The sequence below is a fragment of the Salvelinus namaycush genome, chromosome 24 (assembly GCF_016432855.1).
Source record: "Salvelinus namaycush isolate Seneca chromosome 24, SaNama_1.0, whole genome shotgun sequence".
NCBI lineage: Eukaryota > Metazoa > Chordata > Actinopteri > Salmoniformes > Salmonidae > Salvelinus > Salvelinus namaycush.
Window position 1 is genome coordinate 11,365,472 of NC_052330.1, and position 144,179 is coordinate 11,509,650.

Here is a 144,179-nt window from a genome sequence, read left to right on the forward strand (position 1 = left end):
CTCCCACAACAGCTCAATAGTGTTGAGATCTAGTGACTGTGCTGGCCACTCCATTATAGACAGAATACCAGCTGACTGCTTCTTCCCTAAATAGTTCTTGCACAGTTTGGAGCTGTGCTTTGAGTCATTGTCCTGTTGCAGGAGGAAATTGGCTCCAATTAAGCTCCATCCACAGGGTATGGCATGGTGTTGCAAAATGGAGTGACAGCCTTCCTTCTTCAAGATCCCTTTTACCCTGTACAAATCTCCCACTTTACCACCACCAAAGCACCCCCAGACCATCACATTGCCTCCACCATGCTTGACAGATGGCGTCAAGCACTCCTCCAGCATCTTTTCATTTTTTCTGCGTCTCACGAATGTTCTTCTTTGTGATTCGAACACCTCAAACTTAGATTTGTCTGTCCATAACACTTTTTTCCAATCTTCCTCTGTCCAGTGTCTGTGTTATTTTGCCCATCTTAATCTTTTCTTTATATTGGCCAGTCTGAGATATGGCTTTTTATTGCAACTCTGCCTAGAAGGCCAGCATCCCGGAGTCGCCTCTTCATTGTTGGCGTTGAGACTGGTGTTTTGCGGGTACTATTTAATGAAGCTGCCAGTTGAGGACTTGTGAGGCGTCTGTTTCTCAAACTAGACACTCTAATGTACTTGTCATCTTGCTCAGTTGTGCAACTCCTCTTTCTATTCTGGTTGGAGACAGTTTGCGCTGTTCTGTGAAGGGAGTAGTACACAGCGTTGTACGAGATCTTCAGTTTCTTGGCAATTTCTCGCATGGAATAGCCTTCATTTCTTATAGCAAGAATAGACTGATGAGTTTCAGAAGAAAGGTATTTGTTTCTGGCCATTTTGAGCCTGTAATCGAACCCACAAATGCTGATGGTCCAGATACTCAGCTAGTCTAAAGAAAGCCAGTTGTATTGCTTTTAATCGGAACAACAGTTTTCAGCTGTGCTAACATAATTGCAAAAGGGTTTTCTAATGATCAATTAGCCTTTTAAAATGATAAACTTAGACTAGCTAACACAACGTGACATTGGAACACAGGAGTGATGGTTGCTGATAATGGGCCTCTGTATGCCTATGTAGATATTCCATAAAAAAATCAAAAGTCATTTACAACATTAACAATGTCTACACCGTATTTCTGATCAAGTTGATGTTATTTTAATGGACAGAAACAAGGACATTTCTAAGTGACCCCAAACTTTTGAACGGTAGTGTATATTTAACACTTCTTTGGTTACTACATGATGCCATATGTGTTATTTCATATCTGTTGTTCCATGTAGTGAATATGTTATTCAATGCGATTGTATGGGCTAATAGCAGTAAGGTCAAAAATAATTTTTCATCAAATAACTTTTTGGGTTATTTATTTTTTCAAGGGGTCTTAAAATTCTTAATCAAATAGCTAAATGATCCTTGGTGACTTTCTTAAAACAATTGCTTAGTAGAAACCCCTTCCTCTGGCTCAGACAGGGCTTAGACTCCTATTGGTTAAACTTGAAACTTGAAACTGATGACATCAGGCAGATGTCAAAAAGGCAGATGACATCCAAACATCATCTGAGGCCAGCAGCGCGGAACATGAACAGATGGACATTGGCGTACATGGGCCATTTTGCAGGGCTCCAAAGCTCTTTTATCACAAGATCATTTCAATTGATTTATTAGCTTATTTAGCTTATGTTTGGACATATTAGTTAATAGACACATGTCATTGCTTTGATCTCTTGGTGGCTGTGATGTCACAGCTTAGCCTCCTGATGTCCTTTTGTTGGATATCTAGAAGTTTCCTGATGCTACATAGCAGATTTTCCCAAGCAACTAAAGCTCGAGACTAGAGCTGAGGTTCAAGGGGAGTCCATCTAACCAGGCATCGATTGCTGATGGGACATTCTCTTGCATTGCAAAGAGCCATTTATGGCAATAGAAGCCTATAAAGCCAAGCTGTCACACTCATAAGTGAACACTGATGAACACATACTGTCAAAATCCCAGAATGAGGAGCTTACAAACTGCATTGTTCCACAAGGAGTCAACGGTATACACTGATGACATGTTATTTGTCTACCAAAACATGCTGATTAGCCGATTGCAACAGTGACTATCATTTGATCTTGGCAGAGCCCCACCTGTTTTGAGCCCCCCAAAAAACAAGATTGACATGCTAAAAACGCCACTGATAGCCTATAATATGTCAATCTTATTTGATTTTTCAATCTGGGCTTCTTCCACTACTGTCGATGTTGAACATTACGGCATGCGGCTCTCAAGTCTCCCCGTTCTTTTTTTAGAAGCTGATGAGCCCATCTTTTCCTGGCTTGACGAGCTCTCTAAATTCTGCTCTGCTCCTGTCAGGAGTCATTGATAAAGGATGAGTGAACTCATCCTGCGGTGAAAATGAAAAAATAAAACGTACATATAGCAGAGCCCTTTTTAAAAAGGAAACGTAGCCTGAAGTGAAGATGCTACTTTGTTATATCTCTTTACCGGAATCAGACCTCTTCGTGTGCACTAGTTTAAAAGCAGATTACAGTAAGCAGCAGCATTATCCTCGGGGAAGGCTTTTGATTGAGAGCCACGTTAAGTAAATTTAAAATGACAAAACCATTGCACATTCTCTGCTTTCTTTGAAGAGATACACCTTGGAATTAACACATTTAGCCATGGTAATAGAGAGGAGAAAGGAGAGACAGAAGAGAGACGCAGTCACAAACGATAGGTCACGTCAATATCAGGAGACACTTTATCAGCATTAGCCAGATACGGCCTGCTTTACTTAGCAGTGCGAGTGAGGGATGAAGCGCCACTCATTGGCTAGTCCAATCCTGTTGCAGACCAGACGAGCACAGTTCTGCTGCAGGAGAAACAACAACACAACTCCAGAGAGAATTGAAATCTGAGGCAAGCAGACTAACAATTCGTATTCCTCTGCCAGTCGGTCCCAGGTATGTCTGCTGCTGTTTCCTGAGCCAGCCGAGAGTCTCCTGGATGGGGCTGTGGGATAGGAGCCAGTGGAGCTGAACATCCAGATGGGAGATTCACAGTCAGACAGCCAGATGGAGGGAGTACTTTGTTTGGACTTGATACATGTGTGTAATGCACTATTGATCACAGCATTGAATAATCCCTGACCTCTCATGAGGAAAGGTTATCTTCTTCTGAATCACACTAAATGTGTTAACGGAGCAAATCTGTGAATATTATACAAACCTCTTGCCCTCGATAAAAGTCCAAACTTGACTGTAAAATCCATGTATTATCGACAAGCTTGGAGAACCATGTTGAGCGGTTTACTGCTTTCAACTCATCCATCCTTTGGGTGGGCTTAATAAAACATGCAATCGATGGCATACAGTACATCAGAGCTCAATGAGGTATTCATAGAATGGCATTAGGATCCGGTCAGTGTTCTTCTGCTGGCCTTTTCACCACTTCAGTAGAAAAGGACGGACACTTTGTTAAACCCCTTCAAAGCTCAGTGGGTATTTTATCGATCTGTAATGACATTACTGCCTATGGATGAATCAAACCTTCATAGCTTCCATCCAAACAATACAGAAACACTGAGATGGCTGAGAATACTGACCAATACAAAAAACGTGTCTTCTTTTTTTTTCTCAGTGGATTGTAAGAAGCATTTGTCTAGGAAAAGGTTTTTCTCCCTGCAGTACTACCTACACATAATGTGTACAGTAGCTACAGTGTGTAGAAGAGCACCAAGTTCAATCCCAGCAACAACAAAAAAATCGAATAAACCTTGTGGTCAAAATAGTCCATCAAATTATCCAGCACTTTCATTCTCAAGCATAAAGCCATCAAACCTATTTATACTACATCACTTCACAAAAGTACTTTCCTAATCCCAATCCTCAGACAGAACAGCATATAATGTCGGGCCTCAAAGCACAAAACAGCCTTGTCTCCTGCTACTGAAACAAGTCTATTAGCCATATGCAGAAAAAAAACACATTTGTGAAATTCATCTTTCTACGTATTAGAAAGAAATGTCAGTGCAGTATGAATACTTTATAGAGTGCTAATAAACAGAGCTCTGAAGATAGCTCCAAGCATGAACCTCTCGCAGTTCCAATTATTTCACTAACAATGTCCTACTATCATTATTAAAAGTAATGAGAATTTGGCCACATTAAATCTTGTTGGACAAGAGCTTTTGAAAAATGTGTTGCCCTCATATATAATTAAAACTGATGGATTGAGCCTGGCTAAATGGGTATAAGCTGTCACCTTTTAAGATGTGAATTAGCACCATTGCACCATGTTACATAATTATGGAGAAACAGGCCAAATCGACAGAGGGACTGACTACAGCCCTACATCTGCAGAATTAGGTTAAAGGCTCAGTGCAGTCAAAAACGTGATTTCCCTGTGTTTTATATATATTTGCACACTATGCGGTTTGAATAATACTGTGAAATTGTGAAAATGATCACGTCATTTTAGTGTAAGAGCTGTTTGAAAAGAATGCCTGAAATCACAGCCTGTTTTGGTGGAATTGAGTTTTGGCCTGACTGGTGACATCACCAGGTGGTAAATTAGTTAATAGACCAATCAGAAAGACAGTTCCAAACCTCTCTGCCAATAACAGCTAGTTTTCCATTTTCCCCTCCACACTCCCAGACAGAAATTGCTATTTGCTAAGAAGCTATTTTTTTAAATCTTTTTGACCATTTTAATTGAACTCAATCACACTAAGTTACTTAATTGTTACCCAGATATGATTTGATATTGAGATATATAAAAAAAAACAGCTGCATTGGACCTTTAATGTAAACAGGTTGAAAAATAGATTCATCCCCCATTCTGTCTAAAACCCACAGAAACAATGTACACATCATCACCCACACTGAGGGAGAATGGCAGAAGTGTTTTTCTCTCATCTAGCAGCACAACCCATCTGGAGAGTACATAGCATGGCGGATGGACAGGTTGCCACGGAAACTCAGTGTGGGGTGGGATGGGGAGGACTGATCTGTTGTGATTGGCTGCTGAACACAAGTTATTTCTCTAGACTGATAGGGACAAAAGGCATTGGTAAGACAGAGAGAGAGGGAGCAAAAGGAAACAACAGAGGCTCTAAGATAACAAAGTATAGCTTGGGGAAACCAAGGCCAGCATGATGTGTTCTACTCATTCCAAGCATTTGTTTTTCTTGGAATTGATTTGCCAAGAATATCTGCGCTCTGAACAAGTATTAATTTCTTTCGCCTCTTTTGCCAATACACAATGAAATCTCTACTGGAGTTTGTGCTCTCTGTATTAGCCATTCCAACAACAATAGATGTGACAGTCAGTTCGGGAATAAGGAACTCAATTACCACACAGTTGAAATATCCTTATGGACTATCTTCAGATTTTCTTTGAATTTTCATTTCTCTGTTCAGCTTCAGAATCTTCCAAAGTCTCTGTAAAGAAACTGCCAGCAGAGTGCTTTTTATTGTTGCCCGTGGTAGTGTTAAACGGTTTTCATTGTTGTCAGTAGTGTTGAAATTCTTCATGGTATTCTGAACACATCACCCATGTGCAATAACAAATGTACTGGTAGGAAATGATAAACAACCTGAACCAAGATCCTGAAGATCACACATGTACGCACACACGCACGCACGCAAATACACACACATAGCAACACACACACACACTGGTGGGCAGCGAACAGTGAGCTGCACCTGGTACAAGTACCAATGATATGTAAGATGGATAGATCATCAGCTACTACAGGTCCTTCACAACATAATATGAAAAAACAACATCTTGACATGTCTTGGTATTTTCAAAAATCAATAACCATACAGGCAACGAGTGTTAACCTCAGCTGAGGATGAAACCCTAATGTTGAAAGTGCTTCTGCCCTTAATGACAGGCATAGTGACACATGAGGTGTGCTGGCACACATATGAGACCCTTAAAGTCATTACAAAACCCACCAGGGGGCCGCAACACCCAGAGATAGTCGCAGTGCTCAGTGTCAAGTGGGCTCACAGATAGGATGTCACCACTATTGATTACAATAAGAGAAGCGTTTCTCTCTGGCGTTAGCATTATGAGGAGAGGGGTCACATATTGTGTCTGAGGTGGAAAATCCATAGTGGTATACCATACCATGTAATAATATCCTATATACCTTATGAAGTATCCACTATTGTAGAGCTGATGAACATATATGAATTAATGTATATAAAGTATAAACTCGATTGAATGGAAACAGATTCAGTTGGGGCTTTTCAGTCTCCGACTCGGACAGGGAGGAAAATGTGGCTGATTCCATTAGTTATACAATGTTTCTGTGTGTTTTCTTTTGTTTTCCATTCAAGTGTGTTCCCGCATGATTTGGTAGCGGGCACATTGGGAGACTGAGATACTAATAGCAGTGATCAATTATTCACAGTCTATTCTGTGTCTGGAGAAGCAATGGAATGTGCAACGGCCTCGTCATGGTCCTCCATTGATATTCAGTCAACAAACCTCTCTGATGGTAACTGCCTATGCTCTACATGGTACATTATACACAGCTACACGGCTAGCCTATCTAAACTTTTCATACACTGGAATTTGAATAATGGGTTACAAGAGGAATTGGCTGACATTCACAAGGACGTTCAGAAAAATGTCTGTATGCATTTTGTTGTTAGGCTATAGGCTTAGGCTCCACATCATATTTATATTTTAGTTGGCCAGCTACCAAAGGATGCACTTGGTCAGAGATCTTGTATTTTTCTCTTCCATTAGAAAGGATTGAACAGGGTCAAAGGAATGCTGTTCAAACTTAAGTCTCTATCATAGGCCTACACTGCCAGCAATCAAAATATGAATATCTTTATATATTTCTTATGCAAGTCTTAAATTGTAATGTCGTTTCTGAGAGTACAGAAGAGTGATTATTGAGTGAAAGTGCTTTTACATTTGAACAGTTTGTCACATAACCAAGAGAAGGATAAGATAGTTGATCAGAAACAGTTTCTCATGAAGATTCCGAGACGTGTCCACCTTCTCCAGTAGGTATGCAGGACCATGTGTGGTAAGCGGGTTGAAACAGAGCCTGTCTCTAATGTTCAACGCATATAAACTAGCAACAGTAGTGCTATACTTCCGTCAGAACAACGGAGATCTGCACTTCAAAAATGCAGCACCTGACAAGTGTCTGGTGTATTCAAAATCCCAAGAGGACAAGATCCCTGTGGCAGGCTTGACTACGGTGATTAAATGTAGCAAACCCATGTAAATTAGGAGTGATCTGGGTAATCTCAGTAAATGGAGACAAGTGTCAAAAGTAGCTAAGAACTTCATCTGAGTGATGTGGAGCCCAGCAAAGAGAAGGGTTAGAAAAATGTTGAGACTGTTACCTGTAGACCTTCTATGGCCAGTCTCAGCATACTCGGTGTTAGTTTGGAGGCTTGCTTGAATGTGAAGTTGCTCCAGTCGATGATCAGGACAAATCCATTCACCTGTAACTCTGGATCTTCGATCATGGACTCCAGCGACAACAGAATAGCTCGCAGTATGTCCACAAATGTATACCTATAGACGTGAGAAAAAGTATTAAGGGACTTTTCTAAGTAGCCTAGATTACAAACATAAGACAAAGTAGTCATTAAGTGACTATTGTGAAATTATTACGTAATAACAAATGTACCAAATAATCTTAGTATTGTAATTCCAGTTAAAATGAAATGTAACCAGCATACCCTTGTTTGGCATTATATACAGAAAGTGACTCTTTACCATTTTCATTCAGGACAGTAATACAGAGAATCAGATTGGAGAGACAATTTGACTTGTGTGAGTGCTGTTATGGATTAAGTTAATGGCCATTCCTGATGGCATTTTGCTTGTTCGTCACATCCTGCTATTGCATGAGGTCTGAAAAGGCTGTTTTAAATGACTCATGTAATTGTCATTGTGACTATGGAGATCACAAAAAGTCAAATCTTTGCAATAAAGTAATTTGACTGTATCTGATTTAGTCCTTAAATTCAACATTCACTAGTGGGGTGATGATATAATTTCTACTGGCCTGTGCAGCCTAAACTTTTCTCATTTCCTGGCCTACATCCATGATACTGACAGGGATTGCCTTTGGGTTCATAGTTCAGTTTGTGGGGATTATGTTTCGGTTATGTTCATAAGACTAGGCTCTAACAAATCCAATAACACAGATTTGTGAAAAATAAATAGTCGACAGCAAGCAAACTGTCAAGTGGTGTTAGAGTAGTTCTGAAAAGAGAGCTCCCTAATATCAGACGGACATTACCTGCTCTGGTCCCAGTTAGCAGCGAAGAGAATCAGTATTTTCCTGCCATATCTGTCCAAGTTGGTCAACACCCCCGGAAATCCGTCTTTGAGAGCTTGCTTGATGCCCGGATCGGTTGCTTTGAGGTTTTTGAACATATCCAGATTTTGCTGACGATACTCAAAATACTGGGCCAAGAGGCGGAACGCCTCGAAATGGTTAAATTTCCGAGCTCTGAGAAAGCGTAGGATGAAAGCATCGTCGGTCCTAAGAAAGCCAATGTCTGGGCGCGTGATAATCATGTCCCTCACCTCCTGAATGTCCTGATGTGCAGTGTCAGGGTTCTCCTTTAACTCCACCTTGGCTTTCTCCAGTGTTTCTGGGGACAAGCCGGATTGTAAGTGAGTCATCGTTCTTGCTTCAACGTCCACCGCCAATATTGAATGGTAGGTAAAATGTTACCGTAGATAGAGCCAGAAGTCGTCAACAATGAATGCGTCACGTACAGGCCTATTGAACCTTCTCAATCAGGACCCTAAAATCAAAGTCTGACTTCAGATATCGTCCTGCTTCCCTGAGTATGATAGAAGGTGCTAGCAACATAGGCTGTATTCACTTTTTGGACAGCTCCATTTGGTTTCCACCTGTACCGTACATTTGACTTCTGTTTCCAAGTTTCTTTTCATACGTCGATATTTATAGCTCTCAATTCAGTCACAATACTGGCTGTGGATGACTTCCCAAATGGGTCTAAATATGTTGCTGGCTATGTTGAAAGCCTAACCACACAATTGTAAGACAGCCACTATCGTCCATCCCCACCCAAAATACCAATATTACAATTACCATAAAAGCATGACACTATTAAAGCGAGCAGGCAATGCGGCACCCTGCACTCTTGTCATAACTCTCCTTACCGAAAGCAGTTCAATTCAAAATCAGAGAGATGCTGTCACCGACTGCTAGAAATTACAGTCGAAGAATCAAGGCGACATATTCCGTCGACATCCTCACTCAATCCAGCCTGCAGTCTATTTCCATTCTGTGTGTTTGGTACCAAAATTGTTTGGATGTGGGACCAACTTCATGTCCCGTTGTTCTGAGCGCCGTGCTGCTCCGGTTCTGTGGTGGCGGCTTTACGTCAAGTGTTACTGTTGCCGTTTTGTTGCTGTTGAAAGTGACTAAAACCATCGCTCCGGTGATACAGTCAGTCTGACCGTCATCACATGGTGGAGGGGGGAGAATCCCCCACTCTCCTCTCTCTATTCATCGCACCCAAACACCTGCTCACTGGCTGCTACCAGACAGACCGCATATGGGCTCCTCACTCTGATTTTACATCCGAATTGATGCTGATTTCTACTCTATCCTCGTCTCAATCTGTCTCTCATCATTTTGTGTGGCGTGCATTATTCATTTTATTTTAGGCTGTAATGGTGCTATCGCTTATGAAATACATTTTTGAAACGACCGCCAACCTATGCAGTCCCATCATGTTGATGTCATTTAGCATTTGCATTGGGGGACCAATTCTGCATTAGGCTATACATTTTCATATGGCTATGGCCTACAATTAGAACGAAAAAATAAGTGTCCTTGTGACTTATTGGTTAATTGTCTTTCTCTTTACATGTTCCCTCAACTAACGCGAATTCAACGTGAAATCAACGAAAAGTTGATTACTTTTCCCCACGTTGTTTCATTATTGTTACACTTCGCATCAAAATGCATACAATGTTGCTACAAATAGACGACACAAGTGGTTTGATAGATCTATTTAACTGATTGCAGCAACATCCCGACATGGCCTTTGTTTCAATAAGGCAAATTCCTTGTCTTGTGGTGCCCGCTGAACTGAATATACCAACCTGTCCGGTCCAGCATTTGTTGCGTTTGTTGCTCTCTCCCCCTGGACACATTTTTTTTATCACAAGATGTGCTACACGGTTGTCCACATTCTGCCAAGCTCTGAGAGCGAAAATCAACGGTGAACCCTGATGAGGAAGACTTGGCATGCGCACAGGTGCACACACACACACACACACACACACACACACACACAGGGACCCCGTGGCTTAGTTGACAGATGTCCAGTCGATGTGATTTTCTTAGCTAACATCCGCATCATGGCTGCTGATTTGAGCCCTTACAATGATGCGTAAACCTCCCACTGGGCACAGACGTCAACTCAACGTCTATTCCACGTTCAACGAGATTTCCAGTGAGTTCCGTGTGTAGGCCTGTAGGCTATTCTATTTGCCAGCCTGGAGAATAATCATAGGTCCTGCATGTTGTTTGAACAAATGTTCTCCTATTCACTCAAAGTGGAACCAATTGTGCATTGTACCTTGTGTATTTTCTTCGGATTCAGTCACACATTCTGCAAAGCTTGTGTGAGGTTTATTAATTGGTTATTTCGTTTAGTGAATCACAGTGTTAGTTAGCAATCAGGTATGCGGGACCGTCACTCAGTTGCTCCCAAGCTCGAGCCGCCACTGGTGACTAAGTGGCGGGAGATAAGGCGCAGCGCGTGGATCATAATGTCATGTAGCGTGAGCGGCCAGAGAGAGCAGGGGACTGACTGACAGCTGAGCATCGTGAAAGGGAGGAAAAACTAACTCCCGCGGGAGGTGGAAATGCGCAGCCGATAATTACATTCTGTTCTGACGGGTGTGTGGAGGAAATCAAATGAATGGACGGACCTGCATAGGAAATTACCTTTGTGTCGAAGGTGCAGCTGTCATTTTGAGGAGCTCGCTCACGCTCTGTGAAAATGTCGTCATTTGATCTTTCGATGGTTGATTCCTTGATTCGAATATGGGTAGCCTAAGATGACTTTAAACTCATTTGGCAGTATTTGTATTGGTGCATGGCATTCAGAATGACATTAGGCTATGCTTGAAGAAAATTACCCCCCCCCCCCCCCCCACAAAAATAGATTTGTCTTGAGCAGTTCTCAGTTAAAACAAGTTAGATATATACAACATTCTTAATAGGGAAGAACACACATATTACAGAGCGTGATCGCAAAGGTGTCATTAAATTAGTCACCACAGCGACCGAACTCCTGTGCTGCCCGTGGCGGTTTCAGCACCATGTGAGTGGACAGCGCCTTCTTGACTCAGCACTAGCGCTGCCGGGACCTTGGAAACTACTGTTTTCACTGGTATAAATGAGGGCGATGTTAGATAACTCATGCATTATTTTAGATGTTTACATTGGGGTGTAGATGTAAAGATCAAAACATCCCAAATATATAGTAGTGAGTCGAAACAGGTTACTTACTAAACAGCACAGCACCATTAGGCCTGAACACAGTCAGATTTGGACAATGGACGCTCTTTGGCATGCTGTGAACTCTCCATACCTAAATGTAAGTGTGAGTGAAGCAAACCACCCCTGCATGGCAAGATGCCATGAGTTGCAAACTAGCCTATTTTGTGAACTACACGATTTAAACAAATAAATAGTGTAAGGCTATTCACCTCGAATATCAAGTGGTGGCGTGATTCAATTGCATATCTGAATGCAAAGACAGTGCTCTCAGTTTGAGTTGTGATTTTTCTACAGTCAAGCTAATGAATTACATAAATTCATCATAGGCCCGGGGCTTCAGCCTCTGACCTTGGCTGGTCCACAAGCGTGTTTGTGTGAAAACCACTGGTCTGGTTCTGCTTCAATATTACACCGGGTGAGCGCCCATCAAGGCAATGCCCAGGAGCTTATCTCAATAGCCAGATGTTGGGAGGGGAAACGATCTCTGGACAAGTTATGGGAGCACGTAGCCTGTTGAGCCTTCAACTGAAAATGGAGCAAATTACCAGAAATACCGTTAAAAGAATCTCGATAATTGTCATTAATTATTTTCATTAAAACATTATTTTTTTCTTAGCATTTCAGTTCCCTGTTCCAGCAAGATCAGAGAAATGGGTGAGTGGGTTCAACATGGCTGGCTCCCAGTGCTGAGTAGCGTCAGTGCTGCCAGGCCGGATGTGTTCGCTCGTCCAGACAGACAGTGATTCAGATGGCACTTAATGGACTCGTGTTGTTGGTTTATCGGAGGCTTGCCCAGGGGCGTCGCTAATATGGTCGTTGCGTGTGCACTAATGTTCAGATGGAGCAATATGCTTGAACTGCTGTATAAGTCATGATAAACTACACGCCATATGGCGAGCCGGCCCGTGGTTTAGGACTGACCCAATCTCACTATTTTACATCTGGTCAAACGCAGCCTTCATGGTTTTATCAGTGGCGACAGGTTCAATTAATAATCTGGGAATTGAGGGATTTTGTCATAACTGGGCTCAGGTCCAGGAGACCAATAATGTTATGTTCACTGATTATGTTACAACATATAGGCCTAAAAATCTGTTTGTACACCATGGTTATCTCTGTTGAACATTATGATTTTATTTGTTTAGGTTATATGTCAATATATCTACATTTATCTCAGAATCACGTATACTATTGTTAGGAAGGTGCTCTTTCAATGAAGCACACACACACACACACACACACACACACACACACACACACACACACACACACACACACACACACACACACACACACACACACACACACACACACACACACACACACACACACACACACACACACTAGGTTGGAGAGGCTGGAGCAGAGGGCTGCCGCAGTGCAGAGCCCAATGAGCAGATTAGAGGGGTTAAATTCCTTGCTGGAGGGAACATCGCCATTAGGTATGATATGAGGAATGACATTCAATTCCATCAAGCTATACACATACCATCCTGACATGTTTATTGTTATTCTTATAATTTATTTAAAATGTCAGTCTGGTCACATCACACGTTTCCAACGGAAAATTGTGCAATTAAGTAAAAAGCACACCACCACCATATAAACAGATTACCCATGCACTCCACAATCAGTGCAACGTTTTGGCAGGATTTTCTTCAGAAGGATGCAATGCACATATAATGCCAGAGGATGGCACTGTTGTAGCAGTTAATCTTACAGTCTACCACACTTTGCCATAAGTGCATAGCCTATTGCATTTTGGGTCAGAAGCTATGGATAGTTTGCATTGTTTGAATGATAATATGATAACACCGAAGATGATCATAATGAAGGTTTTAATAGCCAGTTTAAAACTAAACCTAGCCTGTGGGTTGATTGTAGCAAACTACATGAATCTTAGTTTTGTTGGCCTGTATCGGTAATATGTGCAGTCAATACAGTGGTCAAATGACTGTAAGGTCATAGTCACATCATATTGATTGTCTGTGTCAAAACTGAGGTGGCAGCAGACATCCATTTTCCACATGAGCAGAATGCATGGGCCAGGTCTGATTGTGTTAAAGTATGCCCTGGTAACCTTCACACATCACTTCCTCTCCAATAAACAGCACAATCCCATATTCAAGATTTAGCTCATCACACCATAGCAATGAAGATGGCAATATACTGTGTCATGCATCCAACAGTGTAAAGTAAGTGTGGGGTAAAAAAGTATCTCGGGAATTGAAAGTCACCCTGATAATATTGAGGTTATCAGAATAGTATTTCTACCAGTGGAGGCTCCCCAGATGAGGAAGTGGACCATCCTCCTCAGTGAATTTCCTAAAAATTAAACATGTTAAAACATTTTAAAAAGTATAATTTTTAGATAAAATTATATTAAATATAATCACGTCACCAAATAATTGATTAAAACACACTATTTTGCAAAGAAGGTCTACAGTAGCCTTAACAGCACTCTGTAGGGTAGCACCATGATGTAGCCGGAGGAAAACTCCTTTCATCCTCCTCTAGATACACTGACTTCAATACAAAACCTAGGAGGCTCATGGTTCTCACGTCCTTCCATGGACTAACACAGTAATTATGACAATTTCCGGAGGACGTTCTCCAACCTATTAGAGCTCTTGCAGCATGAACTGACATGTTGTCCACCCAATCAAATGATCAGAGAATTAATCTAGTACTGAAAGCATAAGCTACAGCTAGCTAGCACTGCAGTGCATAAAATGTGGTGAGTAGTTGACTAAAAGAGAGAGAAAGAAAATAAATGAACAGTTTTGAACAAATTAATGTCTTCCTAAATGAAGGAGAAGCAAGACAGAAATAGAGAGAGAGATAAATTTCATCATATCTTTTCACTTTGTGTCACTTACTTAGCTAGCAAATGCAGCTAGCAAGTTTATCCTACTGAAACACCCTGCTCAAACAGAGGGATGCTATGTTAGCTAGCTGTCGATGACTATCCAATACAACACTGTAACTCTTCCAAGTCAAGGTAAGCTTTTGGTTCGACTAATTTAATGCCACTGGGGCCCGCCGGTGTAACTGCTTACTGACTGTACACCGTAACGTTACTACATCACCATAACATTACTGCATAACGCGTTAGTTCTATTAGCTATGCTGACTATGACGTTACTTTACTAGCTAATATGGTGACAACGATGTAGGCTGTGTGTAGCGGTTTGGCTTGGAAAGGTGTTTTCGCCTAGTCACATACAGCTGAAGTCCACAAGCGAAGGGAAGAGGTGGAAGGAGGAGAGTGCATAACGTACTGTAGATGCGAGAAGGAATACAACGTGGCTGATATGAAACTGTGAACTGTGTTTACGCGTGATCAGGGGTGTATTCATTCCGCCGAATCTGTTGAAAAGTGTTTCTTAAACAGAAGCAAATGGAACAAAATGGGGATAAACATACCATAATTTGTCCAATAGAAACTCTCGTTTGAACTGTTGGACTAATGATTACACCCAATATCAGCTAGATGCAGGCAAGAGTGTGCAAGGCGGTATTGAATGTCCCGGTCTGTCCATGTGTCATTGTCTGTCACATCAAATTTGTCTCTCAACCTGTGTGCACCTACGTTGTAAACTTTCATTCATAATCTAGGTTACAGCAACCTCATGATGGGTATAGGGAAAATTTGAGTATCATATAGTAGCCTAAACCTATCGCTGTTACATTTATCTGGGTGAATGGAATATGAATGACATTCATCCAATATGCTGTAATAGAAATAAGGCCAAGCTCATGAAAAAAAAAATCATCCTCCCTCATCTAAAACGGAACTGACCGCCACTGATTTCTACTGTGAATTATTTCAAGTACTATTTGTACAATGTTTCTCAGAGCAATGGTTCATATCCATATCGAACTAGCCTGGTTAATGCATGTAACAAAGGTGAACATCAAGAATTCAAAAGGCAGTTAGCAGGGCCTAAATGAGCAAAACTGCCTTTAGAAATTAACCAGCGCTGTGCCCGACAGTGCACTAAGCTGCAGGAAGGGTCATCTGTTGGCCTGTGTGTGTTTCCAAATGGCACCCTATTCCCTACATAGTGCACTACTGTGTGCCCTGGTTAAAAGTAGTGCACATATTAGGAAATAGGGTACCATTTGGGATGCATTCATAGTATCATGGGTCAGTACTGTTGTCATCATGTGGAATAAAAGGGGTCATGACCCCCAGGCTCCACTCTGATCAAAGACCTTGGCCAACCTGTTCCATCCTGGGCAAACCCATTGACCCTGAACTAGTCTGCCTACTAAGGCCCAGCACAAACCAAGAATAAACCCCAAGGGAGAAAACGTGCAGCAAAGACACAATTGGCTTCGGGCTGTCTTTAGAAAATCATTATTGACTGTCCTTCAATCAATCAAAAATGTCCTTCTGTTCACATATTTAGATGAAGCCACAGGGCGGGGGTAGATGGAACATGATCCTAAGATTTTAGTCTGTTATTTATGAAAGGAAACATAGGATGCCAGACGGATGCAAATCACAAGAAGACAGTCTACATTCATCAAGGATTTGGTCATTTCTACTATGGTTTGTAGGTCATTATTAATTATTATCAATCATCTTGTTCACAGATGATGTTAGGCTGAAAACTATGCAGCTACTGTCCATAGTCTCACAAAATGTTTGGGGAAAATTCTAAGTGTCATGATCACATCGTGTCAGTTCTTCACTTTTGTCTAAATCCATTGAAGCAATAACAATGCACAAATTGGTTCAATAACTATTCACACTCTCTGTCAAGCAAAAATACTGTCAGTTGTATTCTTTCCAAATGACAACTTAATTCACATTATTTTCGTTTTGTATATTTCTGCTGACCACTGTCTCTTGCACGCATACAGTACACTCCCACTTCCACAGTCAGAGCTCTGTGTCTGCAGACAATATGTTAACCCTAGTGTAACATGAGAATCTCCAGCCCCAGCACAGTGGGGTACATTTTAATTGGCAGTAGTCACCATAATGGTGATTTTCCCTGTATGTTTGACCCACTTCTAAACATTCCCTCATTCACTACTACAAGCCAATTTGTAAAATATGTCCCTGCAGAAATGGGTCTTTTGTTCTCTCTACACTTTGTTGTGTATTCCTAGAGAGAAGTTCTCATGGAAGGCCCGATGGAGTTCCATTCTTTTCCCAGAGTGCCTTTCTTCCTCTCAAATGGAAAAAGAGGGAGTTTTTAGTGTGCTTGCCATAGACATCATCTGACTGTGAGGTAATACCCTAGCTGCATACCCATTGGCTGATGGGGATCAGGCTATGCTCGGCCCACAAAGGACAGGGTACAATCAGATCTGAACCCCGACTTCATAAAAGGTGGCCATTCATGCTGGCTGACAAATTGCCACTGAAGCATGAGACGAAAGGACCACCCCCCCTCCTTTCCCCCTTCAAGACACCCTCTCTTACCACCATATTGGGGAAACAGGCTGAATTGCACAATCACCCAGCCTCCCTCAATGGCTGTCTGTGCCAAGTTTGGCTTTGAAAATCTGTGCCACTCACTCTCTTCATATTCTGTATGAGAAGGAGTAGGGTGTGAGAGCTAGCACCACATGAGGTTCGCTCTATGAGTAGAACATTGTGTTTGTCTACAAGGGAATCTGGCCATGCCAAGAGTGATATTAAACTTTATACAGGGTTTTTGAATTACTAAGTGCTTGATGAAGTAGCAATGGCTATCTTTAATTTCACCAAATATAAACAATGTAAAACACTTGCCGTTCCTGTGAATTTGCAACGCTGAACATTTTAATTTAAATGTCTAATCTCCTGTAATGTTAAAAAGGACTATATGCCCATGTGTCTCTTCGTTTCACCTCTCTGTGAGTTAAGTTACAAAGGGATTAATCAAAGTCCCTACTTGATGAAGGACAAACAGTGTTGTAAGCCAACAATATTAGTCTCAATTACATTCTGGGGGGAAAAAACACAAAGCTGGGAGTGAGACAGAGTGAACTGGCCAGTCAGCAGAAGTTACAGTAAGCAATATTTACAGACCAAGGGCATTTCCCCCAGGAGGATTACAGGGCTAGGTTATGGAGATAGGTTACTAGAAGTAACAGACCAGACGACTCCTCTCCTTGTTGACGCAGATTCAGCACCAAGGCCTTGCATTGAGGAAGGAGAACCTAAAGATGACCCACAATTGAGAGGTGTGACTGAAAAGTATCTCTCCGGATCATCTACTCTTAATATAATACAATACTTCTCATGACTCATAGGGTTGAAGGGTTCGTATAGGTCTTGCCCAGCCCTGCAGCTATACTAGCTATAATAGGATCCTATAGGCCAACTGCACAGTTAAATGGAAGTAGCTGTATTTTAGCTGAGTCTGCAATGTACACTGACATTATCCAACAATGTTACATCATTCATTGTCTACAAGCACAAATTAATTGTTGCAGGAATAGACCCACTGGTATTTAGGCTATTCTGTGCTGTAAATGGCATCCTTTTAGGTTTTAGTTGCTGCATCAAAAGTCCTTTTAAAAATAGGTAAGGCCCGATGTCAGATATTCTGACATTGAAATCAAGTGACAGAGAGGAGGGTGTGAGGACAGGTATCACTGGTACGCACTACTCTTCACCAAAATGGCTGATGACTTGTCTCTTCATTAGACTGAAGGTGTGAAATATTGACCTGGGGTATGAGACTCGTTCACACAACACCTCCACATAATTATCATGCACACTACAACCATGCACCACAACTGTTACTAGACAGTTTTATATAAATAAATACAGTACCAGTCAAAAGATAACACACCTACTCATTCAAGGGTTTTTCTTTATTTTTACTATTTTCTACATTGTAGAATAATAGTGAAGACATCAAAACTATGAAACAACACATATGGAATCATGTAGTAACCAAAAAAGTGTTAAACAAATTCAAATATATTTTATATTTGAGATTCTTCAAAGTAGCCACCCTTTGCCTTGACAGCTTTGCACACTCTTGGCATTCTCTCAACCAGCTTCATAAGGTAGTCACCTGGAATGCATTTAAATGAACATGTGCCTTTTAAAAGTGAATTTGGGGAATTACTTTCCTTCTTAATGCGTTTGAGCCAATCAGTTGTGTTGGTAAACAGAAGATCTATTTGGTGAAAGACCAAGTCCATATTAGTGCAAGAACAGCTCAAATAAGGAAAGAGAAATGACAGTCCATCATTATCCTTAAGACATGAAGATCAGTCAATGCGGAAAATTTCATGAACTTTCAAAGTTTCTTCAAGTGCAGTCGCAAAAACCATCAAGCGCTATGATGAAACTGGCTCTCATGAGGATCGCCACAGGAATGTAAGACCCAGAGTTACCTCTGCTGCAGAGGATAAGTTCATGAGAGTTACAAGCCTCGGAAATTGTCAAGTAACTGCACCACAGACTGCAGCTCAAATAAATGCTTCACATAGTTCAAGTAACAGACACATCTCAACATCAACTGTTCAGAGGAGACGGTGAGAGTCACGCCTTCATGGTCGAATTGCTCCAAAGAAACCACTACTAAAAGACACCAATAAGAAGAAGAGACTTGCTTGGGCCAAGAAACACGAGAAATGGACATTAGAGCGGTGGACATCTGTCCTTTGGTCTGATGAGTCCAAATCTGAGATTTTTGGTTCCAACCGCCGTGTCTTTGTGAGACGCAGAGTAGGTGAACGGGTGATCTGCCGGTGACACTGGTGATTTATTTAGAATTCAAGGCACACTTAACGAGCATGGCTACCACAGCATTCTGCATCGATATGCCATCCCATCTGTTTTGCGCTTAGTGGGACTATCATTTGTTTTTCAACAAGACAATGACCCAAAACACACCTCCAGGCTGTGTAAGGCCCATTTGACAAAGAGAGTGATGGAGTGCTGCATCAGATGACCTGGCCTCCACAATCACCCGACCTCAACCCAATTGAGAATGTTTGGGATGAGTTGGACCGCAGAGTGAAGGAAAAGCAGCCAACAAGTGCTCAGCATATAAGACTGTTGGAAAAGCATTCCTCATGAAGCTGGTTGAGAGAATGCCAAGATTGTGCAAAGCTGTCATCAAGGCAAAGGGTGGCTACTTTGAGGAATCTCAAATATAAAATATATTTATTTCAACTTTTTGGGTTACTACAGTACATGTAGAAAATAGTAAAAATATAGAAAAACCCTTGAATGAGTAGGTGTGTCAAAACTTTTGACTGGTAATGTATGTATATATATATATATATACACACACACATGTATATATAATTAATATGCCATTTAGCAGATGCTTTTATCTAAAGTGACTTACAGTCATGCTTGCATACATTTTACGTAGGGGTGGTCCTGGGAGTCAAACCCACTACTCTAGTGTTACAAGTGTCATGCTCTACCATCTGAGCTAAAGGACCCTTTTTAATGTCTGAACAAGTTCATTACTGGCTACTACCCCTCTTTTCCTCCACAACGCAACCCTGTAGTGTCTTAGAGACACAGCCAAGATAAACGGGACAACAAAACAATGCACAGCTGCCTCTAACACATAACACCATGGCCATAGACGGAAAGACTGTGTGGGCACGGTGAAGTAATTTAAGACACATAAAAGAGGATGTTTGACTGTTAAAAACGTTTTAAACAAAGCCTTGGATAAGACTTGGATAATCCAAGTAACTGAACAGATGCTCTAAGCCTAGGGATAGTAAGACTAGGTATCACTCCCTTATTAACTAACATCGTGTCCTTGCTCTCCATGTTGAATGAAAGCCTCCCTGATCAAAGTAAGACATTGTAATCTGTACTTTTGCTGTGCCGTGTGTGTTCTCTACTCTGCCACCATCCCTTGAATTTAACAGTCATTGTCCACAGATTCCAGTTCCCCAGGGGCCTGCCCAGTTACAAAATCTTGACAGTAATCCACAGATTAAATGTTTTGCGGCATCAACCCAGCCAGCAGGAACAAAAGCGCTGTGAGGAGCGGCGACTGATCACAGTCTGCTTGACCATAATGAGGGCTGGTGTTTAGCGTAGACTTGACCTACTGGGGTCCCTCACATTGACCTCATAACTACAGCTCTTAAGGTTTTCAGGAAGCATAGAGGGCCTAAGCATTCGTGACAGCATTAACCGTGCCTTATTACCCACTTCATTGGCTACAGTTCAGTGCAGATAAAAGGAAATCAACAAAATCCTATTCAGACAGAGAAACATGGACATGTCGAGCTTGTGTTCTGAGTTTTTACATCTTAAAACATAGATTGTTTACGTTACATCACTGATATCACAAAGATATATAGCAATACTCTCCATTACATAAGCAAGGCAGGCTGTTGAGTTCCTAGTATCGCCCTAGTTCACTCTGTAAGGCGATACAAAGGGCAGAGGGGGTATATAATGGTATTAAGTCCACTAAGGCTTAAGAGCTTGGCCTTCTGTCATTATTGTCTGTGTGGATTATTGGTTTGAAATGTAGAGCCTTGGTGGCTTTCTGAGAAAATGTGCCTCGCTTCTCATAAGATGCCTGGAATACTGCTGATATTTAGGAAAGTGTCTAATGGGCCTCGCTCACCTCAGTTCCACCCTACCCAAAACATTTTCCAGGGGGTCTACAGTGCCTTCAGAAATAATTCACACCCCTTGACTTTTTCCACGTATTGTTTGGTTACAGCCTGAATTGAAAAATAGCTACATTGAGATTTTTTGGGGGTCACTGGCCTACACACAATACCCCATAATGTCAAAGTGGAATTGTGTTTATTTTTCAACCGCTTTATTATGGCAATCCTAAATAAGTTCAGGAGTAAAAATTGACTTAACAAGTCACATAATAATGTATATAGACTCACTCTGTGTACAATAACAGTGTTTAACATGATTTTTGAATGACTACCTAATCTCTGTACGTACCCCACACATACAATTATCTGTAAGGTCCCTCAGTCAAGCATTGAATTTCAAACACAGATTCAACCACAAAGACCAGGGAGGTTTTCCAATGCCTCGCAAAGAAGAGAACCAATAGGTAGATGGGTAAAAAATAAAAAGCAGTCATTGAATATCATGGAGAATGGTGAAGTTATTAGTTACACTTTGGATGGTGTATCAATACACCCAGTCACTATAAAGATACAGGCGTCCTTCCTAACTCAGTTACCGGAGAGGAAGGAAACTGCTCATTGATTTCACCATGAGAACAATGGTGACTTTAAAACAGTTACAGAGTTGAAAGGCTGTGATAGGAGAAAACTGAGGATGGATCAACAGCATTGTAGTTACTCCACAATACTAACCTAATTGATAGAGTGGGTATGCTTGTCATCAGCAAGGACTAGGGAGTTTGTTAGGGGAAAAAACGTATGGAATAGAGCTAAGCACAGGCAAAATCCTAGAGGAAAACCTGGTTCTGTCTGCTTTCCAACAGACACTGGAAGACAAATTCACCTTTCAGCAGGACAACAACCTAAAACACAAGGCCAAACATACACTGGAGTTGATTACCAAGTCGACATGAAATCTTCCTGAGTGGCCTAGTTACAGTTTTGACTTAAATCGGCTTGAAAAACTTTTGTCAAGACTTGAAAATGGCTGTTTAGCAATTATCAACAACCAACTTGACAGAGCTTGAAAATGTTTTAAAAGAATAATGGGCAAATGTTGCACAATCCAGGTGTGGAACGCTTTTAAGAGACTTACCCCAAAAGACTCACAGCTGTAATCGCTGCCAAACATGTTGCTGACATGTATTGACATAGGGGTTTGAATACCTATGTAATCAAGATAGGTTGTTTTTTTGGTTCTTTAAAAACATTTTTATTTCTTTTACAAATGTTAGAATTTTTCTTCCACTTTGACATTGGAGTATTTTTTGTAGTTCAATGACACATTTTTTTTTAAATTAAATCCATTTTAATCCCACATTGTAACAACAAAATGTTGAAAAGGTCAGGTTGGGTGAATACTTTCTGAAGGCCATGTATAAGAAGTGGTGTGGAGGAGGCCAATCCAGGCATTCACTTCTACTGCCCACTGCAGGAGGATCACAGTCTCCTGCTAGATTTATACTGTTGTTTAAAGCTTGGCCTGAACCCAGGACAACTCAGGGAGGCTTGCGGGTAGTGAAGACTGAAGAGCAAGAGACCCATTCTAGTCTCAAACAGTCACATCGACAGGGCAAATATTGACCCATCTCTCTCTCGCTTGCTCCATCAGTGGCTGGTCCTTTGAGGGGAACCAGCCCGTCTGATTGGCAGTCCAGTGATTCACGCTTATTAGTACATCAGAGTCATTAGTGAGGCCTGCCAGAGTTCTGCTGCAGTTACTCCGGAGTCGTCTTTATCACCATGTCAACCACTAACCTCATTTCCACAGTCCCTTCCACCAGGCATTGTGACTCTCCCAGACTCTCTCAGTCCCTGAATGCTAATGTTAAACCCAGTTGAGGGCATATGAGTGAAAAGATTTCGTCCCCAAATCCAAAAGGCAAGGGCAGATAGTCCTTCTGGACTGTGGGGAGAGGGGGAGAGAAGTGGGGAACAAGGGGAGAGGAGGAGAGGGTCGAATAGGGTTGGGGCTGTCTGATCCCCCCTCCCCCGCAGAGTGGTTTGGTCTAGAGTGGCATTTGCTAGCTTTTCATTTTCTCCAGCGAGGTCATGAGTTAACCTCTCTCACAGTACAGCTATAGAGGGGACTGGGGAACAGGTGAAGAGGAGAACTGTAGCATGACAGCTGGAAAAACAATCTCCAAACTAGGGCCACTTTGATCCAGAGAGTTTGATCTCTGCACATGAGAAACTGATGGTGTCTCAGAGAAAAAAATATCACAACTTACAAATGCAGAGAAAATTGTTGTGCCATCTTTTATTTTTGGGAAATAAACATGTGCATTTAAAAATTAAAATATATTTTTTCTCATGAATGCCCTCCCCTTTTGTGCAACAGTACCACTTAAGAGGCAATTTGCTTTATACTGCAAGCAAAGCAATTCACAGTTTACAGTTTATTCAATAACTGACAGACATTTTAAAAGCAATAACCATACAGTGTACTTAGCAGTTAGTGATCTATTTCTCCTTCATTTCAACATGTCACAGAGAAATCAATAAGAGGTCAAAAAAAGTTGGACACAATATTTGGCCTTTTGCTATTATATAATCATCAACATTATCATCTGGTATCGTGTCCGTATTTCAACCTCAGAGATGCTTAAATTGTCATCATTAAATTGAAAGTATTACATTATACATTTATATTTCATGGTCATGTGAAAACATATGAAATATCTCTACAACATTAATAAAATCCCTGAATTTTTCCATTACAGTAGTTCACAATAAAAATATCCCTGTTTTAGTGTCCCTTTTCAATATGTTTGAAATAGGAGGTATAGTCCAAGGACTGCACCGCAAAGACCTGAGTCAGCTTGCAGGCCCCGTCACACACAATGTTATCATCATAGCTCACCATAAAATGGCAAAAATACTTCTGAAACGCTTCACTTTGCCCCATCTCAAAACTCAGGGCAAGTTGAAACCAGCTGTGTGGTTGAATATCCTTTCATCCAAATGGTTCAGTGATTACTTATTCAAGTTTCCAGTCAGATCTTTTTTCTTGGTTGGCTTCGATGAGATTCAAGTAGTACTGCCAAATATCCTTCAGAGAGAGAAAAATACTATTTCAAAACCATGAAAAGCCATGTAAAAAACCTTGCTCTGAGAGAGTACCTTGATTAGAATTAGATTTGTTATGAATGACAGCACCATTAATCATGAAGGAACAACATTGCTGTGGGTCTAGGGCGGGGATCATCAACTAGATTCAGCTGCGGGCCGATTTTTTCTTGAGCGGATGGTCGGGGGGCCGGAACATATTTACAAATCATTTGTAGACTGCAAATTGACAGCAAGAAGCACAAACCAATATAATATTTGACTAAAACATAATGATTTTCAGCCTTGCTCGCATTTGTATACGATCACGTGTGTCTCTCTCTATTATGTGTGGAAATACTAGGGAATAGACTTCCAAAATGTATAATCATTTGGAGCTGATTTCCAAGGCTTTTTACAGTCTTTTATGTCCAACAATGAAAATCCCCCCACTCCCTCCCCCCAAAATGACTGCCAGTTGGGGAACCCTGGTCTAGGGATTTGTTAAGCTGTTGAGACTGAATGCTCCCCATTTGAAAAAGTGTTGTCAAGATGTTTCTGATTCGTTCTTATTTTCCACATTGCTTTTCTTAACAGATTACCCCAGGAAGTAGAGCTACAAAGAGACTAACAGTGATTTTCAAAGCCTGGGCACTCCCCACTGTTGACTGTGGCGGTTACATGTTTGAGCTCCCGTCTTTGGGGCATACTGAAATCACATGTAAGCTACTCTGAGCTCTATGCTGTATGAGCGAGAATCACATTGGGATTGCTCTGTTGAAACTGTACTTGAATAAACCAAGCCAAGGACAGATCAATGCTGACCTTATGAAAATAATAGGAGGGAAAGTGAAAAAGCAAAACTGAAACCAGCCTCTGCATGGTAATCATGAAATAAGTTCAGCTTAACTACATCACCTTGAGAGGGTTAATGTTAGACATGAGGATGATAATACATAATGAATGCATATTTCCAAATGAAAGTAGATTGTCCCAAACCCCTGGATAATGGTGGTTCACAAGTTAACTAAGTTCCCTACTTACCAGCAGCCCGTAGTCCTATGGGTCATAGTACTACATGTGGAAGGCGCTGTTGTTGGAGTACGGCTCTTCTGCACTTTTGATTGGAGTAACAGCCGGTGTGACAAACGGGGAATTAACCGGCTCCCCTTCAAAGCAAACAAATGATCATTTGGGTAAATAAATACATGGCTAAAGGCATTAATTCCTTAGTTCATCCTCCATTGCATTAAGCTAGCTAATTATACAAACAAGCATTTTTGTGGCTGTGGGGATTCTAGCCAACACTGACAGTCAGGATAACACTGAACCCACAGGAGGTGAATGGGTCACATTGGTGGATGTCGATTGTCTGAGTAATTTGAGGTGGAGTTGAACACGATCTAAACACGTCATTATAGTTGGAAAGGTACAAAAGGTCACTTAGCGTATGATGCCTCGTTCACACAATGATACTGTATGTAGGAAGTAGAGTTCAGAATTTGATGACAGATACAAATAATGTCCAAACCTCATCCTGACCCAGGCACTTACCAGACAAAAATGTACTTTTGCAAAAGAGGCTATGATTAAGTTAACAGCATATGATCTATTGAATACTATCGAATGCTATCAATACTATAAGTTAATCAATACTAGTTACTCCTTGATGACAGTCACTTATCCAACGCAGAGCCTTGACGCTATCCAGTGACTCACCTTGCTGATCCTGCAAGAACATTATGCTGTCTCTGTGAGTGTGGCCATAGAAATGCCCTGAGATGATCTCCCTGTAGTTGCGAATTATCTTCACAAGTCTCTCACTGCAGAGTTCTCTGACGGCCGTGGTGTTCCTGGCATAAGTCAAGTAACCCACTGGAACATGAGCAATGTTCAGGAGAAACAGCATGCTTAGGCATGATAGGACTGGTTTGGAGTCAAACCTTGCTTTAAAAAAGACATGTCAGTCTTCCATGTTATATCCTGTACACGCAGTCTTCTGGTGCTTAGAATCCATGCAAGACTATTCAAAAGCCCTCCGCACCTGGCTAGATATATTTCTTCTACTAAGTAATGTAGCTACAGTGCCTTCAGAAAGTATTCACAACCCTTGAGATTTTTCCAAATTTTGTTGTGTTACAGCCCGAATTTAAAAATTATTAGATAGAGATTTTTTTGTCACTGGCCTACACACAATACCCCTTAATGTCAAAGTGTAATTATGTTTTTCATTTATTTTTATTATAATAAAATGAAAAGCTGAAAATGTCTTGAGTCAATAAGTATTCAACCCCTTTGTTATGGCAAGCCTAAATAAGTTCATGAGTAAAAATGTGCTTAACAAGTCACGTAATAAGTTGCATGGACTCACTCTGTGTGCAATAATAGTGTTTAATATGATCTTTGATTGACTACCTCATCTCTGTACCCCACACATACAATTATCTGCAAGGTCCCTCAGTCGAGCAGTGAATTTCAAACACAGATTCAACCACAAAGACCAGGGAGGTTTTCCAATGCCTCGCAAAGAAGGGTACCTATTCGTAGATGGGTAAAAATTTAAAAAGCAGACATTTGAATATCCCTTTGAGCATGGAGAAGTTATTAATTACACTTTGAATGGTGTATCAATACACCCAGTCACTACAAAGATACAGGCATCCTTCCTAACTTAGTTGCTGGAGAGGAAGGAAACCGCTCAGGGATTTCACCATGAGGCCAATGGTTACTTTTAAACAGTTTGAGTTTAAAAGCTTTGATAGGAGAAAACTGCGGATGGATCAACAACATTGTAGTAAGTCCACAATACTCACCGAATTGACAGATTGAGAAGAAGGAAGCCTGTACAGAATACATGTTTTCCTGTCTGCAACAAGGCAATAAAGAAATACTGCAAAACATATGGCAAAGCAATTAACTTCTTGTCCTGAATACAAAGTGTTATGTTTGGGGAAAATCCAACACAACACATCCCTGAGTACCACTCTCCATATTTTCAAGCATAGTGGTGGCTGCATCATGTTATGGGTATGCTTGTAATCGTTAAGGACTGTAGAGTTTTTCATGATAAAAAATAAATGGAATGGAGCTAAGCACAGGCAATATCCTAGAGGAAATCCTGGTTCAGTCTGCTTTCCACCAGATACTGGGAGATGAATTCACCTTTCAGCAGGACAAAACCTAAAACACAAGGCCAAATCTACACTGGAGTTTTTTACCAAGAAGACAGTGAATGTTTCTTAATGGCCGAGTCACAGTTTTGACTGAAATCTGCTTGAAAATATATGGCAAGACCTTAAAAAGGTTTTCTAGTAATGACCAACAACCAACATGACAGAGCTTGAAGAATTTCAAACAGAATAATGGTAAAATGTTGCACAATCCAGGTGTGGAAAGCTCTTAGAGACTTACCCAGAAAGACTCACAGTTGTAATCGCTGCCAAAGGTGATTCTAACATGTATTGACACAAGCAACTTACCTTCTCTCAGAGTCACAAGGGCTTCTGGCTTCAAGCAAGGCTCTCACAGTTTGGCTGCAGCCTGGTAAATATCATTGGTGAAGGTCAGAAGTTGATCCTGAAAATAATGTTTAACACTATCTTGAAAATACAGTACATATACAAAACATGAAACAGAAACATTCTTATAGAGGTAAAATAGGCAAGCAACTGCTGCCCACACTAAAAATGCATGAAGGAAACTATCTTTCAGACATGCCGATACAATCTCTGGTTTGACCCAGGGTGTCTACCACTGTCAGCATTTAACCAGATGTCTATCCATCACAGGTCATCTCCACGTGTGAAATAGATAGAATAACTGGGGCCAGTAGTCATGGTTCCCGAGGGCGGGGTACACCGGCATGTCTAGGAGGAACTTCCTGATGGTTTGAGTCATGTTGCTGATGACTTGGATCACCACGTCCGTGGACAGATCCCCTGATGGGACATGTGGAGGGCTGTCTCTGGAGAGAGGAATAAGCTCATTCAAATAACTTATTAGAGAGAGCCCAGGGCAGAATTAATGAAATAAAACAAAGATCTGCTAATGTGTTACCCATAAATCCCTGTAATCCAGGAGTTGTCTTTTTTCACATTTGAATCAAGGTGCAGTGGCAGGGCCTTTCACCAAAGCATTTTAATTATGCTTAACAAGCATTATACATGCCAATAAAATGTCAGGCTTAACCGATTAACTGAAGATTTGTGAAATGAACTAGCTTAGCACCATACACATGCAGTACAAGTCCTTTCGTGTTATGTGTGATTAAAATGTTCAGGCCTTAGCATAGCATTTAGTCAATTTTTAGTAGCCTTTGCTATACATTGCTTTTTATTCATATGCACACCTATCTGATGCGGAGTTGTCCCCACTGGTTGAATGTTGGCATAATGACTTTATAGCACTTGGTTTTAATATCAGCAGAAGTTATTGTATGGATGATTTATGGCCTATTTGGCTGCTGTGCAAATTACCTTTTGCATTTCGGGTCGAGACAAAGCCTAGAGCCGTTTCAAGACGATACACTATACAGACATTGTTCATGCTTCAGTGAGCAAATCACTGATTGGTTGCTTATTTTACAACAATTCCATCAGTGACAATATCATTGTTAGTTATCCAATGACAGGAAGGAGGAAGCAATATGTTTTTGTTAGTTGTTTAACCTCTCAAAAGGTGCACAGGGTACTTCTCCATTAGCGTTGTATATGAAACAGGAACACGAAACCCACATTAACACCACATGTTGTTTTCCATACCATATAAAGCTACAAACCTTGTCCAGATCATAAACTCTGGCTGTGGAGCAACGTGTTTCATGTGCTGGAAAGCTGACAGGATGAGCTGGTAGAGTCACACATGAAGTTTCCAAAAAGACCAGGGTTTGAGGCTGGGACACCCTTAGAGGAGAAATACACTTTGGTGTATTCATCAGTCACATGGTAGATGGGGTCAAAATGCAGGTCAGAGATGTGCCAGAATTTCCCTGAAATTGAAATATTATTTGGCATGTTATATCAATCTATTTGATTACATGTAGGGGATTATGTAATTCATGCTAGTCAGGATTTATTAACTATAGGTAACACAACTCAGTGGCCAGTTTATTAGGTAAACCCATCAAGTACCGGGTTGGACCCCCCTTTGACTCCAGAACATCCTGAATTATTTGGGGCATGGATCCTACAAGACGTGGAGTTCAAACATTGCTTAATTGGTATCAAGGGACCTAACTTGTGGCAGAAACATTCCCCACACCATTACACCACCGCCACCAGCTTGTACCGTTGACACCAGGCAGGATGGGGACATGCGACTCCTGCTGCTTAAGCCAAATACACAAAATTCTAAATCACACTATCAGTGTCATACCATGTACAATACATGGATAGATCTAGGCAATGGGGACAGTCTAATTTTGTTATGATGTTTTACAATATTGCGGACAGGCAGAGATGTAGAGAATGAAGTTGGGTTAGTCCTAAGTCATTATCTTCAACATTCCATTACAGAACTTTGCTTGTGTGTGGATTGAGGCCTATACATTCAAATCACTGGTTTCTCCATTGTGTTGACATTTCCTTATTTATATTGTGGATGGTGTTTCTGTGGACCAATGGAAAGTCTACAAAACTATAAGCAAACCAGCCTTTGTATTGAATACATGAAATTGTGATGACACTGATTAATGAATTCGATTAGATTTTTTTAAATCCCCTTATTTTACCAGCTAAATTGACTGAGAACACATTCTCGTCGACAGCAACAACCTGGGGAATAGTTACAGGGGATGAATGAGCCAATTGTAAGCTGGGGATGATTAGGTGACCGTGATGGTATGAGGGCCAGATTGGGAATTTAGCCAGTACACCTGGGTTAACAACCCTACTCTTACAATAAGTGCCATGGGATCATTAGTGACCACAGAGAATCAGGACACCCGTTTAAGTCCCATCTGAAAGACAGCACCCTACACAGGGCAATGTCCCCAATCACTGCACTGGGGCATTGGGAAATTATTATTTTTAGACCAGAGGAAAGGGTGCTTCCTACTGGCCCTCCAAAACCCCTTCCAACAGCATCTGGTCTCCCACCCAGGGACTGACCAGGACAAAACCTACTTAGCTTCAGAAGCAAGCCCACAGTGGGATGCAGGGTGGTATGCTGCTGGAATATAAATTCAATTGTTTGGTAAAATATGCTTAACATTTTTGTAATTACCCATAATTCTACACATTTCAATACTTGTACTTCCAATTTTGATCATCATGATTTAGAGACTGTAAATAAAATGTGTTGATCTACTGGGATTTTTTTTTTAAACGTTCTGTTCTGTTTGCTTGGACTCATGAGATTAGTAGCCTATGGTTGCCTTAATCTTTTGCAGGCAGTTATGTTCTTTTGTTAATGTACTTGCAATTTTGATGGTATAATATAGTTTTGATAAATATAAACTCAGGAAAAAAAGAAAAGTCCTCACTGTCAACAGCGTTTATTAAAGGCAAACTTAACATGTGTAAATATTTGTACACTTTAAAAAATGACCCACGGGCTTAGTAAATACTGCAAAAGAAAATCAATGATTTTTACTTAAAATAATAGGTTTCTGGTTTTACGTACATTTTTGAAAATAGTACTTAATTTATATGTGTTGTAAAAGACTGCCATTTGCAAATAAAAATCCAAGGTAATATGCTGCTAAATTTGAACGAATATTTCTAAGTAACAACCATCAACTTAAAAATATGATATTCAAAATATCATTATTATGTTGGACTGACATGCTAGATCAAGTTCTGAACTTATATTGTGCTTGGAACAGCTCAATGAACCTCGTCTTGATCTTTCTCCTCTGGAAAGGCCATGCAGCAGGTAAGGACCAAATTATAACTTGGAATGTAGTTTGGATCTCTCTACACATATTTTCGACGAAATGTAGAAAATATTTGTGGAAAACTTTAACCTCTCTGGGATACGTGGGACGTTAGCGTCCCAACTGGCCAACATCCAGTGAAAATGCAGAGCGCCAAATTCAAATAAATTACTATAAAAATGTAACTTTCATGAAATCACACATGCAATAGCCCAAATTAAAGCTACACTTGTTGTGAATCCAGCCAACGTGTCAGATTTCAAAAAGGCTTTACGGCGAAAGCAAACGATGCTATTATCTGAGGACAGCACCTCAGCAAACAAACACAGACCATCATATTTCAACCCTCCAGGCGCGACACAAAACGCAGAAATAAAGATATAATTCATGCCTTACCTTTGACGAGCTTCATCTGTTGGCACTCCAATATGTCCCATAAACATCACAAATTATCCTTTTGTTCGATTAATTCCGTCGATATATATCCAAAATTTCCATTTATTTGGCGCGTTTGATCCAGAAAAACACCGGTTCCAACTCGCGCAACATGACTACAAAAGTTACCTGTAAGCTTTGTCCAAACATTTCAAACTACTTCCTAATATAACTTTAGGTATTTTTTTACGAAAATAATTGATAAAATTTAATACGGGATATACTGTGTTCAATACCGGAGGAAAACAATGTGTAACGCGCCTCTAACAAAGATTACACTTCCTTCTAGCCTCGTTCTGAACAGTGCTACTTCTTCATTTCTCAAAGGAAAAACCTCAACCAATTTCTAAAGACTGTTGACATCCAGTGGAAGCGATAGGAACTGCAAGAAAGTCGATTAGAAATCTGGATTCCCAATGAAAACCCATTGAAAAGAGAGTGACCTCAAAAATAAAATTCTTAATGGCTTGTCCTCGGGGTTTCGCCTGCCAAATAAGTTCTGTTATACTCACAGACATGATTCAAACAGTTTTAGAAACTTCAGAGTGTTTTCTATCCAAATCTACTAATAATATGCATATCGTAGCTTCTGGGCCTGAGTAGCAGGCAGTTTATTTTGGGCACGCTTTTCATCCAAAATTCCGAATGCTGCCCCCTATCCTAGAGAAGTTTTAACAAATATTCTTCAAGTACGAAAAGCTTTTAGCTGGCTATATTGCCAGAGTACGTTATATATTTGCAAGTTGATAAGCTAGCTAGTTAACGGCCGTGATGTCTGTATAGTTAGCTAGTGGTGGGCATGCTACTAGCTAGTAAGTTAGCAGTGCATTTACTCGCCTCGGCGCTGTTTCTAACCTTTGTCATTTTTGTGTACGTTTTATATTGACCGAAATCGCTATGTAACATATTAGCTACCTAGCTTACCAAAAAGTGCATCGTCAGCAAACATTACAGTAGAACTGAACACATGGTTCCCCTGCAATGTAATATTTGCCTGCCAGGCAAGCTAGCCAGGCAGAGACAGGAACGAACAATACGTAGCTAGCTAACTACATCTGGCTATCTAGCTACACCTGTCCTTGCGGAAACCTTGTTGTTCATATATTCACAACATGTTCAAGGCAGCACTGCAAACGTTGACCTTGTGCAGTAGTTATCTAGCTAAATGAAATAACTGGGCTGGCTAGTAAGATAGATAACAAGCAGCTCTTCCAAGTCAGCTAGGATTGCGATGTTTCTGCTAGCTATCTAAAGCTGAAGTCATTCAAGTTTTATTTTTCTGACATTGTCATAGATTTTAATACAACTCCTCTTCTTTAGGTATAGGTATTCAGACGTTCCTGGATACTGGATGTAATATTCATATGTGTAAACATACTGAATTATAATTGGATGCATTTTACCGCCATATCATACTGTGCTATGATTGGTTAAACCACCCAAATGGTTAGGTCATGGTCAGTTTGATCCTGGTTGGCGATACGTGAACATGCCAGTTATAGCTAGCTAATAAAGAGCTACGTTAAGAAATATCCTGTAGTACTGCATTTTATTATTTTGTACAAAGTGTGCAAAACAAGACACTGGACAGACCATATTTTCCAGAATGCATTGACATGGTATGTAAATATATTCAAATGTCTTTGTGTTGTCATTGTAGCTCACATCAGGGCTTGTAAGGCCCTATGATTTCCGCAATGCCGAAATGTAAACAGAATACACGGTACCCCTCGGACAGGATACACAGGATATTTTTATTACAGTAACCCAACATTAGTGTGAATAATAGGTATTAGATATATACTGTATTTTTGAAATCACCCAAATGGATTGAACACATTAGGCAACAAAATGTTAACACGGAATCCCGGAAAATAAAACGGCATTTGGGGGGGAAAAAGGACAAAGATTTCATATGGCCCTATTAGTGTTTTACACAATGCGTTGTCACCCAGGCAGGTATTGACAATGTGTGTCTTCCTTATTTTAGAATGAGATAGCATATGGGATTTGTAAGTAATAATGTTTTAAGCTTTTGTAGTGCTTATGTATACACAAAAAAATTATTGATTTTATCTTAATTCCATAGGGACCAGGCGGTACATGCAATGTAAGATCTGCAGTTTTGCTGCATTCAAGTACAAATACGTGACAACCACAACATTGTGAGTGCTAAAATGGCAAAGACCTTCTCATATCGAAGACAAGATGTCATTCAGGCCCTTCCTGTGAAGGACTTCAATGAAAGATGGCCAACCCTGTTTGAACCCACTCAGGTACAAAATACAGCCGAATGAAAATAGTCAATGTAGGTAAAGAAATGGATTTAAATATTTTGTTGTCTTGACCTAATATTATCATCTACAATTCAATATGCATTAAAAGATTAGTCTGAACATTCTCACTCTGCACAAGCTTTGGGAGGGGTTTCCCAATAGCATTCTGGCTCTCGGATCATATTTTGTACTTATCTGTTCAGAAGATGTTTTCTCTCTCTCATATTAAGGAAGGGTTCAGAAGAATTACAAATGTTGCTCTTGAGTCCACCTTTATCCAGAAGCTGGACGAATATACACCAAAACTATTGGACTTGTTTAAGTCAAAAGGAGGTGCTATAAAGGCGGACATGCAGAAAATCCTTGAAGTTCTGTACAGGGTATGCACAGTAACACCTTCACAATAGTATATAGGTTGTACTGTATGTATTTAGTTTCCGGTATTAAATGCATATAACATCATATTACAGTGCGACACCATCCAGGAAAGGAGAGACAGTGTGATCCATGGCCTGATCATATACTTCGGTGATATTTTTGTATCCTTATTTATCTCTAAATTAGGTATCTTCCCTTCTTTCCCTCTCTCCTCTCAAGTTGCACAGTTAATCTAGTAGCCTAGTCTGTTATTTCTTATTTTTTTCACTCAGGATGCCGACAACACCATGATCCAAGAGAACATCGTTCAGCAGGTGATGAAGGTGTTCACTGTGAAGGATCTGCACCAGAATATAGAGCATGGGATCTGCATCGAAGGAGCAGAGGTCCTGGCTGGTATTCCCAGTGTTACATGGTCATGTACGTTGCTTATGGGCCTCATCTATGGCTTAAATCTGAGGTACCCAAAGAACTGAAATATACATTTGAGGTGTTCCAAAAAGTATTCTTGGAACTTGATGATCTCAGGGTCTCCCCACGGGTCCAAGCTCTAAAGATGAAGTTACTTGTTTTCAGAGATATCTAAAGATATCTATGAGACCTCTCAAAGGGCCACTCACAAACTGTGGTCTAAACCCTACTCAGTTAGCTGAAAAGTTAGTTGCTAGATAGTATAGGAGCTACAGTTTATATGATGCTCTTTGTCAGGTGAAGTCATAAGAGACATTGTCCATTCCTGTTTAAAAAACAGCTTTGTTTTAAAACTTACTCCATGTGCACTAGTGGATATCTGAGATTATTTGTCAGGTGCAAGCTATCTGAATGTAACTTTACCTAAGGAGGCAAGATGGAGTTATACCCAGAATGCTTGTACCTGTCAAAACAATATGTGCATATGGAGTCAGGTTAAAGGGAGAATTTGGCATATATTTTGTAACAAATGTGCAATGTATGTTTTGAATACCCATGTTTTGATTAATCTAAAACAGATTGAATGAGGTTGTATTTGAGCTAAGGTTCATATTGTGCTTTGTGTAAAGTCTGTGAAGACAAATTGTTAATTTACGTTTCTGTTAAAATATTGCTTTGTTGTTAAGGGGCACACAGACCACCAGAAAATCTTTGCCAAACTGTACACGATGTGCGGTCAAAATGCTAATCCCAAACTATCACCTAAACTTTATGCAGTTGTGAAGATCTATAATTATTTGTAGTCAGGTGCAAGCTATCTGGATGTAACTTTACCTAAGGAGCCAAGGTGTAGTTATACCAAGAATGCTTACAGATGACAAAATATGAATGCCTAAGGAGTAAGGTTTAAAGGGCAATTTGAGATTGAAGTTTGAAGAAATTATAAAATGATAACATTTATTTTATTAAAAATAAAGGTGTGGAAGCTTGAAATTGAACACTGTTGTTTCTTTTTGCATATTCCCTTGTATAGAAATAATACTTTTTAGTAAATTATCCCAAGTATATTGAGGTAACTATTTGCATCAGATTTTTAAGTATAGTTGTGAATACATTTGAAGTCAAAGTTTACATACACCTTAGCCAAATACATTTAAACTCAGTTTTTCACAATTCCTGACATTTAATCCTAGTACAAATCCCCTGTCTTATGCCAGTTAGGATCACCACTTTATTTTAAGAATGTGAAATGTCAGAATAATAGTAGAGAATGATTTATTTCAGCTTTTATTTCTTTCATCACATTCCCAGTGGGTCAGAAGTTTACATGCACTCAATTAGTATTTGGTAGCATTGCCTGTAAATTGTTTAACTTGTGTCAAACATTTTGGGAAGCCTTCCACAAGCTTCCCACAATAAGTTGTGTGACTTTTGGCTCATTCCTCCTGACAGAGCTGGTGTAACTGAGTCAGGTTTGTAGGCCTCCTTGCTCGCACACGCTTTTTCAGTTCTGCCCACAAATTTTCTATAGGATTGAGGTCAGGGCTTTGTGATGGCCATTGTTGTCCTTAATCCATTTTGCCACAACTTTGGACGTATGCTTGGGGTCATTGTCCATTTGGAATACCCATTTGCGACCAAGCTTTAACTTCCTGACGTCTTGAGATATCGCTTCAATATATCCACAATTTTTCTTCATGAAGCCATCTGTTTTGTGAAGTGCACCAGTCCTTCCTACAGCAAAGCACCCCCAAAACGTGATGCTGCCACCCCCGTGCTTCACGTTTGGGATGGTGCTCTTCGGCTTGCAAGCCTCCCCCTTTTTCCTCCAAACATAACAATGGTCATTATGGCCAAACAGTTATATTTTTGTTTCATCAGACCAGAGGACATTTCTCCAAAAAGTACTATATTTTCCCCCATGTGCAGTTGCAAACCATAGTCTGGCTTTTTAACGGCGGTTTTGGAGCAGTGGCTTCTTCCTTGCTGAGCGGCCTTTCAGGTTGTGTCAATATAGGACTCGTTTTACTGTGGATATTGATACTTTTGTACCCGTTTCCTCCAGCATCTTCACAAGGTCCTTTGCTGTTGTTCTGGGATTGATTTGCACTTTTAGCATCAAAGTACGTTCATCTCTAGGAGACAGAACGCATCTCCTTCCTGAGCGGAATGACGGCTGCGTGGTCCCATGGTGTTTATACTTGCGTACTATTGTTTGTACAGATGAACGTGATAGCTTCAGGCATTTGGAAATTGCTCCCAAGGATGAACCAGACTTGTGGAGGTCTACAATTTCTTTCCTGAGGTCTTGGCTGATTTCTTTTGATTTTCCCATGATGTCAAGCAACTAGGCACTGAGTTTGAAGGTAGGCCTTGAAATACATACAAAAATACAGGTACACCTCCAATTGACTCAAATGATGTCAATTAGCCTATCAGAAGCTTCTAAAGCCATGACAATTTTCTGGAAATTTTCCAAGCTGTTTAAAGGCACAGTCAACTTAGTGTATGTAAACTTCTGACCCACTGGAATTGTGATACAGTGAATTATAAGTGAAATAATCTGTCTAAACAATTGTTGGACAAATTACTTGTGTCATGCACAAAGTAGATGTCCTAACCGACTTGCCAAAACTACAGTTTTCACGAGACATTTGTGGAGTGGTTGAAAAACAAGTTTTAATGACTCCAACCTTAGTGTATGTAAACTTCCGACTTCAACTGTATATATTTGTCACGGTTTTCTAAAGAAGAACCCAGAAGCAGACCAGGACAAGGAGAGTAGGACGAAGGTGAGTATTTATTTACAAGTTTAACCGTAGAGGTAGAAAGATCCAGGTGGCTGAGCGGGCAGCGGAGGTGAGTTGATGGGAGTGAATAGGCAGATCCAAGGGAGTAAAGGAAGCCACCGACGACCAGGCAGGGATGGGGTGAGTGCTCCGGGTGAATGACTGTAGACAGAACAAACGGAGGTAAGTTCAAGGCAAGCAAGACGTACAAAACAACAAAACAAACTCTATCAAACGGGAGGCTGATACGCTGGCACAACATACTGTTCATGGCTAACGATCCGGCAGGGAATGGATGTCAGGTCAGAGCTTATGAAGTGGAGGGATGATGATCAGGACCAGGTGTGCAGATAGCTGATGGGATACAGGTGCGGGTAATCAGAGATCTCCCCACTAGCTACGTCGTCCGGCAACCAGACAGGGTGCGTTCCAGGACACCGGAAAAACACTCCAGGACAGAACACAGGCAAAAACAGACTCAGGAAGCAGGATTCGTGACAATATTTGAGTAGTAGGAACCCAATTAAAATACATTTTACTAACCTGAGTACCATAAGTAACTCAGCAAAAAACATTTGTAGATAAAACAGAATATAAATTACTATACTGAGTAAATTCAGCAAAATAAACGTACAATATTAGCTCTGTAACGGATTGCATTAAGTATATCAAACTTATAACATTAGTTCTGGGACTTGAAGGATTTAAGCAGGTCAAACAAAAAAAAACTGTTCTGAACCTGATAAAATTAAGTTGAATGGAAGTAATGTTTGAGATCCAGTTAGTTGTTTGCACTTCACATATTTGAGTTTGTAATACACTAAAAGCGAAGTATATTATACTTAAAACATCCTCCATGTTGGATTTACTTAAAAAGCTGATGCAAATAGTTACCTACATTTTTTTAAGTAAAAGGGGCACAATATGTTTTACAGTGTATGAACATAAGATTCAACAACTGAGACATAAACTGAACAAGTTCCACAGACATGTGACTAACAGAAATGGAATAATGTGTCCCTGAACAAAGGGGGGTTCAAAATTAACAGTCACTATGTGGTATGACCACCAGCTGCATTAAGTACTGCAGGGCATCTTCTCCTCATGGACTGCACCAGATTTGCCAGTTCTTGCTGTGAGATGTTACCCCACTCTTCCACCGAGGCACCTGCAAGTTCCCGGACATTTCTGGGGGGGAATGGCCCTAGCCCTCCCCCTCCGATCCAACAGGTCCCAGACGTGCTCAATGGGATTGAGATCCAGGCTCTTCGCTGGCCATGGCAGAACACTGACATTCCTGTCTTGCAGGAAATCCCGCAGAGAACAAGCAGTATGGCTGGTGGCATTGTCATGCTGGAGGGTCATGTCAGGATGAGCCTGCAGGAAGGGTACCACATGAGGGAGGAGGATGTCTTCCCTGTAACGCACAGCGTTAAGATTGCCTGCAATGACAACAAGCTCAGTCTGATGAAGTTGTGACACACCGCCCCAGACCATGACGGACCCTCCACCTCCAAATCGATCCCGCTCCAGAGTACAGGCCTCGGTGTAATGCTCATTCCTTCGACGATAAACATGAATCCGACCATCACCCCTGGTGAGACAAAACCGCGATTCGTCAGTGAAGAGCACTTTTTGCCAGTCCTGTCTGGTGCAGCGACGGTGGGTTTGTGCCCATAGTCTACGTTGTTGCCGGTGATGTCTGGTGAGCATCTGCCTTACAACAGGCCTACAAGCCCTCAGTCCAGCTTCTCTCAGCCTATTGTGGAGAGTCTGAGCACTGATGGAGGGATTGTGCATTCCTGGTGCCTTCCTGGTGTAATTCTGGCAGTTGTTGTTGCCATCCTGTACCTGTCCCACAGCTGTGATGTTCAGATGTACCGATCCTGTGCAGGTGTTGTTACACGTGGTCTGCCACTGCGAGGACAATCAGCTGTCCGTCCTGTCTCCCTGTAGTGCCGTCTTAGGCGTCTCACAGTATGGACATTGCAATTTATTGCCCTGGCCACATCTGCAGTCCTCATGCTTTCTTGCAGAATGCCTCCTCTGCACATTCACGCAGATGAGCAGGGACCCTGGGCATCTTTCTTTTGGTGTTTTTCAGAGTCAGTAAAAAGGCCTCTTTAGTGTCCTAAGTTTTCATAACTGTGACCTTAATTGTATACCATCTGTAAGCTGTTAGTGTCTTAAAGACCATTCTACAGGTGCATGTTCATTAATTGTTTATGGTTCATTGAACAAGCATGGGAAACCGTGTTCAATCCTTTACAATGAAGACCTGTGAAGTTATTTGGATTTTTAAGAATTATCTTTGAAAGACAGGGTCCTGAAAAAGAGACGTTTCTTTTTTTTAGTTTATTTATGTTTTGAGAAGGCAACCACATTTTGAAAACGCATTTACTGTTTTTCAAAAGGTCATAGAGTTGTGAGCATCGAGAATATTGTAATAAAAAAAGGCTGTACATGATTGAGAAAAACTGTACAAACATAGAATAGAATATAAAGGCAAATATCAGCATGATATTTCATTTTACATGCAAAAATGGTTGACAGCTCAACAATCAGCCTGACAAAATAATTAATTGGTGCAATCAACGCATATAAACAATCTACCTATGCTTGGCAGGTAAATGCTATTTTCAGGTGCAAGAGGCGCCGCGTAAATCAGCAGCCCGTTGAACAGCAGCCCAAACAGAAGGAAGGCGACGCCCATACTCTCACATTAAGCGAAAATACGTCGTAGAAGTTTTCTCAGCAGATACAAACAGGAAGTATGGCGGTCATGTGACTGCTTTATCCGCTCCCTGGTTGTGAAAACAGTGCGGTCACGGGAGCACTTTAGATAGTTTACATTTCAGAGAGAGTCGAGGTCGCTCGGCGCAGATCTACTAAAATTATATTTGACTTTGGCGCAGGCATACACACGCCAAAGCCCTTTTTGCAACATTGTTTCAACATGGACTTCCAAGGGATGTGAGCTTGATTTCTGCTGATACATTGTATCGAATAGTCGTAAAATGAATACATTGTGGCAGACACTTACGACATAGGATCTTACCTACGAGAACAACATCCTGCAATGCAGGACGTTTAAAACTTGTAGTGTATTTGAGGTTTCCACTTTGAAATGTCAGACTTAATTTTTTCTTACAACAATTTGATCAACCGCTATAAAAGATGTCTATGAATTATAATCCAAATATTAATTCACATTTCCTGTTGCTGCAGAACTATTTTATCGCTGTAGCAAACCGGCTACAAATAAGATCCTACATATTAATGCTACGCACTGTAAATAATATAGTAAAAAATATATACTTTTTGAGTTAATTTTTTTATTTCAGCATGTTTCACACATGTTTACAAAGGATGATCTATCATGAAAGAAATGTATATCAAAATGTCTTTAAAAAAAAGATTTCCAGCCCATGTCATAAAACATTTGGAAGGATGAAGTGCAACGGTCAGCATACAGTAAAAAAAAAATGATGATAACATTGGCTGTCTTCCAGTAAAATGGACTCAAATGATTTAAATAGTGATGTCTCTCAGCTCATGCCTTCTCATAGGTACGCACTGCCACAATGTCTTCAAATGTGAGAGTCTGTGGATCAGATGAAATAACAAATAAATCACTGTGAAATGAGCAAATCAAACATGAAATAGAGTGTAAATAAACATCATTATTAAAAGTAAGATATTGCTTGTTTTATGGTGATAAAAATAAGACTCCATTTTCTATTAGCTAAATACATCCCACCAGGTCACACCAGAAATGATCATTTAATATGATCATTGTATAATATGATAAATGCATAACATGGACAACTAGAGGTAAGCCTGAAACTTGCATTAAAAATAGATATATAACTGCAGTCATCATGCTGAACTGATGAGGACAATGAACATTTTCTTTACAAATTTTCACGTCTCCACATTGACAACTAGACTACTATACTTCAGAATAAAGGCTTTCAGCATAGAAATACCCTCTCCACCAGTACTAATGGGCTTGCTTCCTCGCCGCCTTGTTTCATCATCCATATTATCCAGGAATTCACATTTCATAATTAACTCAGTAAGGCTCTTACCATGACCAATTTTCCATCCTTGATATCTCTCACAAACTTGGTCTCCTTGCCGTCCCACTTCTGAACGTGCGCAAGCTTATCGCCATCCAAGCTCACAGTGGACTACAAACAGACGGGCAAAATAGGTCAGAATATTGCTCTCACCAACTAGTTACATATAATTACAATGTTATTGTAACTTCTATCAAGCAAGAGATACAATCATACAACATCCAAAACATAATCCAGACCATATTACTGTTACAAATTTGGACTGGGCTCTGTAACAGGCTTCTCAAACCCAGTGAAAAATATGAGCTGTTCCAACTGCCAAAGCCTATAGCTAAGTAGTGTCCAGTGCTTATATCCCCAATTTGGACCATAAATCCCACATTGTAGCACTTACTTTACAGTTTCTGTCATCGGCAGTGGCTTCGTCAAACTCCTCCCCCAGGTTGAAGGATATTTCAGTGTTCTTGAAAGTACTCTGGGTTTTTACGACCACTTTGTCCCCCTCTTTTGAGATGATAACCGTTGGTTTGGTCACATTTCCGACCTGCCTTGTTGCAAAACCAACACCTGCGAAATTAAGGAAAAAATGAAATAAGAGGTGTGATCATGCGAACTACCATACATCATGTAATTTATAAAATATAAGTCATAAATAAACTGTATTATTATTAGGTTATACTTTTAAAGTTATAAAAACTCACCAAGTGCTTTCATGTACTCATCGAAGTTTTCACTGTCGACCAGTTTCCAGGTGGCACAGAAGGCATCAACCATGATTAAGAGTTAGAGGACCGTGCAATAAGAGAACTGAGGTAAAGTTAATACTGATGGTGCCGTGAGTCTGTGAGCGTTTTCCCGTACTCCTACGTTATTTGTTTGGGGCTTATTAATATGCATCCTATAAGGGGCGGATAATTACTTCCCATTGGCTCAGGAGATACACTCTACCTTCTGATTGGCGTTGAGCGCTTCTAAAGCTATATTTCGATTTTTACTTTACATAGATTTGACCCAGCGTACCCATTGTAAATTACAAATACTATTTATCAACTGCTCGTGCATCGATTGCAGTTGCAGATCCGTCTTGTGACTTACTAGAGGAAAGTTCTGCACAACACTAACTGCTCTCCTTGCTCTGCAAGACAGACTGTAAAAGGAATATGTCATATCTAGGTGTGTGAAAATACTCAGCCGGAATCAGAGCTTGTTTGATAATTCTTTGTCATTAAGTGGATTAATCCACTCAAACAGTCGCATGGGCATTCTGCATGGAGGACAGCCATTATGCACTCTGTGAGCATTCGACTAGGCTATATGTTTCAGGCAAAGAAAGCTATTCATTTTCAGTATCATAAATCTGAAGGAAAGTAAAAATGGAACATTCATGTATTGCATTATTGAGTAGGCTATTAAATATGTGATGAATATGTATGCATGTGCATGTATGAATACTATTAGAAGACAATCATCTTTTTTACTTGGCCCTCTAAAGATGTTCAGTGCTTTGTTTCCAAGCGCTTTGACATTTGATACAGAGTAAGTTAACATGGGTAGCCTAATTCATAGCATGGAAATTTCTTACTACAGTAACATGCATAATCCATATTTGAACAAATATTTATCCTTTATTTATTGTTTCAATATCTATATTCAGTTAACAATTTGCTATATATTTAATGTCAATAAAAAAGCCTGTTATAAAGAGAATGTACTGTATATTTGCCAGTGGATTCTGAAAGATCCATTAATGTCGGCGTGAAAGATATGTTTGGTGCCCTCCTCTGGCCAAATCAGTCACCAGACACTGTTTCAATACAGTATAAGACATAAATAAGACTAAAATAAATATTTTTTCATTGGTGACAAACACAACAATATTCTGGTTTCATGGCTAAGAAAAGCTCTACTGACATACTTTATTATTGCAGCTGACTAAGGAAAAGTAGGACAGACAATGTAATCACCATTTTACTGCCAATGATTGCACAAAGTTGGTATCAATTTCACTGTGTAATGAGATGCCTCCCCTGTACAAAGACAACAAACAAACATATATTCTTAATTATAGCATCTGAAAAATATTCACAACAATGCCGTACGTAGAGGATCATGTTTATTAGCTGCAGTGGACATTGAAATGCATCTTTACAGGGAGGCAAATATAATGTAAAACTATATTTACAGACCGAAAATACATATATTTTTTACTTCTATTCACTCAGTTGTTAATAATGTTGATTTTAACAGTAAAAAACACACAGTAGAGGTTTGCACTGTAGCACACTAATAAATCCCAATTATAAGATAAAAATTGTACTTACATCACCAAATGGAATGTTTATACTTTTGTTGTGCAAAGAGACATTCCTGCAACTACATGTTGACATTCTGAGAAAATGCTTTCATTGGAACACCTCCGTATGCAACGTATGTACAAGTCACTCTCGCTCAAATATGAAATGACATTTTTCAGAGTCATGCCCAACTGTCAGCCACTTCACCAGTTCACTGCATATGCTAAGATGAACAAGACATAAATGCAGGCTCATTCCCCGTACATGTAATGAATTATGGGTAATCTTGAATGAATACCCCCTTAAAGCTACAAAGAAACAACCACTTCATTCCTAGCGACAGAGCTCTCCCTTCCCTTCATCATCCAACAGCTCTATAAGTTTTCATCATAGGTGTCCTGATGTTGCATAGCACGGTGCATGGCAATTACAGTTGTCTGGTCAATGGGGTTTGTTTGAGGAGAAGTGGTCCATGTTAGAGACAGTCTCTCTCTTGTTCTCCATCTTCTCTCGTAGTCAGTTAGCCAGAGACCAAGGCCCAATTACGTCCCCTCTGCCTTCTCCTCACCCTCTGTAGGACTCTTCGGTGGGCTTCCAGAGGACGAGCCCTCTCCTCCTTCTCCTCCATCATCTGAGAAACACACAGAACAGCATTCATTATTTTAGTCAGAAACATATAATTGAAAATGCCTCAAGGCCCATGTAATGGAAAATGTCTGCATTCCAATTATAATCCAAGCTGTGTACTCTCCCCTCTTTTGTGTTGCTTTGTAAGATATGGATGATATGTTGCATTCACAAGATAAAAGGAATATGAGATTACCAACCTCAGCACATAACACATAGCTGGCTGACACCTTGAATATCAACAGAGACTAATCATAGCATAGACCCTCAACTCAACCGCTTTGTTCATATCCAGCATTTTAATACTGTTTTGAACACTGACAAAGTGCAATACGCCACATAGAGACGAGAATCTTCTGAGGAAATGGGCCAATACCGACTGCTACTTGCCAGACACTTACAGTATTTTATTCTACCGATCAAACACTACTCTGCTTTGATCCTCATAGGGCAATGCCTAGGGGATTTATACTGCAAATTGCAGGCAACTATGTTATATCTGGTTCATGCCCTCTATAACTTGAGGACCTATGGACCCCGACATTGCACTGCAGCCACTAAGTGAAAAGAAGCAGAGCTGAGTAATACAGTTATACATCTACAGAGGCCTCCAACTAACAATTACTTCCCCACCCCTATGAACCAATGCATTGATTGGCTTCCCCTCACTGATAGATAGCCCTTTCCAAATGACCCTCACAGCCATTGAGCTATTACTAAAAAGAGAGAGATGGCTGTTCCCTTCTTTAGTTTCCATTTAAACAGTTAAAGCTGTGGTACATTTTCCATACTGTTAACTTCCAGATGCCCTTTCCACTAAACCCTGCTTGATTAATGGAAAGCTGGCTGTCCAGACAGACACTTGCTAATGGTGATGGGTACTGGGCTGGCAGGGCCTAACAAAAGCACTCAACCATCTATTTATGACAGAGTGCTTTGTTCTTTGTTAAGTGATGTTCTGCCATGCTTTTCCCTTATATTTAGGTTTGGATTGTATAATTTATGGAAAAGTGCAATACTACATCTAAAGTAAACAGGTAGAACTGTTAATCTAAATGTTGAGATGAAAATACCTTCAATTGTGCAATTCATCCTAATCATTAACAGAGTGAAAGCATGCAGGCCTATGTAAATTATTGTAAATATTGCTGAAAGTATGCAGTCAAGTACTGTATGTAATTAAAAATACATTTCACTACCCACCTACAACAGAAAGCTCTGCTAGTTTGTCTGACAGGTCAGCAGGCCCCGCCTCAACGATATCAGGTACAGCGTTCCTCCGGCCAGTCCTCCCCGTGGCTGCAAAGTCGGTGACAACAGGCTCCACATCAGTCATCGCTGGGCCCTGTCCTCATAGCATAGTCTGGAGGGAAAGGAACACAACACCATAGTGTATTTTATGTCTAAACATATTGTAACTGGTTGATAACACTGCGTTATAAATCATTACACAAGCTCTCAGTCACACATCCCAGTACAACAGAATATCTGCAGTGCATATTACAGAGGTAATCACTCACAGGAAGTTGGTGGCACCTTAATTGGGGAGGACAGACTCGTGGTTACGGCTGGAGCGGAATAGTTGGAATGGTATCAAATACATCAAACGGATGGTTTCCATGTGTTTGATGCCATTCCATTGACTCTGTTCCAGCCATTATTATGAGCAGTCTTCCCCTCAGCAGCCTGCACTGTAATCAATGTATTGGGCACGCTGCACTTGTAATAATAAGCAGTAACAGGCCTAATATTTTTTGAACAAAAATTATGTTCAGAATGAATCAGTCTATATTTCTTCGTCTGGTAAAGTGTCATGCTTTTAACTCCAACTATCTGGGAATGTATTGTACAGTATCAAATCAAATCAAATTTTATTTGTCACATACACATGGTTAGCAGATGTTAATGCGAGTGTAGCGAAATGCTTGTGCTTCTAGTTCCGACAATGCAGTAATAACCCAACGAGTAATCTAACCTAACAATTTCGCAACAACTACCTTATACACACAAGTGTAAAGGGATGAAGAATATGTACATAAAAATGTATGAATGAGTGATGGTACAGAACGGCATAGGCAAGATGCAGTAGATGGTATAGAGTACAGTATATACATATGAGATGAGTAATGTAGGGTATGTAAACATATAAAATTGGCATTGTTTAAAGTGGCTAGTGATACATGTATTACATAAAGATGGCAAGATGCAGTAGATGGTATAGAGTACAGTATATACATATGAGATTAGTAATTTAGGGTATGTAAACATTATATTAAGTGGCATTGTTTAAAGTGGCTAGTGATACATTTTTAGGGGGGTGCTCCTTCTGCTGTTTCCTGAAGTACACGGTCATCTCCTTTGTTTTGTTGACGTTGAGTGTGAGGTTATTTTCCTGACACCACACTCCGAGGGCCCTCACCTCCTCCCTGTAGGCCGTCTCGTCGTTGTTGGTAATCAAGCCTACCACAGTATAGTAAAGCTCTACAGACAGAACCCTGATATGAGCAATATTACAGATCATAGTGCTTTCACTAAGAGCACTGCTTCAATACCCTGCTCTAATGCCATTTGGTCCTTTAGCTCTAGTCTAAATATCTAGGACCTTTGTTAACTTGGCCTAAAGGCAATTGATTGGTATTACTACAGGGACATATACATCTGATCAATATTGTGATCAATACTCAACTATGTGTTACGCAACCTTTCGTGCAGCTCCATTTCCCCTTTGAATAAACAACCCTGCGTTTTACATTATGAGACCAAATGTAGGAAGACTAAATACCATGCAATGCAGTGTACAACTTGACCAGCAGAGGGCGCATTTCACATCAATACAGTATTGTAGGTCTAATAATAATCTACTGGTCATGTTAAACAGGGAGTAACTCATTCCCTCTTGTTTTGTTTTGTTAACGCTAAGTAAAGATACTCAGAGATTGGATTACAGTCTCTCCTGGACTATTCACTATCTTATATTTTTAACACCCACCAGCGATAACATTTAGACAGCCTATACATTTCCAAAGGCAATATGTCCTACCTCCAAGAACACAGCACACACACAGATAGTGCCTAAAAAACCCATCTAGCCATCCTTCAACAGATGGTGCATCGCCTCCAGTGGGTGTAGATCAAGGCCGTAGGTGATAAGCACCCACTGGATGTCACAAGATTTAGAATTTAATCAAACCCCCTAAATCAACACAGGCTATTCTTGGATTAGCTTTGTCGCTATTTTACCAGCTTAACACCTGGGGCACCGGTGAGGCAGGTCAGACGGACACAGGGAGATGTTAGTCAGAGTCAGGGCCACGCAGGGAGACGTTAGTCAGAGTCAGGGCCAAGCAGGGAGATGTTAGTCAGAATCAGGGCCACGCAGGGAGATGTTAGTCAGAGTCAGGGCCACGCAGGGAGACGTTAGTCAGAATCAGGGCCACGCAGGGAGACGTTAGTCAGAGTCAGGGCCACGCAGGGAGACGTTAGTCAGAATCAGGGCCACGCAGGGAGACGTTAGTCAGAATCAGGGCCAAGCAGGGAGACTTTAGTCAGAGTCAGGGCCAAGCAGGGAGACGTTAGTCAGAATCAGGGCCACGCAGGGAGACGTTAGTCAGAGTCAGGGCCAAGCAGGGAGACGTTAGTCAGAATCAGGGCCACGCAGGGAGACGTTAGTCAGAATCAGGGCCAAGCAGGGAGACTTTAGTCAGAGTCAGGGCCAAGCAGGGAGACGTTAGTCAGAATCAGGGCCAATCAGGGAGACGTTAGTCAGAATCAGGGCCAATCAGGGAGACGTTAGTCAGAATCAGGGCCAATCAGGGAGACGTTAGTCAGAATCAGGGCCAATCAGGGAGACGTTAGTCAGAATCAGGGCCAAGCAGGGAGACGTTAGTCAGAATCAGGGCCAAGCAGGGAGATGTTAGTCAGAATCAGGGCCAAGCAGGGAGACGTTAGTCAGAATCAGGGCCAAGCAGGGAGACGTTAGTCAGAATCAGGGCCAAGCAGGGAGACGTTAGTCAGAATCAGGGCCAATCAGGGAGACGTTAGTCAGAATCAGGGCCAATCAGGGAGACGTTAGTCAGAGTCAGGGCCAAGCAGGGAGACGTTAGTCAGAATCAGGGCCACGCAGGGAGACGTTAGTCAGAATCAGGGCCAATCAGGGAGACGTTAGTCAGAATCAGGGCCAATCAGGGAGACGTTAGTCAGAATCGGGGCCAATCAGGGAGACGTTAGTCAGAATCGGGGCCAATCAGGGAGACGTTAGTCAGAATCAGGGCCAAGCAGGGAGACGTTAGTCAGAATCAGGGCCAAGCAGGGAGACGTTAGTCAGAATCAGGGCCAAGCAGGGAGACGTTAGTCAGAATCAGGGCCAAGCAGGGAGATGTTAGTCAGAATCAGGGCCAAGCAGGGAGACGTTAGTCAGAGTCAGGGCCACGCAGGGAGACGTTAGTCAGAATCAGGGCCAAGCAGGGAGACGTTAGTCAGAATCAGGGCCAAGCAGGGAGACGTTAGTCAGAATCAGGGCCAAGCAGGGAGACGTTAGTCAGAGTCAGGGCCAAGCAGGGAGACGTTAGTCAGAATCAGGGCCAAGCAGGGAGACGTTAGTCAGAGTCAGGGCCAAGCAGGGAGACGTTAGTCAGAGTCAGGGCCAAGCAGGGAGACGTTAGTCAGAATCAGGGCCAAGCAGGGAGACGTTAGTCAGAATCAGGGCCAAGCAGGGAGATGTTAGTCAGAGTCAGGGCCAAGCAGGGAGACTTTAGTCAGAGTCAGGGCCAAGCAGGGAGACGTTAGTCAGAATCAGGGCCACGCAGGGAGACGTTAGTCAGAATCAGGGCCAAGCAGGGAGACGTTAGTCAGAATCAGGGCCAATCAGGGAGACGTTAGTCAGAATCAGGGCCAAGCAGGGAGATGTTAGTCAGAGTCAGGGCCAAGCAGGGAGACTTTAGTCAGAGTCAGGGCCAAGCAGGGAGACGTTAGTCAGAATCAGGGCCACGCAGGGAGACGTTAGTCAGAATCAGGGCCAAGCAGGGAGACGTTAGTCAGAATCAGGGCCAAGCAGGGAGACGTTAGTCAGAATCAGGGCCAATCAGGGAGACGTTAGTCAGAATCAGGGCCAAGCAGGGAGACGTTAGTCAGAATCAGGGCCAAGCAGGGAGACGTTAGTCAGAATCAGGGCCAATCAGGGAGACGTTAGTCAGAATCAGGGCCACGCAGGGAGACGTTAGTCAGAATCAGGGCCAAGCAGGGAGACGTTAGTCAGAATCAGGGCCACGCAGGGAGACGTTAGTCAGAATCAGGGCCAAGCAGGGAGACGTTAGTCAGAATCAGGGCCAAGCAGGGAGACGTTAGTCAGAATCAGGGCCAATCAGGGAGATGTTAGTCAGAATCAGGGCCAAGCAGGGAGACGTTAGTCAGAATCAGGGCCAATCAGGGAGATGTTAGTCAGAATCAGGGCCAAGCAGGGAGACGTTAGTCAGAATCAGGGCCAAGCAGGGAGACGTTAGTCAGAGTCAGGGCCAAGCAGGGAGACGTTAGTCAGAATCAGGGCCAATCAGGGAGACGTTAGTCAGAGTCAGGGCCAAGCAGGGAGACGTTAGTCAGAATCAGGGCCAAGCAGGGAGACGTTAGTCAGAATCAGGGCCAAGCAGGGAGACGTTAGTCAGAATCAGGGCCAAGCAGGGAGACGTTAGTCAGAATCAGGGCCAAGCAGGGAGACGTTAGTCAGAATCAGGGCCAAGCAGGGAGACGTTAGTCAGAATCAGGGCCAAGCAGGGAGATGTTAGTCAGAATCAGGGCCAAGCAGGGAGACGTTAGTCAGAATCAGGGCCAAGCAGGGAGACGTTAGTCAGAATCAGGGCCACGCAGGGAGACGTTAGTCAGAATCAGGGCCAAGCAGGGAGACGTTAGTCAGAATCAGGGCCAAGCAGGAAGACGTTAGTCAGAGTCAGGGCCAAGCAGGAAGACGTTAGTCAGAGTCAGGGCCAAGCAGGGAGACGTTAGTCAGAGTCAGGGCCAAGCAGGGAGACGTTAGTCAGAATCAGGGCCAAGCAGGGAGACGTTAGTCAGAATCAGGGCCAGGCAGGGAGACGTTAGTCAGAGTCAGGGCCAAGCAGGGAGACGTTAGTCAGAGTCAGGGCCAAGCAGGGAGACGTTAGTCAGAATCAGGGCCAAGCAGGGAGACGTTAGTCAGAGTCAGGGCCAAGCAGGGAGACGTTAGTCAGAATCAGGGCCAAGCAGGGAGACGTTAGTCAGAGTCAGGGCCAAGCAGGGAGACGTTAGTCAGAATCAGGGCCAAGCAGGGAGACGTTAGTCAGAATCAGGGCCAAGCAGGAAGACGTTAGTCAGAGTCAGGGCCAAGCAGGGAGACGTTAGTCAGAATCAGGGCCAAGCAGAGAGACGTTAGTCAGAGTCAGGGCCAAGCAGGGAGACGTTAGTCAGAATCAGGGCCAAGCAGGGAGACGTTAGTCAGAATCAGGGCCAAGCAGGGAGACGTTAGTCAGAATCAGGGCCAAGCAGGGCCATTTGGACTATAAATGTAATTGTTTTGACTTAGGGCGGTGAGTGACTAACGGTGTTATGCAGTGGTGTAAAGTACTCAAGTACAATCACTTTAACATACTACTTAAGTAATTTTTGGGGGTACTGTACTTTACTATTTATATTTTTGACAACTTTTACTTCACTACATTCCTAAAGAAAATATTTGTACATTTTGGATGCTTAGCAGGACAGGAAAATTATCCAATTCACACACTTATCAAGAGAACATCCCTGGTCATCCCTAATGCCTTTGATCTGGCAGACTCGCTAAACATAAATGCTTTGTTTATAAATTATGTCTGAATGTTAGGATGTGACCCTGGCTATTCGTAAATAAATAGAAAAACAAGAAAATTGTGCCCTCTGATTTGCTTAATATATATAAGGATTTTGAAATGATTTATACTTTTACTTTTGATACTAAAGTCTATTTAAAACCAAATACTTTTACTCAAGTAGTATTTTGCTGGGTGACTTTTCTATTAAGGTGTTTTTACTTTTACTTAACAATTGGGTACTTTTTTCACCACCGGTGTTATGTATGGCCAGCTTCATCTGTTTACCAGCTTTAGAAGACAGAATGCTGGTTAAGCAGCATGGCCCATATAAAGGCCCTGTGTGCGCTGAGAGTGAGACCCTCGGAGGAGTGATCCTGCATGTTTAAAGGCCCACTGCTAAACACATGCATCCATAACTGTCTGAGACTACAGAGAGACTGCTGTATTTGGACTTGGGTCCCATCCAATAGAGGGCTCTGAGTAGCAGTGGAACCAACAGTGCCCTCACAGAGTGGGAGCAGCAGGAACTGGTGTTGGCATTCTCCTCAGTGCAGCCATTCAATCATCTACGTCCACTGGAATAAAAGGAGCTGGCTGCGTTGCCAGCAGGCCCCTGTGCCAAGCAGCCAACGAGAGCCCAGTGCCAGAAGACAGGAGGGAGGCAGCAGCTTGTGTGTGTTTGACTGAGAACATCACTGCCCACTGCTGTTAGAAACACAAGCTTGTCTCCGTATGGTTGAGCTCACTCACACACTGCAGCAAGGAGGGCGTCGTAAAGCATCCTATGCATATGTGGGTTGAAAGGTGTAGGTGTGTAAAGGCCTATTGTTGTCAGAATCAGAAAGGATAGAATCTGTTTACAGGTTAGACCACTAAAGACTGACTATAAGAGCCTTGCCAATCAGCAAACATGTTTCCCTTAAAAGGTCTCCTGAGTGGCGCAGTTGTCTAAGGCACTACATCGCAGTGCTAGCTGTACCACTAGAGATTCTGGGTTTGAGTCCAGGCTCTGTCGCAGCCGGCCGTGACCGGGAGACCCATGGGGCGGCACACAATTGGCCCAGCGTCGTCCGGGTTAGGGGAGGGTTTGGCTGGCAGGGATGTCCTTGTCCCATCACGCGCTAGCGACTCCTGTGGCGGTCCGGGCGCCGTGCACGCTGACACGGTTGCCAGGTGCACAGTGTTTCTGCCGACACATTGGTGTGGCTGGCTTCCGGGTTAAGTGGGCATTGTGTCAAGAAGCTGTGCGGCTTGGTTGGGTTGTGTTTCGGAGGATGCACGGCTCTCGACCTTCGAGTCTGTACGGGAGTTGCAGTGATGAGACAAGACTGTAACTACCAATTGGATACCATGAAATTGGGGAGAAAATGGGGTAAAAAAATAAATAAAAAATGTTTCCCTTGAAAGTATGCAAGGAAGTCAAATATCTTGAAGTCAGCACTTGAGCAACACTAGCCTGGTGGAACCAGCCTGATTGCTGCATTCACCATTCTGATTCACAAGTAAAATAGAATGATGAACACAGTGATCAGACTGGTTCTACTTCAACACATGCATTATCTAATAACAAACCCCTCTAAAACAAAGACTGTTAATCCAGTCTTGATCAGTCTTAATCCTTAACAGTGTTGGAGTAGCACAACATCTTATCTCCTTCTAATTCTTTACAACTTTCCAGCTACAGTACAGTATGACAACAAGAAGTTGTTAATGGAGAGAAATCTCCTCATTCCTGAATGGGTTTCCTTTCATGTCTATTTACGGTAATGACTACCCAGCAAGGACATTTGGTTCCTTGGAAATTGTGGGAATGTACGTTTTGGTTTCCCATTGGTTCTGGGAACGAAGCCATACGTTTCCCGACTGGAATGTTTTTTAAGCGTTCTGAAAACGGAAGTGAACATTTCGTCTGTTCTGGGAATGTTCATTTTTAGGTTGCAGGGAGGTTCTGAGAATGTTTTACTATGGTTCCCTGAACGTTCCTGGGAGGTTTTATTAATGTTCTGAGAACGGAAATTATAGGTTATCTGTTCTGCAATTAAGTTGGGGATGGGATTGAAGGGACAAATATAGGAAAAATATACTAACTGAGCACAGCACAGATGACTGACATCTCTCCATCAGATAAAGATTGACAATCTTGACAAAAACATGAAACCCAGTTAACAGTTCCAAAATGCAAACATAAATGTGGAATATCTCCAAAACATTTGCAATTATTATAGTCAACAACAGAGGATGTAGAGCGTCTTGCATGTCAGGCACGTCAAAGCTAAATATACAAGGTAACACTACTTGTGAAGTACACAAATAAGCCCATAAATATGCAAAAATAGGTCTAAATGGCTGACCTAGGAATGGACCCTGGGAGATGAGTGATTCATGCTAAAAACTCAGATTATGTTCCAATTTATCAAAAGATTAAATCAGTTGTAATGGACTTAATATACTTCACACTAATTTGAAAAACAAGCCTTAAAATACTCAGCCCATCTTATTGACTTAATGAGCCATCCCTTTAAAACATAGGATTGGTTATAGGGACAACAGGATTATACAGATACTTATATATGCAGCAAGTACTCATGCATACGATGAAAAATGTACGATGTGTGACCACTCCACGTTACATTTTATGAAGCATGAAAAGAAACACACCGTGTAAAAAACTGTGGGAATATAACGATCAGGTCAAAAACTTACTGGACATATAACCCTCAGGTCGTTTGGGTTCTATTTACGTTCCAACAAACAAGATAAACATGTTTGAGTTCAGTGAATATTCGCTGCTCTACGGAGTGGGGATAAGATGTGCACAGCCACTGTGCCGCAATGCCATTCCATTCACATGGCATTTCCCAGGAGACACTGTACATTCTAAAACTAACTCTGCACAAAGTCGTAAACACACTTAACTAGGCTCTGCTGCTCTACTACTGAGAATGTCTCACTGCAGAACTCTTTGTGGAAAACACCTGGATGAGCCTACTACTTGTCTTTCTGAAATTTGAATGGAAATCTGTCCTTAGTTGTAAATGGAAGCGTCTTATGTCATGTGGTCTGTCCTCACAACCTGTCAAAGCTTTGTTATTTTAGTGGCTTGAATTGTCTCACTTACTAATGGCTGAACTGTAAACTGTCTCCCTCTGTCCACCAGTGCTGGTTGGACCAATGTGGAGTGATGACCTAGAGCAGCTTGGCTGAGTGTGATAAGGGTAACGGCCATTGGAAGTTCCTACTCCTGTGTCAGAACAGCAAACAACACGTGGAGCCCCAGCTAATTTACTTAGTGACAATGGCTTGAAAGAGAACCATTACTCTGGGCTAGGCTGACCTTCAAGCTCAGACGGCCACCACCACTCATCACTAGCGTTGCACACCCTGCCAGCCACAAGGTTTCTTGATCCTCCTCATATTAAATGGAGAATATAGCACACTTTCAATAACCCCACTGCCTCTTAATCTACATGGAAATAAGCTTTCAATTGAGGTAAGAGGATTCATAGGTGAGGGAAAGTGGCGCAGTTACAACAGCTCAGGTGTGACACAGGGTGCAGAGTCAACATGCCAATTAGCTCATAAGGGAACGAAAATAACTTCAGTGCACTTTTCTATTTCAACCAACTGTTTCTAGAGCCTTCTATACTATTTCATCTCTAGGTGATGAATACAATTTGTAAGCAAATCATGCACCAATAACTACATTCAACCAGCTGTCATAAAGGCCATTGTTGTGAGAAGGTTATCCGACAGTACCCGTATGTCCGATTGCCAGGAGGCTTACATGGACAGATATAAGTGATCCTCTGTAGCTCAGTTGGTAGAGCAAGGTGTAGTAGTAGGATATTGAGTTCAATTCCCAGGACCACCCATACTTAAAATGTATGCACACGACTGACAAAGCTGCTTTGGATAAAAGCATCTGCTAAATGGCATATATATAATAGGTGGATGAACTGCATGCAGAGAGAAAAACACCTGAGGCTCAACCAGGACCCTGTCCCTGGGTTCCCCCTCTTCTTTCCACTCCACTGAGAGAAGAGAGAGCTCCCGACGTCTGATAATGAGCCGTGTTCAGTGGGAAACTTAAGGGAATTAAGTCACATGGCAGCTTTGTGAATAAACAGTTGGCTGTTCATTATTCAGGTGGGTCAGGGACTCTCATTACTGTAGCCCATAAACAAACAAAAGAGTCCTGCTCACAGAGCATAGTGAACAGCCTGCCTCGCCACTCCCACTGTTTACTCATATAGCAGCGCAAAGCATAACATGACATCATTGATCTGGCACCATTGTCTAATTGTCCACTGAGGTATTATTGAAAACAATGATTTTCCACAGATGGAAGATACTCTACAAGGAAGAGAAATGTGACAGTGTCCTATTTATATCTGAGAGATGTCCATCCAAGAATGTTGTATCCTGCCCCTATGGGCTCTTTACCCAACCCAGTGGTAGCTGTGTTGATCCCGCTGTGAGTGACAGTGTGGAAGGCCGGCCCGTCCTCGGTCTGTCCCTCTCAGCAGGCTCACAGGCTTTTCCCAGCAACCCTCTGTCCAAAAGGGCAGCATGTGACCGAGCGAGCGGTCAGATAACACGGCCAACACAGAGAGACCCCAGCAAGGCAACGGGGATGACTGCCAAACATAACTTAGAAATACTGTGACAACATTTGATTAAGGCACAGCAGGTCCAGAAATAAAAAAACAAACGCGCACGTAACAGCCATTAGGCGAAGGAAGAAAATGAGTCATCTCTTTGAATGTTGTAGGAGCCAAATGCTTGTTGATGTAACTGATAAGAAACCACATTACATTGCGAAAACATGCAATTAAATGAATCACAGGCATCACGGCTACAGTACATTGTGTCTCTGCACAATGTTATTTCAGCGTTATTATAAAGCCTTGACAGCAGATGCCCATTTGATCATGTTACACTGCTCATTGGACCTCTTCTACCCAGAAATATATCCTAGTTGGGGAGCTCACAATATTTCCTCTCAACTACTAATATTTGTCATTTTGCTATGGAAAGATGTAATTCGAAACAAAGCCTACAAAAGTTGCCTCCATGTTTTGCAGCATAGAGAGGGTAATTAAGTAAATGTCTCCCATAGCAGCCGGGAAGAGAAGAGGGCCCTCCACCTCCATATAGGGCTATATTTGGACAGGCGATCTCCTGATGACTGGGATTTAGAGGACACAGCTCCCAGGGCTGCACATTCTCTGTCACTCATATGTAAGAGCACCAAACTGACAAGTGACTTTAGTGCACTGAAAAGCTTATCTTTTTCAAATCACTGAGTAGGGCTCCTCCAGGGTATTTCCAATCGAGAGATTCATAAGCCTGATTGAGCATCTCTTCAGTTCATACCATCTGCAAATTCTTGTTGCCATTTCTCATAAATATCCTACATTATTGTAGCTAGTGTCACATCTGGTCAGACAGAGTCATTCTTAAAGCCACTGATGAGCTCATAAAACGTCTTTATAAACACCCCCAGTGCTCAAAGAATACATATAACAAGCAATGGAGAGAGAAAAAAACATAAACATACTTAGCAGGCGAGTTGAAGATGCTGTGCAGGTAAGCCGGATGAGAGGTTTTAATCTTTCCCTATTTATAGCCAAGTGAGTTGGCCTGAGCAGCAGCAGCGAGGAGAGATGGAGATGAGGCAGAGCAGAGAGGCAATGTGATTCATCATCTACTGACCACTGTAGAGGCGGGACTATGGTCGTTCTCCCATTCCAGACGGAGGGAGAGAGGCCGTCCCTGGAGGATGCCTGTCCTGCTGGCCACCTGCCTCCTCAAACAAACATGAAACATTCTCCCGATAGGCAGTTTCCAAAATGGCACACTATCCACTGTATAGTGCAATATGTTTGACCAGGGCGCATAGGTCAGCGTAAAAGGTTTTGGGTTGGCATTTGGGACACAAATATGATCAAATCCCTCCAAGATTTACTAAAATCCTTTGAACTGGATAGTCAATTGGATATCTACATGCTTTGAAGTGAAGAAAGCCAGTATCTGATCTTGAAATAAGCCACACCAGAGCTTTGGAAAACAGCTGCCCGTGGCTGAGTTGACAATTTACAGAACACAACACATTGAGGTCTTATTGAAGTTGAGCATTTGAGGAACAAAATGCATTTTTCACTTAATATTTCTGTAAAAGTCCTAGCTAAGTCATAATATCTAAGAAAATCACCCAGATGCCTAAAATAGTCCCACAAAAAATATAATACCGAAACAAACATTTCTATCACACCAGTGTGTTAAACTGATCAAGGCTATATTGAAGCAATAAGGCCAGAGGGGGTGTGGTATATTGCTAAAATACTGTGTCACGGCATGACGCAACACCGTGGGATAGGTACGATGCAACGCCGTGGTATATTGGCCATATACCACAAACCCCCGGGGTGCCTTATTGCTATTATAAACTGGTTACCAGCGTAATTAGAACAGTGAACAATACATTTTGTGTCATATCTGTGGTATACCACGGCTTTCAGCCAATCAGCATTCAGAGATCAAACGACCCCGTTTATAATCACAATTAATGCAAATCTTAGATGCTGGTTTCAAAGCTTGATGCTGTGACCCGTCGTGTTGCCAAGGGCATCTTTGAGACTCACTGTCAATTCATGGCCCTCTCCCCCAGGAAGCAGCCTGTGACTTTGAAAAGGCTTCCTCCCTTTGCACTTTGTTGAAAAATCACCTTGAGAAGATTCATGAGGAGTTTAATGTCGGGGAGAGCAAGAGTCAGGGAGCGGAAATTCTGAAAGCCGATTCATTACACACGCCTGCCAGAAGAGGCATGCACTCCAACACTGTAACTCCTCTCTCTGGTAGGTCTGATGGCCTCACCATTATGTGCCCGAGTGACAGTGACCCCATCAAATAAAAACAGCTCTCTCTGCTCACCCAAGATTGACTACAATTGCATAATTAATGATATAAGCGGATTTGAATAAAATATTCATATTTTGTACTGTGTATATGCACACACATGCACTGGCATTCTCTATAAATAGATATTTATGGTGACTCATCTATTTGGCTACATGTGAAATAACACATTTTCAATAGGCCCAAAGACCCTCCTTTATAATCAGTCAATCGATGCATTCAGAAAGTATTTACACCCCTTTACTTTTTCCCCACATTTGTTGTGTTAAACCCTGAACGTAAAATGTATTAAATTGCAATTAATTTGTCACTGGTCTACACACAATACCCCATAATATCAAAGTGGAATAATGTTTTTAGACATTTTTACAAATGTATTAAAAATGAAAAGCTGAAATGTCTTGAGTCAATAAGTATTCAACCCCTTTATTATGGCAAGCCTACCCTGTGTGCAATAATAGTGTTTAACATGATTTTTTAATGACTGTTTCATCTCTGTACCCCACACATACAATTATCAGCAAGGTCCCTCAGTCAAGCAGTGAATTTCAGATACAGATTCAACCACAAAGACCAGGGAGGTTTTCCAATGCCTCGCAAAGAAGAGAACCAATTGGTAGATGGGTAAAAATTAAATAAAAAGCAAACATTGAATATCCCTTTGAGCATCGTGAAGTTATTAATTACACTTTGGATGGTGTATCAATACACCCAGTCACTACAAAGATACAGGCGTCCTTCCTAACTCAGTTGCCGGAGAGGAAGGAGACCGCTCAGGGAATTCACCATGAGGCCAATGATGACTTTAAAACAGTTACAGAGTTTAAAAGCTGTGATAGGAGAAAACTGAGGACGGATCAACAACATTGTATCTACTCCACAACACTCACCTAATTGACCTAAGCAAAAAGAAGGAACCCTAACAGAATAAAAAATATTCCAAAACATGCATCCTGTTTGTAACAAAGCACTAAAGTAATACTGAAATACATTTGGCAAAGGAATTAACTTATTGTCCTGAATACAAAGTGTTATGTTTGGGGCAAATCTAATGCAACACATTACTGAGTACCACTCTTCATATTTTCAAGCATAGTGGTGGCTGCATCATGTTATGGGTATGCTTGTAATCATTAAGGACTGGAGAGTTTTTCAGGATTAAAAATAAAACGTAATGGAGTTAAGCACAGGCAAAATCCTAGAGGAAAACCTTGTTCAATCTGCATTCCACCAGACACTAGGAGATGAATTCACCTTTCAGCAGGACAATAACCTAAAACACAAGGCCAAATCTATACTGGTGTTGCTTAGAAAGACAGTGAATGTTCCTTAATGGCCGAGTTACAGTTTTGACTTAAGTCTGCTTGAAATCCTATGGCAAGACCTGAAAATGGTTGCCTAGCAATGACTAACAACCAATTTGACAGAGCTTGAAGAATTTTGAAAAGAAAACTGGGAAAATGTTGCACAATCCAGGTGTGGAAAACTCTTAGAGACTTACCCAGAAAGACTCACAACAGTAATCGCTGCCAAAGGTGATTCTAACATGTATTGATTCAGGGGGTTGAATACAGATATTAGTGTTTTATTTTTCATCCATTTTTCATCTACTTTGACATTTTAGTATTTTGTGTAGATTGTTGACAAAAAATTACAATGAAATCAATTTTAATACCACTTTGTAACAGCAAAATGTGGAAAAAGTCAAGGGGTGTGAATACTTTCTGAAGGCGGTGTATCTGTACAATTTCCACAGCAATTTTGCTTAAAACAATCCAGATTAACAAGGTTTATTACACATGAAAGGAAAAACAATCATCCAAGACTCTTGGATAACATGGTGCCTCTTGGGCAATTCAAAATACTGATTGAGGACATTTTACCTGAATAATGTGTTTTTCTATGATTGTGTTTTGCTTTTCTAGTATTGATATGAATATTGATATGTACTGCTGTATATACAGGGCTAATCAGTAAAATAAACCTTGGTCTCAGCATAACTCCCTGTCAAATTGTTGCGGATAGTTCACCCAAATTACACATTGGTTTCCTTACCCTGTAAGCAGTCTATGGACAAGGTATGAAAGGAATCCATTCTTTGGTTTAGATTCCCTGGCACGGTTTCCACATGCTAACGTTTTAGCATTTTTGGCACAAATCCCATTCAAGTCATGGGACTGATATTAGCATTTTTCGCACATCATGTCCAAATAATTTGAAAGTATCTCAAATGGATTGTGAAGCTCAACAAAGTCACATAGCTGCATTGAACATGATGCGCGAAAAATGCTAATATCAGTCCCATGACTTGAATGGGATTTGTGCTACAAATGCTAAAATGTTAGCATGTGGGAAAAGTTCCAGGGAAACTAAACCAAAGCATGGATTGCTGTCATAACTTGTCCATAGACTGCTTACAGGTTAAGGAAACTAATACGTAATTTTGTCATTTATTTACAAACTATTGCTTGTAAATAAAATAAATAAAAACTTAAATTATCAATGGCTTTAATAAATAATTAATTTCCTCACATTCGAGAGAATTCCTGCCAGAGGTTAATAACAAACTTTGTGAATGAAACCCTTGTCTTTATATCGGCCCATATATCATGTGTCACAGACTTCATGAGCAGATAGGTGGTTTGTCTAGCAGTAAATGAGAGTACCATTTCATCAAATCACATAGGGCAGTCTACAATAAACAACCGGCTTGTTGAAGACTTTACCAGGCAGTTGTGCGGTCTGCTGGGGCCAAACAATCATAGCTAGGTGGTCTATTTCATATTTGTTATTCCTCGTACAGTGTCTCGTTCAACCGCAGCTTCATCAACAGAGTGCAACGCAGGATATAAAGCAGGGCGACGAGTACAGCCTAGATTGCTTGTGGTTTATCTTTAGCCTCTGTGATGACTCAGCTCAAATCCAGTGATTTAAGATTACACAATCCTGGTTGTTTTATTGCCCCAAGTCTCTAGACTTTACACAAGGCTGGATAAAACAAGGATTAGGCCTTCATCTACTGACTGTGGGGCTCTTCATCTACTGTGTGCACTCTGTGAATTATAACGTGTATGGTTATAATTTATACAGATGTACACTACCTGTCAAAAGTTTTAGAACACTTATTCATTCAAGGGTTTTTCTTTATTTTTTACTATTTTCTACATTGTAGAATAATAGTGAATACATCAAAACTATGAAATAACACATATGGAATCATTTAGTAACCAAAACAGTGTTAAAAAAATCGAAATATATTTTCTATTTGAGATTCTTCAAATGCCCACAATTTTCCTTGATGACAGCTTTGCACACTCTTGGCATTCTCTCAACCAGCATTATGAGGTAATCACCTGAAATGTGTGCCTTCTTAAAAGTTAATTTGTGGAATTTATTTCCTTCTAAATGTGTTTGAGCCAATCAGTTGTGTTGTGACAAGGTAGATAGCCCTATTTGGTAAAATAACTTCACAGAGTTCAAGTAACAGACACATCTCAACATCAACTCTTCAGAGGAGACTGTGTGAATCAGGCCTTCATGGTAGAAGTGCTGCAAAGAAACCACTACTAAAGGACACCAATAGTAACAAGATACTTGCTTGGGCCTAGAAACACGATCAATGGACATTAGACCGGTGGAAATATGTTCTTGGTCTGATGAGTCCAATTTTGAGATTATTGGTGAACGGATGATCTCCGCATGTGTGGTTCTCACCGTAAAGCATGGAGGAGGAGGTGTTATTGTGTGGGGGTGCTTTGCTTGTGAACCAGTTCATGATTTATTTAGAATTCAAGACACACTTAACACTCTACTACAGTACACAACATAAGAATAATGTGGGATTGCATTGCTGTTCTGCCACTAAACCAATGGCTCCTTTCATTACCAAAATGCCAGAGGTTTAATGGGCTAAAAAGGACCAAATGTGACCCAGCAGTATGGATAAAGCATTAGCAATACATCCCAAAATAGTTTCCTCGTATTCAATATTTCACAGAAAGGACATGTGTGTGTGCAGCAGCCTCTGGAAGCTGTTCTGACTCTGGCAGTGCAGTCCAGAATGACAATGTTAGACTCCCACAATGGGCCAGATTTGTGATCATTTTATTGACTCAATAGTGAGAGGAGCGAGAGCATGCTTGACTAAGTGCTAAAACTGATGCGGTTTCACAAGAGCCAATAGAGAGAAATATTAATGGCGTCTTTTTGTAGGCACTAACTCTGCCATGGTTCGTTGGACAAAGCCTATGGGAAAGTTAATTTAGTTTTTGTAGGGTTTTTTGATAAACACAGAAAATAGCGTATGTGGTAAACACAGGTTTAGGAGATTTTATACGTTTTGTTCTATGCGATAATCTTCAGCAGCTAAAGTCACTTTCTGTGCATTTTGAAGCATTTATGTAATAAAAAAACACATAAAGGCTTTATAATTCATAAAGGTCATGTTAACTGACTGATATTACAATCATAGAACAAAATGTATAAAATCTCCTAAACCTGTGTTTACCTTATTTTCTACCTTTATCCCACAACCATATTCTTTTCTCATTCATTTTCTCCATAGGAATGGCTGAACGAACCAGAGTTAACTCAGTTCTGTTTTTTAGGGCTACAAGCTGTTGAGCTCTATTAATTACCGTAAGGCAGACTAAGCTGAGAGGGAGCCAGGCAGAAGAGAGGAATGATGGGAAAGAGGAGCCCTCCTGGGGCATTGCTAGTGAAATACCAGCACAGAAACTGTCAAAGGCATTCACAGATGCATTGATGACACTCACTGAAGAAAAAAACACTTCAAACAGCGTGAGCCACAACAAAACCGCTTTCCTGTAGCAGGCAGACTGTAGTTAAAGATGGCCAAATTGAAATGCCACCTATTGTCAGCGTTTACCTGACTAAGCCCTAATCCTTTCAGACGCCATCTTTAAAAGACAGTTGGTCTCTGGGGATTTAAAGTAGAGGTGTCTTCGATCAAACTCCTGATGAGTCTCTAATCAGGTTACAGCTTACCCTCTTTGTTTGATACAATAAAAAGCACAGTTTCTCTCTGCATTTGTTTTATCAGACATTCCTGAGAAAAACTTTTAATGTGTAGGTACGACACAATGTGATAACAGGGAAATAAGGGGTACCAAACTGCCCTTTTCATTCCCATCATGTGTGCAATTACACACACTAGTAGGCAGACAACATTACTAATTCTCTGTCATCAACTCAGCCAATTAACAGGATTATACAAATGGGAGGCACCTAAGCTCATTACCTGAATACATGTTTTTAAAGTACAGTCACGACTGACCAATTTGGAATGATCTACTGTGATATAAGATCCTTAGTGACAGGCAGATGATGGTCACTGGTCCACATGAATGATGAATAGTTATATTTGCATATCTAACACCGGACAACCTCCAGATAGCAGGAATATAAGCCTATAGGCAGCTACCAGCTCGGGACATACAAACCCCACCTCTAAGGTGAAAAGGGTAACAGCGTTCTTCACATTTCTCTTGACCTTTCCAGAGAGTAATAATAATGGTATAGCGTTGCGAGGTGAAGGAGCGCTGAGTCTATTTGACAAAGTGCTGACCAGAGGAAGCAGAGGGGGGTGTAATGCTATGTCCCCATGCAACTTCAGCTGTCGCTCTGGATATACGTTAACAACATCTCACTTCTACTTTTAGTATCCTCTTTAGAAAATACAGCAGTCCGTTGACAACAACAGCCTGGTCCAAGCTGAGTGGCACTGTTTGGATGGTAAACTGACACCTACACTACAGTAATTCTAAACTTACACAATGATTATGGTGGAGAAGGTCAGACAGATTGTGCGACGGGGTCTGGAAATTACATGTTACACAGGATTCTAAAGACTAGAGCAGGCAGTCAACATATTTAAGATTAGAATGTGTCTGCAATCTCTCCCCTCTCCATGTCATAATCAACACATTTCCCCAGGCTGGCTCATTATTCTGCCAGTCATGTAGTCTCTCAGGGCAGGTGTTGACTGGTGGATGTGTTGATGGTGGGAGTGAAAGGAATAGCATGGTGCTTACCCTCTACTCAGCAGGAGCTAGGGAGTCAGACACTGGAATGGAATGCATGCTGTAATCAGGAATAAACCCAGTGCTTGGAGATCACCATAAATACAACATCCTACTGCATGATGCACGTAGAGCAGACACGGTTTCAAACCATAGGTTTGAGTTGTCATCGGAAAGGTTTAAGCTGAGTGTCACCTTCCTCAAACAGCTTATTCAAAAGATGAGAGCCACATAAATGTGACCATGCTTTATTTCATCAGTGGGAATAATATAAGATATAATATAAAATAAATGAGGAAACACTGATTGATAGAATCAGTATTGTTCCTCGTGATTGCACTGCAGTCAGGTAAGCTAATTGAAACATTTATGGCATTAAATCAAATCAACTAGGTATTCAGACAGAGCGACAAACAATTGAATTAGAGATAGGTGAGCTTTGTTTCAAGTATTGAATAGCCTTCAAAGGCTAATGTCATTTGGAATGAGAGGAGGATTTGTCCTTAAAATACAACGACCTTATGAACAATTATTAATAACCCTGATTATCAATCAATCCAAGTAGCATGATATTCGTTGATATTCTTCTGCATGACAAACAACATGATTGTTCAATAACAATGGAATGCATGTAGCCTACAACGGATAGATCGATTGACAAAAAGGTTGCTCAAACATCTGCACATTGTAGCCTATAGTGTGTATGACATTGCATATACGGCATTGTCATGTGTGGAATTTACATGACTGAAATTCTCTGGCTGCAGATTTCTACCGCAAGTAATGACAACAATAACCAGCTGAATTAAGAACCGTATAACTTGCGCATAAATTAGGCTTCAGCAGCCTGTAGGTTACTTGTCGGCATTGGGCAACAACCTGACGACGAGTAACCTTCCAAAACACGAAATATGGTGACACTTACTTACCCAATGTGTAGAGCAAATGGTTGTTACAATAATGTGCTTAAAATGCGCTCCCCCGAAATATATATTTCACCATCGACAACCCATGGATAGGACGCGTTGCGCACAGTCCATCCTCATCGTGATTTCCTCTACTCTCTTTATTCTAGTGAGAGGAACAATATCCCCGCCACGGTGACATCACACAGACATACTTCGCACGGGAACGCGCAGAGGCCAGTGCGGGTTTAACTTGAGCACGTTTGTTTCGTCCTCTATCACAGTGTCTTTGAAGTATAATGATTAATAATGTAATTACGACCCTATATCACCAGTTTGATGGACATTCAGATTGACATATGTTCTGATAAGGAACTGATAATGTAGTATTGACATTTGCATTGCATCAGTTTGAATTTAACTGTCATGTAATGAGAAACAAAGACTTTGGACTACTATGTCATTAAAGCAATTCCAGTCATTACATATTTCTGATGGATAAAGATAGCTTACCAAATGAATGCTTGAATTTCTTACTTGTCTAGTGGTTAATTTATTTGTATAATAAATATGCATCACTGAACACTATGATGAACACATGTATGCCTCCACATTATTGCTCTGTATCCAGAAATAAAATGAGCAATGAGGTTTCCTGTAAATTGTGAAATGTAATGTTAAATTCCAGAGCAGACAGGCAGCCACAGAGAAAATTAGTTTTCCAAGATATAATTGTGCGTATATGCATGGGAGGACAGGGAAAAACACTTTTTCAGCTGGAGAAAACACAGACTAACTGAACGGGGACAATGCCAAACGCAGCACAGTTGTGTGTAATGAACTATATGTATCAGATGCAATTCCATTTCACGAGTTTCAAATTGTTGGGGTCTCTTGTGATGTTGAGATTTGTTATACTTCTTTATGAATTGCATTAATTTCCCCCAGACCTTCCTGTTCAATTACACCATCAGGGATAGGCTATAGTAAGTAGCTTGGAGAGGTAAACCAAACTAACACTTATATAAGTATGCATACTGCATATCTGCAAATGTGATTTCACTTATCACTGCATTCAAACATCAGTATCATATACTGAGAATGTATGAAGACCCTTTGGAGAATTAGGCTGCTTCCAATCAATGCAATTTGTTTTGTGTACTGTCTGAACAAGCAGTAGCTGTTGTAAAAGAATAGCTACTGCTTTGACTTAAATTAAATGTGATTTCAAACCATCTGTCACTCTTCTTACTGTAAAGAGTAGGCCTATGTCAGGCTTTCATCCAAACTAAACAGGTGAAGAATATAATTAGATAAGGGAGGAAATGTATCTTCTAAATCTAACTAAAGCAATTAAAATAGCAACAAGATCAGACTGTGCTCCCCTTCCACAGCCAAAATCAGGGTAGCCTAATATTCAGTAAGGAAAGGCTCAATTATCACCTGAGCAAGGTACCTGGCTGATTAACTGATGCCCATGTGAAACCCACAAGCCAAGGCTCGTGCAAGACTACTTACATACTTACTAATTTACATGTGAAAGCCAAGGTACTCATGAATGACTTCCTAATACTCCATAGCCAGAATATGTGATTATCCAAATTAGCCTAATCTGATATGTTGAAGGTAACAAAGCTACCACATATCTGACTGTGAATTTTAACAGTAGCCCTTTGTACTGTTGCTCACTGCAAAAAGCCACGAATGACTCATTTACATACTTATTTTCCACACATTATCTTTTTTCCCTATCTTAATGTCTCCCACTGCTGAGGCCATTAGTGAATGATTCAGAGCAGCATTTTGTGCTCAGGGGGAATGCAATTGGGATACATTTTTCTTCTCAAATTAAAGTGATGGTGATGGAATCCATGAGAGAGATTTAAACGAGTCCATTTGACCCCCTTGATTGATAAATATATTTCTTCCCATTAACATGATTCCAGAATTATCCCTGCTTGTCCCTTTGAAAACAGCCCAGGGTCTATTAATAGAGGTTTCCTAGAGATGACCTTGTTGTGACAAGGAGGTGTCTGAGCTCACTCCTCGCCAGAGCTGTCTGCTGTCTCCAACAGCTGGCCATTTTGGGTAGAGAAAAGCTCTAATGTCTGTCTTGTAGAATGTGTCATGCTTTATAACCCCTTCTAATCTGTTGGGTTCATGCTAAATCATTGCTACTATGGGTTTTTATTGGTTGGATGGGTTGTAGTAGCTATAAGTATAAGGTGAGACACATGGTTGAGCAGGAAATTTGGCATCCACTATTCAAGAAGTGAATGACTTCACTTGAATAGGAAATATACTGAAAAAAAATGTTACAGTTCATATAAGGAAATCAGTCAATTGAAATAAATTCATTAGGCCCTAATTTATGGAGTTCACATGACTGGGCAGGGGCACAGTCATGGGTGAGCCTGGGAGGGCATAGGCCCACCCACTGGGGAGCCAGGCCGAGCCAATCAGAATAAGTTTCTCCCCACTAAAGGGCTTTATTACAGACATAAATACTCCTGTTTCATCAGCTGTCTGGGTGGCTGGTCTCAGATGATCCTGCAGGTGATGAAGCCAGTTGTGGAGGTCCTGGGCTGGCATGGTTACACGTGGTCTGTAGTTGCCAAATTCTCTAAAGCAACGTTGGAGATGGCTTATGGTAGAGAAATCAACAATCAATTCTCTGGCAGCAGCTCTGATTCCTGCAGCCATCTGTGGCGTTGTGTTGTGTTATAAAACATTTTAGAGTGGCCTTCTATTTTCCCAGCACAAGGTGCACCTGTGTAATGATAATTCTGTTTAATCACCTTCTTGATATGTAACACCTGTGAGGTGGATAGATTATCTTGGTAAAGGAGAAATGCTCACTAACAGGGTTGTAAACAAATTTGTGACATTTTAGAGAAATAAGCTTTTTTATGGGTATGGAACATTGCTGGGATCTTTTATTTCAGCTCATGAAACATGGGACCAGCACTTTACATGTTACATTCATATTTTTGTTCAGTATAGAACTATCAACTGACACGGAACAGGTTGAGCCATCCAGCAAAGAGGGAGCTGAATTATAGATACTTCCTTTGTCTGGAGTGAAATTGAATGGAATGTGTGCCAATGACTTTGAATATTTCCACACCTGGATACTGTTTCCTTCCTTCATTGTGTTACAATGTTCATTCAACAACAATGAGGTCATTGTTTTTAGAACAAACAAACAGAATCAAAGCAACAAATGTGCCAATTTTCTGAGTATGCTGCATTTATTCACACTTGTGCATGATCACATCTCTGATCACACACACCGGAAATGAGTCATAGATGGGGGTGTTTCCCATGTAAAAGAAACGGGAAAGTCAGTGAGATCGTAAACAGATGATGAGCGGGTAAGAAATGGTGTCCCTTGAGAGGGCAAACACAAGATGTACAGTATGTCAGGAGAAGTGCAATATTCTACTAAGGAGATGTACACCTGGAATGCGGAGGGGGAATGGAGGGAAAAAGAGAGACAGAGGAGGTCAAAGAGAGAGAGGGAGGAAGAGGATGAGCTTGAATTGGTTAAAAATGGTGGGGAAAAAGGGAAATGGTTTGTTAAAGAAGAATGGTTGAAAGTGTAAGCAGAGTGAGCTGTACACTGGATCGAAGACAGGAGGAGAAATGGATTGAGTGAGGGCAAAGTATCAGAGGGGGTAGGTGTGGTGAAGTTCTCAGAGCCAGAGGCTTGCACCAAGGGTCAGGATAAAGATGAGACGTGAAGCTAGGAGTGACATTTTTGGAAAAAGTGTACCCTTGCCTTTTGGCTGATCCATTTGTGGTTTCAGGGTGGGTGAAAAAGGAGCTGGGTGCTGTGGAATCGGTGAAGGTTGTTGATAATTGTTTGTGCTTCTGCTGGTCAGAGGAAGCAGGCCATCCGCATTTAAAGGAATGGGGACAAGAGACGTGAATTTTTATTTTATTTTTTGCTCTCAAGATAAGGGTGCCATTGAAAGGAGTGATTAATGGGGTAGCGGTAAACGTGAAGTTGACCAACTGAAGGAGAAGATTCCAGGTGCTTGTGATGCTTGTCATTTGGTGCGATGCAGACAGGGTGGCGTGAGTGGTGAAACAGAAGAGTCGTTGTCTGTTCTTTTGAGTTTTGATGTTGAGTCTTGGCCTGACAAATTGATGGTAGAATATATAAGTTATCCCGTGTGTCAAACACATTACGTTGTTACAGGTGTCAAGCTTATGGGCATGTGGCAGCAGTGTGTAGGAGGGAGGTTCCTAGGTGTGAGACGTAAAGAAGGGCATGAGACAAAGGAATGTGTAGCATTGGGGAAAGTAGTGGTATGTGTTAGTTGTAGGGATGCCCATGGTCCTGGGGATCAGAAATGTATGGAGGAGAGAGGCAGGTTGAGGTTTCCAGGGTTAGAGTAGTGCAGAAGTTGTCATATGCTGAGGCAGTAAAGATAGAAGAGAAATGGGTCAAGGGGGAGGGATCCTGAGAGGAGTGGTGTGAGTAGTAGATCTGTACCAGTACAGAGGGATACGCCAACAAGTGATATATGCTTCAGTAAGATTGGATTTTTAGCGTTTACAACAATGGCTATCAATTGTACTGCAGGGATGGTACATAAGTTGCAGAAAAATTAGGTTATGGTAGCAGCTGCAGAGAGGTATTTGGATGTAAGAGACCTGACGTCAGAAGAGTTACAAGGTGTGTTGAGTGGTGGTGTCCCGTCCTTTCTGGCTGTTGGCCTGAGGTAGGACTAGATAGATGTAAATAGTGGAGTAGGGTGGTATGTTTTTAGTGAGCGTAGGATTAGATGGTAGGGTATTTGTTGATTTTTTATTTATATAGAGCACCAGTCAAACGTTTGGACACACCTACTCATTCTAGGGTTTTTCTTTATTTGTATTATTTTCTACATTGTATAATAATAGTGAAGAAATAAAAACTATGAAATAACACATATGGAATTATGTAGTAAGCAAAAAAGTGTTAAACAAATCAAAATATATTTTATATTTGTTACGCCCTGACCGTAGAGAGCTTTTTATGTCTCTATTTTGGTTTGGTCAGGGTGTGATTTGGGTGGACATTCTATGTTCATTTTCTATGTTTTGTATTTCTTTGTGTTTGGCCGGGTGTGGTTCTCAATCAGAGGCAGCTGTCTATCGTTGTCTCTGATTGAGAATCATACTTAGGTAGCTTTTCATCGGTGGGTAGTTATTTTCTGTTTTGTGTTTCTGCACCTGACAGGACTGTTTCGGTTTTCGTTCATTCTCTTTGTTATTAGTGTTCAGTTGTAATAAAAAGCATGAACACTTACCAGCTGCGCTTTGGTCCGATCCTTCTTCAACAGACGACCGTTACAATATTTGAGATTCTTCAAAGTAGCCATCCTTAGCCTTGATGACAGCTTTGCACACTCTTGGCATTCTCTCAACCAGCTTCATGAGGTAGTCACCTGGAAGGCATTTCAATTAACAGGTGTTCCAAGTTAAAATAGAAGGTAGTGTAACGGTTGTCGTCGGAAGGATGAGACCAAGGTGCAGCGTTCTTTGTGTTCCACATCATTTATTAACCAAGTGAAACTTTAGAAAAGACAAAACAATAAAGAATACAACGGCCGAACAGCTTCGTTGTGCAAACTACCTGCACACAAACAAAGAATAAGATCCCACACAGAAGGAGGGAACAGGGCTGCCTAAGTATGATCCCCAATCAGAGACAACAATAGACAGCTGCCTCTGATTGGGAACCACACTCGGCCAGAAACAAAGAAATAAAGAACATAGAATGCCCACCCAAATCCCACCCTGACCAAACCAAAATAGAGACATAAAAAGGCTCTCTAAGGTCAGGGCGTGACAGGTAGGGCTGTTTGGTAAAAGACCAAGTCCATATTATGGCAAGAACAGCTGAAATAAGCAAAGAGAAATGACAGTCTATCATTACTTTAAGACATGCAGGTCAGTCAATACGGAAAATGTCAAGAACTTTCAAAGTTTCTTCAAGTGCAGTCGCAAAAACCATCAAGGACTGTGATGAAACTGGCTCTCATGAGGACCACCACAGGAGAGGAAGACCCAGAGAAACTTCTCCTAGAGAGGATAAGTTCATTAGAGTTACCCACCTCAAAAGTTGCAGCCCAAATAAATGCTTCACAGAGTTCAAGTAACAGACACATCTCAACATCACCTGTTCAGAGGCGACTGCGTGAATCAGGCCATCATGGTCAAATTGCTGCAAAGAAACTACTACTAAAAGACACCAATAAGAAGAGACTTGCTTGGGACCAGAAACACGAGCAATGGATATTAGACCAGTAGAAATCTGCCCTTTGGTCTGATGAGTCCAAATTTGAGATTTTTGGTTCCAACCTCCATGTCTTTGTAAGACGCAGAGTAGGTGAACGGATGGCCTCCGCATGTTTGGTTCCCACCATGAAGCATGGAGGAGGAGGTGTGATGGTGTGGGGGTGCTTTGCTGGTGACACTGTCTGTGATTTATTTAGAATTCAAGGCACACTTAACCAGCATGGCTACCACAGCATTCTGCAGCTGTACGCCATCCCATCTAGTTTGCGCTTAGTGGGACTATCATATGCTTTTTAACAAGACAATGACCCAACACACCTCCAGGCTGTGTAAGGGCTATTTGACCAAGAAGGAGAGTGATGGAGTGCTGCATCAGATGACCTGGCCTCCACAATCACCCGACCTCAACCCAGTTGAGATGGTTTGGGATGAGTTGGACCACAGAGTAAAGGAAAAGAAGCCAACAAGTGCTCAGCATATGTGGGAACTCCTTCAAGAATGTTGGAAAATGATTCCAGGTGAAGCTGGTTGAGAGAATGCCAAGTGTGAGCTGTCATCAAGGCAAAGGGTGGCTACTTTGAATCATCTAAAATTAAATGTATTTGTATTTGTTTAACACTTTTTTGTTTACTACATGATACCATGGGTTTACTACATGATACCATGGGGCGGCAGGTAGCTTAGTGGTTAGAGCGTTGGACTAGTAACCGAAAGGTTGCAAGATTGAATCCCTGAGCTGACAAGGAAAAATCTGTCGTTCTGCCCCTGAACAAGGCAGTTAACCCACTGTTCCTAGGCTGTCATTGAAAATAAGAATTTGTTCTTAACTGACTTGCCTAGTTAAATAAAGGTAAAATAAAAATACCATATGTGTAAATTCATCGTTTTCATGTCTTCACTATTATTTTACAATGCAGAAAATAGTCAAATAAGAAAAACCCTTGAATGTGTGTCCAAATTTTTGACCGGTACTGTATATTTATTTGTTTTTAAGCAAAGTGTAAGGAAGTTATACTCCAGTCTAGTAGGTGGCGGTAATGCATCATTTATTGGATGCCAACCGCGGTTAAACCTCATTGAAGAAGAAGAGATCGTAAACAGACGAGAAGCATCCATTATTGTCACGGAGAAGTCGTATTTCAGCAAAACACCATGGGGGCCGTTCTTGGACTGTGCTCCATGGCGAGTTGGGTAAGTATTTTCTTAATTAAAATAAAAGTGGACATCATATCCAGTTATAAAAAACAAAAGGGCCGAATCAACAATTTCTTCCGAGATAGCTTCGCTAGCTCAGTTGCTAACCTACTGTAGCAAATGCGCAACAACAAAGGCAAGCCAGGGTGGTTCCTCCCTGTTCAGCTGTCGGGATTGGCGCATTGCCTTTTTAATGAAATCAATTGGCCTGTGATAATATTTCCAAAACATGAACGCAAATTATTGAAAAAGTATTATTTTATTTGGCAAACAACCGTCATAACTATTTGGGGTTTGACAGTTCGACCCCGACCATGTTTTATTCAAATTAACGATTGCGCTCTCTCTACCGTCTACGTTTGACATTTTCGATACTACACAGCAATGTAGCCTTATGTGAAAGCTAACTAGATAGTTAGCCACTTTGTCATTGATAGCTAAGCTAACGTTAACTACCGGTACTTGGAAATATTGCAACACCGTCGCAGTCAAAGCAGAGTCAGATAACAGCTACAGCTATGACGTCTCCACTTAACGTTAGCCTAGTAGTGAATTGCGAAATGTGCGTCCTGAAAATAGACTAAGTTCATGTAGAGACAATAACAGGCATAGGTCTGTTTTTTTCTATTTGGTTATACTAATACTACTCCTGAAACCGTTTAAGCTGAAAGTGTAACGTTAGCTGTTTGGTCTTTCTCCTCCACATTGGTATCCACTTGATTAGGTTCGACACCAGCCATGGCCAGATCTCTATTGTTGGCAGGGATTTGGTTTCCATAATAGTTAGCAACTTGTCAAAAACAACAGTGTTGGTGTTATGTTAACCCTAGGTGGATTGATTAACTTTAATCAATGAATGATTAACCTGTTGACTTGGTTACATTATTCTATTTGTTCAACCATTCAGTGGTAGCTAGGCAGATGCATAATTCTGTCACCATCAGTTCAATGCTTGTATTATTAGCTAATTGATTAATAATGTTGTCTTCCCTGTAGATCCCCTGCCTGTGTGGCACTGCCCCCTGCCTGCTGTGCAGATGCTGCCCCAGTGGGAATAACTCCACTGTCACCCGACTTATCTATGCCTTCTTCCTCCTTCTGGGTGTGGGCATCGCATGCATCATGCTAATGCCAGGGATGGAAGAGCAACTCAAGAAGGTACCAAACTATGCTATATGTTTGATGTACAACATGTACACTTGAACCGATGCTCCTGGCACCTACTACCATACCCTGTTCAAAGGCACGTAAATCTTGTCTCGAGGCTTAAAAATCCTTCTTTAATCTGTCTCCTCCCCTTCATGTACACTGATTTGAAGGGGATTTAACAAGTGACCTCAATAAGGGATCATAGCTTTAACCTCGATTCACCTGGTCAGTGTGTCATGGAAAGAGCACATGTTCATAATGTTTTGTGCTCTGTGACCTCTAATTCTATCCTTTTTTTCTATTCACCTGACTAATTACCTGTGCATCTTGGCTCTTGCAGATTCCAGGATTCTGTGATGGGGGGATGGGTACATCAATCCCAGGCGTGGAGGGTCATGTCAACTGTGATGTCTTGGTTGGCTACAAGGCTGTGTACCGTGTCTGCTTCGGCATGGCCATGTTCTTCCTGCTCTTCTCCCTCCTTATGGTCAAGGTCAAGAGTAGCCAGGATCCTAGAGCTGCAGTACACAACGGGTAAAAATGGCACAGCAAGTCTTATTTATTATTATTATTATTTATAATCATAATAGGTAATGATGATATCAGTAAGCTTATATACTGCAAGGCAGGAAGATAATTAATAAATAAGGGTATCTGTTTATAAGGAAGTTAAAACAAAAGGTCAGACAGTTAAAATACTTATGCTTTCTTTTAGGTTTTGGTTCTTCAAGTTTGCTGCTGCGACTGCCATTACCACCGGTGCATTTTTCATTCCAGAGGGTGCCTTCACAACTGGTAACGCCCCTTTTCATTCGAATATATTTTTCTGTCTCATGGAAATATTAGCAGATCCTGCAGCTCTTTGAAAGTAGTTCACACATTGCCCTTCTCTCCCATAGTTTGGTTCTACATAGGAATGGCTGGAGCTTTTTGCTTCATCCTGATCCAGCTGGTCCTGCTGATTGACTTTGCCCACTCCTGGAATGAGTCCTGGGTGGAGAAAATGGAGGAGGGCAACTCTCGCTGCTGGTATGCAGGTATGGGACTCGATGTGAGCTTCTCTTTGAGAATACTTTGTGGAAATGGTGACGGGTTGAGTTAAAGCAGTCTTCAGCGTCTACTCTCCTCTAACCTCTGTCCCCATTGTCCAGAAATAACCATCAAGTGTCATTCCTCCCTTGCAGCTCTGCTGTCTGCTACAACCATCAACTACATCCTGTCCCTTGTGTCTCTGGTCATGTTCTACGTCTACTACACCCACACTGACGGCTGCACTGAGAACAAGGCCTTCATCACTGTCAACATGCTGCTGTGTGTGGGAGCCTCAGTCATGTCCATCCTGCCACAGATTCAGGTAAGGAAGTGCATTGGACCAGCATGTCACCTACACTCCATGTTGTATCCCTAAAACCTTCATGATGTTATATAATAAACATGTCATTATAATATGTTCTAAGACATTTACATGTCTGTGTTATCTCACCCCTTTTCTCAACAGGAGTCCCAGCCAAGGTCCGGGTTGCTGCAGTCTTCCATTGTGACTCTGTACACCATGTATCTCACCTGGTCTGCCATGACCAATGAGCCAGGTGAGGATTTTAATGAGCCAGTGTCTCCCTTTTCAATTCACCAATCAGTGGCTAGCTCTTCATCAAGACAACTTGAGTGAATCTATTGGTTTTTGCCATCCACAGACAGGAAATGCAACCCAAGCTTGCTGGGTATCATTGGCCTCAACAACACCACCCCAGCTGGCAAGGACCATCCTGTTGTTCAGTGGTGGGATGCCCAGGGCATTGTGGGGCTGGTCCTGTTCCTGATGTGTGTTCTATACTCAAGGTAGAAAACAGGTTAAACTCCAACTGTCTGCAGTTTCCTATAAGAAGGAACTGCTAATGTTATTTTATCATCAGATAGCCTAGTGGTTAGAGCGTTGGACTAGTAACCGAAAGGTTGCAAGATCGAATCCCCTAGCTGACAAGGTAAAAATATGTTGTTCTGCCACTGAACAAGGCAGTTAACCCACTGTTCCTAGGCCGTCATTGAAAATAAGAATTTGTTCTTAACTGACTTGCCTAGTTAAATAAAGGTAAAATATATATATATTTTTTTACCAGCTTCGTGTAGTTGCCATTGACCGTAACACTATCCATTCATTCCTCTAGCGTCCGCAATTCCTCCAACACCCAAGTGAACAAACTGACTCTGACCAGTGACGAGTCTGCACTGATCGAGGATGGCCCCCACCCTGAGAACTTTGACGTGGAAGATGGCGAAAACCGGGCCGTGGACAACGAGAAGGACGGAGTCACCTACAGCTACTCCTTCTTCCACTTCATGCTCTTCCTGGCCTCCCTCTACATCATGATGACCCTCACCAACTGGTACAGGTGTGTATCTCTCACTCTCCCTGGTTGATCTGGTCTTCTACATGAGAATTAGGCAATAATGAGTCTGCTGTATTGAATATTGTGAACATATACACAGGTCACTCATTTTAAAAGGTCTGTTTTTGATTTCCCCAGCCCCGACTCCAGCTATGAGACAATGACCAGCAAGTGGCCCTCTGTGTGGGTGAAGATCTCCTCCAGCTGGATCTGCATTGCCCTGTATGTGTGGACCCTGGCTGCCCCACTGGTCCTGGTCAATCGAGACTTTGACTGATGAGCTAAAGAATTAGAGGGGGGCGCAATCATTTGCTCATGATCGTGACTATTCAAAATTGTATAAGGTGAACAAGCTGTGTGTATTCCCCGTGGATAACCCACCCACCCTTTTTGTTTTTAACAAACGGCATGCATGCAAGTATTGAGTACATGTGTTATCCACTGTTTTTATCCTATTGTACAATTTAAAGAATGAAGATTACTTTTGCAGAGTTGGGGTTGTAAAGGTTGCTGGGGCTTGGGGAGATGGTCAGTGGTCAGTTAAAGAAGGGAGGACTGTTCCTCAACTGTAATCAGTTCTGGATAGGACATTCAGAAAGAACTTAATTTGTTGCAAAATGGGTAAGACTGCTTTGTTTATGCTACACTTTCCTTCACTTTAAGTTATGCATATGTAGAGGAAGTGCAGGGTTCCAGATATTAGCTAACAATGTTATCCTAGGTTCATTTCCATCAGTGAGCATGATATTATAGGCTAATCTACCATCATGTAAATCTTAATGTTGCTGTGGTTTCCTTTTCAGAATATCCGCCCCGATTGCTAACCTGCAGCTTTACCTTTTGAGCAACTTGCAATAGGTCAAATAAGACCTTCAGTTTTATGTACCTTGTGTTAACTAGTGCAAATCAAGTATCTTCTAAAGATAAAATACTGATGTTTAAACAGTGGACAAGTTATTTTGTAGATGCGTTAGCATAATTTAAGGTGTATTAAGTGTTTCTAGCAGACAAGATACATGTCAGAAAATGTCAACTCCCATTTCGCCAGAATAGTTTTTGCCCTTCGATATGTATTAAAGTGCATTGTAACCCAAGGCAAACCATGCTTTTTCTTGAATTTTGCCACTTCATTATACTGCATTCAGAATGAAAATACACTTTATTTGAATGTCATTGTGAAGCTTAACAGTGAATCTCACAGGATAGGCAAAATCAGACACCTTATGATACACACCAGACTGCAGTATTTGAAATGCTGAGCACTGTAGTTCTAGGACAAGGAAATATGCAGGCACTTGTTTTTTTCATTTAAAGATTGATGTGATCATTAACCTATCAATAATACAGTGAAACAAAATTGCAGCCTTTTTTTAAATCAGGGTTTACCTTCAACTGCTAGTGGAAATAGTGGAGAAACCATATCAACAGCTACATTATGGAATGTCTTACTTTTGACCTAAATGTACCAAAAGATACAAGGAAATAAATACAGTAAATCATTGCGTTTTTTCTGTTCCTTGGTTAAATCTCCAGCTGTGTCGAGTCAGTGGCGCTCCCTTCTGGGTTGAGTTCACACAGGTAGAAAAGCGTGGCCTCTGCTTCAGTCAGGGGCTCTAGGCGGATCAGGGAGCTCCGTGGAGGCTCCTCATCTGGCTCCAGGAGGTCTGTGGGTACCTCAGTGCTGGGCTGCAGCAGGCTGTCTCCCAGTTCTGTGGCTATGCTGCTGTCTGGCTCTGGGGCCAAAGGGGTGCAGCCATCCAGGAAGGCCAGCAGAGGGCAAGACGTGTACTGGACCAGCTGCTTGTCTGCAGAGACACCAGACTTGCCTCCTTTGGATAGCAGCCCTGCATTTCCTTTGGAACCACCACTCTCCTAAAGATTACATAATTGAGTGAAATTAATTCAGTAACAAAATAATTCAGACAGGAAGGCTTGACGTTGAGTAAAGAGAGGGGAAGCAGGTAAACAGAGCCTCACTATCGACTTGTGTATTGCCTGTTTGACAGGACTCACTTAAGCTGTGCAGATGCTGAAATCTTGCAAGTTCACAGGGCAATTTGAACTGAAAAACTGAAGAGGAATCATAGAACTGAGTAAAAGTAACATTTTGTATGAAATGTCATTAACATAAACATCTGTGGCCTATCAACTTCCCGGTTACATTTAAAAATGAAAAGCATACCTCTAAAATATCTGGATCAATGCTGAACTGCTTCCCGTACAACATAGCCTGAAAGTCTTCCAAACTGCAGTCAATGCTGTCCAAGTAGTCCATTAGCTCAACCCTGTTAAAACATGGATGCTTCTTATTAACTGTAAGCTGAAACAAATTCCATAGGCCTATATATCTTTAGTAATGCAAAAATGCTACCCAGTAATATGGGACATATTGTGAGAGCCTTTTCAAGTTCTTCAGGAACTACGGACCACGAAGGTAAAGGAAGTCAAGTCCACTTACTTTCCGAGGAGGTTGATATTCTGAGAAATAGCTCCACTCTCATTGAGGATTGAGTCCATCATCTTCATGGGATCCTCCAGGCTCAAGCCTGATGGTTTGTTGAGTTGCAAGACGCTGCTGGTTGGAAGGCTATCATATGTGCTTATGGTGGTCTCTTCTGGTTCGAATACCAAAGAGTTGGTCTGGCCTGGATTGTCAGCGCCATCTGTCTGTGACACAGTATTGCTGTCGAAGACCTCAACAATTTCTACATCCCCCCTAAGAATGAAGGAGAGGTGAACAGGCATGAGGATAGATGGCACAGACAGAAATATACATGAAATAAAAATGTAGATGTTGACTTACGATTGATCCATTATTGAGGGGCCCTCTGTGATCTCTGTATCGTCGTCAGTTACGTCACAGATGACAACATCATCAGTAAGATCAGCGTTCTTCAAACCACTGACAGAGGGCTGGGAGAGGGCTCAGAATATACATTTTTAGAATGCTTTTCATTGAAATAACATAAACTCATATTGGAAAATTCCCCCCTGACAATGTCAAGTTTCATTGACTCACAATTTAAGCAATTTTCCTGGGCAATGATCCTGCCTTTATCTTGTCAAGAAAAAAAGATATAGCTAGTGTATTTGCTAGTATCATTAGTGTGATGTCTGAATGGATGGACATCCCCATGTATACCTTACATAAGGAGGTAAATCCCTTCAGACCTCTACACATACTTTGTTGTGCTCCAGAGGAGGTTCATCGTAGATTTCATGGATGTATTTAGGCTTCTTTCCATTGTTGTTCAGTAGAATAGGTCTGAAAAATGGTGATCGAGAAGTAAAATGTATTAATGTTTCGTAATCGATGATGTCATTCGGTGGAAGAATTGTTATACTATGAAGGCTTACCGTTTGCGTTTTAAACCCATAATCCGGTTCTTCTGTACGAATGTGACAATGAATTGTATCAACTGCAATGAACAAAGACCACAACAAGCAAAGTTAGATTCAACTTTTATAGCCTTAAGGCCAATTATGCATTCAATGGTTAAGCTGTTTTATTGTGAGAAAATTGTTTCCAATTCAATTTCCACTGAATATGTGAAGTAATTTGGGGTGAAGAACGTTTTACTGCACCTTCTTAATGATTTGCTGCTGTTGGGAGTGCTTCTGTCTCAGGTCTGATATTTCCCTCCATAGACCTTCATTATCTCTGTAAACAGAAATTCAAGCATCAGCATAGTATCATCTCCAAACCAACATATCACTACTAATTTTATACCCCCATTTAATTGCCAGGGCATGGTAGTTTGCATACCTTTTCAATGTGTTGAGTCGGGAATCAATGCTTTCTTGTTTTCCATGAACATTCTGAACACTGGCCAAAATATTGGACAGGTCTTCCTGTTTGATCTTAGTATCCTCTGGTCTTGCATTAGAAACCTGAAGAAAAAAAATATGCCCATCACACAATGTCTACCTTATTCAGTTTGACCACTTACTGATATAGGTAATTTATGTGTTTACCATTATATGTTTGTTTCCCTATGATGGTCTCACCTTTCTTTTGATGTTTTCCAGCAAGTCATCCTGCCCATGTTTAAAGTAAGGATGCTGGAATTCAACTGGTCCATCACGCTCTTGCTTCACTATGCCTGTGTCAATGTGCATCACTTTGCGAAATCCATCTGCAGAGAGACCACCCATTAGACAGCTGCACAGGGGGCATTCCACTAGAACAGCTGAGCAGCTATGTTTACAGAATAGCTGACTTACACATATTTAGCTGTCTGACAAAGCTGGCCATGTTGTTGTGTTTGAAGAACTTGGGAAGGATCTCCTTGGCAAATCGCTGTTCGTTCATGACGAGGAAACTGTTACCCTCCTAGAAAACAAAACATTATTATAGTTATGAGACTGCAATGTCAACAACTACTTCCACTAAAGGGAATGTATTTGTGCTACATTTCAGGAACTAAACAGTGCATGGACTTTCTTGCCTGACGGAATGCTTATTGATGTGCTCTTATAAGGACACTAGCCAACATTCAAACAGATATTTCAAATAACACTAGCTAGCTATAACGTTAGCTTCTGGGGGGAGGGTTGTAGCGGAGGCTACTATGCAAGCTTTAGCAAACACGGACAACAATAGCACATTCTTTGACATCAGTAGCAAAACAAAATGATGCTTCTTGAAGCCTACCAGTGACACCTGCATTTAAGACTAGGAAGAAATACTATAACTCGGTCTATGAGGCAACAGATGATAAATCGCAAACGTTAGCTGGCTAACTCGTTCGTTTCACACCCTGCAGTGCTAGCGCTTACTCGCTAGCTAGCTCTGGTACGCTCAGCGGGGCAATTTAATTTACCTGACTCCAACAAATAAATTCATTCGTATCAGAATCCTCCACAAGAGTCCAAAGCTTGGTGAGGAAAGCTGGAACATTTGAGTTTTGTTTCATTTTGCAAACTGAAGGTGGAAAGATGCCTTTTTGGGATGAAAAAAGCAAGTCGCTGAGAAGAAAATAACGTCGTAAACATGCACACAACTTCCTGTTTGAAGAGCAGAAGCTGATTGGTTGAATGTTGATTTACGTAACTTGTATCACGTGTAACGTAGAAGCATGGCTCAATTAGCAATCTGCAAATTATTGCTGAAATATGTTACCAAATTTTTTTCTGTGAAATGCTTTCAGGTAACTGGAAATGTTTTCACATATATATTGATAGCTCTCGAGTCAGCTGGCATGAGAGGATGCTCATAACTAGGTATCCGTACGTACCTAGGTTTGTTTACGTTCGATTGATGAGTCATTATATCTATTGCCACTAGGTGTCAGCCTTAGATTATGTAAATTCCAGCCTAATGTGAATAATGGCACCGTAGTCCTTAGGATAACCTTGTCACCCCTCAAATTTAGTCACTACAGGTAGCATGTAATATTTTTAGGATAGTTTTCTACTTCAGATATTTCTCAAATTTCTGCTCCTATGTGTTAGTTTTCATCTTACAGTTTGCTTTCATTCACCTATTTACTGCATAAGGGTCTAACACAAATACAAGTATAACAATTATCAAAGTACTGAAGTGAAATGAAGGTTACATTTTCAATTGATCTGAATCATTCATTACATTTCTGTAATATCTGTAATATTTGCAATGTTCAGGACAAATGTCCTGAAAAGAATGGAAAGAAAAAAACGATTTGCTTTCATAGCCATCTCGGTGGAAAAAGCCACAAAAGATAGTTTAGGGGTTAAGTAAAACCGTTTCCCCCCACAGGTTGAGAGGACTACTGTTGACTACCTACCTGCTAGAGTGCAGCTAGAGAACAGCAGAAACAATGTGTGGGGGTTGATTGGCCGTAACTCCCTGCTTTGTGAAACAGATAAGTAAGGATGTAATTTATTCCCAATAGAGGGCATTTCTCATTTGACATTAAAAGTACACTATTGTGATCTAGGTAACTTTTCATTCGATTGGTATATTTTGCATTCTTCAGAGGGATTCATGCAAATGTTTAAAAATCACCAAACACTGCACAAGAAGAACATTTAATGATATACTGTATTTATCAAACACACATACATACACTTAATTTCTGTGGCTTAACAACATACACTAAGTAGGCTAACATACTACACAGAGTGGGGCACGTTTTGCAGAAAGATCTATGTTGCCAACAGTGCATGCCTCTTCTACTCAGACATCATAACAAAATGAGGTTGACAAGTGCACAGCTAATTGGGACAGACAGTAATATTACATCAAAAGACGTCATGAAGTCCTTTTAAATGGCACTAATTAGGACATTCTTTGATTCTGAGACAGCGAGATTATAGGAAAGGCAAAAATCACAGCACATTAAAGTAAGACAGGTGACATTCTGCCTTTCATTGTATAGTACAGGGAAGTAAGCTCAGTGCCATATTTACAATTGTTCTGGATAGAAGTAAAATACTGCTTGAGCCTTGAACATTAATATATTTAAACAGTATGGTGCTGCTGTAATGTAAGTTGCTTCTTATTATATTTGACAATAGCCATGCCACAGTTGAAAAACATCCAAATGCTGGAGAGTAGGTGTAGCAACAGCAAATACAGTATGTATTGCTAAATCTGAAGGGGACTTACAGTATGTCTCACTTGGTGGCAGCATTGTTAAAGGGCTAATTCAGAAGATTAATTTGGTTTGACTTTGGGTTTGGTGAATGTCATGAGTCTTTGACATACTGGCCAATCAGAAGTGACACCCTTCTTATCTGACCCTTCCTATCTGACTTGTAAGGAGTTAATGCCATAGGAAAATATAGAATTTGCTGTGAACTGATCCATGTAGGGCTGCTTACAGTGTTCCAAAAAGAGATGGCTACTGTATATGACTTGGCCTACATTAATATGTTTTACAGCGACTTTAATTCAGGCCTGTGTTAATATGAAGAGTTTCATACCAAAATGCTATATATCAATTTTCAGAAATGTTGGTAAATGAGCTTTTATTGTTTAAAGACATTTTGAAAGAGATTGGTGAGTTTTTTTTCTCCAAGATCTAATCATGGCATGGGGTTGTTCAATGACAGAAATATATTTGTTTAAAATATATATGATATATATATATATATATATATATATATATATATATATATATATATATATATATATATATATGAAATGATGGTTTCATTTCAGAAAGACAAATAATCATGTTTTTTTGCAAAATTCTATATATCCACCTCATTCTCAGAGAAAGAAGTAGTACTGCTAGGTTTTACACAGTCAAATGTAACAAATAACTACATCTTTAATAAAGACATTTACAAATTCTACATTTGTGACATCGACATTTATTTAATAAAAAATAAAAATCAATAAATTAATTTGAAATTTACATTTGACATTTTAGTCATTCATCAAATCCTCTTATCGGGAGCGATTTACAGTAAGTGCATTCAACTTAAGAAGATGGCTAGGTGAGACAACCACATATCACAGTCAAATATACAGCAATACGAACATTCCATTCCAACTAAACAATGGATATATAGCATTTTGTAAAAAAAAAAAAAAAAACATTTTCATAAACATCTAAAATCTATGAATAAAAAGTCTGAGAACAGTAAACACGTGAACAATTTGTGGAAGTAGCGTTTTGGAAATGAAATCTTCATCTGTAACCTTGTGGAGGACAAAAGCACTGTTAAGGTTAAAGTTTTACCAAAGCATCCCTTAATCATGCCCATTCTTTGGATCAGATCCAGGGTGTTCAGGTAGTGGTTGTGAAGCTGCATACTCACTCTCCCTTTTTGCAGCAGCAGCAGAGTTGGAACAAAAACTTTGGAATGAATTTACATTTTCCATTGGATGTAGAACTTGGGCCCGCGTTTTATAGTTGTTGTTCTCATTATTCGATGAATCTTGAAGTCTTAACAGAAAAGAACCAAAGTAAAATATATTAGTGCTGATCTCAGCAGATTTAGTTTTTACTTAATGAATAAATAAGTTCTGAGTTTGCCATGCAGGTATTAGACTTCCTTCAGACTGCCAAACGAGTGGTTTACATCTTTGATTCAGTGTTACCGAGCGGGAATGCCTCTGTATATTAATTAATGCTGCATTTCCAAATTACACCACACAAATTGAATGATCTCACCAAATAAATTGTTATTTTTAAGACCTATGTATTAAAGAGCAAAAATAAAACACACCTTCTCAGTTGGATGTTAGAGACAAACATTAAAATGTTTTTCTTTACTTTGAGGAAGTTCTTTGTAAAAAGAGTATTATATCCATTTATTTACTTTTAGCTGAGTGAGACTTGGAAATGATATGGCTACTTACAAGCCAGAACCCATAAAAGACATGTATGCACATTTCACATTAGTGTTAAGTCCTGGGTCAAGAATAAATGGGTTACAGCATGGAGGGGGCATTTAGGTCAATAGGGGCTGGGATGTGGAACATCCTAGGCACTTCATTTAGTGAATTTGTTTTAATTAACTTTGTCCTCAGATTGATGACATACCGTATAGGCCTAGTAAAATTGTTGACAGAATTCAGAAACCTGGCCATTACTTACCCATCAGCCATCATTTTCTTTAGGGAACAATGATGTCTTTATACTTTATACTTTACCTTTATTTAACTAGGCAAGTCAGTTAAGAACAAACTCTTATTTACAACGACGGCCTAGGAACAGTGGGTTAACTGCCTTGTTCAGGGGCAGAATGACAAGTTTTTACCTTATCAGCTCGGGGATTCAAACTAGCAACCTTTCAGTTACTGGCCCAACGCTCTAACCACTAGGCTACCTGCCGAAATCTAAAATCTTTTGCTTTGTCCAAATGGTCTTATTTCGTATTTTTCCTCCATCCTCCACCAGCTGATGCCAATGATATACACTAGATCACTAGACACTTAAAAAAAAGTTGAAATAGCGACATTTGATTGGTTGATTTCGAAAACCTCAACAATCATGGGACTATTTTGAAGGGGAAGAAAACTTCACTTTTAAATTTCGGAAAAGGCTGTTTGAAACATATACCTCAGTGATATGAAACCAATATTTAATTTCAAAATGCGTTAAAATTAGCTTAAGTTTAGCTTTAAGGTAAGGGTCAGTTTTAGATTTTGATGTCCTTATAGACTTTTGTTGTCTGTTTACTTGACTGGTAGCACTTTAATTGACCACAGACGTCGTAACACATTATTACTGTACATGGTCATAACCATGTCATAAAATGCCACAACAGCTGACATAACTTGTCATAACTTGTCATAATATGGCCATAACACTGCCATGACTCATATATTTACACCTGTTGTGACATATATTGCATTATTTTATGGCTGGTTATGACACCTACATAAGAGTGTCAAAACCCACATTTATTCAAATGTGTTTTTTCCCTGCCAAGAAGTTTCCTTTCATTTGAAAGTTTGTTTCTTAAGTCCTTTGTTGTTGTTGTAGTAATTCATTCTGTTTACATATTTTAAATAACTTGAAGAAAATACACTTTATGACACTGTCATGAAGCATTATGACCATCCTATGTCACTTTACTTGGACTAAGAAAATGCACCTTATGATACTGTCAAGAAGCATTATGACCATCATAATCATTTTAGCCAGATAGGCCTATCACGTACATGCCCTTATGTCATTCATCAATCAAAAAGTGAGTGTCTTGTCCTGCTCCTGAAATCTGCTCCTACATTGATCCCTGTCATCATCAACAGAGCGTTGGGGTAGGGGCATGTCTGACATCAATTTATGCGCAATTACAATGATCATTTAATACGGTAAATTTTAGAAAATGTTATATAACATAAACATAATGTTGACATGTAGACTATGGTGTAATGGAATGTTTTGCCTTGTGTGGTAGGTTTTGACACTCTTATGTAGGTGTCATAACCAGCCATGAGATAATACAATATATGTCATGACAGTGTTATGACCATATTATGACATGTTATAACACATAATGTCAGCTGTTATGACATATTATGACATGGTTATGACCATGTCATAAAGTGTTATGACCCTGGGTGTCAAGTAAAGTGTTACCAGACAGGTATTCACCAGTGAATTTGATAGCTAGTACTGACATTAATTACAGTAAAGTAAAACTAGTGCCGGCCAGCTATTAAGATGAACAGTTAAACTTTCAGCAGCCTTCACTTGTCCCATTTGCTCATTTGACGTACGTTTTGTTTCATCATACAAACAATTCTAGGTTGTGCTTGTCTTTTACTTGTGGATGGAAGAACAAACTGCCTGTTGTGGCCTCCCAACCGGTTCGTAACCAACCTGGGTTAAAGTGATGCTCAGGAACTTTTGTATAATTTCATCCAGTAGTTTTGAAAGTGGTGCTCACATGCCAAAACGTGCCCCCCCGCTTTTTGTGTACTATGTCATCCATTTGTGTACTACGTTATCCATTTCGTATGATATGTTACGTCCGACAATTTTTTTATATACAGTACCAGTCAAAGGTTTGGACACACCTACTTATTCCAAGGTTTTTCTTTATTTTTACTATTTTCTACATTGTAGGATAATAGTGAAGACATCAAAACTATGAAAGAACACAAATTGAATCATGTAGTAACCAAAAAAGTGTTAAACAAATCAAAATATATAGATTTTAGATTCCTCAAAGTAGCCACCCTTTGCCTTGATGATATCTTTGCACATCTCAACCAGCTTCAACTGGAATACTTTTCCAACAGTCTTGAAGGAGTTCCCACATATGCTGAGCACTTGTTGGATGCTTTTCCTTCACTCTGCGGTCCAACTCATCCCAAACCATCTCAATTGGGTTGAGGTCGGGTGATTGTGGAGGCCAGGTCATCTGATGCAGCACTCCTGTCGATGACAATAGGGGCGTGATCCCCCCCCTGTTTCCTGTATTCAACGATTAGCTTCTTGATTTTGATGACGTTGAGGGAGATGCCGTTTTTTGTTTACCCCTGCACAACGTCTGTTTGAGCCTTTAACGGATGGAAACTACAAGTGTAACGTCCTGACCAGAGTTCTTATGTGTTTTGCTTGTTTAGTGTTGGTCAGGACGTGAGCTGGGTGGGAATTCTATGTTGTGTGTCTAGTTCGTCTGTTTCTATGTTCAGCCTGATATGGTTCTCAATCAGAGACAGCTGTCAATCGTTGTCCCTGATTGAGAATCATATATAGGTGGCTTGTTTTGTGTTGGGGATTGTGGGTGGTTATTTCCTGTCTCTGTGTTTGTGTTCTGCACCAGCTAGGACTGTGACGGTATGTTCTTTTGTTATTTTGTATAGTGTATTGTTTTGTGTTAATTAAATTCATTATGGAAAATTACCACGCTGCGTATTGGTCCTCTGATCCTTCTCGCCTCTCCTCGTCTGAGGAGGAGGACGAAGTAGACTGCCGTTACAACAAGTGTAATGGCTGCGCTCAATGCAATGGCACTTATAAATGTAGATTTTTCAAACACCCCCAAACAGGGAAACAGATCACAATCAAAGGTGTTATCACATGCTGGAAGCGAACCACTCGATTTCGTCCCTACGTTATATCGGCATCAAACACGTCACCTTCCCTAGGAGAGGCGGTGACCTTGACAATGTATTGTTAAAACAAGAGGCTACCTGTATCTTTAATTTAAAGACCCTTGCTCCCTTTGGTCTCAACGTAGGCTTTGATCTGAAGCCATTCTTATGATTATTGTGATTTTGCTATTCATTGTAAATGTTTGTAGGGCTATGTAGCCAAATTGTATCTATGATTGTATACTATCCATTTATGTTTTTAAATGTTCTATTTATATCTGTAAATTAACCAATGATATCAAGCCACACCTGGCCATGATTACAGACTACAGATTACAGTGTGTATCCTTTGACACTATATAAACTAGTGACCCACAGTGTTGGTCATTATACCCTGATGAAAACAGCTTGTCTGGCCAAACGTTGGTTATTAGGTTATTAAATGATTGCATCGGAGTGTGCGGCTCTCCTTTTCTTTTTCAAGAGGCTGTTTTCCTAGCACCACTCTGCCAGGGCTCTAACCTCCTCCCTGAAGGCTGTCTCATCGCTGTCGGTGATCAGGCCCACCCCCTTTGTGTCATCTGAAAACTTTATGATGGTGTTGGAGTTGTGAGTGGCCACACAGTCATGGGTGTACAGGGAGTACAGGAGGGGGCTGAGCATGCACTCCTGGGGGGCTCCCGTGTTGAAGGTCAGTGTGGCGGAGGTGTTGTTGCCTACTCTCACCACCTGGGGTCTGCCTATCAGGAAGTAGACAAATGTATGCTCTCACTGCTAAGTCACTCTGAATAAGAGCTTCTGCTAAATGACTAAAATGTCAAATATAAATGTAAGTCCAGGATCCAGTTGCAGAGGGAGGCGTTCACACCCAGGTTCTTGAGCTTAATGTCGAACTTAGAGGGGATCATGGTGTTGAACCCTGAGCTGTAGTCAATGAACAGCATTCTCACATAGGTGTTCCTTCTGTCTAGGTGGGATAGGGCAGTGTGTAGAGCAATGGCGATTGCGTCATTCATGGATCTGTTGGGACGGTATGCAAATTGGAGTGGGTCCAGGGTGTCAGGTAAGCTGATGTGGTCCTTGACCAGCCTCTCGAAGCACTTTATGACGACAGAAGTGAGTGCTACGGGGGGATAGTAATTTAGGCAAGTTACATTAGTTTGCTTGTGTACATGGACAATGGTGGACATCTTGAAGCATGTGGGGATCATAGACTGGGACAAGGAGAGGTTGAATATGTCCGTGAACATACAAGTAGCTAGTAGGCCTATGACTGTCAAATGTGATTGTGTATGTAGTAGTATTTATGTATTTGACAACTGCTGATTTAGTAGAAAGGGCTTTATAGCTATATAAAATGTATTGACATTTGTTTGTATGTGTCTCTACAAGACAGGGCCACTATTTCTTCCTTGGAAGGCCTGTCCGCTCCAAGACCTATCCATCAACATTGACTACTCCATTGTGTCCCAGACTGCAAAGAACCACGGTGTGACCTTGGACAACACCCTGTCGTGTAGTTCAGAGCCGAACCAATGGTGCTACAATGCATAGACTACTACTGCTGCAACTCACACTGATTCACAGGTAAGTTGTACCTGTATATTTGTATTAATTTATTAATCTCAGGCTCTGCCCTCTCTTTGTTGGCATCATAACTGGCATGTACCTGGCTCTCTGTGAGCCAGTCATATTGAGCACACTGAGGACACAATTGTTTACAGATGGTCTCACACATTGTATGACTCACAAATGTGATCTCTTGTAATTATTGTGGTTTGATAAAGGACAAAATATAAAAATGGTTATTTTGTTATGTCAAACATTATTCTTTCTCACAATTTATTTGCTGCGGGAATAAAGACAGACACAAATCCAGGTTTGCATCTGTTTTGTATTCAGGTTATAGCCTGTTAATTCAGGTTTTCTACTTTCCCACCATCTGTGTGAGGTGACATCATTTTATGTACAACGATACCATACCTGTGACATCACTTTATAATAATGATATCAAGCTTTTTTAGAAAACAACTAATCCCTCCATAAAATCATTAGCAGTAGAGCAGGGATAAAAACGGGATGGGGCACAGATGGCTTTGTTCTAACTAGACATCTACTGTATAGTTCATTACTTGACTAACACCTCCACATCCTTGGGGTTAGCTCCACGTCCTATGTCTGAAAATACTGCTCAATCTTCAACTCGTTGCACTTCCTCACCATGTCTTCCCTGATTGACCTTTCGGTAATTAAATCAAGCAATTTGGCCTGCATGTCGGCTGCTCTATCCCTGTGTGACACTTTTACTCTTGCATGCCAAGAGTAATAAAAGTATATATATATATATATATATATATATATATATATATATATATATATATATATATATATATATATAAATAAACAAAGCCTCCAGACTTTCAGAACCACCTGGCACACATGATTATGTGTACCGGTATGAAAATTTTCTTGTACTTTATTACTCAGAAAACACTTATAGCTGTGTCACTAGGCCACGGTGACACAGAGCACAGCCCATTAGGCATTTTCACCCAGGAGTGAACTACAACATGAGGTGAGGAGACGGGTCACTGAAGGGTAACAGAGATTTGGCCTTTGGCCCAGTCAAGGCGATTAGGACACACCTTTTTGTCTGATGGTTGAATATCTTCAAGAGTGGTTTTAGAAAGGTGGACAGCAGTTTTCTTCTGTACATAAGGTGAGGTAGATTTCCAGCAAGCTGTGATTTTCCAGTTGTCCCTCATTGTGTTGATATGGGATAATACAGTGCATCTCATTTTTATACAAACGAGCAGTACATAGACTAGGAAATACATAGGAAATACTTTCACTGTGCCTGCTGCCAGATGCCTGCTGGACTTCTGCATATTCAGCACTTTAGAGGCTATTCAAAAAAAATGGAGGCACTAATGCTTCTTGAAGCCACTATCATCCCAAGAGTTTGGGCAAAACCTTAATGGCTTTCCCTCTCACTCTTGGAGATAAACAGCACATGTCTGACAGTGATTTCAACGCACTGAAGCATATTTCCAGCATAGAGCATTTCCACATACCTGTGGTGACGTGCACAAGTTCAGTTTGCGATGCTTGTTTTTCTGGCAGCTATGAGGTCTGTGCAGGGCTATAAGACTCTTGGACTGACTCCAGTAGTCCTGTTGCGAAGAACAGAAGCAGTACTACCACGTCACCGGCAGCTGCTCTCTCTCTCTCTCTCTCTCTCTCTCTCTCTCTCTCTCTCTCTCTCTCTCTCTCTCTCTCTCTCTCTCTCTCTCTCTCTCTCTCTCTCTCTCTCTCAATGTGATTTAATGGCATGAACAACAAGGTGATACACACAATAATGAAAACAGTAGTAGCTAAAATACTTAAAAGAAAATATTATATATATTATATATATAAGAAATAAATATCTAATACAAAAATGTAATAATGGTCAATGTTCAGAATCTAATCCATGACACAAAATGAAAAGTTATAATAAATACAATTTTAAAAAAGGAAGTAAAAATTAAAATGATTTTGGTATTCATGTTGTCTATATACTATAGTTATAATGCATGCTTTTTATGTTTCCTCCCTTATCTTTTTGCAAGCTGTGTTTTGTGCTGTCAACGCTATCACAACAGATAGCGTTGTTCGATTGTTCTGTCAAATTTGTAGACATTTGTAGACATTTTAAGTAATCTATATTTGGGGCAGAAGGACACTCTAAGTAATCTATATTTGGGGTAGAAGGACTCTCTTAGTAATCTATCCATCTAGGACTTCCTGATCCCTTTGAGAGAATATATTCAATTTCATTTTAAGTGGTCGTTATTACAGTGTAATTACATGTGTAATTACACTAACAGATATTGTAGTTAATTGTAATAATGCATCGTTACACAGTAATAACAACATGTAACTGATTGTAATTGGAGTGTGGCGAAGTCAGGTAGGAGACCTGCGCCAACTTCCCGAGCTTACCGTGGAGAGCGAAACGAGGAGGAGAACGAACGTTACAGGAATGTTCGAGGTCGTCATTATTATTTTGAGCGTGTTGCGTAGATAGGTAGATCTTGACATAATGCCTTAATTCCTGGGATAAATAAATAATTGCACCAATGCATCGAATCCAAAAGTGAGAATCTTCCTTAACAGTGAAACCCTTTCAGGGTTACATGATGGAATAAGAGTTTGTCTTATGACCATTTTAAGTGCATTTATAAACCATTATTCAACCAAGCTTAATAGGCTTACAATTTGTCCAGCACAAATAACTATATCACAATTTTAACCATAGCTGCATGTTTACACACATTAATGTAAGTACATTTAGTTCCGAGTGGAAAAAGTTGCATTCTCTGCATGGTTCTCTTTATGGTTGTGCTCTGTATTTACAAATCAGTATTTGCATAATGTAGTTTTCAGTACGGTAAGGAGTTGGCAAACTCGACTTTCCAGCTAACATGAGCCATTGTAAACTGATAGTTGAAAAATAACGAGACAATAACTGGAACTCAGCTAGCTAACTAGCTAGTCACCTAGCTAGGTAGTTGGGGGCTACAGATGGGCTAGCAAACATTAGCTAGCTAGCTACAGTACGTCTATTTTTGCATACATGTATGCTGCACAGTGGCGGTGGACGAAGATTGGTTAAGTTAAAATACTGTGAGATAATTGTCGCTATTTTTATAAATGGAACAGATTAGCTATCTATCCAACATTGCAATAATAGCTAGCTGGCTAAATGTACACAGAACGAAAATACTGTATAAACACAACATGTAAAGTGTTGGTCCCATGTTTCATGAGCTGAAATAAAAGATCCCAGAAATGTTCGATACTCACAAAAAGCTTATTTCTCTCAAATGTTGTGCACAAATCTGTTTACATCCCTGTTAGTGAGCATTTCTCCTTTGCCTAGATAATCCATACCACTGACAGATGTGGCATATCAAGAAGATGATTAAACAGCATGGTAATTACACAGGTGCATCTTGTGCTGGGGACAATAACAGGCCACTCTTAATTTGTAGTTCTGTCAGACAACACAATGTCACAGATGTCTCAAGTTTTGAGGGAGCATGCAATTGGCATGCTGACTGCAGGAATGTCCACCAGAGTTGTTGCCAGATAATTTAATGTGCATTTCTCTACCACAAGTCATTTGCTGCAGTCAATGTTGTTAACAAACTGCCCCATGGTGGCGGTGGGGTTATGGTATGGGCAGGCATAAGCTATGGACAACGAACACGATTGCATTTTATAGATGGCAATTTGAATGCACAGAGATACAGCCATTGAAGAGGAGTAGGACAAAATTCCACAGGCCACAATCAACAGACTGATCAACTATATTCGAAGGAGATGTGTCGTGCTGCAAATGGTGGTCACACCAGATACTGACAGGTTTTCTGATCCACGCCTCTACCTTATTTTTTAAGGTATCTGTAACCAACAGATGCATATATATATTTCCAGTCATGTGAAATCCATAGATCAGGGCCTAATGAATGTATTTCAATTGACTGATTTCCTTATATGACCTGTAACTCAGAGAAGAAAAAGACATACAAATACATGGCTCTGGATAGCATACAGTTCAGCTACAACCAAAGGCAATGTAGCTTTGTAGCTAGCTGGCATTTCTTCCATGAACGAAGACAACTAGTTAGCTACAAACCTAGTGAAATGGAGGCTTGATAACAAGAGAGTAGTGTTGACAATTTTATAGAAAGGTTAGGAAACGGAGTCTATTAATTATTCATTAGACAATCTAGCAAGTCCAGCGGTAGTCTGCAAATGGTTTCCTATGCATTCCTATGTGTTCTTGAGTCCAGCTTTCTGGCGCTCGTAACCTGGATCTACCAGAACGGGTTTGTTTACAAACATTCTGATTTGGCCTGTTTTTAATTGGCTTACGCTTATTATGTGGTTTGTGCAGGCTGAAATATGGTGCGTTGGGATGCTATCGGAAACTTTAACATTTGTAACAAGCATTGTAACTACCATTCGTTGTTACACCCCTGTAATTACAGACTGCAATTACCACCAGATACATGTTGTTATTACAGTATAACTATGAATTACTACAATGAATTACAATACTTGTTACAATGTAATTACATATCTAATTACACTGTAATAAGGAGTGATACCGAATATACCTTTTGTAAATCAAATGAATGACCATAATGTTTCTTATTTAGTAATACTGTATATTCAACTACAGCCTGGTCTCATAGACTAGATTTAACATACAGTTGAAGTCGGAAGTTTACATACACCTTAACCAAATACATTTAAACTCAGTTTTTCACAATTCCTGACATTTAATACTAGTAAAATTTCCCTGTCTTAGGTCAGTTAGGATCACCACTTTATTTTAAGAATGTGAAATGTCAGAATAATAGTAGAGAGAGTGATTTATTTCAGCTTAATTTCTTTCATCACATTCCCAGTGTGTCAGAAGTTTACATACACTCAATTAGTATTTGGTAGCATTGCCTTACAAATTGTTTAACTTGGGTCAAACGTTTCGGGTAGCCTTCCACAAGCTTCCCACAATAAGTTGGGGGAATTTTGGCCCATTCCTCCTTACAGAGCTGGTGTAACTGAGTCAGGTTGGTAGGCCTCCTTGCTCGCACAAGCTTTTTCAGTTCAGCCCACAAATTTTCTATGGGATTGAGGTCAGGGCTTTGTGATGGCCACTCCAATACCTTGACTTTGTTGTCCTTAAGCTATTTTGCCACAACTTTGGAAGTATGCTTGGGGTCATTGTCCATTTGGAAGACCCATTTGCGACCAAGCTTTAACTTCCTGACTGATGTCTTGAGATGTTGCTTCAATAAATTCACATAATTTTCCTTCCTCATGATGCCATATATTTTGTGAAGTGCACCAGTCCCTCCTGCAGCAAAGCACCCCCACAGCATGATGCTGCCACCCCCTTGCTTCACGGTTGGGATGGTGTTCTTCGGCTTGCAAGCCTCCCCCTTTTTCCTCCAAACATAACGATGGTCATTATGTCCAAACTGTTCTATTTTTGTTTCATCAGACCAGAGGACATTTCTCCAAAAAGTACAATCTTTGTCCCCATGTGCAGTTGCAAACCGTAGTCTGGCTTTTTTTATGGCGGTTTTGGAGCAGTGGCTTCTTCCTTGCTGAGCGACCTTTCAGGTTATGTCGATATAGGACTTGTTTTGCTGTGGATATAGATACTTTTGTACCTGTTTCCTCCAGCATCTTCACAAGGTCCTTTGCTGTTGTTCTGGGATTGATTTGCACTTTTCACACCAAAGTACGTTCATCTCTAGGAGACAGAACATGTCTACTTCCTGAGCGGTATGACGGCTGCGTAGTCCCATGCTGTTTATACCTGCGTACTATTGTTTGTACATATGAACGTGGTACCTTCAGGCGTTTGGAAATTGCTCCCAAGCATGAACCAGACTTGTGGAGGTCTACAAATTGTTTTTTGAGGTCTTGGCTGATTTCTTTTGATTTTCCCATGATGTCAAGCAAAGAGGCACTGAGTTTGAAGGTAGGCCTTGAAATACATCCACAGGTACACCTCCAATTGACTCAAATGATGCCAATTAGCCTATCAGAAGCTTCTAAAGCCATGACATCATTTTCTGGAATTTTCCAAGCTGTTTAAAGGCACAGTCAACTTAGTGTATGTAAACTTCTGACCCACTGGAATTGTGATACAGTGGATTGTAAGTGAAATAATCTGTCTGTTAACAATTGTTGGAAAAATTACTTCTGTCATGCACAAAGTAGATATACTAACCGACTTGCCAAAACTGTACTTTGTTAACAAGAAATTTGTGGAGTGGTTGAAAAACGAGTTTTAATGACTCCAACCTAAGTGTATGTTAACTTCCAACTTCAACTGTAGTAAATGTAAATCCAGGACACTCAAATTTGTGTGATATGTTACGTTTGGTGTGGTTACATAAGACAGAAGGTTACTTAAAGATGAAAAGAAAGTAGGGTGATTGGGTGGGCATATAACGCAAACGTCTAGCAACACAAAGGTTGTGTGTTCGGATCTCATCACGGACAACTTTAGCAACTTGGCAACTACTTCCAACTTTTTAGCTACTTTGCAACTATTTAGCATGTTAGCTAACCCTTCCCCTAACCCTAACACTGACCTTTTAACCTGACTCCTAACCCTAACACTAAACTTAACCCCATAGCCTAGCTAACATTATCCACAACAAATTGGAATTCGTAACATATCATACATTTGCTAATTCGTAACATATTGTACGAGTTGCAATTCGTAACATATTGTACGAATTGCAATTCGGAACATATTGTACGAATTGCAATTTGTAACATATTATATGAAATGGATGATGGACATCCACAAATTAGTACATACAATACGAAACATTACATATCACTTTAATTGGAGTGTCCCTGATTTACATTTACTAGGTTGTCAACTATGATGACACATAAGGCAACTTGAGTTCAACATGCAAACAGAGAGACAACGGACACATTGGACAGCCCACTGAAAGACTGCTTAAATTCAACAACAAAGTGTCTTCCTTAGTATTGCTCCATGGCAACAAACATTCTAAGCTTGATTTGTAAGCGGAGTATGTGAGGAAATTACTGATACTGAATATAACCATCCTTCTTATATAACTTCCAAATCCCAATAATATTTTATTTAACTAGGCAAGACAGTTAAGAACAAATTCTTATTTACAATGACGGCCTACCACGGCCAAACAATAACCCAGATGACACTGGGCCAATTGTGCGCTCCCCTATGGGACTCCCAAACACAGCCAATTGTGATACAGCCTGGAATCGAACCGGGGTCTGTAGTAACACCTCTAGCACTGAGATGCAGTGCCTTAGAATGCTGCGCCACTCAGGAGGGTACTTGTTTGTTTATATATGAATAGGGAGTGTTAGGCGGTCACATGTTGCAAGTTAGACGTTGCATGGCTGGACACGTATAGGTGAACAGTAAACTAATAATCTTTAATGTACATGAGATCCACTCTCAGCACAGGCAGTCTTATACCTGAGCAGTATAATGAACACGGTCACTCAAATATCTGTGAATTTACTTTTTATCAACAGATACCATAGGAAATTCAAATAATTTGCAGTGATATAGGCTGTAACCAACCAATACTGGTGTTATTTGACATTGATTATCTGGGTTGCAGTGGCTTGTTAAAATCTATCCTGTTTAAAGATGTGTTTGTCCGCAGCGTGAACCTGCATGCTGCCAAGGAGATTATTTACAGTCGGCCCTTTGTATTTAGAGAGATACACCAACACTGGGCTTTTCAGAAATTTGTCCTTGGGTTTTCCTACTGACGTGAACATGCTTTTGTTCTCGTCAGTAGTCTCATCCCACATGCATTTCCCAGGTGGTTGAATTCAATGCATGCTTGACCTGATCACTTCATTTAGATACAAATGTCTAAGTGCATCAGACACAAATGTGTCCAACTTTGCATTGCAACTAATTGTAACGATTGTTCTCCTCCTCGTCTGAGAAGGAGCAGGGATCGGACCAAAATGCAGCGCGGTTAGTGTTCAACATGGTTTAATAAAGAAGAGACGATAACGTGAACACTATACAAAATACAAAATAACAAATGTGAAAACCGAGACAGTCCTATCTGGTGCAGAACACAAACACAGAGACAGGAAACAGACAAACTAGACACACAACATAGAATTCCCACCCAGCTCACGTCCTGACCAACACTAAACAAGCAAAACACATAAGAACTCTGGTCAGGACGTTACACTAATACAGTAGTGTAGACCTTGTGTGTCCTCATTCACCCTCCTCGTGTTGGGATGATAGAGGACACTACAGTCACACTGGAGGAGTGTGTTGTCAAGGGCAGGCAAGGACTTCCAGGGGAGATGTGTTAGCCTTGGCATGCTCAAAAGGGGAAAACACTTGCTGAAGAAGATAGGCTGCACCTGTGGTTTCCAGAAATGAGTATGTCAGCAAATCTATTCATTATACATTTACAAATCCCTTCAGATTTTGCGAAAATGTACGTGCTGCATCTTCTACAGTTCTAATGACTTCTCAGACAGAGTTCACCCAAGTCCCGGGTGCACTTGAAAAAGCAGGGCATCTCTTTGTCTGGCTTTGCAGTGCCCTTTTCCCAGTACCCCATTGTGAATTCACTTAAGCATTCCGTACACATCCACCCCCCACCACTCACAGTACCATAGGAGAGGTTATCCTTTGTAAGTCCATCTCTACAATTCACCATGTGCCTGATGGGCTGTACCAACACTGCCAGAGAAATTAGAAATGCCCAGTAATCATTGGGTAGCCGCAGTGGAAGTACATAGAATTCCTCGACAATGCTCTTTTCTCTGGTCTGTCAGTGCCCTCCAGAGAAATTGTGACTTATAATCAAGAAATTGAATTATCGGGGGTATAAAATACAGATTGTCTTTTCACTTACATTTGCTTTTATTGAATAGATGCAGGTCCATAGCTTATTTGGGGCACATGCAGGGAGATGAAGAGATTTAGGAAGCCTGAGCAGAATTCTAAGATATGTGAACAAGGAAACATTTTCCTTCGTGCTTCGGACAATGAGATGTTGTAAAAATCGAAATAAATGATTGTATTAGTATCTGCATTTAATAGAAATGTTGTTACATTTTTGTTTCACCAATGTTCCATATTCACCCATAATAATTGGTTAACTGTGTCAAATAAAGTTGTTGAATTTATTTAAAACTCATTAAGAGGTTTTATGGCTTTGGCAGCCATGTCCCCTGCTCAGGGTATTGTGGCTAAACATGTATCAATCAATGAAGCAAGAACTTTAATGGAAGATAGTTAAAGGAATCACAGTTTTGTTCCACGACCACACCATGAACGTTCTATTTTGGAATTTATGTAATTACCCCACTTTAGCTCTGTTAATTGGCTCCGTTCACATCTAGGTGTTAAACCAAATCAAAGCACTGCGATGGAGAATGTCACATAGAGTTGATAGCTGTGGATGGAACTGGGATATAGGACACTTGGAAGTAACTTTATTTAATATTTAGTTACGTTTTCCTGCTGGAGTGGGTAACAAGTTAAGAATCAGTATCCTACCTCATGTAAAAAAGAGATACTGTAGATCTGCCAGTCTGAGACAGCTAAACAGTGAAGTGTGTGATCTCACTGCCTTGATGGATTTATTTTGGATGACAGAGGCACTCTGAATGACATTGAATCCGTGCTTAAAGTCAAAGTGGAGAGGACAGACAGGAAGGGAGAGGGGTTCTATGCCACAGATCCACTTCCTCTCAGTGGCTTGCTTGGTGTTTTGTCTCCGAACACTGAGGTTTTTAGTGTTCCACTTGGAACCAGAATGGAGCCATGAGGAAGGATGGTCGCAGGCTATTTTTTTCTCTTCCCTTTGTCCAAAACTCATTTGATTCTAGTCAGCCCCCCCTCTTCAGCCATGACATCTGGAACTTCCCCTCATGGTCCAAACCACAGCAGATTTTTTTGCACAATGTTATATTTTCTATCAGTAGACTGAGAAGAGCAGCTGACATTAAAATGTTACGGGCTAATGGAATAGACCCACAGAGACCCACAGAGCTCTGAAACAATGCCTTTGATGTGTTGTATTCCATCTGCCTGAAGTTGATACTGAAGTATGGCTTCCGTCAAGATTGGAGAGATCATGTCTTTCCCAGCACTCACTGAATCCTGGTACAACAAAAAAGATTGCATTATGATGCTATGTTGTATTACATTATATTATACAAGATAATGGGTATCCTCATAAACCAATAGCATCATGTATGTGAACATAATTTTTTGGAGTTTGGGCTGTTCATTGCATGACATTATGAATGATAATTTCCCTACACAACATAAACCACGTTTCCATCTGCAGTCTCTATGCAAGTAAATTTAAAAAGTTAAATCACGACAGCTGTGATGGTACAATTGTATAAATTCCTACAGATAATTTGTTTCTTTCGACATGGTGGGATCTTTTTGTGTCGGTTAAAATGAATTATGCGAGAAATGGCGGTGGAAACACCTTTATGGGCAAATATTGATATAATAACCATCATATCGAAGTAAACTTGGAGTAACAGGATGATATGGTGTGTGGTCCTCCCACTACAACTCAGGGTAACCATGCAGTTTATTAGGCTACAGATGAAATAAGTTACGATGAACTTCACAGGGTGGTGAAAGTGCACCGTGATCTTGATGCTCCTTTCCAATAAATATCAAAGGTCTTATTCTGGTGACATGACGATCGATGCTTTGACTGCCATTTTGACAAATACAAATGAAAAATCTGTCGCCAATTGGATGAAAACCTAGCTACAGTTCAACAAAATTTGTCTTGGGCATAAAAAGTAAGCTCTTAACCCAATGTTTCTTTTGCTCTGAGGTCAAGACAACACTTTAACACTTAAGTTGACCTAGTTGACCCCGTTGTCAAGCACTTTATATTACGTTTATAGTAACCAGAATGAACCCAATGGAACTTTAATGCCATGTATAATCCTTTACTATGTTCTTTGGGCCATATTTAAGACACTTCCACTGCACCATGTGGTTATGCCACCGGCCAGGATTCTCAAAGAGGAAGAGAGAATGTGTAAAAAAGGAAGTATAAGCATTTGAAAACTACAAGTAATTGCATGTTGCTGGCAGAGGCAGTGCTACATGCCTGTTTAATTTTGTGTGTGGCAAGAAAGTGGTTTGCTTGTTTTATACTAACCAGCAGATACGCACAAAACCCTTTAACTTTTGTGCACGTATACAGTTGTAAATACTGGCAAACAAGCCTGTATATTCAGGAGGCCGGAGTGTGAGAGAACCAACACTGGGCAACAAGTGGCATAATGGGTGGTATTTACATGTACATTTGAGAGTCTTAAACATATTTTAAGTGCTTAAAAGCTATTTAAACGTATTTTTCAAAGACTAAAGTAAGGGTGTAGTGATAAAGTTTGATAATATCCCTTCAAATTCTATTCAATTAAACTTGACATGTCAAGCCATGTCAACCCCAACTGTTCCATTTTCATTAGGACTAACTGTTAAGGAACTTAAAATACTTCCCCTTTCAACCCAAAATTGTCTTGGATGGAGAAAGAGAATGCCAGAGTTAGTTTTGTCATAAGTCCGCCACATGATCAAGATTAATTCAAATCATATTAAGAATTTCAACAACTCCACAACTCAACAGTCCATCCACATCTTTGCAGTTAGTCTATCATCAGGAAGTAGTGGTGGAGGGCTGGTGCACACCTGTGTTGACCTTACTCTATGGTTCTCTGGCCATTCTGTCTGTGTCCTTAAAGAGATGTACAGAGGAGGAAACCCAAACAGAGCTTTGTATTGGTCTCTTGGGCTCCATTCAGCTGAAATCTCCTAGATATGGACCTTTGAAAAAGGGGATTGTGACAGTGTAATCACCAGCTCCCAGACAAAACCACTGTGTTGAAATATTGACTGTAAACAGCAAGGGAATGCTAATTATGCACTGGCTCCGATCTTAAAGGACTAAATGGATTTAACTTGTAATTTTGAATGGTGGAGGAGAAACCTCACACATGGCTGTGTGGGGGACTGCACTGTATAGCAAGTTCCGTGTATCACCAGCATGAGCTTCCTGTATGAAATAATATTTTTGGTAACTCCTCTGTAGCATGCTACCTATCTAATTTGCTGTAGCATGTGTTTAGTCTGTCCTAGGGCAGGGATGGGAATAGGAGAATACACATGGTACAATTTTGAAATGTGGTTGTGCATCAGCATTTTTTGTCTTTTTGTCAGTAGTAGTGTCGAATTGCAGGAGATGAGCTTAAAAACGGAAACCATTTCTCTGCACCCTATGGCAAAATGTGTAGAATTACATGAAATTAGTTATAAACATTTTCTCTATGCCCGATGGTAAAATGTCTAGAATTGCAGTAAATTAAATCTAAAACATCATTTTTTAACTCCTCTATTAAGAGCGGGCTGCTAGAGCCAGCTCTGACTGCTTGTGTGGATATGGATTTGGGTACACAGATCTTCAAGCCATTGCAGCCCCTCGTGATGAGTGGGGGCTCCCACCCCCATCAAAGTTGCCCTTCCCTGTTGTAGGGTTTAAAACCTCTGTTTATATGACATCATGTTGGTTGAAATATACTTTTTGGTCAAAGACCACCTGCAACAGTGCTAAGTCCCACAACACTGATTATAGTCGAGAAACAACCCTTATTTAACTAGGCAAGTCAGTTAAGAACAAATTCTTATTTACAATGACGGCCTACCAGGGAACAGTGGGTTAACCGCCTTGTTCAGGGGTAGAACAACAGATTGTTACCTTGCCAGCTCGGGGATTCGATCTAGCAACCTTTCGGTTACTGGCCCAACGCTCTAACCACTAGGCTACCTGCCGCCCCAGGTAGACTGAAGATAGACTAAAAGATAGACTAAAAGATAGACTAAAAGAAAAACAACTCAATGTAGTTAGCCTATGATGAGAGTTTCAGGCCAGACATCATCAAGAAACTCTCATCATAGGCTAACTACATTGAGTTGTTTTTCTTTTAGTCTATCTTTTAGTCTATCTTTTAGTCTATCTTCAGTCTACCTGGGGCGGCAGGTAGCCTAGTGGTTAGAGCGTTGGGCCATATTGACTCTAAGCAGCTTCACATCTTTAATAAACCTTTGAACACCTGTCTTTTCATTGTGTATGACCATGGTCTCATCCCTTGGACAATTGCTTCAGCTAAACAACATGCTTATGAAATGAAATAGAAAGATGGAAAAATGTAAACAAAGTAACCTTCATCAAAGAACAGAGGCTCATTCATATCAGTTAATGGGTGCTGATTTGGATGCAAAAGGTTTTGTTTAGTAGTAGCAATGTGGTTTCAGTTACATTATACCATATGCTTGGAAATCTAAGTTAGCTGTTACTAGAAGACAAGCTAAAGTCAGAACAAAAACACAGACTTGCCTTCCAAAGCTTGTGAAAGCACACATTTTAATCTACTGTGTAAGAAACAAAGCCCATAATTTAAAAAAGAATACATTGAATACATCTAAAACCAAAAGCAGCACTGTCACCTGTTTTACATTTCTTTTCACAGTATTTAGCTGTACTTTTGTAAATCCTGTTAGTTCCAGCTGATCCAGGAGCAGAGTTGGATGTAAATGCCGAGTTTCCAGCAGAGGTCCTTCTTTTATCAATTTTATAGTGACAGATTACAGAGCGCCGGGTCAGGGGGGTGAACCTCACTGCTTTTACACAGGGATTCAAGCCCCACCACACATGCTCAGATTTTTTGCCACACAGAAACACACACCAAGTCAACAAGGGGTCACACTTTTTTTGTTACTTAGGTAATTTACTGGGGTAGACTTAATGAGAGTGGAGCCTCTGGGGTTGGAAGCGGCACTGAGCCAGTTGTCAGTTCATTTCACAACCACACAGCACATGATGAGGAGGCTGATTAGCATTGATTGCTTTGTCAGTTGATTAGTGAGTAATAAAAGATTGACTAATTGTCATCCAAGGTATGAATATGTGACTATGACTCAGGATTCCAGTCTCTGACTCACCATAATCTGAAAGTATAGGCACATTCCTGTTTTACTCATTAGGACATGTAGGTTGAATAGATTTAGTTTCAAAAGTCTGCATGCTAAATAAACCCACATACATTTGAGCAAATTAAGTTACTTTTAATTTAGGGTAGCATATTCTGCTGTAATTTAATAGGCAAGCTCTGTCTGACTCTGGCATCATAACGGAGAAGAATGGGATAATTGAAGCTTTTAATCTTCATTTTATCTCGGCAGGCTTTATATTTGAGAGAAACGGTGGTATAGTTGACCCTGGTCACTCAATCAACTGCTCTTCCCTCTGCCAGCCTCTAGCTGACTCAACGATTAACCCGTCAACTTCTAGTGAATCTTTGTTTTCATTTCAACTATTTATTATCTGTGATGTGCTCGATGCCTTGCTTAAGACTGATGTAAAAAAAAATCCACTGGAGTTTATATGTTTATCAATTTTTGCTGCAGCTCTCTGCCCCCCGATTGCTGAATCACTAACCCATATTTTTAACCTGACGGTTATATCTGGTACTATCCCAAGGTTTTGAAGGCAGCCAATGTACTCCCCCTTCACAAAGGTGGTGACCCTTGTGACCTAAAAAATTATCGGCCTATTCATAAACTTTCTTGCCTAGCTAAAATATTAGAATCTTTGATTAATTCTCAGCTAAGATCTTTCTTATCTTTGAAATGTATTCTAAAGGTACATGTCAGCTTTTAGACCAGGTCGTAGCACTATCTCTGCTGCATCCCTAGTTATAAATGATGTGGTTAACTCAATGGATAAAAGGCAACATGGTGCTGCCCTCCTCATTGACCTGTCAAAGGCTTTTGATACTGTTGATCACTCACTGGTAATTCATAGACTTTCCTCAGCTGGCCTAGACCAGGTTGCATGTAACTGGTTTAAAAATGACTTGACAGATGTACAGATATATCTACCGATGGTGATAAAAATCATGTTTCCTGGATATTACGAAAGGTGTCCTGCAGGGGTCGATTCTGGGTCCTGTACTTTTTACTGTTTACATTAACAATATCGACTTGTTCGCATTTTTTTTTTACCTGCACTTCTATGCCGATGTTACTGTTGTGTACTGTATGCTATTGCCCCCACAGTTGACCAGGCTCTATCTGAACTACAGTCTGCCTTCATTGTATTACAGAAAAACTTTATTGACCTGAAATTAGTACTGAATGCAGGTAAAACTAAGTATATGTAGTTCTCTAGAGAGCATAAAAATAAGATGATTTCAGCATATGTATTTTGGATGGTGTCCATATTGATCGTGTCCGTGCTTACAAATATCTGGGCATCTGGATAGATGAAAAGCTTTCTTTTAAAAAGCATATTGATGAGTTAGTTAAGAAGCTGAGAATAAAAATGGGCTTCTGCTGTAGAAATAGGTCCTGCCTCTCACTAAATAGTAGAAAGCAGATTATTCAGTCGACATTCCTAGCCTATGGCGACATCCTCTATATGAACGCAGCTGCCACTTCATTAAAGCCGTTAGATGCAGTTTATCATAACGCACTGCGCTTTATTACAGGTGACAATTTTAGTACTCCTCACTACCAACTCAGAAAGTTGGTTGGCCCTCTTTTTTTTTTTACCCCTTTTTTCTCCCCAATTTCGTGGTATCCAATTGGTAGTAGTTACAGTCTTGTCTCATCGCTGCAATTCCTGAATGGGTTGAGAGCCATGCGTCCTCCGAAACACAACCCAACCAAGCCGCACTGCTTCTTTGACACAATGCACATCCAACCCAGAAGCCAGCCGCACCAATGTGTCGGAGAAAACACCGTACACCTGGCGACCTGATCAGTGTGCAATGCGCCCGGCCCACCACAGGAGTCGCTAGTGTGCGATGAGACAAGGATATCCCTACCGGCCAAACCCTCCATAACCTTACTTACTTACTTACTTACTTACTTTATTGTCCCCATGGGGAAATTTTGTTGCAGTGTCATGTACACATTTAAAGTGCCGTTAAATACAAAAAAAAATTGACAATACAACTTTCAATAACAGTCACGCACCAATAAAAAAAAAAATAATAATAATAGTAAGAAATAAGAAATAAGAAATAAAACATTTAAAACATTTAAAACAAAGACTAGCCTGCTGGCCTTACGTGGTCAATGGGAACATTTGCCCGAGCTATTTAAGAGGGATATCACACCTGGCACAAATGATTGTCTCGTTCTATTTTTCCTGCTGAGGGGTGCCCTATACCTGCGCCCAGAGGGGAGTAATTCAAAGTCCAGGTACAGGGGGTGACTTGGGTCTAAAATGATTTTGTGAGCCTTACGGAGGGCCCTGACCTTAAAGATCTCATCCAGGCCTGTCTGTTTGACTCCAAGTACCTTACTTGCTGTGGTAATAATCATTCTCAGCATGTTTCTCTGACTGACAGTGGCATTGCCAAACCAACAAACAATACAAAAAGTTAAAATACTCTCAATAAAGGATTTGTAAAACAGAGTCAATATAGTACAGTCTATATTAAAAGAACCCAACTTTTTTAGAAAGTACAGTCTCTGTTGGCTCTTTTTGTAGATCTGGTCTGTACATTTACTCCACTGAAGCTTACTGTCCAAAAAGACACCCAGATATTTATATTCCTCTACAATTTCTATATTCTGGCCTCTGATACATGTTGCAGAGGTAGGTGTTGTACGCTTCCTGAAGTCTATGCACATCTCTTTGGTCTTGTTAGTATTGAGGACCAAGTGTGATTCCTCACACCACTCTACAAAGTCATCTAGGACCGGGCCATGATGTTCCTCGTCATCATGCAACAGGCTGATCAAGGCAGTGTCATCAGCGAACTTAACGAGGTGTCTGTCAGTATGGGAACTAGTACAACTATTAGTGTACAAGATGTACAGAAGTGGGGACAAAACACATCCCTGAGGAAAGCCTGTGTTGGTATTGCGTATATCCGACACATGGGGACCTATTTTGACTCGCTGTGAGCGTTGGCTCAGGAAGTCCAACAGCCACAAAACCAGCCCCCCATCTAAGGAAAAGTCCCGAATGAGTCTCTGTGCCAGAGTGTAGGGCTGGATTGTGTTGAAGGCAGAAGAAAAGTCAACAAACAGAACCCTGACATGGGATTTGGCACCTTCTAGATGTCTATAGACCATGTTAAGGAGGGTAAGAATGGCATCATCAACTCCTCTGCTGGTCTGATAGGCAAACTGAAATGGGTCGAGGAGCTTCTGGGTGACACTGAGAATATGACTTTTCACAATTTTCTCAAGGCATTTCATAACTAAGGATGTCAAAGCGACAGGGCGATAGTCATTCAGCACAGAGGGATTCGATACTTTAGGAATTGGTATAATTATTGATTTTTTCCACAATACTGGAACATGTTGCTGGTTGAGTGAGGATTGGAAAATGTCTGTAAAAAATGTCTGTAACCCGTACGACGCTGGTCCAATTGTGCGCCGCCCCATGGGCCGACAGAGCCTGGGCTCGAACCCAGAATCTCTGTTTGCACAGCTAGCACTGCGATGCAGTGCCTTAGACCACTGCGCCACCCGGGAGGCGATTGGCCCTCTTTGATGTCATGTAGGTTCATACATTGCTATGTTTTCGTTTATAAAGCCCTTCTACAAAAAGTCCCACTGATCCACTGCTCCCGAGTGGCGCAGCGGTCTAAGGCACTGCATCTCAGCATCATACAACATTGCATCCCACTGCTGGCTTGCTTCTGAAGCTAAGTAGGGTTGGTCCCTGGATGGGAGACCAGATGCTGCTGGTAGTGGTATTGGAGGGCCAGTAGGAGGCACCCTTTCCTCTCGTCTAAAAAATTCCCCAGGGCAGTGATTGGGGACATTGCCCTGTGTAGGGTGCCGTCTTTCGAATGGGACGTTAAACGGGTGTCCTGACTCTCTGTGGTCACTAAAGATCCCATGGCACTTATTGTTAGAGTAGGGGTGTTAACCCCGGTGTCCTGGCTAAATTCCCAATCTGGCCCCTCATACCATCATGGTCACCTAATCATCCCCAATTTACAATTGACTCATTCATCCTCTCCCATGTAACTGTTCCCCAGGTTGTTGCTGTAAATGAGAATATGTTCTCAGTCAACTTACCTTGTTAAATAAAAAATAAAAATAAATACATCTCAGTGCTAGAGGCGTCACTACAGACACCCTGGTTCAAATCCAGGCTGTATCACAACTGGCCGTGATTGGGCGGTGCACAATTTGGCCAGTGTCGGCTTTCATTGTAAATAAGAATTTGTTCTAAACTGACTTGCCTAGTTAAATAAAGGTTAATAAAAAAAACGAACATTACTAAACTTTAGACATGTGAATTACCACGCCCCGTATCAGGAATGGCTAACTGGAAATTAATTTGGTTTCTACTCAGTTAGATAAATCAGCTTTTTGTTTTCTTGCACCTTATCTGTGAAACAATCTTCAAAATATTTTTTAATGTGATGTTCTGGTGCTCTATGGCAATTCAGAAAGCTGGTTGAGGACGTTATTACTCATCAATGTGTTGTTTTTTATGACCGTGCTTCTACTTGCATTTTGCATTTATATTTTGATGTGTATATTTTCTGTAATTTATGTAATTCTGTAAAAAATACCTTGATGATCGTTATCCTTCACAATTATGTACTTTGACTCCATGATAAAATAAAGGTTAAATAAAAATAAAATAAATGTACAATGTATTCTTGATTAAGTTAGACCTTTAAACATTTACCTTTCACTATGACTTGAGTCTTTGTTCGAGGATGTTTATGATCTTAAGAAGCTAACATTTAGATCTGACATGTTTATCAACTACCTTGGCAACTGTCCAGGGATCCTTACGCTGACCTCACCATTGGCACAACAAACTTCCATGTTCAGGCAATAGTCAGTAATACAGTACATAATTGTGAATTTTTACAATCATCATGGGTCATGGCAGGCAAAAATGAATGTTATTTGATTCATCTTCAAATGGTCAAACCCTAGATTGACATCAGTATGTCAGTAAATCTCCCTGAAGATTCCACATTCCCAACTGTCTTTGAACTCGTTGTCCCTGTCTTTGAAATGTTCTGCGTACCGGTGTTTCAATTTCCTGTGGACTCAAACAATGGCATTCCAGACAATTTCAATAAAAGTAAACAAATCCCCTGATGGAAATCAAAGCTGCCGTACTCTGGCAAATAAATACAAACGACATACTCTAAAGTATACAATGTCTGTGCACCAGAGCCCCCCACTGATGACCAAAGGCACCAAAGAATTCATGCAACGTGAGAGACATTTCTGCAGATTTCAGGGCATAAAGTCATGGAAATTACTTTTTATTTGTGCTTGTATCTCTGTTATTCTTTTGTAGCTATAGCACGTGTTGCATGTGCAAACTCAGTGTGGTCAGACCCTGAACCTTAAAAAACTTAGCACAGAGGGAGCGACAGTAATCTTCCTATCTTATTTGTACTTCTCCAGCTGTTGGATAAACAGTGTGATGAGCATACCAGAGCTATTGAGCAGTCAGTGACTGTGAGGTCAGCACACTATGGTACATCTAAATTCAGCAAAAAAAGAAACGTCCTCTCACTGTCAACTGTGTTTATTTTCAGCAAACTTAACTTGTAAATATTTGTATGAACGTAACAAGATTCAACAACTGAGACATAAACTGAACAAGTTCCACAGACATGTGACTAACAGAAATGGAATAATGTGTCCCTGAACAAAGGGGGTCAAAATCCAAAATAACATTCAGTATCTGGTGTGGCCACCAGCTGCATTAAGTACAGCAGTGCATCTCCTCATGAACTGCACCAGATTTGCCAGTCCTTGCTGTGAGATGTTTCCCCACTCTTCCACCAAGGCACCTGCAAGTTCACAGACATTTCTGGGGGGAACGGCCCTGGCCCTAGCCCTCCCCCTCCGATCCAACAGGTCCCAGATGTGCTCAATGGGATTGAGATCCGGGCTCTTCGCTGGCCATGGCAGAACACTGACATTCCTGTCTTGCAGGAAATCATGCACAGAATGAGCAGAATGGCTTGTGGCATTGTCATGCTGGAGGGTCATGTCAGGATGAGCCTGCAGGAAGGGTACCACTTGAGGGAAGAGGATGCCTTCCCTGTAACGCACAGTGTTGAGATTGCCTGCAATGACAACAATCTCAGTCCGCCCCAGACCATGACGGACCCTCCACCTCCAAATCGATCCCACTCCAGAGTACAGGCCTTGGTGTAACGCTCATTCCTTCGACAATAAACGCGAATCCGACCATCACCCCTGGTGAGACAAACCGCGACTCGTCAGTGAAGATCACTTTTTGCCAGTCCTGTCTGGTCCAGCGATGGTGGGTTTGTGCCCATAGGCAACGTTGTAGCCGGTGATGTCTGGTGAGGACCTGCCTTACAACAAGCCTACAAGCCCTCAGTTCAGCCTCTCTCAGCCTATTGAGGACAGTCTGAGCACTGATGGAGGGATTGTGCATTCCTGGTGTAACTCGGGCAGTTGTTGTTGCCATCCTGTACCTGTCCTGCAGGTGTGATGTTCAGATGTACCGATCCTGTGCAGGTGTTGTTACACATGGTCTGCCACTGCGAGGATGATCCTGTCTCCCTGTAGCGCTGTCTTAGGCGTCTCACAGTACGGACATTGCAATTTATTGCCGGGGCCACATCTGCAGTCCTCATGCCTCCTTGCAGCATGCCTAAGGCACGTTCACGCAGATGAGCAGGGACCCTCGGCATCTTTCTTTTGGTGTTTTTCAGAGTCAGTAGAAAGGCCTCTTTAGTGTCCTAACTTTTCATAACTGTGACCTTAATTGCCTACCATCTGTAAGCTGTTTGTGTCTTAACGACCGTTCCACAGGTGCATGTTCATTAATTATTTATGGTTCATTGAACAAGCATGGGAAACAGTGTTTAAACCCTTTACAATGAAGATCTGTGAAGTTATTTGGATTTTTAGGAATTTTCTTTGAAAGACAGGGTCCTTTTTTTGCTGAGTTTATTTCCATTGACAGGTCAATCACTCACTGATATGAAAAAGAGGAGAGGTAAATATCTGATCAAAATGATGTCAGAGGGACCCTTTTCCTTCTACGAAGTCATGCTCCTGTACGGGGTTGTTTTTCCGATGGCGACCTGGCAGGTATTCAACTTCATTATAGGGTCTCTTTGTCGACTGTTATATAACACAGAATCCGTAAATAATGTCAGGACATTTCCAGCACCTTGTGTTCCGCATGTTAAATTCATGAAAAGTTCCTCAGTGATATAATTTTGTAGGGGGACAAAGCTGTTGCTAAGCATGGCCATTCACCAATGAAGAAATGCACTATTTCTTCTGACTCTCCGTTGGAGGCTCTCTCTCAACATGCAGGAAGGTACCTCGAGGCTTCTGGGCAGCGCGGCTTTGCCTGGCTGTTTTGGCTGGATGCTAGAAAGCCATCAGCGTGTGTGATGGGACTAAAGCCTCTGTGGACAAGGGATAAAGAGGGATAGAGCTGAAACCTGCACTTTGAACCTCCTTCTTAAACACTGGGTGTAAATTGGCACAGATGGTTCAGTACACCATGGCTACAGAGGGGACATTCACACAGCCATTTAGCTACTGATCACAACAAACACACGTGGGTGTTCCATGTGAAGTAGAATCCCCATTTGAACTCCATGTGAAGCAGCTAGAGCCTTGCTAGCCTTAGTGTTTGCAGGTAGCTGCAGTCCATCTGATGAGAGGGGTTTCTGCACTCCATTTATGGATGCAACACAACTACTATCGCAGTATCTTTCTCTTTCTCAGATCGTCCGTGTTTCACTTAATTACCATCTGTGTGTAATCATTCCACAATCAAACGTCGAGCCCCATTAACTAGGGGGAGAGTGTAGAAAAATGAGGTGCCACATCCCGTCTCCCGTTGATGCAATATCTATGCCAAGCATGAAATGATGAAGGCTTGATTGAGTTTCAGATGTCTGCTGCACAAATATTTAAACTCTAACCACTGCTTTGATGTTGCGTTACGTCTAGACCATACATCATTTGAGAGTGTGGCACCAGCTGGTGCCATGTTCCCTCTCTACCATCTCTTCAGGGTTCCCACATACTGTAGAATGTCCCTTTGCTTTCTCTGAGAAAGTATATAGGCTTATACTGAAGGGTCCTGCTCTGAAGGGTCCTGCTCTGTGACACTCTCTCAACGCAAAGACAGGGGAGAACTCAATACTTTCCACATGAGAAGTAGCGTGTAGAGAGGTGGACTGCATATCAAACATATTAGAACTTGATTGAACTGTTTAACCATAGGCCTAACTGAACATTAGGGTTAATGTCACAAGATCTACAGTCGTGGCCAAAAGTTTTGAGAATGACACAAATATTAATTTTCAGTTTGTATGATGGCAATTTGCATATACTCCAGAATGTTATGAAGAGTGATCAGATGAATTGCAATTAATTGCAAAGTCCCTCTTTGCCATGCAAATGAACTGAATCCCCCAAAACATTTCCACTGCATTTCAGCCCTGCCACAAAAGGACCAGTTGACATCATGTCAGTGATTCTCTCGTTAACACAGGTGTGAGTGTTGACGGGGACACGGCTGGAGATCACTCTGTCATGCTGATTGAGTTCGAATAACAGACTGGAAGCTTCAAAAGGAGGGTGGTGCTTGGAATCATTGTTCTTCCTCTGTCAACCATGGTTACCTGGAAGGAAACACGTGCCGTCATCATTGCTTTGCACAAAAAGGGCTTCACAGGCAAGGATATTGCTGCCAGTAAGATTGCACCTAAATCAACCATTTATTGGATCATCAAGAACTTCAAGGAGAGCGGTTCAATTGTTGTGAAGAAGACTTCAGGGTGCCCAAGAAAGTCCGGCAAGCACCAGGACCGTCTCCTAAAGTTTAGAGCTTGCTCAGGAATGGCAGCAGGCAGGTGTGAGTGCATCTGCACGCACAGTGAGGCGAAGACTTTTGGGGGATGGCCTAGTGGCCAAGAAGGGCAGCAAAGAAGCCACTTCTCTCCAGGAAAAACATCAGGGACAGACTGATATTCTGCAAAAGGTACAGGGATTGGACTGCTGAGGACTGGGGTAAAGTCATTTTCTCGGATGAATCCCCTTTCCGATTGTTTGGGGCATCCGGAAAAAAAGCTTGTCTAGAGAAGACAAGGTGAGCGCTACCATCAGTCCTGTGTCATGCCAACAGTAAAGCATCCTGAGACCATTCATGTGTGGGGTTGCTTCTCAGCCAAGGGAGTGGGCTCACTCCCAATTTTGGCTAAGAACACAGCCATGAATAAATAATGGTACCAACACATCCTCCAAGAGCAACTTCTCCCAACCATCCAGGAACAGTTTGGTGACGAACAATGCCTTTCCCAGCATGATGGAGCACCTAGCCATAAGGCAAAAGTGATAACTAAGTGGCTCGGGGAACAAAACATCGATATTTTGGGTCCATGGCCAGGAAACTCCCCAGACCTTAATCCCATTGAGAAGTTGTGGTTAATCCTCAAGAGGCGGGTAGACAAACCAAACCCCACAAATTCTGACAAACTCCAAGCATTGATTATGCAAGAATGGGCTGCCATCAGTCAGGATGTGGCCCAGAAGTTAATTGACAGCATGCCAGGGCGGATTGTAGAGGTCTTGAAAAAGAAGGGTCAACAATGCAAATATTGACTCTTTGCATCAACTTCATGTAATTGTCAATAAAAGCCTTTGACACTTATGAAATGTTTGTAATTATACTTCAGCATTCCATAGTAACATCTGACAAAAATATCTAAAGACACTGAAGCAGCAAACTTTGTGAAAATGTATATTTATGTCATTCTCAAAACTTTTGGTCACGACTGTACAGCAGGTCTTTGGAGTCCTGGTTAATGACACGTCCAGGACGGTATCGTACATGCATCAGTAGTCAAATGACCTCCCAGGAACTCCTGTACAGTTTAAAGGGTGGGTTATATGATGTCAAAGGTCACCTGTGTTCAAGGCCATGTACATTATGTAAGAAAAACAGTTTGAGAAGCATTCGGACATATAATATTAATAATGGAATGCATTTATACAGCGCCTATATATACCTACAGTAGGTGCTCAAAGCGCTTTACATAGTAAGGGGGTAGCACATCTCTTCCACCACCAATGTTTAGCACCCACTTGGGTGATGCACAGCAACCATTTTGAGCCAGAACGCTCATGGGGGATAGGTGAGGAGTGATATATGCCAATTGGGAATCAGAGGGCCATGATAGAAGGTGGCCAGGTTGGGAATTTAGCCAGGGCACCAGGGTTAACACCCCTACTCTTACAATAAGTGCCATGGGATTTTTAATAACCACAGAGAGTCAGGACACCCATTTTAACATCTCATCTAAAAAACAGCACCCTACACAGGGCAATAGCCCCTATTATGCCCTGGGGCATTGCAATCTCCATAGCTCAGAAGGAAGAGTGCCCCCTACTGTGGTCAGATTCCAGCATCATCTGGTCTCCAATCCAGTGACTGACCAAGACTGACCCTGCTTAGCTACAGAGAGAAGTCAGCAGTGGGATGCAGGGTGTTACGGAGGATGCAGGGTGTTATGGAGGATGCAGGGTGTTACGCTTAATTTCTCTTCACTTTAGAAATGTGACGTGTCATTCTTATACAGGCTTTATAGTACATTATGAATGCTCTATGAAGGCTTTAGGAATGCTTAAGTCTATGAAGTCACACTGAATCTGCTTCAAAATGGGACCGTATCTCATAATGTAGTTGGATTATAATAATAAACTATTCATCAATCTGACTTCATTATTATGTGAATAAAGGCAACAGGCTCTGTACGTCTCTGGAGGATCTAGTCAAGGTAGTGAGCCTTGAATCACTCCTCAGTATGACTAGAATGAACATGTGTCTCTCTTGCACTGTTATGCAATTATTGAGAGAATAGATACAAATAGCTAATCCTAGCGATCAATGTTCTAGCATTAATTTACTGAGTCAAGTAGACCAGAGCTGCCAAGGTGGAACCCAAGCTATGTTTAGTGTAAATAATATTCACCAATAAATACAATTCTACTATATTTTAGTATAATTCATACTAAATTATGAATGTATAGTCAATCAAAGAATGACTCTGTAAAACAAGGAATGCATTTACTCAATTCAACTAATAGGATTTATTAGTCACAAAATAATTAACACTCAAACAATTACAGTGTACATGAAATACATGATACATTACAGAATAACACAGTGTAAATGACTATCCACTAAATAAGATTTAACGTGGTTACTCGTACCTTCAGTTCAGAATGATCTCTGAGATAAAAAATTATACACACAGGAGCTGCTAACAAGTTCTCAAAGTAGGAATGAATTCCCTGTACTTGTCACCAAATGCAAGCAGAAAATCACGCCCAACCTGAATTACAATTTCTTTGCACTTTGCTAATTAAAAAAATAGGCAGGAAAACACATCCAGATTCTAATCGAATCAACTCAATTTAAATGGTAGAATCACACCCCTGTGTCACTCCTCTTTGAACTATTCCCCATTTGATGAATAGAATAACAGCGCCTGCAAATTGCGAGTATCACCTTCTTTAATTTTCCCATCACAATAACACCAGCTCCACCTGGTCTGAGTTAACATGACAGTCATACAACTGAACATAGCCTGTTATGATTAATTGAAGTGATATGAATTCAACTGATGCAAAGCCCATCCCCTTCAGCCAAAGGAGTTCATGTGTCTTGCCTTGTTTGTCTGTGTGTATCGGTCCGTATTGTGACTTGCCTGACTGAAAGTACACTGCTGGTGAATGACAACACCACAGCACATGTGGATGAGGTTGTAACCATGGAGGATTAGAGTTGTGTGGCCTGCCCTTTGACACACAATGCCGAGATCCATATCCCTGACAATGTGGGATGTCTCAGATCACACAGGATCAAATGGAGAGCTGCCACTGGCCAACCTTCACAAAGACATTCAGATGCTTCAATGGATTTAGGGCAAGCAAAAAAATGAAAAAATGATAAACAGGATTAACAGCCAGATAATCTCTAATGTTATGTCAGTGCTGGTGCCTTGTGTTAAAGATCAACTGATAATCCTTACCAAGCTATGGCAAGTGTCTTCAATGATAAAGGTCATTGAGTCCATGTTTTCTCAAATTGTTTAGTCATTTTCGAGAAATGGTGGTGCAAGATATCCGGTTACTCACACGAATATCTGACAACAACACTCTGTATGAAGTCTTTCCAGGCATCTCTGATTTTCCCAACATCTGGCAATAACACCTTGGCTTACCTTGGTAGTCCCACACTCTTAGAAAAAAGTTTACCAAAAGGGTTCTTCTTTGAAAAACCCTTTTTGGTTCTAGCTAGAACCATGTTGGGTTCCAGGTAGAACCCTTTTTAGTTCCAGGTAGAACCATTTTGGGTTCCATGTAGAGCCCTCTGTGGAAAGGGTTCTACCTGGAACCCAAAATAGTTCTTCAAAGGGGTTTCCTATGGGGACAGCCAAGAACCCTTTTAGGTTCTAGAAAGCACCTTTTTTTCTAGAGGTGCAGATAGAATGTGTATCCCCAAGGAATACAGATTATAACTGAGGTCTACATGAGAAGCTTTGGGAAGTGTGAAGTGTCTTTTGTAGAATAGATACAGTACCTGTCAAGGAATGGTTTACCAACGTACCACAGTGGCAGTGAGTGAGTCATGGCTAATTAATGACGTTATTGTTTATGTAGTGGAATTTACAATGCTAGGCCTCATTGTGCTATTTTACCCTCAGAAGGGAAGCATATCAGTGCCCTTGAATGCCCCCTTTGAAATATTCCTCAATGGGAATATATGGTATATCAACAGGAGGAAGTGTCTCATGCCTAGTTTCCTGTGAATCTCCGAAACTCGAAGATAGTTGATCGTTCTTGATTGTGGACATCATTGTGGTGGTGGTATAAGGCCACACAGAGAGAATGGCCACTACTTGCACCTAGTCAGGCTATGCCCTGGAAAACATGGCATTTATAACCAAAGCATTCCACATGATTAGCAAGATAGAGGGGTATTGTAGATGAAGGCCTGGTTTATATTGAGCTGTAGGAGTCTCAGGGCATCAATCCACACTGAGAGCACTGCAACACGCTCTGCTATTCCCCTGTGCTCCTGCAGCAGATGGTTCACATTTTTACAGAGAAGAATGAAATAATAATAATAATAACACATTCTGAATGAATGTGAACCATCTGCTGCAGGAGTTTCCGACATGATTCCAGCCATGACTGAACTTCGTGACACTATGTGGGTCAAGTAAGGGCTGGAGCGAGAGGGCTGGATGGCGATAAATCCAAAGCCCTGAACGTTGCACCTTTGCAGAGCAGCACTTTGATTCTTCAATGTGAGCACTATCCACTATCTCTGTATCTTTAACTGATGAGGTTAAACTGACAAGGTTAGCGTTATTCCTTGAAATGAGACTGGCCAGAATAACTGACAGACTGGCCAATAGCTTCTGCCCCCAGACCATCAGGCTGCTGAAAAGCCACCACTAGACTTCCCTCCACCCCTGCTCCCCCATTGACATTTTACCACTTTTTCCTACTCTATTATTTTACTTTGTATTATTACTATTATTATTTGTATTATTGACTCATAAACTCTGATTTGGTTTGATTTGAGTGAAATGCTTACTTCAACAATGATGTGTTATTGTCATCTTTATTTATTTTGTACCATATACTAAATAAGTTCTGCAACTAATTCTGACAATTCTCTCTCCCCCAATATCTGATGCAAACTGCTGGAAAGTTGTGCTACTTTTGAGTGGGGTTAAGGGGGTCAGGTTGCTATGGCCAGTGTTGCGAAGACACACACCACGCGCGCACGCGCACACACACACACACACACCCACACTGTAATAGTTCCTTAATTAGATGATTTTGGATGTTACAGGTGTCCAGAGCCTATACCCAGCTTATCATGTTTCTAATTTTCTTTATATGAAAAAGTAGGTCTAGAAAAGTACAAATGAAGCATTTTTGGCCCTTACTGAAATAGGTAATAATCAAATAAAAGAACTCGGTGTTCTCCTCTAAATCTGCGAATAGCTCAATAATTAATCACTGAATCAACTTTATTATACCCGCAGCGTTTTATGATGCAGACAAAGGCTTTCATAGAGAGATCTTTTTTACCTGGCACTTTCAAATGGACGTACAGTGGACAGCTTTGCATCAACAGTTTGTACATTTCAAGTATGTAGATGGCGTACATTTACCATTGAGTTGATAATGGATTCCAAGTCATATCTTATGAGACGAAAATACATGGATGGACTACAGTTCCAGATAGCACTGGAACTGCTCAAGAACATAGTGGATGCCAGAACGTTCAAGCCAGCTCTCCAATGACAATGACAAATAACAATTCTCAAGGAATTGTTAGGCATTCCCAAGTTGAGCAGTTATTTGCATTGAGACTAGTCACAAAGAGGGATCCTTCCTCACTCTTTCTTGTCATGTGTTGTGAACTGGCCTTGGGTGGCCTCTTTGTCAGTCCCTCTACAGCTGCAGTACCGAATCCATGCAGATTTGTTACACTGACATTGTTTCTCTGATGATTTCAACTATAAAGCATAACATTTCCATTCTTTTTGATTCAAATAAGCATTTAATTTCTGAGGGCCCTCTGTGGTTTGGCTGCCAGCTGCTGTTTGTACAGCGTGCGGCGATGCGGCACAATGATAAGCCGTTCGCTGGAGAAACTGGAGAGCACTGCAGCACTGGCGAAACCCAAATGCCAGAGGTAGCCAATAAATGCTATAAAATCCATGTGGTCCTGGTGGAGTGGAAGATATAGCCGTGCACTGCTGCTCTTAGGCCTGGGCTTTGGCTCGTTCACATGGTGGGGAATAAAAAGGCTGAGTGGTTCAATGTGGCTCGCTCGCTGGGCGAAGCAGCATGGCAACCCGTTGACCTCTGCAAAGGCTGCTCCATGTGCTGCTCATGCCTCAGAACCGCCATTCCGAGGAGGAGAGGGAGGAAAAGGCCAACTGCCTCAGAACCGCCATTCCGAGGAGGAGAGGGAGGAAAAGGCCAACTGCCTCAGGCGCTGCTGCGGTTGGTGCTCTTCATGTGTTTAACTGATTGGCTTTTCAGCAGGGAAGGTTTAGCTCGTTCTTCAAAGGAACGCGTAGAGAGGTGTGTTGACCACGGTGATCGACCAGACCACAGTCTGAAGACACTGGAATCGTCTGGTTTTATTTGTTCAACATCTCCCAGACAAAGCACTGACTCCCTTCTGGCGGCGTCGGTCAGAATCATGAGATGCCATTGGGTGTTAACGTATGGGCTGATAAAAAAATGAGGGGTTCATCATCAAAGCCCAGTACCTCAGATCCCATCTCCACACTACATGGCCCAGTCTCGGCCCGGGCCCTAGGCTTAGTGCTACTAATATTATCTTTCTATTTTTTGCTCAGCGCCACATTCTTTGCCTCTGCAAGGGCATGTAACAATTGAGTTCAGATGCATACAAACCCTCCACGGAGTCATCAGAAAGGTTAGAGGACTTGACTTAAAAGCCAGTGTGGTGTGTTTATGCGTGCTAGATTATCCAGGTACAGGCCGAAGGGAGCCCTCATGCCGCCTTGGTGACACTTACACACTTTATTCGAAATAGTTGTAACAGTAATGTGCCACTTGAGGAACTGCTCCCACTAGAAATAGCTACAAGGGAGCTATGCAATATTTTTTGGGTGAAAATCTTTCCAATAACACTAAACCTCATAAAACTCAGGGAGGCAATAGAAATATGAACATTCCTCTTAAAGTAAAAACATTTTGCTTTGCTGCAATACACATGGGCATCTTTAACATTCATATAATTTATTACAATACTTATAACCAACAGGATAAGATCTGGATGCTTCCACTGCAAGGGGGCCCTCTAAGGGACAGTTCAAAATTTACTGGGTGTGGGGATGGTCCAAAATAGGGGAGGGTTGTCAAATTATTATTTTTGCTTTGGGGAGGGTTGAGTGGTTTTTTTATTGGACACAGGAGAGGCTAGCGCGTTCGTCCCTGGTTTACGTTCATCTTTTTTTTATTACTATATAATTTCTTCCATCCTAGCCAAACTTTATCAACTGCTTTCATACGTCTTATACGTCCACAGGTCAATATTCTACCATTGTAACTGTCTATCCTGCCCTCTATCCACTGTTCAGCATAACATTAATGTTACATGAATAGTTTGTCCAGATCTGCAATAGGCTAATCTAGCATGATACTTCACATAAAATAATTCAAAGCTCCACCAATTTTCTATGAAAGCAGAGAGGCCAGGTGTGTCATTGCGCGTGAAAAAACAGCGAAGTCTGCTCAAAAAGATCCCCTATTGATCTTGTTTATGGACAATACAGTTATCCTACCTAGACTAGCCTACAACACCACAATGCAATAAATAATTGCATTATTGTTTTCAGGTGAGTACAAAATTCTACTCTTGGCTGTAAACTGCCGTGAAAATGTAATTTGAATAATGGCTCAGAAGCCATGTGATTTGTATATTTAGTTCCATTTGGATCCGTTGTTGGTCTACTTTTGACAGTTTATAAGGTCTAGAATGGTACAGTAGCAGGCCAGTCTGGCTGTATTTGAAGTTCTGATACTGATATGCGTTGTCTGTTGCGGATCATTCTCCCAAGTCGTCCTATAATAATCTGGCCACATATGTTCCACATCTCCCATCCGAGCTGCTCTTGGTTGCACACCTAGAACCTAACGCTTCAATATAGCCTAAATATTTGTCATTTAACTTAGAAAATGTTTCACCTTTTATGTGTGGTGTAAACACAAAAAGTCACAGTGTTTTAAACTGATTAGTCTACTGCAAAAATCTTCTGTAGGCTACTTGCACAGATTAGTCCAAAATATAAACTCTGCAGCGGTCATTTTGATGATTGGAAAGAAACATCTGTTACAAAACACCATGAAATGTAGTGACATTCGGAGATTGTCAAGTTAAGCTTTTGATAATGGTTAGGCCTACAAGGTAGGGAGGGATGTAGGCCTACTTTCTGTTGAGATTGACATAATCTATTTTATTGTGGTGTTTAAAATGCAAAGCATGATGTTGAAGTGCCTGAAGTCAGTATGCTTTGCTTATTGGTTGTGTGGTGTATTGGGACAGAAACTTGTTAGTGGAAAATGTATTGCACATATTTTATATAATTAAGCAATAAGGCCCGAGGGGGTGTGGTATACGGCCAATATAAAAGTTTCAAGTGTTAATGTCACATGCACAGGTACAGTGAAATGCCTTTCTTGGAAAATCAAAACCCAACAATTAAATAATCAATAACAATGTATGACTAGAAAAAAACACATGAGAAATAAGAATAAGAAATATGAAATACACAATAAAGTAAGTAAGTAAGTAAGCATACTATTTACAGTAAATATTTAAAAAGTCAGTTCCAATACCATATTTACATGTGCAGGGATACAGTGCATTCGGAAAGTATTCAGTATTTCCACATTTTGTTATTTTCTTCATCAATATTCACACAATACACCACAATGATAAAGCAAAAACAGGTTTATAGAAAATGTTGTAAATGTATAAAAAGTTAAAACAAAAATACCTTATTTACATAAGTATTCAGACCCTTTGCTATGAGACTCGAAATTGAGTTCAGGTAATCCTGTTTCCATTGAACATCCTTGAGATGTTTCTGCAACTTGGAGTCCACTTGTGGTAAATTCAATTGATTGGACATGATTTGGAAAGGCACACACCTATTTATATTAGGTCCCACAGTTGACAGTGCATGCCAGAGCAAAAACCAAGACAAAAGGTCGAAGGAATTGTCCGTAGAGATCAGAGACAGGATTGTATGGAGGCCCAGATCTGGTGAAGGGTAACAAAAAAATGTCTGCAGCATTGAAGGTCCCCAAGAACACAGTGGCCTCCATCATTCATAAATGGAAGAAGTTTGGAACCACCAAGACTTTTCCTAGAGCTGGCCGTCTGGCCAAACTGAGCAATTGGCGGAGAAGGGCTTTGGAGAACCCGATGGTCACTCTGACAGAGCTCCAGAGTTCATCTGTGGGGATGGGAGAACCTTTCAGAAGGACAACCATCTCTGCGGTACTCCACCAATCAGGCCTTTATGGTAGAGTGGCCAGATGAAAGCTTACTCCTCAGTAAAAGGCACATGACAGCCCGCTTGGAGTTTGCCAAAAGGCACCCAAAGACTCATACCATGAGAAACAAGATTCTCTAGTCTGATGAAACCAAGATTGAATTCTTTGGCCTGAATGCCAAGTTTCACATCTGGAGGAAACCAGGCACCATCTCTATGGTGAAGCATGGTGGTGGCAACATCATGCTGTGAGGATGTTTTTCAGCGGCAGGGAGACTAGTCAGAATTGAGGGAAAGATGAACGGAGCAAAGTACAGAGAGATCCTTGATGAAAACCTACTCCAGAGCACCCCAGTGTCCTAAGCTTAGTGACAAGCTTGGAGGGAATAATGGTGTTGAATGCTGAGCTGTAGTCAATGAACAGCATTCTCACATAGGTATTTCTCTTATCTAGGTAGATGAGGGAAGTGTGGAGAGCAATTGAGATTGCTTCATCTATGGATCTGTTGGGGCGGTATGCATATTGAGTGGGTGGCTGGGATGGTGGAGTTAAACAGCCTCTCAAAAGACTTCATGATTACAGAAGTGAGTGCTACAGGGCGGTAATCATTGTGGCATCAAGCCTTAGAGTTCTTAGGAACGGGGATGATTGTGGTCATCTTAAAACATGTGAGGATTACAGACTGGGACAAGGAGAGGTTGAAAATTACAGTGAATATTCCTGCCAGCTGTTCTGCGCATGCTCTGAGAACGCGCCCTGGAATACCGTCGGGGCCCTTGAGCGTGTTGACCTGATTAAAGACCCTTCTCACGTCGGCCTCGGAGAGTGAGATCACCCAGTCCTCTAGATCGGTGACGGCCCTCAAACCCGGCTCAATGTTGTTGTTGTCAAAGCGTGCATAAAATGCATTGAGTTCGTCTGGTAGAGAGGCATCGTTGGGGAGATCACGGTTGGGTTTTCCTTTGTAATCTGTAATGGACTGTAGTCCCTGCCATATGCGGCGTGCGGCGGAACCTGTGTAATGTGATTCCACCTTATTCCTGTATTGACTCTGTGGCAGGCCTTCTTGTACTTATCCCTGTCTTCGGCCGTAGCATCAGGGTTGTCTATGACACCACAGCTAAGGGCTGTTCTTAGGCACGATGCAACAGCCCTTAGCCGTTGTATATTGGCCATATACCACAAACCCCTGGGGTGCCTTATTGCTATTATAAACAGGTTACCAATGTAATTACAACAGTCATTTTGCATCATACTCATGGTATATTGTCTGATATACCATGGCTTTCAGCCAACCAGCATCCAGGGCTCAAACGTCCCGGTGTATAATTGTAAATATAGCGTCAAAATGTTGAAAATCTGATTTCTACCTAGCTGATCATTGTCTGCAGCCAGCTCTGATCGTCGTCTAAGGAAACAGGCAGGGAGAGTTAGCACGTCCGTGGTGGTCGGCAAACCCTCAACCTTCTGGCCCGTAGCCCAGCGTGACATTGACTGTGCCACAAAAGCATGCTGAAGTGACAAAGTCTATCACGTATCAGGAGAAGACCCAGATGCAGACAGTGTCGAAGACCCAGATGCAGACAGTGTTTATTACTAGAACAGGGGGCAGGCAAACCGACAGGTCAAGGGCAGGCAGAGGTCAGTAATCCAGATCAGAGTCCATAAGGTACGGAATGGCAAGCAGTCTCAGGGTCAGGGCAGGCAGAGGGCAATAATCCAGGGTGGTATGACAAGGTACAGAACGGCAGGCAGGCTCAGGGTCAGGGCAGGCAGAATGGTCAAAACCGGGAAAACTAGAAAACAGGAACTAGAAAAAGACAGGAGCAAGGGGAAAATGCTGGTAGGCTTGACGAACAAAATTAACTGGCAACAGACAAACAGAGAACACAGGTATAAAGACACAGGGGATAATGGGGAAGATGGGCGACACCTGGAGGTGGGTGGAGACAAGCACAAAGACAGGTGAAACAGATCAGGGTGTGACAAAGTCGATATCTACGGTTATGAACACAATTATTTTTATTTGTGGTCGTAAACATTATTCTGAGTTAATCCTATGAGGTATACAGTATAACGGAAGGGTCATGTGAAAATATACAATGAATAGAGTGACAGATACACTGAATGGAGTTTCCAAAGTTATTTGGGAATGCAGAAAGTACTCTTTCAATAAGATTTTAAACAATCTGGAGTGTCACCACTGACCCTAAATATTGGCTTGAAGATAAGTGTTAAAGTGACCCGGAAAATGCCAGATGTCCCAAATCAGTAACAATTAGGTTAAGAAGCTTATATGAGAGGTGCTGTATTCCCCATTACTATTTTTAGAATGCCGAGCATTTTTAAAGAGGAAAGAAACAGCCGGCAAAGTATTCTTAAATGTTGATTAAATTGGGCATTACCTCTTGTGACTAATCACATGGTCTACCAGAGGTATGTGTCTGTGGGGTGAAAAATGTTAAGCAGGCTCACATGGTCAGGAAGATAAATGGGGATAAATGGAGGTCTTTGGAAAGTGTGAAACTGGAAAAATGTGCGTTTGGTCTGCACTGCCAGTGTTAGTACAAGGCAGTGCACTCGGGGAGGTGGGAATGTTATAGTTCTACACTGGTCTCCTGGGAACCGGGAGGCAGAATAGGCCGTGAGGGAACCTATGTCAATAATGTCAGTAAAGAAAGGGAAGGAATTAGATTTTAAGTCGGTGCTCATTTCAACACAGAACCCATATCCCTGTCACTCAAATAGACTCAAATCATTATGAAACACTCACTTCTACTAAGTACAAGGCCCATATGTGTATACCATAAATCATCAGGTTGGTCTAACACTGGGAGGCATTCCTTTCCTAGCTGGTTCGGTCCAGCTTTAACGTGGCAAGACCCTCAGCACACTGGCCTGCAGCGGACTGGCAGACTGGCTTGATGCTTGGCAGAGAGAGTAGAGAGAGAGCGGGGCTGCAGAGAGTCGTTGGCATGCTGAAAAGAGAAGGCTAGAAAGATGTAGTGGTGTTTAAAGGGCTTTGAGAACCACAGCAGTGGGGCAGAATAGACCCGGCCATCACAGTCAGCCCAGACACTTTGTTTCCCTTTCTCATCCATTTCAATAAACGTCTCCCTCACACTCTCACCCCACAAAGGGGATCCCTAACAACTAAGGGTGGCTCTGTTCACAGGCATATGACTGAATACCAATATGTCTCTGCATCACACTTCTGATCAAAACATGTTTGGGAGAGCATGAATTTGTCTGCGTTTGTATTTTGAGAATGTGTTTTCTGCCTGCCACATATTTTAAGATCCGTGCTCTTTCATGTGCTGTGCTGTGTAGTAACTAGTGGAATGCCCGCTGACTGTTGCAGTCGGTTCTGGTTCCGATTGTTCTCTTGCCTGCAGCTCATCTGTCTCCTTTACACCTCCCCTTTAATCAGAAGATCATCTGCGTCTAGTCTCTAAAGGCATGTACCGTCCCTTTTATGTCCCCGCCTCAGTGTCCACACACACACGCACACACACACGCACACACACACACAAGCCGCAGTGTGGAGAAGCAGCAGGTCCTGCTTTGTATCTTCCCTTAAGTCTCTTTAAAAAGGGGTTGGGAAGAGAAGAACAGCTTGAACAGTTCAAGAGTTACTGTTGGTGGGTTGTTTTATGCTATTTCATGCTAATTTATATAGTTATAGTTGATAAAAGTTTTTAAGAAATTGAAGTTAGCATAGACTGAACATGAGAAAGTTAGTTTGGTGTCTCTAGCTTGAACGGTTCAATAGTTACTGTTGGTGAGTTATTTTATGCAAATGTTTGCGCATTTATATAGTTATAGTTGTTTAAAGTACTTACGAATTTGAAGTTAGGATTGCCTGAACAGGTAAAAGTTGGTTCGGTGTCTCTAGCTTAAATGGATCAAGAGTTACTTTTGGTGAGTTATTTTATGCACATTTCTGCAAATGTGTATAGTTATAGTTGATTAAGAGCTTAAAGAATTTGAAGTTAGGATAGCCTGAATGTTTAAAAATTGGTATTATAGCTTAATTGGCCAAGGAGCAGGTCCGTTTTAGATAGAACCACAGTAATACAGTGGTAGCTAATTCAAACCCATGTTTGTCAAGACTTCAACCGAGGCAGGCTCTCCTTCCCGTTCGGGTGGCGCTCGGCGGTCGTCGTCACCGGCCTACTAGCTGCCACTGACTCTTTTTCCTCCCCCTCCTTATGTGTTTATTTGTATCACCTGTGTTCAGTTAGTTGTTAATTAGTGTGGCTTTATTAGCCAGCCCGTACGCTTCTTTGTGCGGGATTGTTATATTGTAGCTTTTGGATTTCGGGAGTGGATATTGTTATTGTGGACTGGGTTTGTTTCTCGTGTCGTTGGACCGTTGTGTATGACACCCAGTACGTCCGTGTTGGACATTTTGTTTGCCAGTTGGGTATTAAAGACTCAACATATTGAAGCTCTGCTGTTCCTGCGTCTGACTTCGCACCCCCCGACACCCAGGTCGTTACAATGTTAATATATGCAAAAATTCAATGCTTATATTTTACAGAGTATAAATAGTATAACAAATCTGAATGTAAGCAATCTAAGTTGGGTCAGTCTGAACATCTCAACATTAACTTGGCGTTGATATCTTAAATGGTGAAAGAAGAGATAAGTCTAGAATTTATGTTTTTTTTTACCATTTCCCACATTGAAATGCATTGAGAGGTCATTTAAATATTGTTATATATGAAAAATATTTTCTCAAGCAATCTAAGTTGGGGCAGTCTACACATTTGTAAGTTGGTTTCGTGTTAGGGAGTGGTCGAAATTTACACAATTGTTACCGGAGGAAAATGGGGGAGGATAATCATTTTTCTATTTCGGTCAAGGGAAGGGTTTAGTATTTTTTCTTTATTTAGTCAAGGGGAGGGTCATGTAATTTGTAATCGATTAAATGTCATATTTCTCTGTGTTTGAGAATTAGTTTCTTATAATAAACTGGGTGGTTTGAGCCCTGGTATGATAAAACAATTATTTGTACTGTTTTAATTAAATTGTTAACCAGTTTATAATAGTGATAAGGCACCTGTGGAGTTTGTGGTATATGGCCAATATACTACAGTATATTGGCCATGTACCACACCCCCTTGTGCCTTATTGCTTAATTGTATCTCGATGTGTGCCCGATGCTGCCCCTCATCCCCGATTCTCTGCTGGGTGCCCAATAGCAAGTGCACCTAGTGTGGCCTCAATCAAAGGACCCATAGCTTATACGCCTCAAACTCAACTCTAGACCTCGAAGCCAGTTCCACTGCATGTTTTAATTGTTTCCCTCGAATCAGGGACTGATTTAGACCTGGGACACCAGGTCACCAGGTCCATAACCTGGGACACCAGGTGGGTGCAATTAATTATCAGGTAGAACAGAAAACCAGCAGGCTTTGGACCTTGTTGTGTAAGAGTTGAATATCCCTGGCCTGTACTATAGGCTATAGGCCTAGGTCTAGGCTATGCAAAAAGCATGCTCGGAGAAGCACAAGGCAAAGTTATATTTCTCAGAAAATGTACTTCTTTCCCAAGTTTTTGCGCTGCTGGGGTGTAAACTGCACTGGATAGGCTATCTCAATCATAAAGCTTTTTTGTTCTGCCTAACAAATGGCTGTGCTCTGTACGGTGGCACTTCAGAAGGCGAATCAAAGGCTTCTTCGGTAAAATAATTTGTTATTTGTCCAAGAAATTCAATATCTGTGGGCGCGGACTAGGACTACAGATGTCCTGTTCAGTTTGAGAGGGAGAGTGCAAAGATGAGATTGAGGACCGGAGGTATGCCTACTGCTGCTACAATAGATTTTAATAAGAACAATATGTTTAATTTGCCCATAATAAAGCTATTTTTCAGAGTTATTGTCCTACTCCTCCTCTGTTTCTCTGGTGATGTAGAGGTTAACCCAGGCCCTGCAGCCCACAGCACCACTCCCATTCCACCGGATGTCCTAGCCGTGTCTGAATTCTGGCTTAGGAAGGCCACCAAAAATCCTGAAATTTCCATCCCTAACTATGACATTTTCTGACAAGTTAGAACTGCCAAAAGGGGCGGAGTTGTAATCTACTGCAGAGATAGCCTACAGAGTTCTGTCATTCTATCCAGGTCTGTGCCCAAACAATTCGAACTTCTACTTTTAAATATCCACCTTTCCAGAAACAAGTCTCTCACTGTTGCCGCTTGTTATTGTAACAACCTTAGGCATAGTGGGTGCGGAGTCAGGTGCAGGAGGCAGAAAGTTCTGAATAGCGCTTTAATCAGCATCGGGCAAAATAGTATATACAACGAAACTGAGCGTCATAAAACAAAATGCCCAAAACAAGAAACAAACCCAGATTGCACTACCCCACATACAAAGTGGGAATAAACAAGCCCGCACGAAGAGCAGGCGGGCCTACCGACTTAAATAGCCAAACTAAAAGTCTAAATGAGAAACAGGTGAAACAAATCAGACCAAACCAACAGAAAAGGGAAAAAGGGATCGGTGGCAGCTAGTAGGCCGGTGACGACGACCGCCGAGCACCACCCGAACAGGAAGGGGAGCCACGACGAGGAGCAGGGCGATCCGGATGGAGGCGATGAAAATCCCTCAACATTGACGGATCCAAGATGTCCCCCACCGGTACCCAGCACCTCTCCTCCGGACCGTACCCCTCCCAGTCCACGAGGTACTGCAGGCCCCTCACCCGGCGTCTCGAGTCCAGAATAGCACGTACTGTGTACGCCGGGGACCCCTCGATGTCCAGAGGGGGCGGAGGGACCTCCGGCACCTCACCTTCTTGCAGGGGACCAGCTACCACCGGCCTGAGGAGAGACACATGAAACGAGGGGTTAATACGATAATAGGAAGGGAGTTGTAATCTATAACACACCTTGTTTATCCTCCTCAGGACTTTGAAGGGCCCCACACACTGCGGCCCCAGCTTCCGGCAGGGCAAGCAGAGGGGTAGGTTTCGGGTCGAGAGCCAGACCCTGTCCCCCGGTACGAACACGGGGGCCTCACTGCGGTGGCGGTCAGCGCTCCTCTTCTGCCGTCCACCTGCTTGCTTGAGGGATTCTTGGACGGCCCTCCAGGTCTCCTTGGAGTGCTGCACCCACTCCTCCATCGCAGGAGCTTCGGTCTGACTCTGATGCCACGGCGCCAGGACCGGCTGGTAGCCCAACACGCATTGGAATGGTGACATGTCCGTGGAGGAGTGGCGGAGTGAGTTCTGGGCTAACTCCGCCCATGGTACGTACCTAGACCACTCCCCTGGCCGGTCCTAGTGCCGGAAGACGTGGGTAAATAGAGCCTCCGCAGTTTGTAGGGAGATCGGGCAACGGGAGGAGACGGCAGGACTTAGAAAACCGATCCACAACAACCAGAACCGTGGTGTTCCCCTGAGACGGGGGAAGATCGGTAAGGAAGTCACCGACAGGTGAGACCACGGCCGTTGTGGAACAGGGAGGGGCTGTAACTTCCCTCTAGGAAGGTGCCTAGGAGCCTTACTCTGGGCGCACAACGAACAGGAAGAGACATAGAACCTAACGTCCCTAGCCAAGGTGGGCCACCAGTACTTCCCCGTAAGACTCTGCACCGTCCTCGCCACACCAGGATGACCCGAAGAAGGTAGTGTGTGAGCCCACCGAATCAATTGATCATGAACACCAAGTGGCACGTACTTACGACCTGTAGGACATTGTGGAGGTGCAGGTTCCACCCGTAACGCCCGCTCAATGTCCGTGTCCACCTCCCATACCACCGGTGCCACCAGCCTAGATGCTGGAAGGATGGGAGTAGGATCGATGGGCCGATCCTCCGTGTCATAGAGACGGGACAGCACGTCGGCCTTAGTATTCAGGGAGCCTGGTCTATACGAGATGGTAAACCTAAATCGGGGGAAGAATATGGCCCACCTTGCCTGACGCGGATTCAGTCTCCTAACTGCCCGGATATACTCCAGATTCCGGTGGTCAGTCCAGATGAGAAAAGGGTGCTTAGCCCCCTCAAGCCAGTGTCTCCACACCTTCAGAGCCTTTACCACAGCTAACAACTCCCGGTCCCCCACATCATAGTTAAGCTCCGCCGGACCGAGCTTCTTCGAAAAGAAAGCGCAGGGGCGGAGTTTCGGTGGCGTACCCGAACGCTATGATAGCACGGCACCCACCCCAGCCTCGGACGCGTCCACCTCCACTATGAACGCTATAGAAGGGTCCGGGTGCGCCAAAACGGGCGCATCTGTGAACAGTGCCTTCAACCGATTGAAAGCTCTGTCAGCCTCTGCCGACCACCGCAAACGCACCGGCCCCCCCTTCACCAGTGAGGTAATTGGGGTCGCTACCTGGCCAAAACCCCGGATAAACCTCCGGTAGTAATTGGCAAACCCTAAAAACCGCTGCACCTCCTTCACCGTGGTTGGAGTCGGCCAATTACGCACGGCCTTAACGCGGTCACACACTATCACCACCCCCGAGGTGGAAATGCGATAACCCAGGAAGGAGACGGCTCTTTTGGAGAACACACACTTCTCAGCCTTGACGTATAGGTCATGCTCCAGCAGTCTCCCAAGCCCTTTGCGCACCAGACACATGCGCGGCGCGTGTGGCGGAATAGATCAGGATATCATCGATATATACAACCACGCCCTGCCCGTGCAGGTCCCTGAGAATCTCGTCTACAAAGGGTTGAAAGACGGCTGGAGCATTCTTTAACCCATACGGCATGACGAGGTACTCATAATGGCACGATGTGGTACTAAACACGGTTTTCCACTCGTCTCCATCCCGAATACGCACCAGATTAAATGCGCTCCTGAGGTCCGGTTTTGTGAAAAAACACACCCCGTGAAATGATTCCACCGCCGTAGCGATGAGAGGTAGCGGGTAACTAAACCCCACCGTGATGGAATTGATACCTCTATAATCAATACACGGATGCAAACCTCCCTCCTTTTTTTTCACAAAAAAGAAACTCGAGGAGACGGGTGAAATGGAGGGCCGAATGTACCCCTGTCTCAGAGATTCCGTGACATATGTCTCCATAGCCAACGTCTCCTCCTGTGACAATGGGTACACGTGACTCTTGGGAAGCGCAGGGTCTACCTGGAGGTTTATCGCACAATCCCCCTGTCGATGAGGTGGTAATGGCGTGGCACCAATGGAAACTCCCATACACCTACCTGAGCACTCCTCTAACCACCCCTGAAGAACCCCCTGTCTCCACGAAATCCTGGGATTGTGACTGGCCAGCCAAGGAACCCCCAGCACCACTGGAAACGCAGGTGAATTGATAATGAAGAGACTAATCAGCTCCCTATGATCCCCCTGCGTCACCATGTCCAGTTAAACCGTGGCCTCCCTGACCAGCCCTGACCCTAATGGCCGGGTTATCTAGGGAGTGCACAGAGAAGGGGGGATCTATCGGCACCAACGGAATTCCCAGTTTGAGGGCGAGTCCGTGATCCATAAAGTTCCCAGCTGCACCTGAATCGACTAGCGCCTTATGCTGGGAAGAAGGGGAAAAAATCAAGGATTTTTTTTATACAAACATGAGACCTACAGGGGGCTCTGAGTGAGTTTGATGTTGACTCACCTGGGGTGACCTTAGAAGTGTTCTGCCTGCCCTCTCGACTCCCAGAAGGACTCCTCCAGCACCGTTCGGCCGTGTGTCCTCTCCGACCACAGCTGGTGCAGGAGGAGCCTCTTCCTCCGGTACCCCTCGAAGCAGCCCCCCCCTAACTCCATAGGAATAGGAGCGGGAGGGCTAGGAGGTGGAACTGACAGGACCCTTTCTGAACGCCCGCGGACATCTAGCAGATTGTCCAGCCGAATAGACATGTCTATCAGTTCGTCTAGGGAGAGAGTAGTGTCCCGACAAGCTAGCTCCCTGCGGACGTCCTCCCTGAGGCTGCAACGGTAGTGGTCCATCAGGGCCCTGTCGTTCCACCCAGCCCCAGCAGCCAAGGTCCGGAACTCCAACGCAAAGTCCTGCGCGCTCCTCGTCTCCTGCCTAAGGTGAAATAGTCGCTCACCCGCCACTCGGCCCTCCGGAGTGTGGTCGAATACAGCCCGGAAACGGCGGGTGAACTCTGGATAATGCTCCCTCGCCGAGTCTGGGCCATTCCAGACAGCATTGGCCCACTCCAGAGCTCGGCCCGTCAGGCAGAAGATGAGGACGCTCACACTCTCCTCCCCCGAGGGAGTCGGCCTCACGGTAGCCAGGTACAACTCAAGTTGGAGGAGAAACCCCTGGCACCCCGCCGCCGTTCCATCGTACTCCCTCGGCGGCGCAATACGAAGTGCGCTGGAGCCGGACACTGGGGGTGGAGTAGGTGGACTCGTTGGAGGAACCAGAGGTGAAGTGGGGAGATCACTCCTCTCCCATCGGTCCATTCTCTCCATCATCTGGTCCATCGCTGACCCAATCCGATGGAGGATAGTGGTGTGATGGAGAACGCGTTCCTCCATCGATGGAAGGGGGGTGGCCGCTGCTCCTGCTGACTCCATCGGAGGTTGCGGGCTTCTGTAACAACCTTAGGCGTAGTGGGTGCGGAGTCAGGTGCAGGAGGCAGAAAGTTCTGAATAGCGCTTTAATCAGCACCGGGCAAAATAGTACATACAACGAAACTGAGCGTCATAAAACAAAATGCCCAAAACAAGAAACAAACCCAGATTGCACTACCCCACATACAAAGTGGGAATAAACAAGCCCGCACAAAGAGCAGGCGGGCCTACCGACTTAAATAGCCAAACTAAAAGTACAAATGAGAAACAAATCAGACCAAACCAACAGAAAAGGGAAAAAGGGATCGGTGGCAGCTAGTAGGCCGGTGACGACGACCGCCGAGCACCACCCGAACAGGAAGGGGAGCCACCTTCGGTAGGAGTCGTGACAGTTATAGACCCCCTCAGCCCTGGACACCATATGTGAATTGATTGCCCCCCATCTATCTTCAGAGTTCGTACTGTTAGGTGACCTAAACTGGGATATGCTTAACACCCCGGCCGTCCTACAATCTAAGCTAGATGCCCTCAATCTCACACAAATTATCAAGGAACCTACCAGGTACAACCATACATCCGTAACCATGGGCACCCTCTTAGATATCATCCTGACCAACTTGCCCTCTAAATACACCTCTGCAGTCTTCAACCAGGATCTCAGCGATCACTGCCTCATTGCGTGCGTGTGTAATGGGTCCGCAGTCAAACGACCATCCCTCATCACTGTAAAACGCTCCCTAAAACACTTCAGCGAACAGGCCTTTCTAATTGACCTGGCCCAGGTATCCTGGAAGGATATTGACCTCATCCCGTCAGTAGAGGATGCCTGGTTGCTCTTTAAAAGTCGTTTTCTCACCATCTTAAATAAGCATGCCCGATTCAAAAAATGTAGAACTAAGAAAAGATATAGCCCTTGGTTCACCCCAGACTTGACTGCCTTTGTCCAGCACAAAAACATCCTGTAGCACTAATTCCAATAAGTTTTGGGACACTGTAAAGTCCATGGAGAATAAGAGCACCTCCTCCCAGCTGCCCACTGCACTGAGGATAGGAAACACTGTCACCACCGATAAATCTACGATAATCGATAATTTCAACAAGCATTTTTATACATATATACGGCCATGCTTTCCACTTGGCTACCCCTACTCCGGCCAACATCTCAGCACCCCCTGCAGCAACTTGCCCAAGCCCCCCCGCTTCTCCTTCACCCAAATCCAGAAAGCTGATGTTCTGAAAGAGATGCAAAATCTGGATCCCTACAAATCAGCTGGGCTAGACAATCTGGACCCTCTCTTTCTAAAATTATCAGCTTGGCCAGGTCGCAGTTGTAAATGAGAACTTGTTCTCAACTGGCCTACCTGGTTAAATAAAGGTGAAATAAATAAATAAATAAATAAAAATGTAAAACAAGGTTCAAATTGAGAGGGTATGTGAGGGTATTGTGGCATTGTTAGCTTAACATACATTACCAGTCAAAGGTTTGGACACACCTACTCATTCAAGGGTTTTTCTTTATTTTTTATATTTTCAACATTGTAAAAAAAAAAATGAAATAACACATATGGAATCATGCTGTAACCAAAAACGTGTTAAACAAATCAAAATAGATTTTAGATTTTAGATTCTTCAAAGTAGCCACCTTTCGACTTGATGACAGCTTTGCACTCTCTTGGCATTCTCTCAACCAGCTTCATGAGGAATGCTTTTCCAACAGTCTTGAAGAAGTTCCCACATATGCTGAGCACTTATTGGCTGCTTTTCCTTCACTCTGCGGTCCAACTCATCCCAAACCATCTCAATTGGGTTGAGGTCGGGTGATTGTGGAGACCAGGTCATCTGATGCAGCACCATCACTCTCCTTCTAGGTCAAATAGCCCTTACACAGCCTGGAGGTGTGTTTTTGGTCATTGTCCTGTTGAAAAACAAATGATAGTCCCACTAAGCGCAAACCAGATGGGATGGCGTATCACTGCAGAATGCTGTGGTAGCCATGCTGGTTAAGTGTGCCTTGAATTCTAAATAAATCACAGACAGTGTCACCAGCAAAGCACCCCCACACCATCACACCTCCTCCTCCATGCTTCATGGTGGGAACCACACATGCGGAGGTCATCCGTTCACCTACTCTGCATCTCACAAAGACAAGGCGGTTGGAACCAATAATATCATATTTGGAATCATCAGACCAAAGGACAGATTTCCACCGGTCTAATGTCCATTGCTCATGTTTCTTGGCCCAAGCAAGTCTCCTCTTCTTATTGGTGTCATTTAGTAGTGAATTCTTTGCAGCAATTCGACCCTGAAGGCCTGGTTCACGCAGTCGCCTCTGAACAGTTGATGTTGCGATGTGTCTGTTACGTGAACTCTGTGAAGCATTCATTTGGGCTGCAATCTGAGGTGCAGTTACCTCTAATGAACTTATCCTCTGCAGCAGAGGTAACTCTGGGTCTTCCTTTCCTGTGACGGTCCTCATGAGAACCAGTTTCATCATAGTGCTTGATAGTTTTTGCGACTGCACTTTAAGAAACTTTCATAGCTCTTGAAATGTTCCATATTGACTGACCTTCATGTCTTAAAGTAATGATGGAATGTCGTTTCTCTTTGCTTATTTGACCTGTTCTTGCCATAATATGGACTTGGTCTTTTACCAAATAGGGCTATCTTCTATATACCACCCCTAACTTCCGGGTGACTACCTCATGAAGCTGGTTGAGAGAATGCCAAAAGAGTGCAAAGCTGTCATCAAGCGAAAAGGTGGCTACTTTGAAGAACCTCGAATATAAAAAATATATTTTGAATTGTTGATCACTTTTTTGCTTACTACATGATTCCATATGTGTTATTTCATAGTTTATGATGTCTTCACTATTATTATACAATGTAGAAAATATTAAAAATAAAGAAAACCCTTGAATGAGTAAGTGTGTCCAGACTATGTAGATTTTTTTATATAGATCAGATTATATAAATTGATCTATAAGAACTCTTTAGTTCGCAATGCTTTATGCTAGAAACAAACTGAGGAGACTACGATGCCTTTGAGATATATTTGGTTTGTTTCTATGACATTCAAAGGCTGCGCTACAACCGTCTATAGCCAAGGAGACAAAATATTTACTTTACTTGGGAAGTAATGTGTGATTCTGTCACTATCATTTGACGTTCAACATTTCAACAGGCTATTGAACAACAAACTAAATCAAAATCAGTCAGAAGCAAGTCAAGTAGCCTAAGAAAGAATTTAAATGAATTATTTAGGCTATATTATTAAACTCAGCAAAAAAAGAAACGTCCCTTTTTCAGGACCCTGTCTTTCAAAGATAATTCGTAAAAATCCAAATAACTTCACAGATCTTCATTGTAAAGGGTTTAAACACTGTTTCCCATGCTTGTTCAATGAACCATAAACAATTAATGAACATGCACCTGTGGAACGGTCGTTAAGACACTAACAGCTTACAGACAGTAGGCATTTAAGGTCACAGTTATGAAAACTTAGGACACTAAAGAGGCCTTTCTACTGACTCTGAAAAACACCAAAAGAAAGATGCCCAGGGTCCCTGCTTATCTGCGTGAACGTGCCTTAGGCATGCTACAAGGAGGCACGAGGAGTGCAGATGTGGCCAGGGCAATGAATTGCAATTGAGATGCCTAAGACAGTGTTACAGGGAGACAGGACGGACAGCTGATTGTCCTCGCAGTGGCAGACCACGAATTACAACACCTGCACAGGATCGGTACATCCGAACATCACACCTGCGGGACAGGAACAGGATGGCAACAACAACAGCCCGAGTTACACCAGGAACGCACAATCCCTCCATCAGTGCTCAGACTCTCCACAATAGGCTGAGAGAGGCTGGACTGTGGGCTTGTAAGCCTGTTGTACCGCAGGTCCTCACCAGACATCACCGGCAACAACGTCGCCTATGGGCACAAACCCACCATCGCTGGACCAGACAGGACTGGCAAAAAGTGCTCTTCACTGACGAGTCGCGGTTTTGTCTCACCAGGGGTGATGGTCAGATTTGCGTTTATTGTCGAAGAAATGAGCGTTACACCGAGGCCTGTACTCTGGAGCGGGATCGATTTGGAGATGGAGGGTCTGTCATGGTCTGGGGCGGTGTGTCACAGCATCATCAGACTGAGCTTGTTGTTGCAGGCAATCACAATGCTGTGCGCTACAGGGAAGACATCCTCCTCCCTCAAGCGATACCTTCCTACAGGCTCATCCTGACATGACCCTCCAGCATGACAATGCCACCAGCCATACTGCTCGTTCTGTACGTGATTTCCTGCAAGGCAGGAATGTCAGTGTTCTGCCATGGCCAGCGAAGAGCCCGGATCTCAATCCCATTGAGCACATCTGGGACCTGTTGGATCGGAGGGTGAGGGCTAGGGCCATTCCCCCCAGAAATGTCTGTGAACTTGCAGGTGCCTTGGTGGAAGAGTGGGGTAACATCTCACAGCAAGAAATCTGGTGCAGTCCACAAGGAGGAGATGCACTGCAGTACATAATGCAGCTGGTGGCCACACCAGATACTGAATGTTACTTTTGATTTTGACCCCCCCCCCCTTTGTTCAGGGACACATTATTCCATTTCTGTTAGTCACATGTCTGTGGAATTTGTTCAGTTTATGTCTCAGTTGTTGAATCTTGTGTTCATACAAATATTTACATGTTAAGTTTGCTGAAAATAAACTCAGTTGACAGTGAGAGGACGTTTCTTTTTTTGCTGAGTTTATTATTTCAAGCCTACAGCTTGCCGTTTAAGAAATTATTTGTGAAGTGTTTGTGACATGCTACAAGCTGGCAGGAGCGTTCAGCATTTCAACAACAACAGCACTTCAACAACATGCGTATATTTTTCACATTTAGGCTGTGTAGAATTTTTTTTTTTTAAGTATTACTTAGAATTAAGTAATAATGAAATGTAAAATGCCTGATTGGGCTATTCAGTCATTATACAATGCCTTTGAATTCACTTTTAGAAACACGAGTTTGTCCAGACTTTGGTTTGAGTGTCAAGCATTGAGCTTTGCATGCCTAGTTTGTTAAAGTAGCCTAGGAGATGCTCTTATATTCCGATTCCCTATTCACAGTCAACACAAATCCATTTTGTAACAACAATATAAAGGAATAAAGTAGAATAAATAAGAAAATGATAGTTTCCCAAATGAAAAAAAGTTACAAGTGCATATAGGCCTACATGAAGATATGTGTTTTAAAAAATTATGCCGTTTTCTCAAATTCATTGATGATTGTAACGATTCTCTAGCTCTTCCTCCTCCTCGGACGAGGAGAGGCGAGACGGATCAGATGACCAATATGCAGCGTGGTAGTTTGACATTATATTTATTAAACAAGACAAAAAACGAACTATACTTGATACTAAACAAAATAACAAAACGAATGTAGACTGACCTGAACGTAAGAACTTACATGTAACGAAGAACGTATGAACAGGGAAAACAGACTACACAAAACGAACGACCGAACAAACAAACAAACCGAAACAGTCCCGTGTGGCGCGACAAACACAGACACAGGAGACAACCACCCACAACAATCAATGTGAAAACACCTACCTTAATATGGCTCTCAATCAGAGGAAATGAAAACCACCTGCCTCTAATTGAGAACCATATCAGGTCACCCTTTAACAAACATAGAAACACATAACATAGACTACCCACCCAAACTCACGCCCTGACCGTCAAACACATACAAAATAACAGAAAACCGGTCAGGAACGTGACATAACCCCCCCCTCAAGGTGCGTACTCCGAACGCACCACCAAAAGTCTAGGGGAGGGTCTGGGTGGGCGTCTGACCACGGTGGTGGCTCAGGCTCTGGGCGAGGTCCCCACCCCACCATAGTCAATCCCAGCTTACGTCTCCCCCTTAGAATGACCACCCTCATTTTACACCCACTTAATTTAAATGGTAACCTTAAGATAAGGGGCAGCACCGGGACAAGGGGCAGCACCGGGATAAGGTAGCTCAGGACAGAGAGATAGCTCAGGACAGAGAGGTAGGTCAGGGTAGAGAGGTAGCTCAGGATAGAGGGGCAACTCTGGACTGAAGGGCAGCTCCGGACAGAGAGACAGCTCTGGACTGAGGGGCAGTTCTGGATAAATGGCCGCTCTGGGCTGAGGGGCAGCTCATGACTGGCTGACGGCTCTGGACGCTCATGGCTGGCTGACGGCTCTGGACGCTCATGGCTGGCTGACGGCTCTGGACGCTCATGGCTGGCTGACGGCTCTGGACGCTCATGGCTGGCTGACGGCTCTGGACGCTCATGGCTGGCTGACGGCTCTGGACGCTCATGGCTGGCTGACGGCTCTGGACGCTCATGGCTCGCTGCCGGCTCTGGACGCTCATGGCTGGCTGACGGCTCTGGACGCTCATGGCTGGCTGACGGCTCTGGACGCTCATGGCTGGCTGACGGCTCTGGACGCTCATGGCTCGCTGACGGCTCTGGACGCTCATGGCTCGCTGACGGCTCTGGCAGATCCTGTCTGGTTGGCGGCTCTGGCAGATCCTGTCTGGTTGGCGGCTCTGGCAGATCCTGTCTGGTTGGCGGCTCTGGCAGATCCTGTCTGGTTGGCGGCTCTGGCAGATCCTGTCTGGTTGGCGGCTCTGGCAGATCCTGTCTGGTTGGCGGCTCTGGCAGATCCTGACTGACGAATGGCTCTAGCGGCTCCTGACTGACTAACGGCTCTGACGGCTCGGGACAGACGGGCGGCTCAGATGGCGCTGGGGAGACGGATGGCTCAGACGGCGCTGGGGAGACGGATGGCTCAGATGGCGCTGGGGAGACGGATGGCTCAGATGGCGCTGGGGAGACGGATGGCTCAGATGGCGCTGGGGAGTCGGATGGCTCAGATGGCGCTGGGGAGACGGATGGCTCAGATGGCGCTGGGGAGACGGATGGCTCAGATGGCACTGGGGAGACGGATGGCTCTGGCCGGATGAGGCGCACTGTAGGCCTGGTGCGTGGTGCCGGAACTGGAGGCACCAGGCTAAGGACACGCACCTTCAGGCTAGTGCGGGGAGCAGGGACAGGGCACACTGGACTCTCAAAACGCACTATGGACCTGGTGCGTGGTACCGGCACTGGTGGCACCGGGCTGAGGGCACGCACATCAGGACGAGTACGGGGAGAAGGAACAGTGTGTACAGGGCTCTGGAGACGCACAGGTGGCTTAGTGCGTGGTGCCGGAACTGGAGGCACTGGGCTGGAGACACGCACCATAGGGAGAGTGCGTGGAGGAGGAACAGGGCTCTGGAAACGCACTGGGAGCCTGGTGCGTGGAGTAGGCACTGGTGGTACTGGGCTGGGGCGGGGAGGTGGCGCCGGAAATACCGGACCGTGCAGGCATACTGGCTCCCTTGAGCATTGAGCCTGCCCAACCTTACCTGGTTGAATGCTCCCCGTTGCCCGACCAGTGCGGGGAGGTGGAATAACCCGCACCGGGCTATGTAGGCGAACCGGGGACACCATGCGTAAGGCTGGTGCCATGTATGCCGGCCCGAGGAGACGTACTGGTGGCCAGATATGTAGGGCCGGCTTCATGACATCCGGCTCAACGCTCAATCTAGCCCTACCAGTGCGGGGAGGTGGAATAACCCGCACCGGGCTATGAACACGTACAGGAGACACCGTGCGCTCTACTGCGTAACACGGTGTCTGCCCGTACTCCCGCTCTCCACAGTTAGCCTGGGAAGTGGGCGCAGGTCTCCTACCTGCCCTTGGCCCACTACCTCTTAGCCCCCACCCAAGACATTTTTGGGGTTTCTTCGCGGGCTTCCAGCCACGTCTCCTTGCTGCCTCCTCATACCACCGCTCCTGGGCTCTCGCTGCTTCCATCTCCTCACGAGCGCGGCGATATTCCCCAATATGAGCCCAGTGTCCTTTTCCCTCCAATACTTCTTCCCATGTCCAGGATTCCTGTTTCGTAGGCCACTGCTCGAACTCACGCTGCTTGGTTCTGGTTCGGTGGGTGGTTCTGTAACGATTCTCTAGCTCTTCCTCCTCCTCGGACGAGGAGAGGCGAGACGGATCAGATGACCAATATGCAGCGTGGTAGTTTGACATTATATTTATTAAACAAGACAAAAAACGAACTATACTTGATACTAAACAAAATAACAAAACGAATGTAGACTGACCTGAACGTAAGAACTTACATGTAACGAAGAACGTATGAACAAGGAAAACAGACTACACAAAACGAACGACCGAACAAACAAACAAACCGAAACAGTCCCGTGTGGCGCGACAAACACAGACACAGGAGACAACCACCCACAACAATCAATGTGAAAACACCTACCTTAATATGGCTCTCAATCAGAGGAAATGAAAACCACCTGCCTCTAATTGAGAACCATATCAGGTCACCCTTTAACAAACATAGAAACACATAACATAGACTACCCACCCAAACTCACGCCCTGACCGTCAAACACATACAAAATAACAGAAAACCGGTCAGGAACGTGACAATGATCAGATACTTCAGTTGTAACTGGTTCTGTTGTACTCAATTTTTACAGTTGATAGACAACTTTAGCACTGTTCCAAACTTAGACTATCCTCTTTTTTAACAATCGCCTGTATAGAACATCTCTGGTGCTGCAGCATGCGCTCACTCGTTGTCATGCTCTGTTGTGTCTCCAGTCATGTAACATGATGTAGAATTGCATGCAATGCATTTATAAAAGGCTCTTTTTTATCAGACTGCAAATAAGACGATAGATTCATGCAGTGCTTTTATTATTGGAGATCTTTTCACCCCTACCCTTGTCCGCGGTGGTCTCTGTATCCAGAACCATCTGGCTACTTTGCCATGTAATGCTTACAAAATGAAGAACGGTTTCTTAAACTGCATCTAAGGCTCTGGTCTGTCGTAGAAGTAAGGGTAACAGTAGGCATGTTCTCTGCTATCCACTTTATGTTTTAGTTATTATTTTGGGTATAGGGGAAGGTCACTTGTTTTTTTTCAAACGTTCAGGGAGGGTCAGTTAAAAATATATTTTACTGAAGGGAGAGCCCCCCCCATTTGAATTTCAGAGACATCCGATTTTCTTCAGGCATCCCTCATTATAAATAATCTACAGTGCCTTAATAGATTATATTGTTTAAGATCTAGTGCAAGGCGAATAAATGAAATAACAATAATAATGTGGTTATGTAAGAATTCTAGAGTTGTGCAGTACTTTGCATGCACACCTAATGAGCTTCTGAGCCAGCTAACATCAGCCATCCTGATCTCCAATTCCATCTAGCCTAATGCTTTGACAGACAAGCTGAGGTTTTACTAACCCCACCATTAGCTCATGCCTGCTGAATAACTCACAGTGTGTGATGCTCAGCCCTGTCAGAGTGGGTTATCTACATCGTATTGTACTTTCCGGGATGTGACCCCGAGTGAGAAATATAGTAATATCCCCGAAATGGAGGGCTAGTTGTTCCAGAGTAGACTCTCTCTCCCTGAGTTATTTGGATCTGGTCCTTACACAGTGATACAACCATGCTGAACATCTATGACTGAAACGGGTCCAACTGTGTGTATCACTTTGTCATAGCAATCCACTCAACCTCCATGTGTAGTGTTAAACCTTGAAATTCTTGGCAATGTATACCAATTGACGACACGAGTAGTTATGTGGTGATTTATCCTCCACAAACATTCTGAGAAAAGAATGTCAGTAGCACACTGTCCCCCCAAAAAAATCCTGTCGTTTTAACGGTAACTTACTGGCAACCTGTTAGTTCCTAGAAAAAAAGGTACAGTATGTTACCGTAAATTCAAAAGAAACTTTGGTTTAACAGTTATTTACTGTTAAACGGTAACATACTACACTTTTTTTTACAGTAACTTACTGCCAGTAAGTTACCGTAAAATCAACAGGATTTTTGTTACAGTGCAGGAGTCTTTTCAGGACACCAATCTAGCCTCTAATGAAGTAACCCAATGGAAATAGAGCCTGGTGTATTCCTATGGCCTTCTTCCCCTCCACGCCTCATAGCTGCACATCACACCAGTGGCCAAACAGCTCTCACCTTCGTGCTATGAATATCTGGGCTAAGAATAGATACAGCTTTCATTGGAGGAGACAGGATGAGGATGAGAACTCACGTAGGCCTACATCACATTGGTCGCACATCTACGGTGGCTTTCCCATCATCATTTCTCATTACGGGACCCCTGGTAAGAGCTATTAAAGGAAAAGGAGGATGTACTGTCTGTGCAAGGCCTGCAGACTGCTAAATATTCTTGGAACATTTTGACGTGAGACAGCACACTCTCTCGCAGACATTTTTCCTGTCCAGAACTAATTTTGGGAGTGTGTTTTTTCTCGCCTTTTAAAAGAGGTGGTGGTGTTGAAGGTGCTGAAATACTTTGCATTGTCATGTGTTCTGCAGATGTTGGGGGAATGGGGGGGAGGGCAGCCTTCACAGCCTCGTGGAAGAATTAAAGTACAGATAAAGTTATCCCCACTGCAAGGTGAAGGCCTCGTTTTTACTGTTCATACCGGCATTAGAGCAATAAAACTGATTCCTGTATGCATAAACGTTTGATTCACTAGAGCCTGCCTCCTGTAAACACTTCCAATAGCTTGTCATATTAGCCTCTTAATTGATGTGATGGACAGAGCTGGGTCCTCCTGGCATCGTCCACCCTCCCTCAAAGTTTACTCTTTCTCTCACGCAGCTTGGGTTGATATTTTTTCTCTGCTCCGTTTGGAGACGTCCGCATGTTGTCAGTGATGTAGTTCACAACAAAACCAACTATGTCCAAAAGAAACATGAAAATGTTGGATTTCACAATATTACGACTATGTTTTGCTTAGGTGAGGTCTGGCGTGACTAGTGACTGTGTTTCCCCAGCACTGGGGAATATGTGAGTGGTGAACACATGGTAACCCGAATATTGGCCAGTCCGTTTGGCCACAGGTTGTTACATCAAGACAGCATACCCACCCCCACACCAGCAACAGGAACGATCGATTTGCCTACAATACAACTGAGAAGCAATGTTCTGTGAAGTGTAATTGCTTTGCTTATTTCTCTGGACGTGTTTTGTACGGATAGATATGTAAATGTTTATGCGTATGACGTCCGATGTGGAGGGCTCTAAACTCTGAGGGAGTGCGTGTAGTCCACCTTATTGGCAGGCCCTCTACTCCGCCTTCTGAAGCTGCCTGTGTCTTGACAGTGCAGTGCTGTCCAGGCCAGGGTGGAGGCAGGGGCTATGGCTGCTCTATCCTAGGATGACGTGCGAACTCATGCTCCAGTCCCTGCTACCTGACACCAAAACACAGATGTTCACAGAGACGTTGCATGTGATGGTTAAATCAGGTCCGATCGGCACGTCCAGCAACATGTGCCACGATGCCAGTCAGTTAGTTTAACCCTGGGCCCTGGGGGGAGAGTTGCTGTTCAGCTGACACTGTGATCGGAGGCGGAAAGAGAGATGTCAGACAGACGGTCTGTGGGGTCTACAGAACACACAGAAACACACACAGATCATGCCAAGGGCTTTCCCGAAACATAGAGTTTAATGTTATGTTAATGTTCTACCTATTTACCTTAGGGCCGAATAAGTAAAATATCATTATGTATTCAAAGTACATACAGTGCACATATCACATACACATATCAGATGTATTTTCTCTATGGGATCTATTCCTAAATTAAGCCTTCTGTCTGGTCTGATGCCAGTTGGTATGAATGAAACATCTGTCACTGTTAGAACGTACACAGACTGGGAGACTCAATAAGACACACTGGATCTTCTCAGACCATCCAGTCTCTATGTCTGGGCTGACAGGCTGTATAAATCACACAGGCCTCTCTGTCCCGCTCTGGGCCCTGTGGAGAGCACTGACTGCTGACTGACTGACTGTTTGATTGACAGATTGATTGTTTGTAGAGGAGGTGGTGGTCTGGGTGAATATAGTCTTGGATATTCTGAAAGTGCAGTTTAGAACAGTGTGATATCAGCAGCCAGCCAGAGAGTGACAGTTTTTTGGGAGAACTCTGTATCCTGTTTTTCTTCATATGGTCCACCATATCCTCAACAAGACCCAGGCAGGCAGAATAGAAAAATCAAGATCGCTTCTCACGACAAGATGATCAGATCATGGGTGAATTACGCCAATTACTTCCATGCACGCTCGGGTTCAAACAGGCTCTCTGATGCAGCGTTTGGAGGGGGAGACATTCATCATCAACAGAAATAAATAAAAGGACATGAGAGATTGAAAAGCCTTTAAACACTTTCAATGTTATGAACCGAGTCTCAACATTCCTCTCTTTCTTGCAGTGGACAACATGTGCAAACAACATTCCTGTATGATCTATTGCAGGTTTCCTTTTCTATTTTAC

The 144,179-nt window shown here is 42.1% G+C and overlaps 6 protein-coding genes across 7 annotated transcripts in view; 1 reads left to right on the forward strand and 5 right to left on the reverse strand.

Moving 5' to 3' along the window:
- The window catches only part of clvs2 (clavesin 2), a 16,055-nt gene extending 7,388 nt beyond the window's left edge, over window positions 1-8,667 (reverse strand). Inside the window, exons 1-2 of the mRNA XM_038962646.1 lie at window positions 8,279-8,667; window positions 7,371-7,545 (exon numbers count right to left, since the gene is read on the reverse strand). Of these exons, the coding sequence (XP_038818574.1) occupies window positions 7,371-7,545; window positions 8,279-8,667 (564 nt within the window). The remainder of the gene's footprint in view (window positions 1-7,370; window positions 7,546-8,278) is intronic.
- A 19,303-nt stretch (window positions 8,668-27,970) lies between these two features.
- smpdl3a (sphingomyelin phosphodiesterase acid like 3A) lies at window positions 27,971-38,755 on the reverse strand (the record flags this gene model as incomplete). Its single annotated transcript, XM_038962592.1, is given in 4 exon segments — window positions 27,971-28,145; window positions 28,959-29,034; window positions 29,037-29,168; window positions 38,737-38,755. Coding segments are annotated over 4 exon segments (402 nt in total), but the record flags the coding sequence as incomplete, so codon positions are not given.
- Window positions 38,756-40,659: 1,904 nt separating this feature from the next.
- fabp7b (fatty acid binding protein 7, brain, b) lies at window positions 40,660-42,294 on the reverse strand. Its single transcript, XM_038963099.1, has 4 exons — window positions 42,128-42,294; window positions 41,821-41,993; window positions 41,436-41,537; window positions 40,660-40,948 (listed from the first exon to the last, which is right to left on the reverse strand). Exons 1-4 carry the CDS (start codon window positions 42,198-42,200, stop codon window positions 40,898-40,900), a joined length of 399 nt encoding a protein of 132 aa, XP_038819027.1. The 5' UTR covers window positions 42,201-42,294; the 3' UTR covers window positions 40,660-40,897.
- Window positions 42,295-43,526: 1,232 nt separating this feature from the next.
- Window positions 43,527-65,215, reverse strand: pkib (protein kinase (cAMP-dependent, catalytic) inhibitor beta). Of its 2 annotated transcripts, none has more exons than XM_038963101.1 (3): window positions 65,048-65,215; window positions 45,551-45,710; window positions 43,527-44,351 (listed from the first exon to the last, which is right to left on the reverse strand). In XM_038963101.1, the coding sequence occupies exons 2-3, from the start codon at window positions 45,681-45,683 to the stop codon at window positions 44,263-44,265; spliced, it is 222 nt and encodes a 73-aa protein (XP_038819029.1). In that variant the 5' UTR covers window positions 45,684-45,710; window positions 65,048-65,215; the 3' UTR covers window positions 43,527-44,262. The 2 variants fall into 2 exon arrangements, with proteins under 2 accessions (XP_038819029.1, XP_038819028.1); XM_038963100.1 differs by lacking the exon at window positions 65,048-65,215 and adding an exon at window positions 56,720-56,877.
- A 7,161-nt stretch (window positions 65,216-72,376) lies between these two features.
- serinc1 (serine incorporator 1) lies at window positions 72,377-77,545 on the forward strand. The gene is made up of 10 exons (XM_038963103.1): window positions 72,377-72,505; window positions 73,505-73,666; window positions 73,998-74,191; window positions 74,373-74,452; window positions 74,557-74,694; window positions 74,842-75,011; window positions 75,156-75,246; window positions 75,352-75,496; window positions 75,823-76,047; window positions 76,183-77,545. Exons 1-10 carry the CDS (start codon window positions 72,467-72,469, stop codon window positions 76,319-76,321), a joined length of 1,383 nt encoding a protein of 460 aa, XP_038819031.1. The 5' UTR covers window positions 72,377-72,466; the 3' UTR covers window positions 76,322-77,545.
- LOC120019701 (heat shock factor protein 2-like) lies at window positions 77,185-81,048 on the reverse strand. Its single transcript, XM_038963102.1, has 11 exons — window positions 80,868-81,048; window positions 80,269-80,377; window positions 80,053-80,180; window positions 79,811-79,935; window positions 79,630-79,705; window positions 79,402-79,463; window positions 79,228-79,309; window positions 78,848-78,957; window positions 78,503-78,760; window positions 78,227-78,329; window positions 77,185-77,916 (listed from the first exon to the last, which is right to left on the reverse strand). Exons 1-11 carry the CDS (start codon window positions 80,958-80,960, stop codon window positions 77,566-77,568), a joined length of 1,497 nt encoding a protein of 498 aa, XP_038819030.1. The 5' UTR covers window positions 80,961-81,048; the 3' UTR covers window positions 77,185-77,565.
- Between the last annotated feature and the right edge of the window lie 63,131 nt (window positions 81,049-144,179).

What these genes read in the sequence shown, in the direction of transcription:
- fabp7b (XM_038963099.1), bottom strand. Translation starts at nt 42,200, where the DNA reads ATGGTTGATGCCTTCTGTGCCACCTGGAAACTGGTCGACAGTGAAAAC. An exon ending in TGAGTACATGAAAGCACTTG is followed by an intron (nt 41,994 to 42,127) that starts GTGAGTTTTTAT and finishes TTAATTTCGCAG; the next exon opens with GTGTTGGTTTTGCAACAAGG. An exon ending in CCGATGACAGAAACTGTAAA is followed by an intron (nt 41,538 to 41,820) that starts GTAAGTGCTACA and finishes GTCTGTTTGTAG; the next exon opens with TCCACTGTGAGCTTGGATGG.
- pkib (XM_038963101.1), bottom strand. Translation starts at nt 45,683, where the DNA reads ATGACTGATGTGGAGCCTGTTGTCACCGACTTTGCAGCCACGGGGAGG. An exon ending in AGCAGAGCTTTCTGTTGTAG is followed by an intron (nt 44,352 to 45,550) that starts GTGGGTAGTGAA and finishes TGTGTTTCTCAG; the next exon opens with ATGATGGAGGAGAAGGAGGA.
- serinc1 (XM_038963103.1), top strand. Translation starts at nt 72,467, where the DNA reads ATGGGGGCCGTTCTTGGACTGTGCTCCATGGCGAGTTGG. An exon ending in AGAGGGTGCCTTCACAACTG is followed by an intron (nt 74,453 to 74,556) that starts GTAACGCCCCTT and finishes TCTCTCCCATAG; the next exon opens with TTTGGTTCTACATAGGAATG. An exon ending in CCATCCTGCCACAGATTCAG is followed by an intron (nt 75,012 to 75,155) that starts GTAAGGAAGTGC and finishes TTTTCTCAACAG; the next exon opens with GAGTCCCAGCCAAGGTCCGG.
- LOC120019701 (XM_038963102.1), bottom strand. Translation starts at nt 80,960, where the DNA reads ATGAAACAAAACTCAAATGTTCCAGCTTTCCTCACCAAGCTTTGGACT. An exon ending in CCCTCAATAATGGATCAATC is followed by an intron (nt 78,761 to 78,847) that starts GTAAGTCAACAT and finishes CTTCATTCTTAG; the next exon opens with GGGGGATGTAGAAATTGTTG. An exon ending in AATATCAACCTCCTCGGAAA is followed by an intron (nt 78,330 to 78,502) that starts GTAAGTGGACTT and finishes ATGTTTTAACAG; the next exon opens with GGTTGAGCTAATGGACTACT.